Source organism: Budorcas taxicolor, chromosome 8 (assembly GCF_023091745.1).
Source record: "Budorcas taxicolor isolate Tak-1 chromosome 8, Takin1.1, whole genome shotgun sequence".
Classification (NCBI taxonomy): Eukaryota; Metazoa; Chordata; class Mammalia; order Artiodactyla; family Bovidae; genus Budorcas; species Budorcas taxicolor.
Genome location: NC_068917.1, coordinates 63,115,597 through 63,226,334, shown reverse-complemented (window position 1 = coordinate 63,226,334; position 110,738 = coordinate 63,115,597). Strand labels below are relative to the sequence as shown.

General features: G+C 40.0%; 1 protein-coding gene, 2 non-coding genes and 1 pseudogene across 3 annotated transcripts; 1 reads left to right on the top strand and 3 right to left on the bottom strand.

The window, feature by feature from the left end:
- Positions 1 to 11,654: 11,654 nt before the first annotated feature.
- RECK (reversion inducing cysteine rich protein with kazal motifs) lies at positions 11,655 to 93,891 on the bottom strand. The gene is made up of 21 exons (XM_052645044.1): positions 93,792 to 93,891; positions 78,286 to 78,344; positions 75,829 to 75,903; positions 74,896 to 74,932; positions 72,117 to 72,202; positions 70,400 to 70,447; positions 54,102 to 54,135; positions 51,901 to 52,098; positions 47,944 to 48,211; positions 45,179 to 45,358; positions 37,032 to 37,244; positions 32,464 to 32,600; positions 28,721 to 28,861; positions 27,700 to 27,888; positions 26,270 to 26,392; positions 23,755 to 23,926; positions 16,911 to 17,103; positions 15,163 to 15,373; positions 13,900 to 13,973; positions 12,910 to 13,065; positions 11,655 to 12,103 (listed from the first exon to the last, which is right to left on the bottom strand). Exons 1-21 carry the CDS (start codon positions 93,889 to 93,891, stop codon positions 11,882 to 11,884), a joined length of 2,916 nt encoding a protein of 971 aa, XP_052501004.1. The 3' UTR covers positions 11,655 to 11,881.
- Positions 50,526 to 50,643, bottom strand: LOC128052903 (small nucleolar RNA SNORA40). Its single transcript, XR_008199863.1, has one exon. It is a non-coding gene; the product is annotated as a small nucleolar RNA SNORA40 (small nucleolar RNA).
- Positions 93,892 to 94,240: 349 nt separating the features above from the next.
- LOC128052064 (olfactory receptor 13C7-like) lies at positions 94,241 to 107,738 on the bottom strand (annotated as a pseudogene).
- LOC128052909 (U6atac minor spliceosomal RNA) lies at positions 99,668 to 99,793 on the top strand. The gene has a single exon (XR_008199868.1). It is a non-coding gene; the product is annotated as a U6atac minor spliceosomal RNA (small nuclear RNA).
- Positions 107,739 to 110,738: the final 3,000 nt, after the last annotated feature.

The window sequence follows — 110,738 nt, the reverse complement described above, 5'->3', positions numbered from 1 at the left end:
TCTCATCCAGGTGCTTGAAATGACAGTAATACCTAACTCAGAGTTTTTTTTTTTTTTTTCTTTTTTTAATTAAATAAGATGATAACTAAAGCATCCTTTAAACATCACTTATTTGTGTGTGGGTAATATTTCACAGTAACAGTTTAGATATGTAAAAAGGTCACTGTATAGATCTACCTCAAATTCCGCTGATGGTAGAAAACTTAAACTTGCAAATTGATGGAAACTGTCACATCTACTTTAGTCTCTTGGGGATAAATATTCAAGCAATCCAGAATCTTTCCTGATCCCTTGCTACGCCTCTGGGTCAACTCTTCTAGACTCAGATTCTTGGGCAGGAGCACCTGTTTAGCTGAACTGGGGTCACATGACTTCCCACAAGCTTTCAGAAAGAGAACAGAGGAATGTCTGCCCTCCTTCAGCTTCCATAGTTAGATACAGGATCTTGTGTACTCAAAGACCTCGCCACCTGCTGAGCAGCCAGAACCCAGAAGATATCTACCTTATCCTCCCTTCAACAAAAGGAAATTTCCTTTCTGTCCTAAATGTCTCCCGAGAATGTGCTGCACTCCATGATTTGGTCCTTCTTAGTGTTTAAAGTCTTATATTATTATATATTCTTCCCTAAACCATAATGTATTAAATACATTAAATATATGTATTTAATATAATTATATGTATATTAAATACATATAATGCTTTAAGCCCTTCAGCCTTTGGGTCTTGATCTGCAGTTCTGGGGAATAAAAAATTCATTGTAATAGTTTGATGAGTAGAGATTATGGCAGCTAGAAAAGTGGAGGAAAGTAAAACCTTGGCAGAAAGTCTCATTTTATTGAGTTATGCTCTCTTTATTACTGTTGGTGGAAACTATATGGTGGGGGGGACTTCCCTGTTGGTCCAGTGGTCAAGACTTTGCCTTCCAATGCAAGGGGTATGGGTTTGAACCTTGGTTGGGGAGCTAGGACCTCCCATGCCTTGGGGTCAAAAAAGAAACCCCCCAAAACATAGGACAGAAGCAATATTGTAACAAATTCAATAAAGATTTTAAAAATGGTTCACATAAAAAAAAAAATTAGAAAAAAGGAAATATATGGGATTGCCAGTTGTTTAAAAAGAGAAAATAAATAACGCTGGGCCAAAGCAGTTAGACAAGTTATAAAAAATAAAGAATCATAAAAAAATATTGAATTCGAATTAATGAATAAATGCTGAAGTGTTTAGGGGTGAAATATATTAATGTTTGCAACTTACTTTGAAGTATAAGATGGATGGTTAGATAGAAGAAGAGATGGTTAAATAGTGATAAAGCAATTAGCAAAATGTTCATTTTAGAATCTGAACAGTGGTATATGGATTTTCACTTTTAAATTGTCTGCCAGTTTGAAATTTTCCATAATTAACTGAATAAAGAAATTAATATAAGTAAAACAGAAAAGTAGCACAAGTGAAAAAATATATCCCAGAGCTGGAAGATATCAAATAGATAAATTTCTACAAAATCAATAAAAAAAAGTCTAAAAAGAGAAAATTCAAATATACTACATTAATAATAAAAAGAGGAGGCAACCTCTTTTTTAGAAAAACAGTATCGACTCTCCACTAGTAGATTTTCTGAATTGGGCAATTTTCTAGGGAAAAAAATATGTAAGTATTTAAGAAGAGAAAAAAATCAAAATGAACCAATATGGTCATTAAAAAATGAAAATATGACTGCTTACCCAAATAAGAGCTGGACCCAGATAAGCCTGCAGGTAAATTCTATCAAAGCTTTGAGAGACAGATGATTCTGGTACTAAAACTGGAAAATTCTGAAAGAAATGGGAATACCAGACCACCTAACCTGCCTCTTGAGAAATCTGTATGCAGGTCAGGGAGCAACAGTTAGAACTGGACATGGAACAACAGATTGGTTCCAAATAGGAAAAGGAGTACGTCAAGGCTGTATATTGTCACCCTGCTTATTTAACTTATATGCAGAGTACATCATGAGAAATGCTGGACTGGAAGAAACACAAGCTGGAATCAAGATTGCTGGGAGAAATATCAATAACCTCAGATATGCAGATGACACCACCCTCATGGCAGAAAGTGAAGAGGAACTAAAAAGCCTCTTGATGAAAGTGAAAGAAGAGAGTGAAAAAGTTGGCTTAAAGCTCAATATTCAGAAAACGAAGATCATGGCATCTCGTCCCATCACTTCATGGGAAATAGATGGGGAAACAGTGTCAGACTTTATGTTTGGGGCTCCAAAATCACTACAGATGGTGACTGCAGCCATGAAATTAAAAGACGCTTACTCCTTGGAAGAAAAGTTATGACCAACCTAGATAGTATATTCGAAAGCAGAGACATTACTTTGCCGACTAAGGTCTGTCTAGTCAAGGCTATGGTTTTTTCTGTGGTCATGTATGGATGTGAGAGTTGGACTGTGAAGAAGGCTGAGCGCCGCAGAATTGATCGTTTTGAACTGTGGTGTTGGAGAAGACTCTTGAGAGTCCCTTGGACTGCAAGGAGATCTAACCAGTCCATTCTGAAGGAGATCAACCCTGGGATTTCTTTGGAAGGAATGATGCTAAAGCTGAAGCTCCAGTACTTTGGCCACCTGATGCGAAGAGTTGACTCATTGGAAAAGACTCTGATGCTGGGAGGGATTGGGGGCAGGAGGAGAAGGCGATGAGCGAGGATGAGATGGTTGGATGGCATCACGGACTCGATGGAAGTGAGTCTGAGTGAATTCCGGGAGATGGTGATGGACAGGGAGGCCTGGCATGCTGCAATTCATGGGGTCGCAAAGAGTCGCACACAACTGAGCGACTGAACTGAACTGAAATGAACTGAAAGCACAGAAAACCTTCCCCTCTCATTTAATGAAGCTAAAATGATCCTGATTCCACAACCTGAAAAATATAGCAAATACAAAAACACATTATGAATATAAATATCAATGTCCTAAATAAAATGTCAGCAAAATGAATCTGGAAGCATATTATTAGAGTAAAATTTATTTCAAGGATATTAAGAAATATATTCATAATTTATAAGTCTAAGGAAAAATGTCATTTAAATGGATGCAGAAAATACCTTTGATACAACTCAATATCCACTAAGGAGATTAAAAAAAAATGTTTTCCCTTAGCAGAGTCAAGAGAAACCTCCAGGACAAATACTTAAAACATCATGCTTAATAGTAAAACAATGGGACACTGCCATTAAAATAAAGAACATAAGGTTTCTTGCTATCACCAGTTATTCAACACTGTTTGGGGAATTCTAGCCCATGCTAGGGCAACAAAATGATGTAAGAGGTATAAATATTGGTAAAGGAAGAGTGAAGTTTTATTTATGGCTTCTCCCTAGAAAAACCTAAGAAAATTCATTAAATTAATATAAAAACCTTCAAATGATAGCCAGATCCAAGAATAATATTTTTAAGAATCAGCTTTTTCACATGGCATCAATACCTAGTTAGAATGTTGTTGCTGAGTCACTAAGTTGTGTCCGATTCTTTGCGACCCCATGGACTGAAGCATACCAGGCTTCCTCGTCCTTTATCTCCGGGAGTTGCTCAAATTTATGTCCATTGAGTTGGTGATGTTATCTAACCATCTCATCCTCTGTTGCCCTCTTCTCATTTTGCCTTCAATCTTTCCCAGCATCAGGGTCTTTTCCAATGAGATGGCTCTTTGCATCAGGTGGCCAAAGTATTGAAGCTTCAGCTTCAGCATCAGTCTTTCCAATGAATATTCAGGGTTGATTTCCTTTGGGATTGACTAGTTTGATCTCCTTGCAGTCCAAAGGACTCTCAAGAGTCTTCTCCAGTACCACAATTTGAAAGCGTCAGTTCTTTGGGGCTCAGCCTTCTTTATGGTCTAAATCTCACATGACTACTAGAAAAACCATAGCTTTGACTAGATGGACCTTTGTTGGCCATGTGATGTCTCTGCTTTTTAATACACTGTCTAGGTTTTTCAGTTTTCCTTCCAAGGAGTAAGAGTCTCTTAATTTTATGGCTGTAGTCACCATTCGCAGTGATTTTGGAGCCCAAGAAGAAAGAAAATCTGTCACTGCTTCCACTTTTCCCGCATCTATTTGTCATGAAGTGATGGGACCAGATGCCATGATATTCATTATTTGAATGTTGAATTCAAAAAAGCCAACTTTTTCACTCTCCTCTTTCACCCTTAAGAGGCTTTTTAGCTCCTCTTCACTTTCTGCCATTAGAGTGGTATTGTCTACACATCTGAAGTTGCTGGTATTTTTCCTGGCAATCTTGATTCCAGCTTGTGAATCATCTAGTGCAGTATTTCACATGATGGCATAGAAGTTAAATAAATAGGGTGATACATACAACCTTGTTGTACTCCTTTCCCAGTTCTGAACCAGTTGTTCCATGCAAGGTTCTAATTGTTGCTTCTGATCCACATACAGGTTTCAGGAGACAGGCAAGGTGGTCTGGTAGTCTCATCTCTTTAAGAATTTTCCACAGTTTGCTGTGATCCACACAGTCAAAGCTTTTGCGTAGTCAGTGAAGCAGAAGCAGATATTTTTCTGGAATTCTCGTGCTTTCTCTGTGATCCAACAGATGTTGGCAATTTGATCTCTGGTTTCTCTGCCTTTTCTAAAACCAGCTTATACATCTGGAAATTCTCTGTTCATGTACTGCTGAAGCCTAGTTTGAAGATTTTGAGCATAACCTTACTAGAATATATCATGGGCAAAACCTTGATTAACAGCAGTAATAGCAACTTACTTTTTTTAAAGATTTTTTTTTAAAATTTGGACTAGTTTTTAAAGTCTTTATTGAATTTGTTACCATATTGCTTCTGTTATGTTTTGGTTTTTTGGCCTCAAGGTATGCGGGATCTTAGCTTCCTGATCAGGAACTGAACCTGCACTCCCTATGCTGGAAGGCGAAGTCTTAACCACTGGACTGTCGAGGAAGTCTTGACATCAACCCATTTTAAAAGTACCCAAGTATGGGCTTGTTTCACTAGACACATGATCAAATTCATTTTATTATGAGGATTATGTCGCTTCTTTACATGTGACAGCCTTGTCTGCTTTAGGAAGAAAATGATACGTTGAAGAGGGTGCTTGCTCTTGGGCAGCTCCATGCTGACAGGGAAGGTGAGCTGGATCCTGAGCCAGATGACCTTTCCAGGTCATTCTTGGGGAGTTGGGCAGAGACTCTGGGAAATGTGGCATGAAGAACGGCCACAAGAGGAGGATGGAGAGGAACTGTGGAGGCTGCACTCAGTGGGACCCTTCCAAAAGTTTAAACCAAGAGGCCTTGCCATCTTGGGGTGTGCTGGAAGGAGGGGGCAGATACTGTCACATCTCCCCTCCTCTTACAAGGTACGGCTCTGATCTGTTGTGCTGGTGTCTTCTTCTTCTCCACTTCCTTCCCTAAATCACTCTGTGCCCTGCGGGGAAGGTTGACTTGCATAGTTGCAACAGGACCCCTTGTCCTCTGGCTTCTGATGGGGTTCAGCAATGGGCGGACACTTGAAGGAGTGGGAGGAAATGCCTGCTCCATGCAGTAGTGCCCTTGGCTTCTGGAAACCACCTCACCACTTTGTGCCAAGGGGTGTTAACAGCCCTGTGTTACAGCTCGTGCCCTGTACTCTTCCTGTGGTTTCTTACATACTGCTTACACCTTTGTAAATAGTTCCTTTATGAAGCCTTCCTCAAATTATCCTGATTTGGGTGGGCCACCTGTTTTCCTGCTGGGTCTTGACCAACATGAATGCCTCCATGACTCGTCCCTAAAACTGCGGCTCACATCTCCAGTCGAAGCCAGTGGGAGATCGTCCAGGGAAGACAGCCCTCAGGAGGGGGACCTGGAGAGGTTCTGGCCGAGCTGAGGCCTCTACCTGTGAACCATCAGGCAGGGAAGTGTCAATCAGCAGGCAACCTCCCCAGTATGAAACCAAGGTCCTGAGGTAACCACCTGTGCCCCCAAGCACAAGGAGAAAGGACCCTGACCCAACTGGGTGCAGAGACGGTTCTAGAAAGATTCCACTCTCACTAGTAGGGGCAGGGGGCAGATGGTGCATTGAGGGTTACTTTTTCCTGTGTATATTTCCAGGTTTTGGGGGAACACACTAAGTTATTTTTCACAATAAGAAAACAATAAATTTCATTTAGGAAAAATGAAAAAGTGGGTGGAGCTGGGGGCAGGGGTGTTAGGAAGCTTCCCCATGTGAAGGCTCCTGCCTTACCCTTGCCTTACCCTTGCCTTACCCTTACCTGCCTCACTTCCTGAGAACCTAACCTGACCTTGGACTTGGTATATGCCCTCTCTGCCTTTTGCTGTGGGCCAGTGAGAGAAGCAGGTGGAGGGTGCTGTGCAGACTGTCACACAAAGGGCAGGAGGGCTGTGTCCATTACTTTTATGATCCCTGTTGCTCCTTGGACCTGTCAAGACCCCACCCAGGTGCCTGCCTTGTCAGTCTGATCTGACACTGAACCTAGTTCACTTGGGCCACCCACGGTGTCCACCTTCACAGAGCGCTCCTGCATGGCTGGCTCCATCCCTGAGGGACACAAATCCTGCCCAGCTGCCTGGTGCCAGGGAAAGCCCAGACCTGGCCTCTGGCTTGGCTCTGACCTGACTTGCCGTGTGACCCTGGGCTTATATTGCTTTCCGGGCCCACTGCCCTCTGTGTACAAAATTGAAGTCTGCTGGAAGGGGGAAAGGAATTTCCCTAGGAATGATTCTGCAGCTTTCCCTTTCCCTCATCTGGCAAAGCTCACAATGCAGCTGGGAGAAAGGGAGAGAGGACCAGGGCCTCTGGTCCCTTTGAGAAATACAGTGCCCTCTGTGGGAATGTGTGGGTTTGATTCCCACCAGCCAGGGCTAAAGGAAAACCATTCAATCAAATGAAAGAAAATAAAATGTCTTCTATGGATTTTGTGTGAAGGCCATCAGTGTTGCTGGCGGGTTTAACTTTCTTCCCAAGGTGCAGCTGAAACAGACCCAGGCTGAACCCTGAAGGAGGGGGCAAGTTCTAGGGAAAGCTGGCACCCAGCCTGGCTCAATTAATGTTTCCTCAGTAGAGTCCAGGATGTTCACAGGACAGAGGACGGGAGCATGAGATAACGAGATCAGTGGGTGACCTTGAAGGTCTCTCCAGTCACTGAAGTTGGGTGGCCACGGTTCTATGCCTGGGAACTATCCCAGGCAGTATAGCTGGGAGGGCAAGGCCAACAGCTCTGGGTGCCATTCCAGCCTGGCAGCCTAGGCTCCAAACCTGACCTGCCTTGTGCTTCCCCTCACCACCCGTTTCCAAGTCATTAACACCACTATACTACCACTGGGACAGACCCAGTGCTAATGAAGCCCTGCACAGCCTTCTGTCTGCTCCTTATTGGATTTTCTCTCCCACTCCTCACACTTCCCACGGCACACTGCCTTGTTCAACTAGGTGACCTACATCTGTTTTGTATAGGCTAACCACAGCTGAGGGCAAGACTACTCACCTCTTGGTTGACAAACTTTCTTACTAGAAATGAATGTTCCAGAGTTTGTACTGAGGACACCCTAATGTCTGTGACTAATGCCACTAGTGACATCATGACAAGCTCACAGACTCTGAGATGTGAGCCTTGCATATGTTTGTGGCAAAAAGACCATCCCTTCCAACCACCCTGTTCTTGAGCAAACATTTAGTCTAGGCTGGAGGAGGTGAACAGGCCTTTGCATTGGATATGGGATGGGAGTTTTAAAATAACCAGCTCAGAGGCCTGAGGAATGAAGTAGGGCTGTTTACGTAACTGGAAGAAAGCATTAAAGTTATGAAATCAGACAGTTGCTGTTATGGGGTTTCACTACCTTGTTAGTGAACTAGCTGCAGTTCATGGGATCACAACGAGTTGGATACGACTTAGCAACTGAACAATCACCTAGTTAGAAACACCTATCACAGCTGGAGGTAGTTAAACAAAATTTTTCATATCTATACCCTAACAAGTTAAGACTGCCAAAAACTGACTTTATCTTAAGGTGAACGCTGTTGGCAGCCTTGGCCGACTTACTCTTGCCCTCCTGCACCTCAAATTGGTTGGGGCAGCAGTGTGTTTGCCCCTGACTAGCCAACCAACTATGGCCATCCTGCTCCCCTCGGCCAACTGTCTAGTGTTGGCCAATACTACCCAGTCCTGGGCAAGGAGATACACGGGACAACTGTTGAGGGATTTCTGAGAATCATTTTTTTTATTCATAAGATACGATGGCAGCAAAGAAGGTACCATGACTCTAGTGCCCTTTCTTCTTCCTCAGAATGCTTTGCTTGAAGCTGGGCTTGTCGCCACCACCAGGAGACCATGATGGAACTGCGATCTCTTTACCATGGACATCCAACAAGGAATTGGTGGCATGAATGACACACATTTGCTGTCCCTGGTTTACAGTAAATGATGACTTAACGAGAGACCAACAATTTAGTGTCACTCTGTGACAATCGAGCCTTAAGCCTGCATCCTCTGTCCTGGAGACCTTGGGAAGACCCCTGACAGAGCTGGTTGTGGAGTGAGGATTCCAGGAGATAAGAAGAATCTTTCCCAAGTTCGCCTGCTTCTTTTTGCCCTGATTAAAAATGTTTACATTCATCACAGTCTCTCCTCTTCATTGCCATTTTTGCTCTGAAGATGATTTACTTTATTACCAGTCACTTTGGATAACTCCCTTGTTTAACAGGCCTCTCATACAAAGCACCCTGTTGGCTGTCCCTGGGCTCTGGTGGCTGATGGTTTCACAGTTCCAGGTGCGCACCTGGCCCAAGGGTGAGGCACTGTTGTGTGCTCCCAGACTGAAATGGTCTGGGGACTAACGGCCAGTTAGAGAGACACATACTCCCCAGAGGACACATCTAGCAGCAGCCTTCTAGGAACTGAGTCATTTCCTGTGAGAAATCCATTCTGTCTGGTTTAAGTGGGGCTGAAGCTCCCCTGACTTTCCACCTCTGCCAGAGGTGGGCATGTGACCCAGGCCAGGCCTATGACCCTCTTAGGGTCCACTCCTGCCCAATTACTTCCTGTAGGCTGGACAGGAGGTTATTTCCTCTGTTTTCCTAATGTCTTATTAGTTTAATTACCCATGGCCTTATGGGAGCCTCTGAACCTTTTTCTGGAGTCCACGTTTCATGCAGTTATCTCATCTGCTAAGTTGCCCACCTCCCACAGAACCATTTTCTCCGGACTTCCAGGTCCTCCCTGCCTCTAGCCCCTGGAAGAATTACAGAAGGGCAGGGCCCACATTTCTCTCTTTTGCCTGTGTCCCGTCTCCCGCAGAGCCTCTACTAGCCTGATACCCTTGGGCAGAGCCAACCAGCAGGAGCTCTGTCCTGCTCTGAGGCTGGGCAGCCACTGACAGCCGGTCCCCAAGGCAGCCTGGCTGTGCTCACCACAGCCACTGGCTAGTGAGGAGTGCCATCTCCTGAACTGACTGGACCTGGGCTTGTTTTGCCTGTGACTACCTACCTATGGTCAGAGTTCTCAAGACTGTGATTCTGTCCTTGGGGCAGGACCAACCTTTAGATCTTTTCCTCCCTTAATATTCCCCCCTCCATCAAACCCAAGCACCTCTCTCATTTCTCATTTCCTTCCCAGACCAAAAACTTCTACTGCTTTTTTAATAAGAAATTTAGTCATTCCTGGCTATTGCCCTATCCTGATGAGAAAGGGCCACTGCAGTAGACTGTATCATTGTTTAAAATACTCATGGTCTGCCCCAGCTTCTTCCCTTCTTCCCCTCAACACACAGATACACACACATACACAAGAGGACGGTATGTTCCTCGCTACCTTTTGGAGTCAGGGGCGGCCACGTGACTTGCTTGGATGTTAGCCGTAGGCAGAAATGATAGCGTCACTTCTGAGCAGAGACCTAACCACCAGTTGTGGTTTCCTTCATCTCCTTCTTCCCTTTGTGAGGACATTGCGTGGGTCCTGGAGTGAAGCACAATGAGAAGAAGCACAGCAGACATGTGACGGGAGCAAGATGGAGGTTGGGCTTAGCCTCAGCTGACTGGCAGAACCTCTCAGGCCCTGATTAGCTGGCTCTGTCTCCACAGTGCAAAGTTCATTCTGTTCTAGGATATACCATAGGGCTGAAATATCAGGACGAACCAGTGGGGAGAAGAACTGCCTAACCTACTCCTGGTCTTGGAGTGCCTGAAGCTCTCTCAGTCCTGAAGAAGCTGGGGCTGAACCAGTGGGCAAAAGGACTGCCTAATCTACTCCTGGTCTTAGAGTGCCTGAAGCTCTCTGTCCTGAAGAAGCCGGGGTCTTTGTCCTTGACCCTTCTGCCAAGAACATGCCAGGGTCTGTTCTGACCAGCTCTGTCCCAGCTGCTCTGTTTTCCCACTTTTGAAGTAATCACACTCCCATAACTTCTTATTCAGAGCAAAGGACATGGCTCGCTGAAGAGTGATCAGTAGTTTCATTGTAAATGTGCACTTTGCTTAGAAATACACATAATCATATAAAATTATTTTATTAAAATAGAAAAGCTTTCCAGTATATTGCATTGAAGAGATTTATAGCAATTGCAACAAACATGCTACATCAGCACTGAGAAATTCTGAAAGCTTTAAGTGCCCACTTTTAAACAACATTTTGGTATAATAAGCATAACCCTATATCCTTCAGAGGGTACATATATATAACACTGAGAAAAACACTTCATGTAAATTCTAAGTTTAGGTGCATATAAACAAGAAGTATTACACTGAATAGCTTATTTAAAACTGTGAAACACATTCAAAGTATTCAATTTCTTAGACAACATGCAAACATTTTAATACTTAGATTGACACTTTTAAATATATAAACCACACTTCTTTATAAATCTGTATCAAAAAAGAAAAACAGAACACTTACCTACATTGTGCATATCACAAAAAACAAATGTATCTTCATGAACGGAAAGTACTGGGTTAACACACATGATTGTCATTTTACAAATATGGCTATTTACCTTCTTCATAATAAAATAGAAAAATCATGTATTATTTACATGAACTACTAATTATTTCACTTTTTGGCAATTACATAAGTAGCAGCAATTGGTTTAAAGGTTAATGTTTAAAAACTCAACATTTAACTTGGATGATACCAAAAGATATACATCTGTTAATATAAAAATGCATAATACAAGATGCTTTGATGCAATATAACTTCTCCCTTTCACAGAAGTCACAGACACACTTTAAGAACCACTGAGACTATCACTTAGGTACAATATATCATGTGAGTGCCATTTACTTAGCCTACTTTTGCTTACTTAACACATTAAATGGATTCTGAATTAGATTTCTATAAATTAACTTTGCCTGATGACTTATATGATAATTCCAAAGATGCCTTATCTTTTTCTCATACTCTAATACAGTGGCTCTTCACTGTGACTCCTCACTTCTAGACAGAGTAGGGAATTATCTGTAAACAAACACACACACACTAGGGGCACCTTAATACTGGAAGAACTCTGAAATGAAGTTTCTGTGATATGAAGTCCATAGTTAAAGTGAGCTGTCTTTCTAAAAAGTGATCATCTCATTTATCAATGATATATAATTTGTTTTGGGTGGGGGACCCATCTAACGAGCAAAATGTAAATTGTAAGGCAGTCAGTGATCCACCAGAAGGAAACATCCTCTTTTCCTTAGTATTTGGAAGAATATATTGTAACACTTGTAGAAACAAGGCAAAATCCTTACTAATACTGGTAATTAAGAAAAATACTGTATGGTGAACAGAGGTTAGAGGTGACAAGTGCTTTGCCTTGGCCACTATTCAACTACAAACCAGCAGTCCTATATGTTTTTTCCAAAGTAAGAAAATTAGATCAAGGACTATTTTGCAGTTTTCATGGGCATCAGTTGTGTCTCCAGACCCTGTGGAAGGTGAGGCCCAGGCTGAGGAGGAAGAGGCGGGAGTGATGGGGAGGCTGGGCCCTTGGGGCGGCTGAGGGCATGCTGCTGGAGACCTGCACCTGGGAGATGACCAGGGCAGACAGAGGGACGTGGGCCGCCAGAGTGGGGCTGTCAGAGTTGATAAGAGATTCGATCTTCTCTGCTTCCTTATTGCAGGCCTCAATCTGGGAGAGGATAATCAGATCCTTTTAATATAAGTCACAGAACCCACGAAAAAGGTCAAGTCAGACAAATTCCACATATATCCCAACACACGGAATACGTCTTCTCTTTATCCTTTTTTTTTTAGCAAAGTAATATTCTAATAAAGTCTTAATTTATTACACAAATAATAACAGCATCAATGGAAATCAAATTTTAAAAAAAAGCTATGACCCACACAGCCGCTGCCCTTTCTTTCCCCACAATCCTGTTCACCCCTTCTTCACATTTAGACATTATCTTTTCACGCTTAAACACAGTCACAAGGACTGGCCTCTCCAGGGCCACCTACACATCAGGAGGAGAAGAGAGCGCTGAGATAGAATGAGCTTCCTCACTGTGGCAGCTTAGAAACCGCTGTATTCACTCCCGTCACTGGGACCTTCCTATGTTGATGCTGAAACTTGTGCCTCCTGAGTGAGGTTCACCTCTAGATTATGAGGAAGAAAACTCGGGGCCCATCAGATCAGTTCTGGTGGGCTCCTCCTCCCCAGTTGGAGCACAGCCCTTGGGAGACAGGCCTGGCCTTGTCACTGAGTGGCTGGCACCTCTCCCTGCCCTCCCTGGGCCTCAACCGTCTCATCTGCAAGATGAGCAGATACCTTTCCTGTCTGCACCTTCTGAGTCACAGCACATGCACCTCACCCCCTCCCCCTCCCCCGCATTCTGTTGGAAGCCCCTCCCCTGGAGCAGCTCTGTCCTCAGAGCTGCCGTGCTTTCCTCCCAATTCAACGTGACAGGATGGCTGCACGACGCGTGCTGACCTCACCTGTAAAGCCTTTGGATGATGGTCCACAGGAATGATAAGGATCACAATTTCTGACTCAATGCTGAAGTACCCAAACACGTCACACTGTGGGACAGACACGTGCATGCGGATCTTCTGAAGTATTTCCAGAACTGTGATTGGCTTTTTGTTTGTAACCTAGAAAGAGAAAACAATTCTATTACCTGAAAAAAGAATTCCTTACTACTGCCTAAGCTTCCTTGTTACCTTACCTAAAACAAGAAGGCTCTTTTAATCCTAAGTGTGGGGCAGGGCCTTGCTGGATGAATTCTAAAAATCCACAGAACCCATTCCAGTAGGGTTTTTTCTGACTGCTGAGTTTTCTGGCTGACATAAACACTCTCACCAGGAGCACTTTTTAAGGGACAGTTCTGAGTTGGATGCCATGGGGAAATAACTAAAGCCTTCCTGTAAAAATACAGTTGTTTTCATTGAAACGGGTGTAATTTTTTTAGGTAGTGGCAGGTGTTGGTTGCTACACTTCTGCAATCTCATCTTCACAAGAGTAAGCAGCAAAAGTAATGGTACAAAAAAGGAAAAGGGGCAAAACCATCACGGGAAGATGGTCGATTCTGGACATACCCCCAGAGGAATGGGGACCACCTGAGGGCGGGCAACCTTGAAACTATCTGGGAGTCTACCAGCTGCTGGCTGCCTGGCTCTGGCTCCAGCCCTCACTCTGCTCACTGTGCTGGCGGGAGACCTTTTTTAAGCAAGTGCAGGCTACCTGGTTGCAGAGCAAGGTCACTGCACAGCCAGGCTGTACAGGGAAGGAGCACAGGATGGGGAGGCAGATGCCCTGAGCTCAAAGCCCAGTCCTCCTGATTGGGAGCTACTGTATGGCCTTGGGCAAGATGTTCCTCTGCAAATTAGTTTCTTCATCTATGAAAGGGATGACACATTCTGTCTGTATGATTACTGACAAGTTCATTAATAAGGTTTCAATAGTACCTGGCACATAAAGCAACTTACCTTAGCAATAGTATCCAGTTTTTCTTTGTCAAACAAAACTCTTAACATTCCAGCACATAATGGGCAACAAGCACCTGTATAACAGAAACCATTCTGTTTGTGTTCAGAATTGGAAATAAAGAAAATTCAAAATAGTTGGTGAAATTACCAGCCCTTCCTTTTGTGCTGGGAAAGTTACCAAAGTCCTTCCTGATGACTGCGCTTTCAGATATCTTCCCTGATCAACCTGGAGTCTAATGATCTACACATCTACCAAAATCCTTCCTCCACTTCTGCTTTCCTGCGCCACTTCTCAGGCGGGGCAGCTGTGGCTGCGGGCAGCACAGGGAGAGCTGGTCTTTCCAGAGACTCGGGGCCTAGACCCTGCCCTACCCAGAGCTCACTGTGTGGTCCCAGGCAAGTGTTTCCTGTCGGCAAAATGCAGGAGCAAGTGTTTCAGAGAGCCCATGGGTGTTTGATTCAAACTGAATTTTAAAAGTTATTTAACTGTTAAAAAAACAATAATAACATGCCAGACCATGGTCTCCAGGAGGAAGGAGGCTTTGTTCGCTCACTGCTGTGCCCCTAGCACCTAGACACTTGTCTAGGATATAGTAGATGCTCAAGAAACATTTGCTGAGTTTCTGGACAGCGGAATGAGCTTGTTAGACTCCAGGTAATCTGTTCTGTGCAGACTTGGGATAAAGCCTCTTCTGCTACCTCTGCTTAACTGAAGAGTATGAAACTGAAAGGTAAGCTGTTTGAAAACTGTTACTGCTTATAATAGCCTGTTTGAAACAAGACTTCTTGATTATATGCAACTGAAACAATTCAATTAGACGTTAAGGCCAGTCTAAGACAACAACTATCTTGTTTTTCTCAATTTAAAATGTTTGTGTTCATCAAAAATACTTCAATTGTTCATTAATGTCCGATTTCTTTATTCATTAACTTTATAACAGGCAAACATTATGCCTTTGAACTAATAACCATAATTCTAGCAGTTAAATATTGCTGTTTATCTATTGGTGCTTGAGGTAAGACTGAAATAAGTTTTCCATATTGTTTTAAAACCACTAGACCAGATGATGTCTAAGATAGATCCACTACTTATTAAGGTCGGCCCAGAGAAATACATCCAATCAGCATTAGGTGGAGTCAAGACTTTCTGAGAAGTTTAAACACACTTAAGTCAGCTTTATTCTTAGTGACTCACTCTCTGAAGACAGATAAGCAAATCCTCCCAATTCCACCCCTGCCCCACCCCCGGCACTGGCAGCCTACCAGGTGGGATGATGGGTTTGCACTCAGTCGCTGAGAGTGAAGGACACTTCACAGCAGCACACTCAGCCACAGAACTGTACTCGGAGAGGACCCCAACAGCCTGGCAGGGCCCATAGTAATCGACGGCCACCCGGTCCGAGTAGGCAGCACACACGCTGCTATAGGTCTCCCCGTTGTGCCCACAGATGAGCTCCGGGGCCCTGCAAAAAGGCTGAGGGCAAGAAAGCATACTTAGCTGTAAACTTCTAAGGGGCACTTTTCCTAACCAAGAATAGGTCTCCCTACTTTCAAGGAGAAAAGACAGTATAAATTCTTGGACATTGAAAAGGCTGCTAAACAGGGCGTGGGGTTAGGGGCAACAGGACCATCCCAAGACTGACTGAAGAGACTACTTTTCTCAGCCTCTCAGGGACCTGGGTGTTCATTCTCTGAGAACTGATATGAGATAAAAAGCCTCCCTTCCTCCCGACTTCCACTATTCCAGAAGAGCCTGTTAGAAGAAAACAAGACCAATCTTGATGCAAAGTCAGAGGCCTTATCATTTCACACTGCTTCATGGGGTTGCAGAGTCAGACACGACTTAGTGACTGAACAATAGGATAGAGAGGGAAGAGAGGAGAGATGAGGAGAGCAGACGGACTCTGCATCCATGCAGAACATGTAAGAGAAAACCTGAAGCCAGGAAGAGGGGCCCACAAGAGGGAATTCAGAGTAAAGGTATCAGTGCACTTAGAACATAAGCTCTAAGGGGAAACAAGCCCAGGGAGATGAGCTGAAGGGACTTTTCTTCAGTGAAAACCAGGAAAGGAGAAGCCAGCATGTCAGGTGTCAGCCGGCTGTGGGCAGGGATTGCTGGTCCAAGGCTGGGCTTCCTCCAGGCAGATGGCCCAGCACACAGATTACTGGTGTGTCAGTAGGGTTGTCCTCAGGGTTATTTTTTGACATGAATACCAATTTCACAACCCTCAAAGACTAAAAAGTAAACTGATGAAGACATTAAGTTTTAAAATAAAATAAATTATATATATTAGGTGGGAAGGGGTGGGAAGTGAGAGGGAAGTTCAAGAGACAGGACATATGTATACCCATGGCTGATTCATGTCGATGTATGGCAGAAACCAATACAGCGGTGTAAAGCAATTATCCTTCAATTAAAAATAAATACAGAAAGAATTATATAAGACAAAGCCTAATCTTGTAAATTATACTTAGTAAATATAAAATTCTAAATAAATCTAAAAAATATCTAAAAAAAAAGACATTAAATTTTAGAGAAGTTTTCAGGACCCTGGGTAGATCTTCAGTGGAAAGAGTGGGGGAAAAGCTCTTTTCTTGGTTGTTTTCCCTCACATTCTTCTTGGGCTGTTTTCTTTCGTTTTTATTAGTTTTCTCTGTGCGGTTTTCTAACAAAACAGTTCTGGGCCCACAGAACTAGGGGAAGTGAAGATGCTGCTGACTCATGCCAGGGGTGCAAGGCTTTAAATTCTTTTCTAGTGGTTGGTGTCAAGAAGCCTCTCTTTTTGCTCTGTACACTAGAGGTGCAAAGGGTCATGAGCAAGGGGGCCCTCCAGTGTTAGGAGGAAAAGCCAGCGTCAGATAGTTCATTTTTGATAGAGGACTGAGTGCTCTAGACTTGATGGGATTCACAGAAGACCCTCAATGGGGGTCTCACTGCTGATTCACATGTAAAAGATCATAAGCTGATTTCATGCTCAGTGTACTTGGGCTTGTCAGGCCAACAGTAGTACCTGGCACGGGCCTTTGTATAAGAGGCTTTTCCCTCTCTGGTACAAAGTGCAGAGATTGCTGTGCTCCATGTGGTTTGTATCACAAACAGGATCTCGGACCTGGTCACAGGTGAGCTGTCTTGGCAAACACTCGTATTGGCTACATCCAAATTTATCAAATGTCGTCAGGCAGACTTGTGGTTTGGGTATGCATCTGAAAAACACAAATGCAGCACCATGAGTCAATGTTGTAAGAGACTATAGCAGGGCTGGCAGGCAGTGGTGGGGCACGGGAGGCTGAAGAGAAAGTAAGAGAGCAATCAGAAACAGTCCCTGTGCCTGAGAGCTTATGGAGACTGGGGAGTTGAGCATGCATGTAAAGCAGGCCCTCAGGTAGAAAACCACATGCCAAATGCTCATGAGAATGAGTCATTCTGATTGGGGAGCCTGGAGAAAGCTCACGGAGGAAGTGGAGCCCCGAGGATGAAGGCCTGCCAGTCAGAGGGAGTAGCAGAGCAAGCATGTGATGCCCCAGACCCTGTGGTGCTGGGGGAGAGGGCAGGGGGCCCTGAGGGCAGAAGCGAAGGGTGCTCAGGGTGGAAGAGGCGTGATACGAGACCACCAGACAGGTCAGGGTCCAATGCTGGAGGTGTTCTTATCAATAATAAATGAAGCATTTTTCAGGGACTTAATTATCAGCTTGGCTAATATGAGTCTATCTTAAGAGAAAACTTCACAGCATATGCTGAAAATTTCAGGCTTCTGTGTTTATAAGGCTGAGGATCTGATGCTGGCTGGTTGTGAATCACTGAGAGAATGCCACCCCATGAAGCTGGGTTTTCCTAGTAATACCCGGATCTGGCTTCATTCTCAATCTCTGAACTTCTTCAGAGGGGATAGGGAGGATGGCTCTTTTCTTCTTTAGACTTCTTTGCCTCTCTCATTTCTATAAAGGGTATTTATAATTTTCTATAAGAAGACAAGACCTAAGAAAATGTTTAACTTTTACGGGGTATTTAAAATAATAGGATGCACAAATATAAGGGGAAGAATATATTAGCTAACATCATATAATTTCAAAGGAAATTACTTCTTTTTACACGAAATTACCACCACCACCATCACTACTACTACCTATGGCTACCTTTTCTGATGAGATTGAAAATTAGTATGTATGTAAAGACAAATTAAGAAAACAATCCAATTTATAAGCACAAATAACTAAGGAAAACTATAAGACACTGATAAAATAAACTGAAGACAACACAAACAGGTGGAAGGATATATTATGCTCATGGATTAGAAGAACTATTGTTAAAAATGACAGTTACCCAAGGTAATCTATAGATCCAATGCACTCCCTATCAAATACAAATAGCATTTTTCATAGAACTAGAACAAATAATTATAAAATTTGTATGGAAAAACAAAAGTTCCTGAATAGCCAAAACAATCTTGAGAAAGAAGAACAGAGCCCTCCCTGATTTCAAACTATACTACATAGCTATAGCCATCAAACCATATGGTACTAGCACAAAAACAGACACATAGATCAATGAACAAAACAGAGTCCAGAAATAAACCCACATTTTTATGGGCAATTAATCTATGACAAAGGAGGCAAGAATATACAATGGGTAAGAGATAGTCTGTTCAATAAATTGTGTTGGGAAAACTGGACAACTACATGTAAAAGAATCAAACTGGACCACTTTCTCACACCATACACAAATATAAATTCAAAATGGATTGATGACTTAAATGTAAAACCTGAAACCATAACACTTCTAGAAGAAAACACAGGCAGTATGCTCCCTGACGTTAGTCTTAGTAATATTTTTTAGGTATGTCTCCTCAGGCAAGGGAAACAAGAGCAAATATAAACAAACGTTGACTACATCAAACTAAAAAGCTTTTGCACAGCAGAGAAAACCATCAACAAAATGAAAAGGCTGCCTACTGAATGGGAGAACATATTTGCAAAAGATATATGTGATAAGGAGTTAATATCCTAAATATGCAAAGAACTCAAAGAACACAACATCAAAACAAACAAGCAAGCAAACAAACAAACAAAAAAACCCCTAACCCTAAGCAACCCAATCAAACAATGGGCAGAGGATGTGAAGAGACATTTTCCCAAAGAAGACATACAGATGGCTAAAAGGCACAGGAAAAGATGCTCAACATCCTTAGTAACCAGGGAAATGCAAATCAGAATCACAATGAGACATCACCTCATACCTGTCAGAATGACTATTATCCAAAAGACAACAAATAAGTCTTGATGAAGATGTGGAGAAAAGGAAACCCTTCTGTGTGCATGTGATTGATGCCACCCATGTGCACACACAGGATGGAATATTATTCAGTTACAGAAAAGAATGAAATCTTGTTACAACATGGATGGACCTGGAGAGTGCTATGCTAAAGTGAAATAAGACAGAAAGAGAAAGACAGATTTCAGTTATATGTGGACTATAAAAAATGAAACGAACAAACATAGTAAAGGAATGTATCTATGTGTACCTGTATCTACGTGTAGATGCAGAGAACAAACAGGTGATTGCCAGAGGGGAGGAGAGTGGGGAGAGGAGAGAAATTGGTGTGGAAGACCAAGACGTACAAAATTCCAGTTGCACAATAAATGAATCACAGGTATGAAATGTACAGTATGGAAAACAGAGTTGATAATTATGTAATATCCTTATATGGTGAAAGATAGTAACTAAACTTACTTCAAAATGTATAGAAATACTGAATCACTATGTTTATACCAGGAACTAACACAGAGTTGTAGGTCAATTATACTTTAAAACAGACAAACTCATAGGAAAAGATCATATATGTGGTTGCCAGAGACAAAGGGTGAGGGGAGGGAGACTTAGATGAAGGTAGTCAGAACCAGACATGGAACAACAGACTGGCTCCAAATTGGGAAAGGAGTACGTCAAGGCTGTATATTGTTCCCCTGTGTATTTAACTTAAATGCAGAGTACACCATGAGAAATGCTGGACTATATGAAGCACAAGCTGGAATCAAGACTGAGGTTAAAGCGTTTGCCTCCAATCCGGGAGAACAGGAAGATCCCCTGGAGAAGGAAATGGCAACCCACTCCAGTATTCTTGCCTGGAGAATCCCATGGACTGAGGAGCCTGGTGGGCTGCAGTCCACGGGGTCGCAAAGAGTCGGACACGACTGAGTGACTTTACTTTACTTACTCAGATATACAGATGAAATCACCCTTAGGGAAGAAAGTAAAGAGAAACTAAAAAGCCTCTTGATGAAAGTGAAAGAGGAGTGGAAAAAGTTGGCTTAAAACTCAACATTCAGAAAACAAAGATCATGGCAACTGGCCCCATCACTTCATGGCAAATAGATGGGGAAACAATGTAAACAGTGAGAGACTTTATTTTTTTGGCTCCAAAATCACTGCAGATGGTGAGTGCAGCCATGAAATTAAAAGACGCTTGCTCCTTGGAAGAAAACCTATGACCAACCACAGAATATTAAGCAGAGACATTACTTTGCCAACAAAAGTCCGTCTAGTCAAAGCTATGGTTTTTCCAGTAGTCATGTATGGATGTGGGATTTGGACCATAAAGAAAGCTAAGTGCTGAAGAATTGATGCTTTTGAACTGTGGTGTTGGAGGAGACTCTTGAGAGTCCCTTAGACTGCAAGGAGATCCAACCAGTCAATCCTAAAGAAAATCAGTCCTTAATATTCATTGAAAGAACTGATGTGATGAAATGACTCATTGGAAAAGACCCTGATTCCGGAGAAGATTGAAGACAGGAGGAGAAGGGGACGACAGAGGATGAGATGGTTGCATGGCATTACCAACTCAATGGACATGAGTTTGAGAAAGCTCCGGGAGTTGGTGACAAATGGACAGGGAAGCCTGGCATGCTGGCAGTCCATGGGGTGGCAGAGTCGGACATGACTGAATGACTGAACTGAACTGAACTGAGTCAAAAGATAACAAACTTCTAGTTATAACATAGTGATGTAATGTACATCATCATAAATATAATTAACACTGCTGAGAGTTACATATGGAAGTTATTAAGAGACTAAATCCCAAGAGCTCTTAGCACCAAGAAGAAATTCTTTTTCTATTTCTTCAAGATGATAGATGTTCACTAAACTTACTGTGGTAGTTATTTCATGATGCATGTAAATCAAATCATTGTGCTGTACACCTTAAACTTATACAGGGCTACATGTCAAGTCTATCTCAAAAAAACTAGAAGAAAGAAATTGGAATGCATTAAGTTATAATTTTATAGAAATTTAAGGCATTTGAAGAGAAATGAAAAAGAAGATTAGAACTTCACTATCTATTAACATGAAGGAATGAGGACAAAGAATATCACGAGAAATTTGGTAATTTTGGAAGGAAAAACATTACTAATTTGAATACACAGAAATAAGAGAATCAACAGGAAAGCCTGAGAATCAGGGAGGGGGCAACAGATTACAATAAACACTATCAGGGCAGGGACTTGGTCTTGTCGACTACTATGTCTTAGTGTTTAGAAAGACCAGTACAACAGGAGATACTTGATGAATGAATATGACTTCATTTATTTTCAAATTTCTATTTTTTAAACAACTATTTTTTGAACAGATAATACAAGCCCATGAGAAAATGAAAAGACAAAACTGTATATAATGAAAAGTAAGTCTCCTGCCTATTCTTTGTATCCCAGCCACCCTCCCTGGAGGTAATCACTTATTACCAACTTCTTATTCATTCTTCCAGAGATATTTTATATAAGAACAAGCATTTATACATGCTGATTCAAAGAGCATGTGCACTTAAAATTTTGATATGCTTGGCCAAACTGCCCTCCATAGAGGAGGTACCAATCTTTGCCCCAATCCTCTCTTGTATGGGAATGCCTATTTCCCTATATTTTGTTATCAAACTTTTTTATCTTTACCAATCTGGTAGATGGAAAATGGTACACAACTGTAGTTTTAATTTATATTTCTCTTCATATGAGAGAGGTTAAGCATTGTGGTAGATTGGCTAGAGCTCATTCATCAAATTCATTTAATTTTCTTCCTGGGCATACATCTGGATTATATTTCCCCAGTCTCCCTGGAAGTGTTGGCCAAATGAATAAGTTCTAGACAATGGAATGTGGCTAGAAGTAAAGATGAATTTTAACTTGGCCTATAAAAGCTTTTCAGGAGCAACCTCCATCATCTCCCTTCTCTTATTTGCCTGACAGAGGAAGACTAGAGGCTATAGGAGCTGGCTGAGTTGCTAGATGGAAAGATCCTAAGTTTCTGAATCACAGGTGGAAAGGCACCTGCTGACAATCCAAATGGACTGTATTTGAACTTCCACCACGTAGAAGTACTGATATTTGGGGGTTTGTATACAGTAGCTAGAGTTGCTCCCCCCAACTAATAAAAGCATCTTTTTAAGTGTTTAAGACGCACTTGTATTTCTTTTCCTATGTTTATGTCCTTGGTCCATTTTCCACTGGTTATAGATCTTTGTCTATTTTTATTAATATATTAAGTTGTTCATCTTTTTCATATTGATTTGTAGGGGTTCTTTATATTATCAGAGATTGTACTGAAATCCTTTTCTCTTAAGATTTCTCTTAGTTTTTCATTTGTTACCATGCAGAAAAACTTCATTTTCATGTAGTTGTATTTTTCAAACTGTTCTTTTATATTGATGTTGTATTATACCCAGCCAGGCCTTCCCATTTTTGAGATTTGTGGTTTTATTATAAAAGCAAGTCAATCTTATTCAGAAAGGTTACCAAATAGAAGGAAGCGAACAGATAAACAGATACCAAAACAACTCTCAATTCTACATCCTGACACAACTATATTATACTTTTGATTTATTTATCATGTTTTCTTATGCATAACACTCTATCTTCTTTGCAGAACAACTCTTTGGGCTTAGTTTTCATGATGTAAACTTTGCTAAACAGGGACCAATTCTCTTTGGTAAAAGAGAATTTAAATTTGTTAAAATAAATTTAACACAAGAGAAAATTTTTCTTTCTCTCCCTTCATACTGCACCAAGGTTTTCGGGATGGAGAAGCAATTGCTTATTCTCCACAAAACCTTCAAAAGGCAAGGACTGTGGTGCTGGGACGTGTCTTACTCAGCTCTCTGAGGCAGTCAGTGAAAACTTCAATTCCAGAAGCTTGAAACCTAAGAGAATCAGCAGTACCCTTCACCTGCGACCATCACAAGCAGAAATCCATCATTAAGGTGACATCAACTGCACTCTGAGCTCCTGAGGAAGCAACAGAGAGAGGAGTCCCTAAACAAATAACTTCATAAAATACTGAAAGTGCACTTCCAGAGATTTCTCATGTTCGATCTGTACAGCGGAGACAGGTTTTAAGTAGACTATTTTCTATTACTACCAGGCATCAGTAGCTAATAATAAGAATGCATCCATTTCTCTTGTCTTAGCTGCCGCTTCTCCTTGCCTCACACTTTGTTTCTGTCTTACAGAACGGGTCTAGCTTCTGGCATACACCATGCTCTCTCATTAGCAGCCAAGAGATTTGCTCTGGTTACTCCCTCTGCCTTCATGAATACCACTTTTCCTCTACCATAAACCTTGCTGGCAGTCTCCTCCTCGTTTTCCCAGCTAACTACCACATGCTCTAGAGGCTTTCTCAGGTTCCTCCAGGCTGTGTCAGCTGCTTGACCTCTGGGCCCCCAATCACAGCATATCACCAAGCAGCTTTACCTGGATCTTTCCCTCGAGACTCTAACTTCTCAGGGGAGAGAGTATCTTAATTCATCTTTGTATTTTCACTGTCTGGTATAGAGAAACCTTCAGTTGAAAAAGACAAGGAGGCATTTGACTTACCTTTGGTTTTTTGGGCAGGGATTAGGAGTACATGGATCCTTTGAGATGCATGATCCGAACTCAAACTGATGGTCCTGGAGGCCCACACAGCGAGCAATGCAGGCGCTGGGGTAAGTGCGTCCATTCTGCCCACAAACGGGGACAAACTGATCTGCACAGTTGCAGGGCAGACCTGGAGGGGGAGAGCACCTCAGCGATTGCTCCTGTATGGCCCCTTCATCTGTTTTCTAATTAAGGTAAACCACTGACAAGCAGCCAGAGGTCTCAGGTTAAAACAGAATTTAACATTAGGTCAGGGGGGTTGGGGGAGGAGGGGGAGCTGTATGGAAGGGGGGATATCCTCTCATCTCTGTTTTTAAAGGTGGGAAGGTCCTGAAAAGCCATTTGTCTGCACAACGACTTTCCTTTGTTCCATTTATTGCCTGCTAACTGAGGGCTTCCAGATCTTGATCCCAGGGGTAGAGATCCTTGCAAACTAAACTATGGGTAGGAAAGGTAAAGAACATTTCTCCCAATCTGATATACAGAATCTGGGATTTAGATGTTTGATTCTGGTTTAGGGGATTTCCAGAATGTTCAAGGATAATACCAAAAGACAAGACAAAGAATGAAGGTTGTAAATGCCTCACATAGGTTCTTTCCACCTCCTTAGGGAGGTGGGAAGAACAAGAAGTTAGTAACTTGGGAAGTTATTGTAACTTAAAACTTAAGAATTTTTATGAACATCTCCTTCTGAGTCCTGTGTGGACTGGGGCCCTGAGTCCCCCCAAATGCGTATACTTTGTGGCCAGTAAAATCTCCTTAGAATCTGCTAGCTAAACAGTCTTTTTTTTTTTGTCTGTGCTGCATGCCTTATGGGATTTTAGTTCCTCGACCAGGGATAGAACCCAGGCCCTCAACAGTGAAAGTGTGGAGTCCTAACCATTGGACTACCAGGGAAATCCCATTAAATACTCATTAATGTAACTTATTCCAGGACATGAGGGGCTACACACTACAGGGAAAGAGGGTCCTGCTAGTTGTAAACTTCAACTTCTAAAAACATTGTGATGTAAATAAATAAGTAAAAGTCTTCCTTGTAAATCTTTAGTTCATTTCTCATCCCACATCATTTTTCAGTTTCTCTAGGCAGAATGAATTGTCCTCATCAGAGCACAGCAGATAAAGGATAAAAACAAACAACAAGACAATAAAAATAGACAACAACAAGACAATAAAGTAGCAAACCCTGGTTCTCATTAGGGTGGATAGAGGATGGGTTGGAGCTGGTCCTGCCTCTACTTCCCCATCAGTCTGCGTTCACTTCTTGTTTCTGATCTCCCTTTTATTTCCAGTGTGCTGGAGATACAAGGTTGGTAAATCCTATTCTGTTCTCTTTCTACCCTATTCCACGTGTAATACCAACTCAGAGTCAAGCTGCTGCTGCAACAGCAAGAAATGGTTTAAGGGCAACTACCTAACTCCTCTTTGCCCAGAACCAGATTTGGGAAAAAAGCAGATACCAGTGAATACTGGCAACTATACTTCCCTGAGGGGCTTCCCTGATGGCTCCCATGGTAAAGCGTTTGCCTGCAGTGCGGGAGACCCGGGTTCGATTCCTGGGTTGGGAAGATCCCCTGGAGAAGGAAATGGCAATCTACTCCAGCACTCTTGCCTGGAAAATCCCATGGACAGAGGAGCCTGATAGGCTACAGTCCATGGGGTCACAAAGAGTCGGACACGACTTAGCGACTTCACTTTCACTTTCAGTGAATACTGGCAACTATGCTCTGGTTGTTGACAACTGGAGTTTCTACTCAAGAAAAGAGCATCTCATCTCACTAACCTTGTCACTTACTGTGGCTGATGTGAGCGTAATACCAGAAGCATAACTGTTCATAAAAATTAAGTTTCAAAATTACAATAATTTCCCAAGTTACTTCCCTGTTTTCCCCCCTCCCTAAGGAGATACGAATGGAAGGAATCTATGTAAGGTGTTTACAACCTTTGTCTTTGTCTTGCTATTGTTATCACCCTTCAACATTCCAGAAAACTCCCAGACTTGACATATCTAAATTCTAGATTTTATATCTAGATTGGGAGAAATAGTCTTTACTTTTTCTTCCAGTAGCTTTGTTTATAGAGGTCCCTGCCTATATGAATCCAGTAAGCCACGGTAGGACAAAGAAGAAAATGGTTAAAAAAAACAAACACAGAAGCAAATTTACAAAATACATGGACACTTTAGACTATAATGGTAGGGGTAAATGGCTATTTCAGCAGGTGGAAAACTTCCATTTAACTAAAACTATACAATCACTGGCCCCGTTCTTTTTATGGAATTCCAAAAGGACCTTAAGAAACCACTTACTTTAATGCCTTCAATTTATAGAGGAGGAAGTGATCCAGAGAGCAAAGTACCTTGCTCTCAGGTTACGTATTTACTTTACTGTGCACATTTGCAGTTAATGAGATGCTGCCTTCAAGGGAGAATGGGTACAGAGGATGAGGAAAGCTGATGGATGACCACGGTTACCTGTGAAGGTACGACGGTCATCTTCTGAGCTGTGCTCACTGAGACACAGGCGGGTAGAACACACCAAATTGCCAGCAAAACAAGAACAGATATTGCAGTCGACATTAAAGGAAGTTCCATGACCTAAGAGAAAGAGAAATAAAATACTGATCTGTGTCATAAATTTATAAATAAATCACAAATAAAAAATTACATAGTTTTAAAATAGAAATTCTTGAAAGATGACTTCTGAATATATAAACTAGGGAATTAAACTTGTAATACTGGTATTTTCATATTGACCTCCCACCATATCCCCTCCAAGCCCCTAATATGCTCATCTCACTAGACTGCTCCAAATTCTCTCCTATCTTACCATGTAAAGCATGATTTCAATTCCTCATCCCAGGTTCTTTTGTACAGAAAAGGTATTTAGTCAGTGAAAGTTTATGGAAAGAATGAGTTTATCTTCCGATGTTTTCTGTGATTCAAGGAACCTATGTTACATTTTAGCTAATTAGCATATGGACTAAGCAATGAACACCTGACTTGCTGGTCTAAGCAGAAATTTGCAAGCTCTTTTTAGTCAAAAGTACTCTTCTTAAAGTAAGATCTCACACAGAAGAGTGGAACAAGAGGCATATAAAAGCTGAACTACTCTAGTTGATGGGTAGGAGGATGGATGTAGAGGTAGCAGAATGAGCAGGTGGGGTGGGGAGCACATTCTCAAAAGTGGTATTTTTTTTTCACAGTTTTTGAGGTTATATATTGATATGAAGAGTTATTAAAGGCTATAAGCAAAAGATGGTTTAAGGAAGCAATGAGAAAGCAAGACCCTCAGACTTCTAGAGAAGGTGATCAAACAGGGAAGTACTCTTAATGTGCTCTCTCCTAACCCCTAACCAACAGTGTAGTTCCCATCCCTTTGCTTTCCATGATATCAACCTCTGGGTTTTACTTCTGGGAATGGGGCAAAGCAGAGAACAACTGTTGAGAAAGGGGTGGGAAGGAGCAGACCTGTGTCCTTGCCTGTGGAGGGCAAGGGCTTTGTTGTCAAATAGGCCTAGGACTGAATTCTGCTTTGGTCATTTACTAGCTGGGTGACCTCTCTAAACATCAGCTTCCTTACATAGTACCTGTACTAAACAACTGGGAGGATTTAATGAGATAACACAGGCCAAGACTTAGCACAGTATTGGCACACAGTTAAGAGTTCAGTAAGTGTTAGTTACTGTCAGCTGTTAGTAGTCCCTTCTTGATGAGGCTTCTAAGAGGGTTCCTTAGAAGTCCTTGTGTTCCATAGAGTTTGAAGTATTCTTCCCTAGAATATCTGATTTGTAGACTTTTACTCTCTGGTGAGAACCCATCCAATGTTCTCCCTACCAAGTTAATACAACTAATCTTGTGTTAAAAACAAAACAAAAAAAACCCCAAAACAGTTCAAGACTCACTTTTTCTTTTTCCTCCAACAATACAAGACTTCTGAAGGTCTATACAGTGCATCTCTATACAGTTTTCTAAGAGTCCACTTTGCCCACATGAGCAAATTTTATAACAACCAACTTCCCCTGCAGATGATGGCACCTGGATCAGTGTCCCTTGACGGACAATAAAATCAGATGCTTCTCCCAATTTGCAGCCTGTAGGGACAAAAATGAGCTGAGAGAGCTGGTACTGTTCCCTGATATTGTTTTGTGATATCAGATACACTTCACATAGTTTTATAGATACTGTGTGGCCACTAAAGATTACAGAATAGAACTTTCACTAAACTAGGGAATTGCTTTGGTTCACTGGCCACAAACAAACAAAAATTCCATGTTCGGTCTGTGAAGTGGTGGTGATTAAAGGACACATACCCCAAAGTTAGCAACAGTTCTTACAAAAATGCTGTAAGTTAAGTAGTTCTTAAAAATTTTTAAGGCTTATCAAATATATTTTAAAATCACAGATATTTTTTTAAATGTAACATGGCAACTGAGAGTAATTTTAGAATAATCTGGTCAGAAAACTTTTAGTGATGGAATAAAGACACATCATAAATTCAAAGAAAAGTGAATACTTGATTGGACTTAAGGAAAACCCATTTATTTTTAATTTTAACAAGATTTATTATGATGCTATAGTGGATGTAGTATTATACAAATATTACAAATGGCCCTTGAGATATGCTTATTTAATATTTTTTTCCTTTTTACTTCCCATGTTTAAAAACTAGCCCAAGGTTCTTTTTTCCTTTGGTTGTCAAGAACCTTATGACTCATTATGAGAATCTGGTTTTGAAAGTGAAATAAGTTTACAATCTAAATGACTACTGAAAATTATTTTTTTGTCTTCCTCTGCTTACATAAATAATACATGTTTATTTGAAAAACATAATTTAGAAAATAATCTTATTCCAAAGATAACAGCTATAAAGAAACAATAGCAGCACATACCCTTGCCCATCCCACACCCTACCCCACTTCTTACCCTGAACACAAGAGTATGGAAGGCAGGGATCACCAGATGGACACCCTTTCCGGTTTACCTCACAGAGCTCATTAGCAGGGCAAGGGTTTGGGTTACAAGGATGAGTCACCTCTTCTACAATGTTACCTAAAGAACTTGGCCCTGAAAATACAAAAACAGATCAGTTTAAACACCCAAAAGAGTAGAAGAGGTCTGTAAATTGTCTGAATTAATGACATCTGAAACAAATGGACAGCTCATGAGGTCTGTATAGGCAAAGCTATAGTTTTTCTAGTAGTCATGCATTGATGTGAGAGTTGGACCACAAAGAAGGCTGAGCACCAAAGAATTGATGCTTTCCAACTGTGGTGCTGGACGAGACTCTTGAGGGTCCCTTGGTCAACAAGCAAATCCAATCAGTCAATCCTAAAGTAAATCAACCCTGAATATTCATTGGAAGGACTGATGCCGAAGCTGAAGCTCCAATGCTTTGGTCATCTGATGTGAAGAGCTGACTCAACAGAAAAGACCCTGATGCTGGGAAGATAGAGGGCAGGAGCAGAAGTGGGTGGCAGAGGATGAGATGGTTGGTTGGCATCATTGACTCAATAAACATGAGTTTAAGCGAACTCTGAGAGATAGTGAAGGACAGGGAAGCCTGGCGTGCTGCAGTCCATGGGGTGGCAAAGAACTGGACACGACTGAGGGACTGAACAACAACATGAAGTATGGTTCAAGTGAGTTATTGAAATAGATTTCCTGATCAACTGTGCATTTAGCATAAACAAACATTCATTCATTTGTTTATTTACTGGGTGCCTAAGATAATGCCTGGCAAGGTTCTAGGTTCTGGAGATACAGAAGTGAACAAAAAAGGCAAGTCTCTATAGAGTTTACGTTTTGGTCAGGAAATAAACAATAAATAGACTCTGCACGTGTGTGTGTATGAATATAAGTAAAAAGTCAGATAACAATAAGCAGTATAAAGGGATGGACTGTAACATGTATTTTGAATAAGGTGGTCAAATAGATGCTTATGTCTAAGAGGGATAATTTAGCACATTCACCATAAAAAATGATAATTTATTATGGTAAGATGAACCCAAAACCATGATCATATTGGTTAACTTATTAAATAATGACCAAGGAAAAATCTCACTTAATATACAGTCATCCCTCAGTATATGTGGGGGGTTGATTCCAACACTCCCATGGATATAAAATTCTGAGAATGCTCAAGTCCTTTATATAAAATGGTGTAGTATTTGCACATAACCTAAGCACACTCTCCTGCGTACTTTAAATTATCTCCAGATTATTTATAATACCTAATACAATGTAAATACTAAGTAAATAGTTATAAATAAAATGTAAATGCTATGTAAGTAGTTGCCAGGTATGCAACATTCAAATTTTGCTTTTTGGAACTTTCTGGAGTTTTTTTCCCTGAATATTTTCAATTTGCAAATGCAGAACCTGTGGATATGGAGGGCAAACTCTGTGTGATATTTTAAGAGTATTGAAATGTAAACAAAAGCATTTCTTTAAGTTTCCTCCCACTGAAAATAGTCTCTGTCTACACATATATTTGACTACTCTAATGGCATCCAGGATTATGAATACATTCATTTTGCTTACTTGATTTTAGGCCAGACTTAGACTCTAAGGCTAACAGAGTATAGGGCTTATGGAATTTATCTCATCCAGCCCAATCATTTCATAAATAGGGAAGCTGAGGCTCACAGAAGTCATCTGCTTAAAATCAGAGAGGCCTATGATTCTAGTCAGGCTAATCCTCTTTTTTTCTACAATTGTCACTAAGGTTAAGGACACAGTCTGTTTGTCTTGATTAAAATATAGTGGATATTGTGAACTGCAAATGTAGTACCCACTCTTTTCTTTTTACTTAATACCAAGTTGGCAATGGGCCCACAGATAAAAAAATCTTTCCCAGCTTCCCATACAATGAGGGGTGGTTTTCCCTTACACGAGGTAGCTAGAATTAAAATACTCATGTTGTGATGGTAAAGTACAAGAAGTAACCTTGATGATGGAAGCCAAGTACTAAGAATGGTGGAGAAAGAAAAGGGAACCTGGATTCCACTGTAACAGCCCTAGACTATTTATTTCTGGGCTTTCTTTTGCTTCCATCTGTTCTATTATTTGCAGTTGAACTTATTTTTTTTTAGTTAATTTAAATTTATTTATTTTAATTGGAGGCTAATTGCTTTACAATATTGTACTGGTTCTGCCACACATCAACATGAATCCGCCACAGGCATACACGTGTTCCCCATCCTGAACCACCCTCCCACCTCCCTCCCCGTACCATCCCTCTGGGTCATCCCAGTGCACCAGCCCCAAGCATCCTGTATCGAACCTGGACTGGCAATTCGTTTCTTATATGATATTATGCATGTTTCAGTGCCATTCTCCCAAATCATCCCACCCTCGCCCTCTCCCACAGAGTCCAAAAGACTGTTCTATATATCTGTGTCTTTTTTGCTGTCTCACATACAGGGTTATCATTACCATCTTTATAAATTCCATATATATGCATTAGTATACTGTATTGGTGTTTTTCTTTCTGGCTTACTTCACTCTGTATAATAGGCTCCAGTTTCATCCACCTCATTAGAACTGATTCAAATGTATTCTTTTTAATGGCTGAGTAATACTCCACTGTGTATATGTACCACAGCTTTTTTATCCATTCATCTGCTGATGGACATCTAGGTTGCTTCCATGTCCTGGCTATTCTAAACAGTGCTGCGATGAACACTGGGGTACATGTCTCCTTCAATTCTGGTTTCCTCGGTGTGTATGCCCAGCGGTGGGATTGCTGGGTCATAAGGCAGTTCTATTTCACAGCTGAACTTAATTCTATCTTAACACAGGAAAATAAAGCTAGTTTGAGCCAGCTCACAGCACTAATGCCCCTTAGTGTTAGCCTAAACACTTCTCTTAACTACATGTACTTAGTCTCTCAGTTGTGTCTGACTCTCTGCGACCCCGTGGACTTATAGCCCACCAGCCCACAGGGATTCTCCAGGCAAGAATACTGGAGTGGGTTGTCAGGCCCTTCTCCAGGAGATCTTCCCACCCCAGGGATCAAACCCTGGTCTCCAGCATTGGAGGCAGACTTTTTACTGAGCCACCAGGGAAGCCCCTTGACTATATAGTGTCTATGAATTTTATTCCCTGGTTTCCACCATACCTCCTGCTGGGAAGCTTAGCTCCAGAATCCATCAAGGAGATACAAATTTATTCTTCTAGCTCTTGGTAGGAGTATTTGGTACAGAGAAAAACTCCATTTTCCTGTACTAACCCAGACCATCATTCCTTACTCCCTATTTGGTGGGTAAGTCCAAGCCAACGCCTGGCTCAGTTTCCACTGATATTTAGATGACAAGAAGCTGAAGACTCCCTAGGGGAAATTCTACTTGATCAAATCATGGCAAGGAGACAGCAATGATAAAGAGCTGGTTATCTGAGAATGCTGACACATGACTCATCACTAAAAATCCCTGATTGACAACAGTTCACTACCCACTCAGATTGATAATGATAGTTGCTTCTGTGTACATATTTTAAGATGACAATTCTTTCCTGGGCTGAAAAGGGCAAGCATATAAGATAAGAGTCTGCAGATGAGTTATTATCATTAAACCACATGTTCTCAACAGATAGATGCTCATGCAAAGCAAACATCAGGGGCAGAGAGAGAAGGGAGAAGCCATTAAATTTAAAAAAAAAGTACTTACTGAGGTATGTATCCAAAGGTATGCAGTTCTCCAGGTCATCTGTGGGTGACAGAAGCTCACAAATACTTTCAGCTGTGTGGTCTTCAGGGAATTTGTTCTGGTCCCCACATTTCTTGAGAATCTCTACACAATCCGATCTTGAAAAGGAAAATACACGCAAATTTAGGATTTGAGGAACCTCCTCACTCCTCAGGTTGCCTAGCCAATATCAATTCTGTTTCAGAAGCTTTTCAGAAAGTGAGTTTTTACAACTCAACAATGTTTCACACTTTGTTAGGTGCATGATAAAAGAACAAGAGTGACAGCAGACCTTAGGTTGAAGAGTAAGTAATGTATTACACTATCAAAGCATCCCTAACTCTCTCTGACCTGAGATCAAAAGCCTTGCTCAAATTTTATACTCATACCCACTGCCACTACTATCAATGTGGTTTTCTACTGTCATTGAAAGGAAATTAACCTAGGCTAGTCTGATGTGCTCTCTGTGAAATCATATTCCTTTCTTTCAGGGCCCATGCATGCTTGCTTCTTCCTTTCTTCTTCTCTCACTCCCCTTCCTGCCTTTCTCTTTTAAAATATCTGTTTATATCAACATTAAAGTGTTTGGCCTAAAACAGTTGGGAAATCTACTACTTTAAAATTTTCTGTCTTCAATATAAATTTGACCCCTCTATAAAGTTTCTGTGCTAAGAGTCTATAAATTTCCCACTTGTTGCCTCTTGCCTTTCACACAGTACTTATTTCTCAACTCTCCTCTACTCAGGCCACCCCCAAGTCATATCAGAGAATGGATCTGGACCCTATTCAAGATTGAAATAATCTGCAATCAGTTATCAAGTGCCCAGAAACTTAGGGGCTGGATAGTAAATTGGTTTTGGGAAAGGTTTTTGGAAAAAAAAGATGCTTGAAGAGAAGCTGACAGAGATTACTATGTAGTTAATGTTTCTGGTTTCACACACCACAGCAACTTTCATCTTTATTTTATCCAGATCGCCCTTTTTTTTGTCTTCCTATTTACTTAAAAATTTTTTAATTTTTTAATTGAAGTACAGTTGTTTTATAAATGCTGCGTTCGTTTCAGATGTACAACAAACTGGTTTAATTATATATATATATATATATATATATATATATATATATATATATATATTCTTTTTCAGATTCTTCTCTCTTATAGGTTATTTCAAAATATTGAGTATAGTTCCCTGTGCTATTCAATAGGTCCTTAAACTTTATCCTATAATAGATCTTAGTAAGTAAATCATTCAGAAATGTTTATTAGGAACAGACCCTATTGACTATATTTACTAAGTCTTTTTCTCATCAAACATTTCTGGAATATCTATTGCACTTTAGGATTATGCTCATTCCTGGAGAAGAAAAAGAAGAGAGAAAAGATAAGAAAAAAAGAGGTTCAAATAAGAGTGTTTATCCTCAAGGAGAGCAAACCTAACAGGATATAAGACAAATACACAAATTAAAATAAACGAATAGAATAGTGCATTGAAGGTACTCACTGTTTCTTGAACTAAGTTCCATGAGAAAAGTACAAATGAAGGTCTACAGAAATTTGTAGTTTGGATAAACTACTATCAGCTGGAGAAATCTGGGAAGATTCCATAGCAATGACTGGAATTTAAGAGGGGCTAAGAAGGACAGTCAACATTCTAGAAATCAGCGAAATAAAATGGACTGGAAAGGGTGATTTAAATCAGATGACCATTATATCTACTACTGTGGGTAGGAATTCCTTAGAAGAAATGGAGTAGCCATCATGGTCAACAAAACAGTCCAAAATGCAGTACTTGGATGCAATCTCAAAAACGACAGAATGACCTCTGTTCGTTTCCAAGGCAAACTATTCAATATCACGGTGATCCAAGCCTATGCCCCAACCAGTAATGCTGAAGAAGCTGAAGTTGAAACGTTCCATGAAGACCTACAAGACCTTTTAGAACTAACACCCAAAAAAGATGTCCTTTTCATTATAGGGGACTGGAATGCAAAAGTAGGAAGTCAAGAGATACCTGGAGTAACAGGCAAATTTGGCCTTGGAATATGGAATGAAGCAGGGCAAAGGCTAATAGAGTTTTGCCAAGAGAACACACTGGTCAAGGCAACCCCCTCTTGCAACAACACAAGAGAAGACTCTACACATGCACATCACCAGATGGTCAACACCGAAATCAGATTGATTATATTCTTTACAGCCAAAGAAGCTCTATACAGTCAGCAAACACAAGACTGGGAGCTGACTGTGGCTCAGATCATGAACTCCTTATTGCCAAATTCAGACTTAAATTGAAGAAAGTGGGGAACACCACTAGACCATTCAGGTATGACCTAAATCAAATCCCTTATGATTATACAGTAGAAGTGAGAAATAGATTTAAGGGACTAGATCTGATAGACAGAGTATCTGATGAACTATGGACGGAGGTTCGTGACATTGTATAGGAGACAGGGATCAAGACCATCTCCATGGAAAAGAAGTGCAAAAAAGCAAAATGGCTGCCTGGGGAGGCCTTACAAATAGCTGTGAAAAGAAGAGAAGGGAAAAGGAGAAAAGGAAAGATATAAGCATCTCAATGCAGAGTTCCAAAGAATAGCAAGGAGAGATAAGAAAACCTTCCTCAGCGATCAATGCAAAGAAATAGAGGAAAACAACAGAATGGGAAAGACTAGAGATCTCTTCAAGAAAATTAGAGATACCAAGGGAACATTTCATGCAAAGATGGGCTCGATAAAGAACAGACATGGTAGGGACCTAACAGAAGCAGAAGATATTAAGAAGAGGTGGCAAGAATACACAGAACTGTACAAAAAAGATCTTCACGACCCAGATAATCACAAGGGTGTGATCACTCACTTACAGCCAGACATCCTGGAATGCCGAAGTCAAGTGGGCCTTAGGAAGCATCACTATGAACAAAGCTAGTGGAGGTGATGGAATTCCAGTTGAGCTATTCCAAATCCTGGAAGATGATGCTGTGAAAGTGTTGCACTCAATATGCCAGCAAATTTGGAAAACTCAGCAGTGGCCACAGGACTGGAAAAGGTCAGTTTTCATTCCAATTCCAAAGAAAGGCAATGCCAAAGAATGCTCAAACTACCACACAATTGCACTCATCTCACATGCTAGTAATGCTCAAAATTCTCCAAGCCAGGCTTCAGCAATACGTGAACCGTGAACTTCCGGATGTTCAAGCTGGTTTTAGAAAAGGCAAATGAACCAGAGATCAAATTGCCAACATCTGCTGGATCATCAAAAAAGCAAGAGAGTTCCAGAAAAACATCGACTTCTGCTTTCTTGACTATGCCAAAGCCTTTGACTGTGTGGATCACAATAAACTGTGGAAAATTCTGAAAGAGATGGGAATACCAGACCACCTTACCTGCCTCTTGAGAAACCTGTATGTAGGTCAGGAAGCAACAGTTAGAACTGGACGTGGAACAACAGACTGATTTCACATAGGAAAAGGAGTACGTCAAGGCTGTACATTGTCACCCTGCTTATTTAATTTCTATGCAGAGTACATCATGAGAAACGCTGGGCTGGGAGAAGCACAAACTGGAATCAAGATTGCTGGGAGAAATATTAATAACCTCAGATATGCAGATGACACCACCCTTATGGCAGAAAGTGAAGAGGAACTAAAAAGCCTCTTGATGAAAGTGAAAGTGGAGAGTGAAATAGTTGGCTTAGAGCTCAACATTCAGAAAACGAAGATCATGGCATCTGGTCCCATCACTTCATGGGAAGTAGATGGGGAAACAGTGGAAACAGTGTCAGACTTTTTCGGGGCTCCAAAATCACTGCAGATGGTGATTGCAGCCATGAAATTAAAAGACGCTTACTCCTTGGAAGGAAAGTTATGGCCAACCTGCACATTAAAGAGCAGAGATATTACTTTGCCAACAAAGGTCTGTCTAGTCAAGGCTATGGTTTTTCCAGTGGTCATGTATGGATGTGAGAGTTGGACTGTGAAGAAAGCTGAGCGCTGAAGAATTGATGCTTTTGAACCGTGGTGTTGGAGATGACTTTTGAGAGTCCCTTGGACTGCAAGGAGATCCAACCAGTCCATCCTAAAGGAGACCAGTTCTGGGTGTTCATTGGAAGGACTGATGCTGAGGCTGAAACTTCAATACTTTGGCCACCTGATGCGAAGAGTTGACTCACTGGAAAAGACTCTGATGCTGGGAGCGATTGGGGGCAGGAGGAGAAGGGGACGACAGAGGATGAGATGGCTGGATGGCATCACTGACTCGATGGACATGAGTTTGTGTGAATTCCGGGAGTTGGTGATGGACAGGGAGGCCTGGCATGCTGCGATTCATGGGGTCGCAAAGAGTCGGACATGACTGAGCGACTGAACTGAACTGAGCTGAAGAAGGACAGGCAGTGGGTTAGTAAAGATGCAGGTAGGAGGAAGATTATTTTAGGCCAAGATGGAAAAGTGGGAGAACATTTGACATGTGGGGGTGGTGACTCTACGGATAGGCTGTGGGTAGAGATCATAGAGGGTCCAAACCAAAACTGGAGAGTCATTATGATGAAAGAAACTTACTTGCAAATAATACTGCCCCGTGATTTACTATGACAAGGCTTAATCTGCAGCGAACAAGCTATTGCTTTCCACATTTCTGGTTGGCACTTTTTAATGTCAAGAACAGGTATGTTGATAAATGGCATCTTTATGCTTCCTTTTTCCCACAGCTTCATGTCATTCATGGCTCCTTGATCTGACTGAGCATTGCAACTCCTGAAAAGTTCTGTTGGCCTAAAGAGAAAAAAGGCCAGAAGGAATCAGAGGCAATTACATTCTAGAAAGAAGCAATGTGTAAAATCTTGACATGCCAATGTATCAGGAAAATATATTTTTTTTAAAGAAGAAAGTGCATACAACCCTTCAAAGAATGTTAACTTTGAATGTATGAAGATTCAAAGTAGACATCAGCACTAAGACTCTGATTGAAATTTTTCTTTATAATACAGATTTTTGTGAGGCACTTAAAAACTTCAAAACACTAGACTATCATCTCAGACCATACTATTTCTTTCATCTCATAAAATAAGTTCAAGTTTTAAAAACTGAGTTATAATTTATAAAAATAAAATTTATAGATCTTATGGTTAGTTTAATTTGACAAACATATACATTCACATGGGCATATCCAAATCAATGAGCAGCATTTCTATCCTGTTAAAAAGTTCCCTTGTGTCCCCATCTAGTCAATGCCCTTCCCTGCTACTGCACCCCAGAGGCCACCACCATTCATATTCAGATCACCAGAGATTAATTCTCAAATGGAATCATACTGTATGTAGTCTTCTGGGTCTAGTGTCTTGAGCTAAAGAATCTTGAGATTTACTCATGTTGTGCATATAAATTGCTTATTCTTTTTATTGTTCAGTCGTATTTTATTAATAAATGTATCACAATTTGTTTATCCCAGTGGTTCCCAAACTTTTTGATCTCAGGACCCATTTACACTTTTAAAACTACTGAGTTCTCAAAAAGCTTTTGTTTATGTAGACTATATACACCAATACCCCATCATCATATTATAAATCAAAACAGAGATTTTTAAAGTACTTATTAATCCATTTAAAATGATAAACCCATTACACGTTAACAGAAAGAAGAGAAGGGTAGGTCTGTTTCACGGTTTTGAAAATCTCTTTTAATGTCTGGCTTTATAGAAGACAGCTGCACTTTCATATGTGCCCCTGCATTCAATCTGTAGCTATATCACACCTTAAAGCAGCTGGAAAACTTCACTGTTCTCTCTTGTGAGTGAAAAAGGCAAATGTCTTGGTCATGTATGGATGTGAGAGTTGGACCGTGAAGAAAGCTGAGCGCCGAAGAATTGATGCTTTTGAACTGTGGTGTTGGAGAAGACTCTTGAGAGTCCCTTGGACTGCAAGGAGATCCAACCAGTCCATTCTGAAGGAGATCAGCCCTGGGATTTCTTTGGAAGGAATGATACTAAAGCTGAAACTCCAGTACTTTGGCCACCTGATGCAAAGAGTTGACTCACTGGAAAAGACTCTGATGCTGGGAGGGATTGGGGGCAGGAGGAGAAGGGGACGAGAGAGGATGAGATGGCTGAATGGCATCACTGACTCGATGGACATGAATCTGAGTGAACTCCGGGAGTTGGTGATGGACAGGGAGGCCTGGCATGCTGTGGTTCATAGGGTCACAGAGTCAGGCGTGACTGAGCGAATGAACTGAACTATTATAAAAATAGTTTTAATCTCATGGGGTTTTGGGAAAAGAGAACACACTTTGAGAAATGCCAGTTTATTCATTCATTCACTGGTTTAGTGACATTAAGGTTGCTTCTAGTTTTCATGTCTCTTTTCCCTGGCTATGAATGGCACTGTTGGGTTATAACTTTCTAAGAAACTGTCAAACTGTTTTCCAAAGTAGTTATATCATCTTCTGCTCTCACCAGCAAAGTATGAAAATTCTAGCTGATTTACATACTTGTCAGTCTTTGTAGTTAGTCACTCAGTTGTGTGTAGTGGTATATCACTGGTTTTAATTTGCATTTTGCTGATGACTAATTGCAATGAGCACCTTTTCATGCACTTATTGACCATTTTGATATCTTCATTTGTGAAGCATCTTTCCAGCCTTTTGACTTTTTGTCTTTTTACCATTGAGTTGTAAGAATTCTTTATATATTCTGGACATTAAGTTCTTTGTCAGATATACGTATTACAAATATTTTCTGTCAGCTTGTGGTCTGCCTTTTCATTTTCTCAATGGTGTCTTTCAATGAACAAATTTTTTTAACTTTAAAAATTTATTTGAGATACTATATTATTGGGGTATAATTTACATACAATATAATGTGAAGAGCTTAAGAGTTCAGTTCAGCAAGTTTTGAAAATTATATTCATCTATATAATCAAACCCCCAAATAAAATATAGAACATTTCTATCACTCCATGAAGTTCCCTTATACATTCTTCCAGGCAATTTCCCTTTCTGCCAGAGGCAAGGACTTTCTGATCTTAACCCTTAATGATTACTTTTTTCTATTCTTGAACTCATACATGTGGATGTGTTTTGGGTTGGGCTTCTTTCACTCAATATAAGATTCATCTGTGTTTTGGGGTTTGTCAGTAGTTTGGCTCTTTTTTCTCTCCTGCCAGGTACTAGTTATTCTATTGTTTAAATACCACAATATGTTCTTTCATTCTCTTCTTGATGGATGTTTTATTTATCCGCCTCCACTCCCCATTGGAGAAGGAAATGGCAACCCACTCCAGTGTTCTTGCCTGGAGAATCCCCCAGACTGGGGAGCCTGGTGGGCTGCTGTCTATGGGGTAGCACAGAGTTAGACAAGACTGAAGTGACTTAGCAGCAGCAGCAGCAGCAGCAGCTCCCCATTTAGGAGTTCTTATGAATAAGGCTGCTATGTAAGCCTTTTGGGGGAACATATATTTTCATGTCTCTTGGATAAATGCTTCAGAATGAGATTGCTAGGGTACAGATTTAACTTTCTAAGAAATTGCAAGAAAGCCTTCCAAAGTGCTTGAACACATCTTATACTCCCAGCAGCAAATTATGAAAATTCCATTTCATGCACATGCTTGGCAGTCTTCTGATTTTAGCTATTTAGTGTGAGGGAGCATCTCATTGGGGTTTTAATTTGCATTTTTGCATGACTAATGGTAATGAACTTTTTCTATACTAAGTGTTTGGTTTGATGTCTTTTTTTTTTTTAATGTCCTTTTTGATGAAGTGTCCTTGGAAGTTTTTTGCCCATTTTTCAATTTGACTTTTACTATGCCATTATAGGAATTATCTATATATACTGGATATAATACCTTTGTCAAATGCATCTGTGTGTGATTGTGTGTGTGTGTGTGCATGTGTGATGTAGGAAATATTTTTTCTCAGACTGTGGCCTGTCTTTTCAAATTTTAAATGGTGCCTTTTAGTCAACAAAAATGTTTACTATTGAACTCCAGTTCATTATTTTCTATTATAATTAGTATATTGTGTCCTGTCTACAAAATCTTTGTCATCATGGTTGTTTAGAGATTCTCTTATTTTTTTTTTTTCTAGAAGCTTTTATTTTTATTTCTATGACCTATCTTGAATTAATGTTTATGGTGCAAGATAGAAGTTAAGGTTCCTTTCTATTTTCATACAGATATTCAATTGTTCCACCATTATTTGTCAAAAAGCTGTTACTTTTGCATTGAGTTGCCTTGCTTTGTTGAAAATCAAGTATCAGCACAGTGTGGGTCTACTCTTGCTTCTCTGTCACTGACCTGTTTGTCTAAACTTATGCCAATATCATACTGATTTAATTTCTATTGCTTTATAATAAGTCTTGAAATCATGTACTATAAGGTCTCCAAATTTAGTCTTTAAAAATACTGTTTTAGTCATTCTAGGTTCTTTGTATTTCCATATGAATTTTAGAATTAGACTGCCACTTTCTATTTTAAAAAGTCATTTGGGATTTTGATTGAGATTGCACTGACTAGAGTTCACATTGGTTTCAGAAGAATTAACATCTTAACAATATTAAGATGTTCTAATCTATGAACATAGCACTTCTCTCCATGTATTTTCTGTCTTTAATTTCCTTTTGCAAAGTTTTCTGGTTTCTAGTATAGAGTTTTTGTACATCTTTTGTTGAATTTATCTCTAAGTATTTCATATTTTTTATGCAGTTGCACAGATTTCTTTATAAATTTCATTTTCTAATTGTTTGTTGCAAATAAACAGAAATACAATTTGCTTTTTTATGTTAACCTTATACACTATGACTCTGTCAAATTCAAGGATTTAAGGGGAGTTTGTATGCAGATTTTACGTCATCTCCTTTTTCAGTTCCCTCCTTTCTGGGATTTTCTATTTCCACATCCAGCTACTCTGGCAGCCCCAAACTCTGATCTCTTAACTCCTCAGTCCAATACTGCTACTTTTTGCTTGAAATCTATATGCCATGCCAGGGGACTAAGAGTGCCTATGAAGGAAAAACTGGATAAAAGTGGCCCTCACTCAGTGTGGTCTAGATCTTTCATGAGATGTAGTTCTTCCTGCTTTAGGTCACTCTCAAAGGCCTTCAAAACAATTATGTTTTTGTAGTTTGTGTAGGGCTAATAATTGTTTTTTTTTAATTTAAATTTATTTATTTCAGTTGGAGGCTAATTACTTTACAATATTGTATTGGTTCTGCCATACATCAACATAAATCCGCCATGGGCATACACGTGTTCCCCATCCTGAACCCCCCTCCCACCTCCCTCCCCGTACCATCCCTCTGGGTCATCCCAGTGCATCAGCCCCAAGCATCCTATATCGAACCTGGACTGGCGATTCATTTCTTATGTGATATTATACATGTTTCAGTGCCATTCTCCCAAATCATCCCACCCTCGCCCTCTCCCACAGAGTCCAAAAGACTGTTCTATACATCTGTGTCTCTTTTGCTGTCTTGCATACAGGGTTATTGTTATCATCTTTCTAAATTTCATATATATGCATTAGTATACTGTATTGGTGTTTTTCTTTCTGGCTTACTTCACTCTATATAATAGGCTCCAGTTTCATCCACCTCACTAGAACTGATTCAAATGTATTCTTTTTAATGGCTGAGTAATACTCCATTGTGTATATGTACCACAACTTTCTTATCCATTCATCTGCTGATGGACATCTAGGTTGCTTCCATGTCCTGGCTATTCTAAACAGTGCTGCAATGAACATTGGGGTACATGTATCTCTTTCAATTCTGGTTTCCTCGGTGTGTATGCCTTGCAGTGGGATCACTGGGTCATAGGCAGTTCTATTTCCAGTTTTTTAAGGAATCTCCACACTGTTCTCCATAGTGGCTGTATTAGTTTGCATTCCCACCAACAGTGTAAGAAGGTTCCCTTTTCTCCACACCCTCTCCAGCATTTATTGCTTGTAGACTTTTGGATCACAGCCATTCTGACTGGCGTAAAATGGTACCTCATTGTGGTTTTGATTTGCATTTCTCTAATAATGAGTGATGTTGAGCATCTTTTCATGTGTTTGGTACCCATCTGTGAAGCCCAGAGATAAATCCACATACCTATGGACACCTTATCTTCAACAAAGGAGGCAAGAATATACAATGGAGAAAAGACAATCTCTTTAACAAGTGGTGGTGAGAAAACTGGTCAACCACTTGTAAAAGAATGAAACTAGAACACTTTCTAACAGCATACACAAAAATAAACTCAAAATGGATTAAAGATCTAAATGTAAGACCAGAAACTATAAAACTCCTAGAGAAGAACATAGGCAAAACACTCTCTGACATAAACCACAGCAGGATCCTCTATGACCCACCTCCCAGGATACTAGAAATAAAAGCAAAAATAAACAAAAGGGACCTAATTAAAATTAAAAGCTTCTGCACAACAAAGGAAACTATAAGCAAGGTGAAAAGACAGCCTTCAGAATGGGAGAAAATAACAGCAAATGAAGCAACTGACAAACAACTAATCTCAAAAATATACAAGCAACTCTGGCAGCTCAATTCCAGAAAAATAAATGACCCAATCAAAAAATGGTATTTTTTAAATATAAAAAATATTTAATTATATCAGTTTCCTATCAACATACAAGTCATTGAAGGCTGTTTATACTGGCCATTTCCATTGGTTGGCAGGAGGCTCTTTCACCAAAGGATTCCATGGTTTTCACTGAACTATTTTTCTTGTCAGGCTCTGATCCTTTTCAGCTTGAAGAATCAATCACCTCTTCCACTTGGCCACCCTGAAGTTGCTCTCCTAGTTTTTTAACATCTGGTTCTGCTTTAACCATACTCAGCTTCTCATTTGTAATCTGTTCTATATACTTCCTATATGCTGCATTTTTTTAGGTATCTGTCCAAGAACATCAAGAATCTTTGTATACAATATTTTTAGCATCTCATGTGGAGTCTTACATACAGCTAATCCCACAAGGTCAGTGGTCTTCAGCAAGCCCGCCATGAGAGCCATAATTGGTATTGGTATTAGTTCTATACAAACTGCTCCACCATTACCGTAAGTTAGGAATATGTCCAAATTTAACTTTAAACATTTGATAGATTTCAAATTTTCTCAACCTCTAAGCTAGGTCCTTATTGGCTAATATTAGCTGTAAAGATATCTCAATTTTCTTTCTTAAAATAATAATCTGAATACTTTTAAGAGGATAGAACTAGCTTGAGGTAAACTCCTCAAGGTGTGTTAGCTTGAGGTAAACATCCTATGAACTTCCTTCTGGATCAACTGATTGATTCTCTTCCTTTTTGCCCTCTTGATCTCTGGGCTGTGCCTCAAACATCAACTAGCCCCCTTTTCTTTAGAAATTCTCCCTCTCTGGCTTCTCGGATAGAGCATTCTCTGTGCTTCTGGATGCCCCTTTCCTGGTTTTCTTCATTCCTTCTTCAGCCATTAATTCAGTTCTTGGCTCTTATTTTTCTCACCATAATGATTATCTCAGGAAAACAACTATTCAATTGCTTCTGTAAAGAAAGCTTTTGTATGTCATAGGGGACTCACTGAGTGTGAACTTCAATCAATCTGAAGGTCCTTCACAGCAAGTTGTCATAAGAGGGTATTTGGATGAGTAAATTGTTCACACTGCTTTATTCTACACTGAATTATTTTTTCACTGGTGATGCAGAGGAAGGGAGAGAGGAAGAATGGGAGATTGAAGGCAGAGGGACTTTGCATTCCAGAAGTTTGAAGCATCTTTAGATCAGAAGTGGCTTTGTTGCAGTGCTTCCTTTCCCAGTGGTGATTTACCAGATAGAATATAGCCTTTAAAGATGAAATGATAAAGATATACTACCTCCTTTTAACTTCAGTTCAGTTCAGTCACTCAGTCATGTCTGACTCTTTGCGACCCCATGAATCGCAGCACGCCAGGCCAACCTGTCCATCACCAACTCCCGGAGTTCACTCAGACTCACGTCCATCGAGTCAGTGATGCCATCCAGCCATCTCATCCTCTGTCGTCCCCTTCTCCTCCTGCCCTCAATCCCTCCCAGCATGAGAGTCTTTTCCAATGAGTTAACTCTTTGCATGAGGTGGCCAAAGTACTGGAGTTTCAGTTTCAGCATCAGTCCTTCCAAAGAAATCCCAGAGCTGATCTCCTTTAGGATGGACTGGTTGGATCTCCTTGCAGTCCAAGGGACTCTCAACAGTCTTCTCCAACACCACAGTTCAAAAGCATCAATTCTTCGGCGCTCAGCTTTCTTCACAGTCCAACTCTTACATCCATACATGACCACAGGAAAAACCATAGCCTTGACTAGACGGACCTTTGTTGGCAAAGTAATGTCTCTGCTTTTCAATATGCTATCTAGGTTGGCCATAACTTTCCTTCCAAGGAGTAAGTGTCTTTTCATTTCATGGCTGCAATCACCATCTGCAGTGATTTTGGAGCCCCCCAAAATAAAGTCTGACACTGTTTCCACTGTTTCCCCATCTATTTCCCATGAAGTGATGGGACCAGATGCCATGATCTTCATTTTCTGAATGTTGAGCTTTAAGCCAACTTTTTCACTCTCCGCCAGAACAAAATCAGAGCTCTTAAGGAACTCCTGCTAAGGAACATTTTAGCAGAGTTCCTGCTAAAATGATCTTTTTCCACTTATTTAAAAATAAGACAATTAATGATAAAATACTTCCATTCCATTTATAGTAATTTGTTCTTACCTGTTGTTAAAATTAGTGCAGTAAGTAAGGTTTCTACAGCCCAACTGGCAAGGTTCCCGGACATCTGCTAAACAGGTCAACATGGACACTTCCACTGGATTATATTCACAAAAGCGATCAAACTCTTGCCAACTCTGTGTATTGCCCCAGCTCATGCTATAAAGTTTAGTACACAGTTCTCTGAAACAAAAGCACAAAGACAGAAACATACAGATGAGCCTCATGAATATTTGATTTGCATAAAACTTAAAACTCTATGAACTGTGCTTTAGAACATAAATGAAAAAAATATATACAGAGATCAAAAGACTAAGACCTATCTTCTAGAATTTAGAGCCCCTAAAAGTAACCTTTTACATGAAAAAGTTAGCTTTATCATCGATCTCTTTTCTTTGCCATGGTTGCTAGAAAGCTTGGTGCTCAATTTAATGTTTAATCATAGTATTTGTACATCCTTATTCTTGGCACAAGTATTCCCCTCTATATTTCTGATCTCTCTTTTACCTTTAAATAACCTGCCTGCAAATGCAGGAGACATAAGAGATGCAGGTTTGATCCCTGGGTCAGGAAGATCCCCTGGAGGAGGGCATGGCAACCCACTCCAGTATTCTTGCCTGGAGAATCCCGTGGACAGAGGAGCCTGGCAGGCTATGGATCATAGGGTTGCAAAAAGTTGGACATGACTGAAGCTACTTTGCAGCAGCAGCAAATCAGCAAATGTAGAGCACATGGTTCTGCTTCTACCAAAACATAGTCCACTATATTTATGTTCCAGTCACATGAGGCAAAAATGTAACTTGATCCTCAGATTCCTTTTAAGAAGCATTATAGGCTTAGGGTTCACTAGCTTCTCCCTGAAAAAGTATCCCAAGCAACTTATAGTCCCTAAGATATACCAAGACAGCCTATATATAAAGGCTTTAAGAATTTCAAAGCTGCTATAAACTATTATATGTAGCAATATATACTATATATATATATTATTGTAGTATGTATGTATTCTTATTTTAGTACTCGATGATTACAAAGCAACCTCGGTGCATATACATATATAGCTGAAACAAAATCAGGATCATTTCCAAAGTGATTTCACATATTATACTCAGTAATTTTTAACACTGACAAATGTAATGAGTATAAAAAAATTAATACATAATGTAAAATTTTAATACTACCAGAATATGCAAAGTCACAAGTAAAAATTCTCTACCTCTGTCACATTTTGACTCTCATAATTCCCTCTATAAGGAGGGTATCTTTACTTTTATAAGTTTGCTCATTCACTTTACCAACATTTATTGAGTGCCTATTTCATGTGAGGCCCTGTTTAAGGCACTGGCTATGCAGCAGTGAATAAAAGAAACAAAGTCCCTACTCTCAGTGGAGCTTACACATCATGGGGATGAGAAAGTTGAGGTACCTTGAGGTACCAAGATCCAACAGGCACCTTGATCTGGAAAATCAGTCCTTTCTCTAGTCCTAACTTTCTGTATGACCTTGGACCTTGTTTAATATCTCAAGTTAGTTTTCTATATATAAATAAGAATTACACAAATTGACATCAGTCATAAGATGATACCAGTCTTGTCAGATTTCATGAATATGAACAAGATGAAAGTGAAAGCATTCAGTAAACCATATAACCTTACATCAAGATAAGAGATGTAGTGTTTCTTACCAAAATTCTTTTTGGATGACACAGGCATTCCAACCTCCAGTTGACTACAGGGCACAACTCTTTAGTAGACACTCAAAGAATTATTCAGGATCCTTCCCAAATATATACATTTATAATTCCTATCAGTAACCCAATTTCCAATTACAGGACCAACTTAACTTCTCTTTTAGCCCTTCTGTTAATTTTCTTTGGATGTTTTCCAAGTTTTTCATATCTTTGGTAAAGTTTAATGAGCTATTCTAGGCACAATTTTTTGGTAAAGTCTATCCAATTTAGGAAACACAGAGGAATTTCCTGTTGGTCCAGTGTTTAGGACTCCATGCTTCCACTGCAGGGGGCCTGGGTTTGATCTCTGGTCGGAGAACTAAGATCTCATAAGCTGTGTGGTGCGGCCAAAACAAACAGCGCCCCCTCGCCCCCTCAAAAAGGACTGCTTCACTCTTTGTATGTCATATTTATTTCAGGATATTATAGTAACATGTGGTACATTTTCACCCAAAATATCTCTAATAAAGCAAACTTCTGTTTCATCTGTGTTCTACCATTACTTTATCTCCATTTATTCTTGTCTCTAGATTGTGTTTCCTCGAGCCTACACAAATAGTATTGTTAGTTTTTTATCCCTAAGTGCATCACCTAAATAAATGCCAATACACTGCTGTCTAACTCTGGATACAAGTGTCAACTCAGGTTATTCACCAATATACACAAAAAGTTGATTAAGTTCAAAGTTTCATAGTTTAACAAAAAGAAAATCTCTTAGATGTCAGGTCAAAACATCTACATTGTAGGCTTACTTGAGGATAACCTCGAGGGTAGAATTCATATTGCATCATCTTTAAATATTTAATGGCTGCCAATGCTACTCCTCTCATTCTAAAACACAGTGCTTTTAGCTCAATGTACAAAAACAATGTTCTATATATACATGATGCTCAATAAACACCTGCTGGATGAAAGAATGAGGGATTTTATATCTTCTGAACTCTTAACACTACAGTGCAAGAATATAACACGTATTTCCTTAAATTCATTAATTAAAGTGCTATTTTCTACTGGTTTTAATAAAGGAAAATGAGATACTGACCTACATGTTGAAGTGTTTGCTTTAGAACAACAATGCAGTTTAGCACCATCAAGGCCTGTAGAGGGAGGAGGATGCAGAGTGACTCCAGGGTGAACAGACTGTGAGCTTTCAAGAAAACACTGCCAAAGTGGATCCTGAGGCAAAGGCTGGGTCTTACAACCCTCGATGAGGCCATCGACAATCTCCATTTCTGTTTTCTTAGACATCAGAATTCTCTTGCAGGCACTTTGGCAAGCATGATCTTCAGCTCTGTCACAGCAATACAAACCTACAGTTTCAAAATAGAAGTAGATTAACTAGCTGGTTTTATAGCAGGCATTGCTCAGGCAGAAGAATCAAGTAGTATACTGGAATCCATTACTACTCTTGAGTCATGTCAATATCTCCAGGATATTGAGCCTACCAAATTCTCTTTCCATTGCTTTGCAGTGTAGCAAACAAGTGAAAAGCTAAAGGTGGACTAGGTATCTATTATCAGATTCTCCACTGTGCTCATTCATGGGCTCTCCAGCATCATTCCTAGATAAATGAAAGATCCTCTTACACCGAAGAGGTCCTTACATGCAAGGTGTTTTATGTTCCTGGAAAGGATACAGTAGATCAAATTGGAATTATTTCATGCTAGAAACAACTACCCAAAAGGATCATGTTCTCGACATAATGAGAAAGATGACTAATAGTAATAATCACAAATACTGTATTTCATCACATTTTGGGATAAAAAGATTTATAAATCTGTACAAATTAATCTAAGTAGCAAATGGCACCCCACTCCAGTACTCTTGCCTGGAAAATCCCATGGGTGGAGGAGCCTGGTAGGCTACAGTCCATGGGGTCGCGAAGATTCGGACACGACTAAGCGACTTCACTTTCACTTTTCATTTTCGTGCACTGGAGAAGGAAATGGCAACCCACTCCAGTGTTCTTGCCTGGAGAGTCCCAGTGACGGTGGAGCCTGGTGGGCTGCCATCTATGGGGTCGCACAGAGTTGGACACAACTGAAGCGACTTAGCAGCAGCAGCAGTAATTTAAATAACACAATAACAAACTCTGACAAGGTATCAGTTTGTTATACTTTTCTATAAAAAACCAGAAAGCAAGTGAACACTTTCAACCAGACTATAGAATTCAAAGGGCTTCTTTGAAGTAGTTTTCTTAGGAGTTTGACTTCTTAAGCCTATTCAGGCATATCTGTTTGTAGCTTTCTTTTCCAGTTTTCCTATATATTAGCACAGACATATGAGATGGTTGTTCTTTTACCCTTAAAACATTTTCTGCCTTTTTTTTTTTTGACCTGCTATCTATCAACTTTGCTTCAGCAGCACCTCTTCATAGCCTAAATGTCAGTGAAGCCAGATCTCTCTTTAAAATAAATGAATGTAATTTGCAGCAAGTGCTTCACCCTCTGATTTTCCTCATACAATCACAGAATGTCATAAGCCTTAGCTAGAATCTGGCCAAACAAGGCATAGCACTGCTTTTGAGTTTACAAAAACAAGTCTTTGAATATCCCAGTGTAAGTCAAAACACTGGCATCTGGCTTATAAGCCTTTTGCCAGTTTTGCTTAATTAGTCAGTTACTTTAAGTCTGATCACCTCTAAATGAAGAAAATGATTTATAGGCTTTACAAAGCTGAGATTCTAAAGATCCCATAAGGTGCAAGTTCATCAGGAGGTCCTGACTTTTAAAAAGTATGAGAATCTCATTTATACTGACATATTTATTATAAAAGTAACAAATGTTCATTGGTAAAATTCAAATATTACACATCCAAACAATGTGGAACAAATAGGTATTAACTAAAAATGAATCTTACTGTATACATTTAGTTCTGCAACTTCCTTTCCTTGCTTAATACATCTTTGACTTCTATAATAAATATACATTTTTTTGGTATTGTAGTGGATTTACAGAATTGTGTTAGGTCCAGGTGTACAGCAGAGTGATTCGGTTATACATATATTTAAAAATTCTCTTCCATGTTAGTACAAGATAAACAATATAGTTCCCTGTGCTATACAGTAAATCTTTGTTGCTTATCTATTTCATATATGGTAGTGTATAATCTGTTAATCTCATACTCCTAATTTATCCTTCCCCACGCAACCTTTTTCTTTGATAACCACAATTTTGTTATCGGTCTGTGAGTCTGTTTTGTAAAATGTTGATTTGTATTATTTTTTATTAGATTCCAGATAAAAGTGATATACTATTTCTCTTTGACTTATTTCACTTAGTATGAAAATCTCTAGCTCCATGCATGTTGCTGAAAATGGCATTATTTCATTCTCTTTTATGGCTAATATTACATTCTATGTTATCACATTTTCTTTATCCATTCATCTGTTGATGAACACCTGGGTTTTTTCCATGTCTTGGTTATTCTAAACAATGCTGCTTTGGACACTGGCATGCATGTTTCTTTTCTTTTCTTGTTTTATGTCAACATTAAAACTAACAACTAGATCAATACAGCTAATAATTTAAAAGCTTAATATATGAGAGAAAAGTATCAGCACTGTAGCCCTGGAAAAAATCTTTATGTTCACCAATAGACATCCATTATATCTGTTTTGTGTATCATGTTCCTTCTAATCTGTAAAAATCTCATACAGAACAATGAGTTCTGGGTTGCAAAAGAGGATTTATTTTTGCACCTGTCTATATAAGTCTTTGTCTACAAATGAAACACAAGTGGTAGTGTTTCTTTTCAAATTAGAGTTTTCATCTTTTCCACATATATATCCAGGAGTGGAATTGCTGTTCATATTTTTAGTTTTTTAAGGAACCTCCATACTATTCTGCATATTGGTTGTACCAATTTAAATTCCTACCAACAGTGTAGGCGGGTTCCCTTTTTTTCACACCCTCTTCAGCATGTATTATATTATTTGCAGACTTTTTGATGATGGCCATTCTGATTGGTGTGTAGTGATACCTCACTGTAGGTTTTTTTTTCTCTCATTGTAGTTCTGATTTGTTTTTCTCTAATAATTAGCAATGTTGAGCATCTTTTCATGTGCCTGTTGGCCATCTGTATGTTTTCTTTAGAAAAATGTCTATTTAGGCCTTTTGTATATTTTTTGATTAGTTTATATTTTTTGATATTGAGTTGTATGAGCTATCTATATATTTTAGAAATTAAACCCTTGTTGGTCACATTCTTTTGCAAATATTTTTCTCCCAGTCTGTAAGTTGTCTTTTTATTTTGTTTATGGTTTTCTTGCAAAAGCTTATAAGTTTCATTAGGTCCCATTTGTTTATTTTGTTTTTATTTCTTTTGCCTTGGGAAACTTATCTAAGAAAATATTGCTATGATTTATGTCAAAGAATATTTTGCCTATATTCTCTTTTAGTTTTATGTCATCATGTCTTATAATTAAATCTTTAAGCCATTTTGAGTTTATTTTTGTGTATGGTGGGAGGCAGTATTCTAACTTCATGGATTTACATAACATACATCTCCTTTTTTGCAGGTTGTATAATGTTATTATTACAGAGATATGTAGTTTATTTAATCAATTTTAATCAACACCCTATCAGTGGACGTGTAGGTTATTTCTAGTTTTTCTCTATTAATAGCAATGTTGTAGTAAACATCCTTTATATGAATAGATGTGTTTTTACAAATTTGTAAGTTTTCTTAAAGGACAAATTCTGAGAAATGGAATTACTAGATTAGACCAAATTCCCCCTCCCACCCCAAAAACACCCATACCAATGAATTCTCCCTTCAGGATAGAGAGGGCCTGTTTCTTCATACCCTCAACAGCTCTGTCTTTCTTGGCATCTTTTAGCTAAGACAAAAATGACCAATCTGCCAAATCTAAAGACCAAAGGAGGTCTAGTGTTTCCCAAATGACCCAGACTATAGATATCTTCATGAATTTATTTCCTTTTTACAAATTATTTTACCAAAGATTGAAATGAGAGGAATACATATGGCTTTTACTTACTATCTGTTGGGTTCCTCATTGGATAAGACTGAGTGTAATTGTTCACACAGTGTATTAATCGTGGACTAATAGAGGCACAATAATTTTCCACTGCTTTGATCTGAGAAGGACCAGGAGAAGAATCTGTTCGGAAAATGGCTTGACAGTATTCTCGGCAGTTTGTGTGATGGCCTGCATAACTGCAACAAACTGATCCCACTAGAGGAAAAAAATGGTGGCAGTGAAATGAAATCAGCCATTCATTAACATTCAATCATCATAATAATGCTGAAACAATTTGTGTCTTTTTGAATTTGAGAAATAAAACCACACCATAGAAGACATGTACTTAAAGTCAGAACTATTGTAAGCATAGCCATGGGGATACTCAGGTGGTCACTGGTCTGAGAAAGTCATTTTTTGTCAATTTATAGTCTACAATGCAGTGGTCCTCAGCAGGAGCAGTACCAGCCCACGGGAGAACTTGAATGCATGTGGAAGTATTTCTGGTTTTCATAATAACTTGCTGGCATTTAATACATGGGGGTCTGGGCTGTTAAATGCTCTGCAATGTACAGGACAGTCTCATACAATCAAACTGTCTCCCAAAAGCTAATAGCACCCAGGGTGAGAACCACCAGACAGTTTCTTTCCATGTCAGATTAGTAGAGATTCATAAGCAAAGCAAAAAAAAAAAAAAAACCAAACAACAAAACTCCAAATAGCTCCTTTATAAAATAGGACTGGTAAAAACTAAGAGATATCAGGACCATTTCATAAATTTGCAAATTATATGTGTCTGTCTTGAAATAAAACCCCCAAAGTTCTATCCAAGTTCATCTCCAAGACTAGGACTAAATTGAAAGTTCTCAACTTATAACTGATATGACCTGCTTCAATACTGAAAAGTAAAACCCACATTTGAAATAATTGATTCTTGATTTACATATTTTTAAAAATCAAAGTAGACTGTTTATCTGGGAAGAGCACGATGAGTGGCTAGGGGTGAAGATGTGGGATTTATAATGAAGAGGAGCAAGAGGCCCTCACAGGAAAGGCTAAGGGGTCTGTGGGAGGCCAAAGGGAGCCAAAAAGGTAGAGGGATGGCCATAAAAGGTTAAGAAAAAGACAGGTGGGAAATCTCTGATAATTATTAGGGATGGTTATGGAGGAACCAGACTCAGGTTTCGGTGACTTCTATAGAACAGGGAATTCAGGTGGCTTCCAGAAATAATAATAATGATAAAATTATATACAAATGAACTAAACTAGTACCAAACTAACAGCAAGACAAGCCTGTTTTCATTCACAGCTACATTTATCACTGTCAACCTCAATGAGGCTAAAACTGAGGGTAGAGGTGATGGATGCTGAGGACAGAGAGACAAGAGAGAAGGAGGCTGGCTTCCCTGCAGTGTGGGAGGACAGAAAATTATGTGTCAAAGACTATCTGGGAAATCTTGAACTAAATCCCAATAAAAAAAGGTAGCAAATAAAGTACAGACAGATAATGTTTCTGATATTTTAATACACCCACTACCAAGTTCATCTAAACAACTCTTTGTTCCTCGGATGCGTTTCCCCATCTCCAACTGGTCTCATTGTTTCCTTCACCTCATTCCTTCCTCCAATCTCTACTGTTCACATCATGTCTGTCCTTCTAGGCCCAGCTCAGGTACCAACTCCACAAAGTTACTTCTAAGCACCCTTCAGGAGGTGACCTCTCCTTCCTCTGAACTCCCACAGCACGTTCTCAGTAACTTAAACCCATACCTACCACGTTCCAGGGTTCTTTGTGTACAGATTATGCCCTCCAAGATGTGTATCTGCCCTGCACAAAGCAGGGCAAGCAGTCAGTGAATATCTGGAAGGAACTGAGAGGTAGCCCTTAGCAACTGCTGCGTTATTTTACATCATATTATGTGTGCTCAATTTCTGAAAGTTATCCAAGTGGGGCATGATCTTCCTCTAAAACACCCAGCACTATTATCTGCTTTGTAAATCTCCAGCTAAGACATGGGAATTGTTAGAATTCATGAATGGCTTGAACGCTCTAGAGGAAGCAGCCTATCATAATCCTGCTGTGCACATTCCTTCAGATGGTTTAGCAACAGTCTGTTATAACAGCAAAGTGTTGGAAATATTTATAATAGCTAAATCATGTTCTGTAAGCTGTGTTGTGCTCTTTGGATTGCTGGTATAACCACTGATAATATACTTACTTTCATTTCTGCTAATGCAACTGAAAAGAGCATTCTGTAAATTAAAGAAAAACAAATAAAAAATTAACAACCACACAGAATTTCTAATTTTATTCCACTTTATAGTTATACAGAAATCAGGATATCAAACTGCTTAATCTTTCTCTAAATCCAAGATTGACAACAAAGAGACTATGATATAGCATCCTGGTGAAAATAGAAACCATCTTCAAACACATTTTGTGGATCAAGATTATCACCCAAGCCATAAGTTGACCACATTACAGCAAACCAAGTTTATATAAAACTGTACCAACGAGCATATGAGGGGGAAACTACCATGTAGTAATCTCAATTACTTCTTGCAGAATATAAAAAAGCTTTTAGAAAATAATAAAGGATATTTAGGGAAATACATTAATATATTTCATATAACCACAGTATTTCAAGAGTTGAAAGGACCTTACAGATCACTTCTAATTATACTCAAACATGGCCATACACTAGGCTCACCTGGGCTTCCTAGACTTTACCCTAGACTACGGAATTGAAATCAGGAACAAAGCACAGAAATCTAAGTTTTAAACAAGCCCTCGAAGATGATTCATGTATAGCCATCCTAAGGACCAGAGTTGGGGGATCTCTCTACTACTTTACAGATAAATAAAACATTTCCTCAGCAAGGAAGAGACAGCCCCAAGTCACAGAGCAGGTCAAAACTAGAACCTGAGACGACAATTAACATTTCTAGATCTCTTAGATCACTGTTTAGAAAACATCATCCTGGCTTAAAGTAAGGAAAATAAGAAACAAGACAAAAAAATTTCTTGTACAAAGTGAGTCGAATGATCAGGGCTTGTTGGCTAAGATTAATATCACTCACATTTGGAAGAGGATGAATTCTTAAAAGAATATGTTGTTGTTCAGTCCCTAAGTTGTGTCTTGACTCTTTGTGATACCATGCACTGTAGCACGCCAGGATTCCCTGTCCTTCTCTATCTCCTGAAGTTTGCTCAGATTCACGTGAACTGAGTTGGTGATGCCATTCAACCATCTCATCCTCTGTTGCCCCTTCTCCTGCCTTGAATCCTTCCTAGAATCAGGGTCTTTTCCAATGATTTGGCTCTTTGCATCACGTGGCCCAAGTATTGGAGCTTCTGTATCAGTCCTTCCAATGAATATTCAGGGTTGATCTTCTTTAGGATTGACTAGTTTGATCTCTTTGCTGTCCAAGTATTGGAGCTTCTGTATCAGTCCTTCCAATGAATATTCAGGGTTGATCTTCTTTAGGATTGACTAGTTTGATCTCTTTGCTGTCCAAGAGTCTTCTCCAGCACCACAGTTTGAAAGCATATGGGTATAAATAGAAGGTAGATAGAAATCAAGGGCACCCTTATTAATGAATACAGATGATTTTGGCTTTTAATTGTAACTAACTTCCAAGCTGGCTATATGATCTGGACTTATTAAAGGATTAGCTTTACTGACATTTAAAATTTAGCTTCAAGGATCCATCTATGCAGTTGTATGAAGCTGTGATGCATTTTCTCTACTAAATAATATTCTACTATAGGAATAAACCACACTTTGACTTATCCAAAGCAAAACAAAATACTAGGACCCATAGATAAGGGTCAATAAATTCACTCAGTATGACTTCTTTCGGCTAGAGGCCTCATCAAACAATATAAAATAGTGAAAAGTAAGTATTCTTGGTATTCTTTAGTAGTGGTCTTTTTTATATTTCTCTTCATCCATGTTTCTGTGTTTTAGTTTAACTTTTCAGCTACCTATTATAGGTAGCTCTCTATTTTGGTTGAATGGTTTTAGGAACACCTTCAATAAAATGACCTAAATCAATATTAAAAAGTCATCTGTTACAAACTTTCCAGCCCCTCTTGATTGGGTCAATAAAATTCTCATTGTCTTTCTCCTTCTAATATGCTGGTTGTTCCTCTAGGTTTTAGCTTTTTTGGTCTTGTTCCTAAGGAAGTATGGTTATTATCTTGGTGGCCACCCTGATTGCATGCAGGTTGCACAGCCTGATTTCCATTTTTGTTCTTCTTTCAGTTATTCTTAAATTCTCTAGAGCTGTAATTCTGAAGTGGAGGTGATTGTGTTTCCCAGGGAACATCTGACAATATCTAGAGACATTTTTGGTTGTCATAACTCATGGAGTTGGGGTGCACTACTGAACTGACATCTAGCAGGTAGAGGAGTCTAGAGATGCTGGGAAACATCCGACAATGTACAGGACAGCCCCCCTACAACAAAGGACTATCCAGCCCCAGATGTCAACTGTGTGAAGGTTGAGAAATCCTGCTCTAGAAACTTACAAACTTGTTCAAGCTTGATTTTTAAAAACCTCGATCTTAAAAGAAATACCACTCTGGGTCACTCTTGTGGATCATTTAGCTTCAGCGAGAGACACGAATCATCTAATCCAATTCCTTATTTGACAGAAGCCAACGACTGAAGTCTAGAAAGGAGAAATACTGATGAACCCTAGCTTTCACCCACAAACGGGTCAGCAAACTATGGCACATGGGCCAAATCTTGATCACTGCCTGGTTTTGTAAATAATTTTATTAGAACACAGCCACACTCATCATTTACATATTATATATGGCTACCTCACACAATAATGGCAGAGTTGAATGGACAGTAAGCCTACAATGGTCTATAAGCCTAAAATATTTGCTATCTGACTCGTCACAAAAAGTTTGCTAACCCCTGACATAGAAGGACTCAGATGTCCCTCTTGATGTCACATCCAGAGCTCAGAGATATTCCCTAAGCATTTCCCATTTCTCTTAATGTTCACTGAAAGACCCTTCATGCATACAGTTACTCTAACTTACTGAACTAAAGAAGTATGAACTTTCATATTTCTGCAAGGCAGCACCTCTAGTGTTAATAACATATTTACATCTTTCTTTATCAATTTTAAGGTTTCAAAGAATGTTCCTTGCAGAGAATAGACTGGTGGCTGCCAAGAGGGAGAGTGTGGGAGAGGGCTGGATTGGGAGTTTGAGATTAGCAGATGCAAACTGGTATATATAGAACTGATAAACAAGGTCCTACTGTATAGCACACGGAAACTATATTCAATATTCAGTGATAAGCCATAATGGGAAAAAGAATGTATATACATGTATAACTGAGTCACTTTTGCTGTATAGCAGCAACACAACACTGTAATTCAACTATACTTCCATAAAAATATAAAATTAAAAACTTAGAAAATAAAAGAATAGTCCTTCATTCAAGTATACTGGTATTTGATAGTCAATTCTCTGTTGCTTACTTTATATACATCATGATTTTATCATATCCTTCTCTTTGATAAGATTCTTAACCGCATGTAACTACACCTAAAGTATAAACTATAGGTAACTTTTTCTTTGGCGGGGGGCACACAGCATGTGGGATCTTAGTTCCTTGGTCCGGGATCATATCTGTGTTTCCTGCATTGCAAGCATAGAGTCTTAACCACTGGACTGCCAGAGGAGTTTTAGTAACTCTACATTTTTACTGCTTATTGTTGTTCAGTTGCTAAGTCATGTCTGACTCTTTGCAACCCCATGGACTGTAGCCTGCCAGGCTTCTTTGTCCATGAGATTTCCCAGGCAAGAATACTGAAGTGGGTTGCTTTTCCTTCTCCAGGGGATCTACCTGACCCAGGGATTGAATCCCGGTCTCCAGCAGTAGCAGGTGGATTCTTTACCGCTGAGCTACCAGGGAAGCCCTTCACTGCTTAAACTACTGCTGGTTAGTTTGACAGGGCTTAGGACACACATGAGTTGCAGCACTGGCTTACAGTTTCGTCATTTCTTTAAACGGTCAATCTTGGAGGTCTTGGCTAGTCAAGTCTTAAGCCTGGTGATCGGATCAAATATCTGATCGCCATCTAGTGGCAAAAGCAGGCAGTAACTGAGGGTTTATACTTGGGTTTATATGGAGTCTCTGTTGACCTCCTGCCACAAATACTATACCCATATAAACACCTCCCCCACCCCACTCATTTTACGCTAGAAGAGATCAAAATTAAAGGGTAACTGAGGTGAGAACCTACCACAACCTCAGAGACCCAAAGAACAAGCCAGCATGTGGGAGTTGACAGTGTCCCGAAAGATCTTCAAGTCCCAAAGCCTTCATGGTATAGCTGGAGAGACAGATATATACAGTAAGCAAAGGGCAGAGCTGGGGCTAGAACCCAGAGTGCTCCACTTGTGCTCTCCTATGACACTATCCTGTGAGAAGACTTTGGATTATTATTTTGAAAGTAGCCAATGCAAAGCTGAATTTATGTCCATAGAGTGATCTATTTTAACAGTCTCTGTTTTTAAAATCAACATCTTAAATTGTGAAAAAAATAATCTTCTTGGTTATTATATCCTTTAAAAATTTTTGAACATGAAGTCTTTCTTCAGGCAGCTGCTTTCATTAACTAGTTCCCTGCCCTACCTTCAATGGTTTTTGAGAACTGCAATAAGCCCTTCCACCTAGTACTGGGAGCAGGTAACCTGTGGGCAAACCTAGCAGAAAAACTAAGATACAGAGTGAAATCAACAAGAACCCTATGTGACCTCTCATGTCACATCAACCTTCCTTTTGGGGTCCAAGTAGGAGGCACATTCTGCAGCTTCAGCTTCTTGTTCATAAGTTAGCTCTGTAGATTTATTTTTGACCTGGTCACCTGCTTTTCCACTTCAGTGACCCCTTCTAACATTTCTCCATTTGTCCACTTGTCTCAATCCTGTCTCTGTCCCACTGCCCTTCTACTATAACTGGTCCCCCCAGCTCCCTTCCCCATTCTCACCAATGATGATGATAAAAAAAAAACAACAACAACAAGGATCGTATGAATCTTATTAAAAACAAACAAAATCAAGTTTGAATCTTGGATATTTTAGTCACTTCTGGAGAAAGACCCAAAAGAACACATTCTATGAGATGTTAATGTTTCCTATTCCCAAGGCTACTACTAGTTAAAAGTAAAAGGGGCTGTTTTGTTCCTAAGGCTTCAATAAATAATATCAGTTTGCTTTGCACAGATGGACTGAGATTTCTCCCAGTTTGAAGTTTTGCATGAAAAATCTAGCTTATTAAATGTTAAATCAGAGATTAAATAATTGACCTTTTTTTTGGGTCGCACCACACAGCTTGTGGGATCTTAGTTCCCTGACCAGGGATTGAACCTGGGCCACAGCAGTGAAAGCACTGAGTCCTGACCACCAGATCGCAGGGAATTCCCCAACAATGGAACTTTAAAAACATGTATTTTTAAACCTCTACAAGATGTTTTCTCCTTGTTGTGGACACCATGGCTTTTTAGTGAAAAAAAAATCTAAGTGACTAGAACATGTAAAGGAGTTTAGTATGACATTGTTGCTGTTTAGTCACTAAGTCATGGCTGACGCTTTTGTGACCTTATGGACTGTAACCCATCACGCTCCTCTGTCCATGGGATTTCCCAGGCAAGAATACTGGAGTGGGTTGCCATTTCCCCCGACGGGGATCTTGCTGACCCAGGGATTGGACCTGTCTCTCCTGCATTGGCAGGTGGATTCTTTACTGCTGAGCCACCAGGAAAGCCCCTTAATGCGACATGGACATCACTAAACAAGTGATTCTTCAATTTTTTCAGCATTTCAAATAATGTCATTTCAATAGTGGGGAAAAAATGAGACCCTAAACTAAGATTAACGGGTCTAGACTGCTCAGAGAAGTTTGTTCATGATTACCACAGAGTAAGCAAATTCACTGGCAAGTACTATAACACCTGCAGAGTAACACAAGGTCTAGAAGAGAGCTTACATAGAGTATGTGTCTGTGGCAGACTGACTGCAGCAATGCTTTCAATTTGTCACACTTCTCTGTGTCTTTTTCTCTCACACTAACTCTGGACTTAATCATGTGATTTGCTTTAGTTAAGGGGACAGCAGTAAGTGTGAGGAAAGTAGCTGCTAAGTCACTTCAGTCGTGTCAGACTCTGTGCGACCCCATCGATGGCAGCCCACCAAGCTCCCCCATCCCTGGGATTCTCCAGGCAAGAACACTGGAGTGGGTTGCCATTTCCTTCTCCAATGCGTGAAAGTGAAAAGTGAAAGTGAAGTCACTCAGTCGTGCCGGACTCTTAGCGAGCCCATGGACTGCAGCCTACCAGGCTCCTCCATCCATGGGATTTTCCAGGCAAGAGTGCTGGAGTGGGGTGCCATTGCCTTCTCCGAGAGGAAAGTAGAGGCCTGCACATATATCAATACTTGCAGGTTTCACTTCCTCTCTTGGGCTTGGGCCACCACCATGGGAACTTGTCTGAGCCAGGCTGTGAGAGCGCTGGGAGAGACTCGTGGAAGGGAGCTGAGCTGACTTAGCCAAGAGCATCCTAAATCAGCCAGGCCCTGGCTGATTTGCCAGGTGACGGCAGAAGCATAAGTGGGCCCAGCTTGCTCAAATCAGAACTGCCTAAATGCATGAGAAATAATAAATTGTTATGGTTCTAGGCTATGGGGTTTAGGGATGGCTTGCTACATAACATTACTGTGATTACAGATACAGTATTCAGTGCTTTCTCTGCTCATTCAAAGAATGACTAATTCATAGACATTTACACAGGGTTTTCACATAAAACTGCTATTTACTCTGAAACAAAGAACCTTGTGTACTGTCCAGAGTGGGAAAATTTTCTATTAAAAATTCTATCTGTAAAAATACTAACTGTAGAACCTATTTACAGGCAACAAATTTCTGTTCATCCTTTAAGTCTTACCTGCTCTGTGAAGACTTCCTCATTACCCTGGGCAGGGTTTTTTTCCTCCAGGCTTCAAGGTGTCTTATACAGACTTTTAGCAATGTACTTGGATTTGTATTATAATGGACTATTTGAATTTCCCTCCTGCCATGGACTAGGCTATGGACTTCTTACTGTTCTCAGAGTACAACGATCCTTCCATCTTTGCACTCTGAGAACAATGCCTGGTACATATTAAATGTATCAACTCAATGAACATTGAAGGAATGAATGAATGACAGATGCAAAGAAAAGTGAGACATGGACTCTGCCCATAGGAACTCAAGAAATTAGCATTAAAAAGTGACATGCAAACAAAGAGCTACACTATAAGGTGACAAAATGCTACAATAAAGTATGCAAAGTGTTTATGCTGCTGCTGCTAAGTTGCTTCAGTCGTGTCCGACCCTGCGCGACCCCACAGACGGCAGCTCACCAGGCTCCTCCGTCCCTGGGATTCTCCAGGCAAGAACACTGGAGTGGGTTGCCACTTCCTTCTCCAATGCATGAAAGTGAAAAGTGAAAGTGAAGTCGCTCAGTTGTGTCTGACTCCTAGCGACCCCATGGACTGCAGCCTACGAGGCTCCTCCATCCATGGGATTTGCCAGGCAAGAGTACTGGAGTGGGTTGCCATTGCCTTCTCCGAAAGTGTTTATAAATAGCAACTAATATTTTTGAGTGTGGAGGGAAGAGGGCTGAGTAGACAAGATTTTAAAGAGGTACCATCTAAGCCAGAATTTGGATAGGGGTTTTGGTATTCTGCGGTGGGGTGGGATTTCACAGGTGTGCGGGTAAAAGGGAGTTCTGATTTGTAATATTTGCTGATATGTGTGGCATAAATACCCTCAACATGGCTGCTTTTCAAGTTAAAAACTGGCTTGCAAAATTCCTGAATATTTAACAACTGACCAGTTCTCCCTAGCAGGTCCTACTAATGGATGGGAACGATAAGATGGATTCAGGGAGCAGGAATTCCAGGAGGACAATGGGTGGTACAACCACAACTAACTAACAAAACACACAGCCAATCTGTTAAGTATAAGCAGTAACCTGCAGAACTGTCAAGGAGGTAAGAGTTAGGACCAAGAAAAGCTTAAGTACACCAGGTTGAAGAACATGAACTGTATCTTATGGGTGAGCCACTGAAGAATTTCAAGGAAGGGAGTGATATGACTATATCTGGTATTTAAAGAGGTCACCCTAGAAGAAATGGAGACAGTAAAATAAAAAAAAAGAGGAGAAAGTAGAGACAGGGAAGCTACCTGGGCAGCTATTGTAGTAGTTCCCCAAAGTGGTATAAAGGCCTAAAACAGGCTATAACTGAGGGTCTGGAAAGGAGCCCCATTTAAGACATATTCCACAGGCAAATCTTTAGGGTTTTATGGCTAGTTGTTGTTTTTGTGGGAAGTGGTGAGAAAGAAGAAATAGTAGACAATACCTCTTAGGTTTTTAGTTTGTGTATCTGGGAGGACTGTACTTGAACAACCAAGTGAGGAATATAAGAAAGATGGTAAGTTTTTGTCTGGGGATGAGTGTATGTGTGGTGTTGTGTAGCAGTAGGGTAGAGGGAAGGAGAGGTAGGGAAGATAAATTAGTTTGGCTGATTTATTGGGGCAATCAAGGTAGACGAGATTCAGTTCAGTTCAGTTGCTCAGTTGTGTCCAACTCTTTGCAACCCCATGGACTGCAGCACGCCGGGCCTCCCTGTCCCATCACCGGAGTTTACTCAAACTCACGTCCACTGAATTGGTGATTCCATCCAACCATCTCATCCTCTGTCGTCCCTTTGCCTCCTGCTTTCAATCTTTCCCAGCATCAGGTTATTTTCCAATGAGTCAGTTCTTCACATCAGGTGGCCAAAATATTGGAGTTTCAGCTTCAACATTAGTGCTTCCAAGGAATATTCAGGACTGATTTCCTTTAGGATGGACTGCTTGGATCTCCTTGCAGTCCAAAGGACTCTCAAGAGTCTTCTCCAATACCACAGTTCAAAAGGATCAATTCTTCAGCACTCAGCTTTCTTTATAGTCCAACTCTCAAATCCATACATGACTACTGGAAAAACCATAGCCTTGACTAGACAGACCTTTGTTGGCAAAGTAATGTCTCTGCTTTCTAATACATTGTGTAGGTTGGTCATAACTTTTCTCCCAAGGAGTGTCTTTTAATTTCATGGCTGCAGTCACCATCTGCAGTGATTTTGAAGCCCCAAAAAATAAAGTTGGCACTGTTCCCACTGTTTCCCCATCTATCTCCCATGAAGTGATGGGACCAGATGCCATGATCTTCGTTTTCTGAATGTTGAGTTTTAAGCCAGTTTTTTCACTTTCCTCTTTCACTTTCAAGAGGCTCTTTAGTTCTTCGCTTTTTGCCATAAGGGTGGTGTCATCTGTATATCTGAGGTTATTGATATTTCTCCCGGCAATGCTGATTCCAGCTTGTGCTTCATCCGGCCCAGGGTTTCTCATGATGTACTCTGCATATAAGTTAAATAAGGAGGGTGACAATATACAGCCTTGACATACTCCTTTCCCGATCTGGAACCAGTCTGTTTTTCCATGTCCAGTTCTAATTTGTTGCTTCCTGACCTGCATATAGACTTCTCAAGAGGCAGGTAAGGTGGTCTGGTATTCCCATCTCTTTCAGAATTTTCCAGAGTTTGCGGTGATCCACAAAGTCAAAGGCTTCAGCATAGTCAATAAAGCAGAAATCGATGTTTTTCTGGAACTCTCTCGCTCTTTCGATAATCCAGCAGATGTTGGCAATTTGGTCTCTGGTTCCTCTGCCTTTTCTAAATCCAGCTTGAACACCTGGAAGTCCATGGGTCACATACTGTTGAAGCCTGGCTTGGAGAATTTTGAGCATTACTTTACTAGCGTGTGAGATGAGTGCAACTGTGCAGTAGTTTGAGCATTCTTTGGCATTGCCTTTCTTTGGGATAGGAGTGAAAACTGACTTTTTTCCAGTCCTGTGGCCATTGCTGAGTTTTCCAAATTTGCTGGGATATTGAGTGCAGCACTTTTACAGCAGTAGATGAGGTTGCCTAGATAGAAAAACCTGGCTATTTGGATTAGATGGGGTCATAATCTAATCAGACTTGAGCAGATTTCCCTTTGGGGATTGTCTCATTCAGTTCACTTCTGAGAAGAATGGACTAAAGAGGAAATATATAAGCTCAACAGACTAAATGGGAGCTATTCCCTTCCACAATACAAAATATGACAAAACCAAAGAGCATACAAATGGAGAATAATCAAGATTTTATACTGTCTTAAGCCAGTACTGCAGGACCTAATAGGTTTCGCTCTTTTTGGAGCTCATCAGCTGCAGGTAACGGCTCAAATCTAGTCCCATACAGCATACCTGTAGAGTATTTTACCATTACAAAGCCTCCCATCCACCATCTTCTATTTATTATATTCTGACAATCCTTGGAGTTTCCTTGGTACTAACTAAAAAAAGCTTTACATTTAGGTGCTGAAGGCTCTGCTGAGGCAAAGTAATCACATGACTCTTATTGTTAAAATTCCCCAAAGTCAACTGTCCACAGCCTAGGCTGTCATCTGCCATTCAAGAAGGCCTACTGTATTCTTGGAACTACTGTAGCACAGATCCAATCACACCGAGGCACAGAAGGCCTCAAGCTGTCCAGAGAATACTGCTGGTCCCTGCCCTCCCAGCTCTAAATTTCGGGAGCTATTTTTTCATCCCTTTCCTTTATGCTTCTGGTAGTAAATCTAGAATCAAAGTTAATTTGAGAGAAAAGGAACAAAATAAAATTAAAATAGAAATATTTAAAGCAGAATATTTATTGTGACATTTCCTGATGATACACTATATACCATACAGACATACATAAATATGCACCAAACAGTGGCATCCAGGGGTACCATGAAGTGTGTGGTAAGCTACCATTTGTCTACAGAAGGGTGGAAAAGAACTACGTGTACATATTTACTTTCATGTGCATAAAGTGTCTCTGGTGACTTTAGGAACTGGGTGGCTGTGGTATAAGAGGTAAGAAAGAGACTTTACTGTATACTGTTTTGAATTCTGAACATGTGAATACTAAAACAAATAAAATGAAATTTAACACATACCTGCACTCTTCTCTTATGCATTTAGCTGTGTGTTCATAGAACATTGTTGACAGAACTGAGCTTGGAACTCACAAGGCTGACCATCTTTGTTCTTGTGGTTCTTAGAGCCTCTTTTTAACATCCTCAGAGTCTTAAATTTACCTCAGTATTCTCACAGAACCAGAGTCCCAAGACATAGCATTATTTTAGTTTTCTTTAGCAACAATTTAGTTTAAAACTTTAAATGGCTTAACTTAAAAAAAAAATCCTCACAGAAATATCTTCTTCTGGCTTTCCTTCATAGTTTCTTACCTTCCTTAATGAAATAACATCAAATAATGAGTGAAGGAAGCTAGGAAGAAAATAGAGAACTGAAAATTGTATTTCTGAAAAGAATATAAAGAAAAGCATAGAGAAGGATCTGTGAAAGAAGGAATAAACAAGTAAAAACATAAAAGTCTGATGATAAATTTGCAACACTGTATTTCAGTGGTTCATGCAGAAAATGGAAAGGTATATAGGTTTATGGCCATTATGTTAAGAGAATGGCAGGTAAGGTCTGACATAAAGGCATGACACAGGTTTAAGAACCTAAAACTAAAATTTGTCTCATCATGTTAGAGACATTGCCAAGTCTCTGGAAATATATCAGCTTCACATCATCTTGATGTTTATTCTGACATTCAAGAAAATAACCACCAACAACCAATTTTTGTTTTTAACCACCATCTTGGTGGCTAGAAGAAAACGTTTTCAGCTAGCCTGTAGACAAAGACTATGCATAAAGTTTCACACCTCCTGGAAAATATGACTACGTTTTTACTTTAGTTCTAATCAGCCAATTTGCCCTAGTGTGGCTAAACTTGTATGGCTCTACTTTATATCCAGCATCTATTCTTAGTGCTTTCATTCTAGTTGTTGAATATTTTAAATGTCATCCCTGGTCTAACATCACACATGAATAGTTGTGGCCTGATCAATACTTCTAGGTGGGTTAAGACCAAGTTTGTGAAAACATATGGTGAACCTAGAACTGAGCATGCCTGTGACACTTGAACATGTCCATGACAGAGTTATCAAGCTACTGGTTGATCCTGGCAACTCTAACCAAATGGGTGTGATTCTGAAAGAAGTACTCTCAAATACTGAAGGAAGTATTCTTTCTCAGGTATTACTCAAAATAAAAGAACTGCAGAGACAAGTCTCTGCAGACTCTCTAGCCAAGTCTACTGTCCCACTGCAGAAATCTCCACAGTGTGTTTATCCAGTAAATCTTTGCTTAAACACTTACAGTAATAAGAATTTCTCTTTTTCTTGGAAATATATCAATCCACTATTTTCAATGAACATAGAAAGGATCCTCCTACTGAAATGTCAGATCAGTATATGGCTCCTCCTCTTTCCATTCCCTAAAAATGCAGTTTTCAAAATCAGATCTCACTTTTTTCTACACTTCCTCTTTCACAGAGCTTTCCTTCACTCTTGAGATTCAAGAGTTACTTTGTGGTTGACTTTGGGCATGATCTCTCATTTTTAGTCTGGTATTCCTAACTACCTCTGTGTGTGTGAATGCTCAGTCACTAAGCTGTGTCCAACTCTTTGAGACCCTAAGGACTGCAGTCTACCAGGCTCCTCTCTCCATGGAATTTCCCAGGCAAGAATACTGGAATGGGTTGCCATTTCTTTCTCCAGGGAATCTTTCCGACTCAGGGATCGAACCCACATCTCTTGCATTGCTGGCAGATTCTTTACCACTGAGCCACCTGGGAAGTCCAACTTAACCTCTGAGATATGTGATTTTTACATTTAAAAAAGACTTAACACTCCATATACTTCTATTTCTTTAAAATCCCTTCCCATGCTATCTTTGCTGTGTATTTTCTCTTTTTAAAAACTCAATATTACTATTGTTTTCATATAACTTGTGTGTTTTAATTTAGTCCCTTTGTATTTTTATTGTTCTCATTTTCCTTGCATCTCAAATAATTATAGATATTTTAGAACTTCCTTTAGAGAAGGACTTTTCGAAACGGTCCAGTAACAGCAATTCTCTGTCTTTGTTGTCTAGAAACACCTTAATTTTGCCTTCTTTCTTGAAAAATATTTTTACTGGATATGACAGTTATTTTCTCTCAGAACATTTTAGGTATCATTCTACTGTCCCTGGCTTCCTCTGTTGCTTTGAAAAGTCAGCTGTTGAACTCCTTTGAAGACAATGTCTTTTTTTTTTTTTCTGACTGTTTTTAAGATCTTTGGCTATGAAGTATGTCTGCAATGTATGGATATAAAAAAAAAAAAATTCTGCCAGATCCTTCTTGGGCCTGTGTTTTTTCTCCTTCCTCTAGTATTCCAATTAGAACACTCATATCCTCTATGTCTCTTACGTCTCTTTCAGCCTATCCCACTGTGCTGCTTTTTCATATAGCTTCTTTAGTCCTATCTCCCAATTCATTAATTGTTTTTTATACTTCCCTGAACATCATCTCCTATACTCAGTTCATCATAACAAATCCTGAATGATGGATTCTTACCTTCAAACCTTTGATTTAGTCCCAAATGTTTGACTCTATTGCTATCATCCTAGTTGTGGGCCATATTTGTTTTTAGCTAAGTTAGAGAAATTTGAGGGATATAAAACTTAGCTTGCACATATCTATGACTTAAAGCTTTTTAAAATATTGGACTTATTTGTTATGCTGATCACTTATCACAGAATCTTTATTGTCTCCTTCTACTTAATAATGACTGAGCCCCCAAAATATAATTTTTCCAGGATCTGGTCCCACTTTACCTAGCCAAGCAGATTCTCAGCCCTAAATAGGCCTATCTTCTTTTTAATCCCCTGAACAAGCCATGTGCACGTTTGCTAACATGCTTTTGATACAGTCTCCTAACCCAAATTATATAAATCCTTTCAGGCCTCTCTTTGTGCAGTTTCTGCTGATAACTCCCAGCATGCTCAGTTTGCTTTCTCATTTCCTTGAGTCCCTGTGTGTTCAGTACATATTTTAATTATCTTGACTCAATTAGATATAATTCTTTAGTATTTGAAGTTGAGCTGTATGTAGCTTAACCATAATTCTAACCTAGATCTGATCCAAAGTTTTTATATACTTTTATTTATTTTTGGCCAAGCCATGTGGCTATGTGGGATCTTAGTTCCCCAACCAGGGATGAAACCCATGCTCCCTGCAGGGGAAGCACAGAGTCCTAATCACTGGATGGCCAGGGAATTCCCAAAAGTTTGCTTTCTAATATAATAAAATTGCCTCTCACTATTCAATAAATATTTGTTGACTTGTGTAAAAAAGAAACCAGATGTTGCAAAATCATATATGAAAATGCTTTACATTTAACTAGTTTATCTTAGCTTAGCTGGAACAAAGTAATCTTAAATGGCATTAAAATTTTTAAACTTTATTCATTTAAATAAATTTCTCAGGAAATCTCCTCAAAGGGGATTCTGCAGCAGTTTTATCAGTAAAGATAAACATTAGCTCCTTCAAAAATGACCACTCATTCTCTGACTCACTAGTCAAATTATGCAACTTCATCCTTTAGAGTAAATGTTAACTCCTAAAATTGTAAACCTAAAGTAATAGCTTACATATTTGGGGAAGTTCACTTCCAGGGGCCACTCCAGTGTTAAGGAAAAGGTACTAAAAACCTAGTTTTATGTTTTATAAACTATTCTCATGTTGATAAACAACTGATCCAGTTAAAATAGGTTTCACTACACCAAAGTTACCCACTTCACTTTATAATAAATAGCCATTATGTCTACACTAGAGTTTATCAATCTAATGAGAGTGATTGTTATTTGGGGTTTATAATGCAGAACCTTCTTTCCATGTTTAAGTGCTCTTGCCTCTCCTTCTCTTTTTATTTCTAAATAACATACAAAATATCAAATTGAATCTCAAATTATCTTGATAATGGGTACAGTCAGTTTTTTACATGTGTAAACATAATATTATATATATATAACATATATATACTTTACACATATATATTACATATATATTTTATTTTTATATATATGTGAAAGAACCATCTTGACATGTACATTTTTGGAAGATATTAATAGTTGCTTAATTCTAGGCCAAATAAGGGAGGAGAGACTGAAAAAGAGAAACTACTCTTAGTAGTTCTCTCATAGGACAGTGATTATCTCTCTTACCTTTCCTGTCCCGTCCTTCATCAACACATACTGGCAGACTTCCTAGGTCAATGCAGAAATCCAGACAAGAGAAGGAAGCACACTAAAATAGTGGAGGACAGGCTACAGGAGGTGGACAGTGTCAGTGTCATGGACATCATGTGGGAGAAAAGAAGGAATCGTCGCAGTTAGTCACTTTATTCAAGAGAAACTAAAGCAGTTACTTCAGTGGTAGAGAGCAAAGAAAAAAAGATCTTTTACTTCTTTGTAGAAAGGCTCTTTTCAATAAGAACAGACAAGAACTGCAGTTAATTTGGAAATTCGTCTTCAGAGAAACAGATAAAACTTAGCAATAGTATAAAGGAACAAAAGATAAATAAGACTTTTTTTGATTAAAAAAAATTGAGAGATTATTTATAGGCTTTGAGAAAAAAAAAATCAGAACCATAATCTAGAACCAGTGAAGAGGTTGTTCTATTTTTCTTCTCCAAGAGAATACAGACTATTAAAAGCAATAGGAATCCCAATGTTTATATATAAAAATGATGAATGAGTAATGTGGACTTGTATGCTTAATTATACAGCTTTGTACTATGAAAAAACAGACTGTCACATTTCACAATGAAGTTCTAGAAACTGACCAAATTTTAGTATCAGTGAGGAGCTTTTATTTCACATCAGGGACAATCTTTTGTACATACTTACATGATGTGAAATACTTCCTATACCTCTGCCCCTCCTCAACCTGTGTCCCCATGCCCCACCCAATCTATCAATAAGTACTACAGTGCTTGAAACACCACTGCTAGGAAGAGTCCCTCGAGATTTAATACAGCCTTTGAAATTTAGTATGTACCTCTCCCCTCCAATGTACGATGCTAGGAAAGTATGAAGTTACTCACGCTAGCAATGTGATTGTTTCTTCCAATTAGAAGTAGTTCATAAAGGTGGATACCTGGATGAATCAAGGTATAGGAAAAGGGGCAAAAGAAGATATGGAACCTAAGAAAAACTATTTTACAACCTAGGATACAACCAGTAGCTGTATTATGAAAACATAGGTTAAAGCTTCTGTATGTGTGATTTAGGCATTTCTTTCAAATTAATGCTTAACTGCAACAAGTTAAAGTCATAACATTTCTAAACAAAGTAAATGACATTTTTCTCAAGACTATCTTTTCTATAAAGTAAAAGGTAATTTATTTAACAATGAATTCATTTTTAAAATTTGATTCTATCAATTCTGATAACATCTGATTCATTTATCCAAATTTGTTAAAATGCATACCTCATATTCTTTTCTGCAAACTCTGGAAATATCATTTTTTGACGATGCCTAAAAGATAACAAATTTCTCAATTAATTTATTACACATGCTCTTCAGTATGAAACCAAAAAGAATACAAACATAAGTATATGTAATTGCTGGCACAGCAGTCTTTACTTCATCAGGGAAAACCTCATGCTCAAATATTATCCAAACAAATCTCATAATTTTTTTAACAAGCATTAGCTCCAGATATGCTAGAATTTCATTCTTCTATGGCTTTAATGTCACATAATGACATAGTCCTTTTGTTATTTCAGAAACTAGATAAGTTTGAAGGAAATGTAAATCAGAGGACTTTTTTTAAAAAGTCTAAATTCCATTCTGTAACAAATTTTCTTGGGAAGCTCTGCTGCAGTAACTTTTCTTATGAAGTTCTGCCAGGGCATTTATAGTTTGCTTTTTCTTTAACCCTTCATATTCTAAGTTCCCGTATGAACCCATATCCTCAGAAAAAATCCATACCTAACAAAGGAGACAACTAAAGAGGGAAAGGCAATGCCAGGCAATTAATTAATAAAAGTTATTTTTATGTAATTTTCTTAACAAGTTTATGAAGAAGAAATTAACCCTTCTACAGATGAGGAAACGGACACATAGAGAAACAACATGACTTACTAAAGTATATACTTTTCATAAAAAACAAGCCAAAACACATCTGCTGAGGGGTGGCTATTCTTCCACCTGAATACAGTCCCCACTTAGAAATACAGTCCCAGAGCCATGGGCTCTGGTTCCTTTTTCTATTTCCTCCTCTTCTATTACCTAGGCTCACGCAATTCTTGATAGATCAGCTGATGAGGACAGGGAAAGCGAGAAGCAGAATGGATTGACAACTATTCTGTGTCTCACGAGATACACTACAGTTCAAATCCTCTACAACTCAGTTTCACCTCAATGCCTGCAGGAGAACAGCAGATAGTTAGGCTGTGTGCTGCCCAAAGAGTGTGGTTCAGAGGTCTGTATGAAAGTGAAGGTGTCTCATATACTTCTGTTCAAAGACCAGTCACTAGAAGAAGAAAATAAGACAAGGCTTTGCAGCTGCAGTTTCAGGGCCACTTAAGTTTCCCAGTTAAGAGTGCTCCCACCACTTGGAGTAAGAGGAGCCTGGAGACCAGTTTTACCACAGCACTCTGACAAATCACTATGAGCATATAGTGAGGAAGAGTTCAGGGGTCTAACTTGATTCAGACCTGAGATACATCAAATCAGAGAGAAGTCATAATTCACTGTAGGAGTCATGCTCACCTGAGGAGCAGAGAAGGAATAAAGAACACAGTCAGAGTAAATCCATGATGAAAGACAGAGGGAAGATAAAAGCAAAATAAGCCAACTGTGTCAACTGCTTTCATCCAAGCATGCCTGAAATTTATACCACTATTTGGAGTCGTTTAGCACTGATTAAGCATGACCACAGGCAGAGTACGAAAGTCCTTGATTTCAATAACATTTTTTCTTTGTGTGGCAGAGAGAAGTTAAAGCACAAGAGAAGGCTAGCGTCTTACATGCAGCAGATGTAACTGAAAAAGCAGCATGTCTAAAAGGAAATGGTCTATGCAAGGAACGCTAAATTTGCAGCTGCTATGGGTCACCTCTCCAGAAATAGGCAAGATCCAGGACACAGCTAAAACTCAAACTATACTGCACTCTGCTTAAGAGCCTCATTGCCAAGTGTTACCTGCTTGCATGCCTGTCGACATTCCAAGGTAATAGCCAGTTCACAGCAGCCTAAGCCAACCCAGCCATCAGACTTCTTAAACACACCTTAAAAACAAAATGTTCAAATGTTTTGGTCATAAGAAGTGACAAAACAAACTGGTTCAAGGATACCACTCAAGTCAAAGCAAGTTTCCGTAAGAAAACTAGCTTAGATAGCAGGGTCTCAAAAGTATGAAGCCTCTCCTCCCACCCTGACTCTCAATGCTATCAGTCTTCTCAGGGCCCCTCACAGCCTAACTACCAGGTCCTTTGTTTTTTCTCTCTTCTCCCTGCTCTCCTTCTCTTTAGCTCATTCTCACTCTAAGGTGGACAGAATCTCTAGAGGGCATACAGGTTAAGGAAAGCAATGACTTTTTTCACTTCTGGACTGTGGGTTCACAGAGGCAGGACTCCTATTAATAACTTAATAAGCAAGCAAACAAAATAGGGCATGAGTATTATTGTATTCAAAATACCTAGAATAGCATAAAACCCACGATGCTGTTTAACAACTGATAGTAAACTGACAGGAACATCTCCTGTGAGCCATGACTGATTTTGATAGGTACACTTTACTGTGGGGCAAAATGACTATACTGATGCAATTTATGCACAGTAGCTATTTCTCCAACCAAATTACAGTGATACCAAAAGGTGGTAAAATTATAAAAAGAGTTCTAAAGCAATTTTAAGATCCCTTTTTGCAATCATAAATGTCAATGAATAACTCCTAGATAAAATTAGGACATATAAGTAATGATTACGATAAAAGAAAAGATTTACTTGTAGGAATGCTGTAAATTCCTTATCTCTTTTAAGAAATGCTTTATGCTGCTTCCATGTAATACACAGATCTGCAAATTCACATGTACATTACATTATTTCCATTTGAAAAAAATGTCAGGGATTCAAGGCAATAGGTAACATAGTTCTCTATACGAAACTAAGACCTAATATAAAACACAGAAGCATTCCACTAAAAAAAAAACAAACAAAAGCAAACAAATGGCCCATGGACAGACAAAGCTCTCAAAATATAATCATAAACCATCCCAACTGTTAAAACTGGCTAAGAATACTGCATATCATAAGATTCTATATCCCTATATGTTTAAATGGTATTAAAGGGCAGCAGACTCCCATCTAGTCCCACTGCCTAGTATAGTTTCCTCTTGATCTTTGCTGCTTGCTACTCAGAATTGCACATATTCTATAAAGAATTTTGAATGGAATCAATGTAGGTCATAAACTCTGTGAACTTTTATACCATAATTCATTTTCACATATCCAGTACCTTTTGTGTTAGTCGCTTAGTTATGTCTGACTCTTTGCAACTCCATGGGCTGAAGCCCTCCAGGCTCCTCTGTCCATAGAATTCTCCAGGCTTGAATACTGGAGTGGGTTGCCATTCCCTTCTCTAGGGGATCTTCCCAATCCAGAGATCAAACCTGGGTCTCCCATATTGCAGGCAGATTCTTTACCATCTGAGCCACAAAAGGAGTTCTTACCTCTTAGAAAATATTAAAGTATTCAACAAGCAACTACCTTTACTGAACCCTTACTATATACAAAGCCCTTTATCAGGTATTTTGTGGGCTAACGAATAGATAAAAATATATGATTTATCCCTTTATGGAGATTACAGTTTGGTAGGAACAATACACACACATATATAATTATAGACATTAGGTAGAGGGATAATTAGGAGAACAAGCAAGGACGGGAGCAATTCCAAGAGGGAAATAGTTCAATTTGTTTGAAATGAAAACTTTCAACAGTGTGAAAACCTTTAGAATTCAGAGAAATGTAAGCTATACTCCCTTTTTTCAAGGCACTGGCTTTAACCAGGACTGGAAAACGAGCTCTCATCCTAGGAGATCAGGAATGCCAACAGGGAGTTTGGGCTTTATTCTGATTGAAGTGGATAGCCCCTGAGGGAGTTGTTTTGAAGAGGGTGGGGAAGACAGCCATGGTGTGTTGAAACATGAGTTATGAGGTTACTGCAAAAATCTACCCCAAAAGTGTAATAATAAAGGCTTGAACTAGGAATAGCAAGGATGGATACAAGATTTTACAAGAGGGTGAATGAAGCTAAAAAGAAAAAACATTCAGAGATAATGACTTGAGGGTTTCCAGTCTACTGTCATTCATAACAAAAAGCAATTATAAGATGAGTTTGGTTTTGAGTCATGCTACCTGGATGCAGAGATCCAAGTAGAGAAGACCAGAAGTCATGAATAATAACTTGTATTTGAAAATTATCTTCTCAGAGCTGATTAGATAACAGTTCTGGGAAGGAATGTGGTTACCAGGGTGAGTGTGGAGAAAGAAGGGAAGAGGACCACACACAGGAATAGCCATGGTAGTTACAGGGTGATGGTGTGTGTGGGGGGGGGGTGGGGGGGGCGGCGTGGGGATAAGAGAAGACAAAGTCACAAGGCCAAGGTGAAGTCACAAGGAGGTAGTGGTTAATGTATCAACTGTCACATGGAAGTCAAAAAGAACAAGTACTGAGAAAAAGCTATAAGATCTAGGAACCAAGAGATCTTGGTGATCTTTCAAAGCCCAGTTTCAACAGAACAGTTGAAGTGGAAACAAGAGTACCAAAAAGGACTGAGTGAATGAGAAAAAATCATACATTTGAAAATTTGGATGCCTCCAAAGAGAGGATAGAAATCCAAGGGTATATATTAGGTTACAGGACTATGACACAGATTTTACAATCACAAAATAAATTTTAATGTTACACTATTGCTTACCTGGCAAAGATGAATTCATACAACTCCAAATGTCAACCTAAAATTGTAATCACCAAAAGACTTTTATGTAGAAAACCAGTTTCAAAATACAATTTCTACAGAAATTACATATAGCTAATTTGATTATGTCTGTCTCTATACAATCAATGATCTAGAAGCATCAACCAGCTATCTGGGGAAGAAAAAATAGAAATGAGATGTAAAAATACTGCTTGCTGTTTTCTTAACTTCCCATCTGGGATACCAAGGACAAGTATGGTTACTCAGGATGTTTACGGGAATAACTGTTTCTAAGCACAGAGATAAAAGTGCCCGTTGAGTGATGAAAGTAAAATATGTCAGTCAGAACTGTTTGATCATCAACTTTCCCATTTAACCCAACCTACCTTATCTAAACAGGCTTTCTAATGCCAGTTCAGACTTTCTTAGCTTGGCCATGAGCATCCCAAACATGGGATGGTCCATGCATTAGAGACATTTTAAGTTACATGATTCAGACAGGCATGCAATGTATTTTTAGTACACCAGATACTGAGAAGACAGAAGTAATGAGAAATTACACATTTTCCCTTACCCTAAATCTGACTTTTTAAAACTTAAAATAAATATAAGATTTAGTTATGGTTTTCATAAAATTGTCAAAATAATAAGTAAAATTCTCAATTTCAGAGAAACTATTATTATGAAATTTAAAGACTAGAACATATTTTTATATAATACTGTTTTTATACCTACATCATAAACAACAAAAGATGAAAGACAATATTCCATCCAGCAATTCATATGAAGATCTTTTTAAAGTATCCAGTTAAATCTAATATTTTACTTTGACCACAAACCCCAATCACACTGAAAAATTTGCTAAATCAAAAGTAACTCAATAGAGTGCTTCATTAGACAAAAACTTCCATAGTTAAGTCAAATAATACCTACCATTGTTTCAGGGCAATAATCTGGGGCTCGCTGCAACAGATGTTTTAGTCGCGATTCACTTTTTGAGGAAAATATCTACTTGACAAAGACAAAAAAGTTTTATGGCATTTTTTCAATAAAAAAATGGAAGAGGTAAATTTTTTTATCCTCTAGGTTTATCAGTTGTCTAGAATATTTCCCAATTTCCCTTCATAAATGTGCTTTATTGTAAAACATCAGTCACGACTTCTTCTATAAATTCAAATTCTAAAAGTTTTAATTTCAAATCTCCAACTGCCTTCACACAGTGGTTTTCACTGACAATTCAGCAACTTACCCCACTATCATCTTCCTAACTTTCTACAGCCATCAAGTGCATTAGTATTCACTCCAAATTAAAACCTAAATATCAGTAGAATACCCTTTCTTCACTCCTTATTGGTTGAAGAATTAAAGACTCCTTATTCCTGGCAATTCTTCTCACTGTCAGTGAGCTCTGCCAGCTTTAGCATTCTAGCCTCTCACTCCTTGGGTGATTGGGGCGACTGACTTACCTGATTGTTGAATCTGACCAGGGAAAGTGAATCCAATTCTTACCTCTCTTCCTCTGCAAGTAAGTCTATCTGGAGTTTAGTGCATACCTGGAGATAAATGCTATCTACGTTCAGTATTTGTGTAACTAGAAATAAAGTAATTTGGTCAGGGAAGAATTTTTTTTATTAGGATGACTATAGTATTCACTTACTTTGCTACATTATAGAATTTCAAACACTTTAGATTTTAAGAAATTAGTCCTTGCCTGCTGCAAGTACCTCATAAAAAATAATTTACCCTATGGAACATTAGTGGAAAAAACAAGAGGAAACAAGGCAAAAAGTCAGGAAAGAAATGCTTCCAAAAGTAGGAGAGTTACTTTAAAAGCTCTCTTATGGTGACACCATCAAGAGGCCATTTTTGCTTTTAAAAAGCTATTGTTCTGGCAGTAAATTTGCAGAAAACTTAATCTGCTATAGTGTTTTGACATGAATTCTCTAGCAGCTATTCAGGTAAGACATCTTGTTATACTTAGAGTATCTTGAAAAATCTTTTTAGTCTCTGTTAGGTAGTGCTCTCATTTTTAGGAAGTAACAAAATCCAGGTTATTACTTGAAAACTCCTCAAAAGATGATTAAGGCCATTAATTCTCAACTGGTAAGGCTACAACTACACAATCAAGATGATGAAAAAAAGGTAAGACATTATGAACAGCTATTGTTTCAGTGGAACTTGCCTTAAAAAGGTTCAAGCAGAACTACAGAAAAGTTTCAAAGGTGGGAAATCAGTCCTGAATATTCGTTGGAAGGACTGATGCTGAAGCTGAAACTCCAATACTCTGGCCACCTGATGCAAAGAACTGACTCGTCTGAAAAGACCCTGATGCTGGGAAAGACTGATGGCAGGAGGAGAAGGGGACAACAGAGGATGAGATCGTTGGATGGCATCACCGACTCAATGGACACGAGTTTGAGTAAACTCCGGGAGTTGGTGATGGACAGGGAGGCCTGGTGTGCTGCAGTTCATGGGCTCCCAAAGAGTCGGACATGACTGAGCAACTGAACTGAACTGAGTACAATGAACAACCACATAAGCCTTCATCTAAATTTACCCATTATTAACATTTGCTTTAACTTTCTCCTCATATGCACATTATTCTTATTACTTTGATGAAACATTTAGAATTCATTACAGACATGATCATTCATTCCTGAATTCCAGCATGTATCTTCTAAGAATAAGGACACCATCCTAACTAACCATAATACAATCATCAGATTCAGTTCACAGCACTGGTAGGTACAATATTATTATAGCTCATATTTAAATTTCACCAATTTATCTCAATCACATCCTCTATAGCAGTCTTTTTTTTTTTTTAATTCCAGGACCCAATACAGAATTATACACTGCATTTAGCTGTCATATCTCTTTAGTTTCCTTTAATCTGGAAGTTTCTTGTGTGTTCTTTGAGGCCTCAGGAACTGCAGCCTGCCAGGCTCCTCCGTCCATGGCACTTTCCAGGGAAGAATACTGGAGTGCACTGCCTTTTCCTACTCCAGGGGATCTTCCCAACCCAGGAATCAAACCCGTCTCTCGTGTCTCCTGTATTAGCAGGCGGGTTCTTTACCACTAGCACCACCTAGGAATTCCTGGGACATTTCTTGACCTTCGTTTTTGTAACACTGATATCTCTGAAGGGTACAGGCAGTTGTTTTGAGGAATACCCCTCAATCTTGGTTTGCCATATTGTTTCCTCAGGATTCAGGTTATGTATTTTGGGTAGGAATTCCACTTCAGATACTGTGCCCCACCATGTTCGCAGACTCATGTTAACTTGTTCCATTACTGCTGATGTCAACTGGCCATTTAAGTGCTGTCCAACGGATTTCTCGGAAACAATTACACTAAATAATATCCTCAATAATTATCATGCAAGTTTACCTGTTCACAAACATCACGGCACATCTGGTTATCCTTTGAGTGATTACAACACAGTGCACCTAGGGAGAAAAAATGAACACCTAATATTGCCTACTGTTAAAACACAATGATTAAGCTAAGTCAGATGGTTACACAAACCACTTATTCGACAGATTATTACTATTATTATCCATTTTAACTCAACAAACCTTTGTTGTGTACCTATTTCAAGTCAAAGCTGGTGCTATTTGAGGACACGGTTTTTGCCTTTAAGAGCTTGCAATTTAACAGGAGAGACTGTCATTTAATAATAATTGCTACTATATACTTTTCATGGGCCAGAATTTTACTACTTGCTTTACGATTATCTCATTCAACCCTCAATAATTATCCTATGGACTATATTCTATTATTATTCCTATAAAGGAAGGTTAAATGATAAAAAGATAGTGAATTTTGTTTTGGACATGTTAAATGTAAGTCTCCATTATCTCAGTGAAATAAATAGAGATTAGGTTTGAAAACAAAAAGAGTTGAGGGCTTGAAGTGAGGTTGTATATGTCTCTGATAGCCACTGTGGAGAACAAAGGAAGCAACTATAAATGTTTCTCAAACTGTTTTCTATGAACACTGTTTCATGACGTGTTAATATCTATTCCTCAAGAGAAAATGTTTCATGTTCAAATAAATTAGGAAACAAAGGATTAAAAAGTTAAAGAGAAAATTTTAAAATTATTTTATTTTTATCCCCTGGAGAAGGGAATGGCAACCCACTCCAGCATTCTTGTCTGGAGAATCCCATGGACAGAGGAGACTGGCAGGGCTAGTCTATGGGGTCGCAAAGAATCAGACAGGACTGAGTGACTACACTTTAATGCCATTTTTAATTTATTTTTTAAACACCAAAAAAATTTTGCATTGGGGTATAGCCGATCTTAAATTCTTAAGAATTTGAGAAATTTCTTTCTCAAATCGGAGAATATTCTTAAAGAGATGGGAATACCTGACGACTCCTGAGAAATCTGTATGCATGTCAAGAAGCAACAGTTAGAATTGGACATGGAACAACAGACTGGTTCAAAATCAGGAAAGGAGTATGTCAAGGCTGTATACTGTCACTTTGTTTATTTAACTTATATGCAGAGTACATCATGCGAAATGCTGGGCTGGATGAAGCACAAGCTGGAATCAAGATTGCTGGGAGAAATATCAATAATCTTAAATATGCAGATGATACCACCCTTATGGTGGAAAGCAAAGAAGAACTAAATAGCCTCTTGATGAAAGTGAAAGAGGAGAGTGAAAGTTGGCTTAAAACTCAACATTCAGAAAACTAAGATCATGGCATCCGGTCCCATCAATTCATGGCAAATAGATGGGGACAATGGAAACAGTGACAGACTTTATTTTGGGGGGCTCCAAAATCACTGCAGATGGTGACTGCAGCCATGAAATTAAAAGACACTTACTCCTTGGAAGAAAAGCTATGACCAACCTAGACAGCACATTAAAAAGCAGAGATGTTACTTTGCCAACAAAGTCCGTCTAGTCAAAGCTATGGTTTTTCCCTTGGTCATGTATGGATTTGAGAGTTGGACTATAAAGAAAGCTGAGCACTGAAGAATTGATGGTTTTGAACTGTGGTGTTGGAGAAGACTGAGAGTCCCTTGGACTGCAAGGAGACCAAACCAGTCAATTCTAAACGAAATCAACCCTGAATATTCATTGGAAGGACTAATGCTGAAGCTGAAACTCCTATACTTTGGCCACTTGATGCAAAGAACTGACTCATTGGAAAAGACCCTGATGCTGGTAAAGACTGAAGGCAGGAGGAGAAGGGGACGACAGAAGGTGAGATGGTTGGATGGCACCACTGACTCAATGGACATGAGTCTGAGTAAGCTCTGAGAGTTGGTGATGGACAGGGAAGCCTGGTGTGCTGCAGTCCATGGAGTCACAAAGAGTTGGACATGACTGAGCAACTGAACTGAACTGAATAGCCAATCAATAATGTTGTGACAGTTTCAGGTAAACAGTGAAGGGACTCAGTTATATATATACATGTATCCATATATATACATGTATCCATTCCCCCCTCCCCCACCCCAACCTTGCTCCCATCCAGGCTGGCACATAACACTGGGTAGAGTTCCATGTGCTATGCAATTGATTTTTGTTGGTTATCCATTCTAAATATAGCAGGGTGTACATAACTTCCCAAAGTCCTTAACTATCCCTTCACTCAACCCTCAACCATAAGTTCGTTTTCTAAGTCTGTGAGTCTCTGCTTTGTAAGTAAATTCATTTGTATCATTTCTTTTTAGATTCCACATATAAGGGATGTCATATATTTTTCCTTCTCTGACTTACTTCACTCATATAACAGTCTCTAGGTCCACTCATGTTGCTGCAAATGTCCTTATTTCATTCTTTTTAATGGCCGAGTAATATTCCAATGCTTACATATATGCATGTGTGCGTGTGTGTATACAGATATATACACACACACACACACACACACACACACACACACACACACACACACACACACCACATCTTCTTTATCCAGTCCTCTGTCAATGGACATTGAAGTTCTTTCCATGTCTTGGTTATTGTAAACAATGCTGCCTTGAACACTGGGGTGCATGTATCTTTTCAGGCCATGTTTTTCTCTGGATATATGTCCCTGAGTGGGATTGCAGAGTGATATGATAGTTCTAGCTTTAGTTTTTTAAAGAACCCCCATACTGTTCTCCATAGTGGCTGTACCAACTTATATTTCCACCAACAATAGCAAGAGGGTTCCCTTTAAAGATAATTCTTTACTGGACTTTATGAAACCTTTAATATATTAATATGCATCATTAATCTCCTAAAAAGGATCTAAGTAGACAGATTTCTCAGAGCACAAGATATTTTTCTCATGCCACTTATTTTACATCTCAGCATGCCAATTTCAGAAACATCACAGAAAAGGAAAAATGTTGCCAAGCAGCATTATGAGCCTAGAAAAATTAATAAATTAGTGATACAGATAATCAGCAGGGGCATGTCATTATTCTAGAATGAAGCTAACTGGGAAAAACGATAAAGCTGAATTGATCAGGGGCTGTTTATAAAGTGCTAAGTCAAAAGTGACAAGGACATGAAAATATCACATTTCAGGCAGCTAGATCCAATACAATGCCTACATATGTGTGCATGTATATATATACATACACATCTATATCAGTCTCTTTAAATGAAATCTATATAATTTCAGTATATAAAATAGATGACAGCAGAGCTTTTTTGATTGAAGGTAAGATTGGTATTGGGAAGAAATGAATGAATAAAAAAGGTTCTCTTTAGCTCTTACCAATATCCTTTTAAGCTCAAAACTGATATTGTTACTCCATAAAACAATAATAGGGCATATGATATTACTAACATATTGCCACAGTTTAGTTTCATAAAACACTACTGTGGGACAGGCTTTCTAATGCTATATGGAAAAAGGTGTCTTAAAGTTTTAACATTTGACTTAAAAATTCTGAAAAGTGAAAGTGAAGTCGCTCAGTCCTATCTGACTCTGCAACTCTGTAGACTGTAGCCTGTCAGGCTCCTCCATCCATGGGATTTTCCAGGCAAGAATACTGGAGTGAGTTGCCATTTTCAGCATGTAGAAATTCCATTAAGTTTCAGAAATTAAAAAATTCCCTGTTTATAGGCTATAGCTACCTTCTTAGAAGCACTGTATTCAAGGATGGGCCCAATCACTAATGAGACTTTCTCACAACATCCCTCTCTTCTCTGCCATGCCACACCATGCTGAACCCCCTCCCTTTTAAGATCCTGTTATGTCCCCAGCCTCATTAGAATGAAGAAGACAGGCAAGAAAAGAAAGGTGGGGCGGGGGATCTTCTGTGTGACATCGATGTGATCTTTTGAAATGCTCAAGTTGTTGCCACTTTCTACTATCTTCCAACACAAAGGTCACATGAGGACAGAAAATGCAGCTGATGGAGAGCAAAGATAACTCAGGATAATACATGATCCCCATAGGCACAGGCTTAACAAAAAGAAAACAGGCAGGCAAGAGTCTGACTTGGGCCTAGGAATTTTTGGAAAAAAAGTTTCTTGGAGCAAAGATCTATTTAGAACAGAAACATGAAATGTGTCACAATTAAAACTCCAATAACAATGCAAGATTTGTTAAAAATGTAAAGGTTTATTTTTTCCTATTTAATGGTGAAGGTCAAATTTATAGTGGGGTGATCCCCAAATTTAAATTTTTAAAATGATTCACTTTTTCATTAAGAAATCCCAAAATCTGCAAAAGAAGAAAAATGATCTAATATCCCCACTGTCCTGTCAGAACGTGTATTGACATTTTTGACATATTTCTTTCTAGTCTTTCCAAAAGGCTTCTGAAATTTCTGACAAAATGGGATTAGAGAGCAGCCTGAAGTCTTCTAGTAGTAATGCCCTTCCTCCTCCTAACCAAGCATTCCTCTGTAATAATATATTTCCTCTCTTGAGAGGAACTGCCACCCTCCTAGAACAGGCTAGGGGACCTATACTAAATCATGTTCTCCACATTTTATTTTTAACATTAGTCATCATTATATTTGTACACATTTTTCTTTCTTTGAAACAACAAAAACTTACTAGACTCTTAAACACTGCATACTTTATGTCTACAAATAGACATTAAGTCATATGCCTTTATTAAGAATGAGGGCAAAGGATTCAAATGCAATTAATGTGGCAATTAAAGGTCTTTGTCTTTTCAGAGCTTTTAAAATGGATTAATTGGGTCATTCAACTATTAGAGTACAAAAAACTCTCCAAGGCCTAATGTTTTATACAAAAGAAGACAGTGAATTCTAGAAATGCTTCATTTTTATAATTTGATTCTAACCTAATTTCTGGTTCTTTAAGAATAGTTTAAAACTCTGGTTATCTTCATAAAATGGAATTGAACAGATAAAGGTAAATTAGTTCAAAATAACACTTGCTATTGACAGGATGAAAATAAATAGCACAGATTATCATCCTTATTAAAGACATAAGCATGAGGGTAATATTTTGCATTCTTATTTCTAAACTCTGAAAATATAAAATTAATAAAAACCCAAAACTGATTACTAAAAGCCACATATATTGGATTTAAGAGAGTATTAGTGCAACCTAGAAATATTTGAGCAGAATTACCCAGTAATTAGAAACATCAAGGGTTGGCTGCTGGTTTGGGCCACGTGCCTACTAAAGACAGGCAAGCAAGCAGGAAGCACATGCTCCAGCCACAAGGGAAAAATGCAACTTCTGAGACCAACTAGCATTTAAAAAAACAATTACACACTCTAATCTAAAACTAAAATATTCATAGAATTATAGGATATTTGAAGTTAAAAGAGAGTTTGCTATAGAAGACTCCCAAAACCTCAATTTGGTTAATGAAAAGCCAGTATTGTTTTCTTTTCTAAAGAAAATAAAGATTCTTTCTAATTAATGTATTTTTAGAGAATTACTAAAACAGAATACATATATGCTGCACTACTGACAGGGAATAAACTAAATCTGAGCTGATACTGCAAAAAGACCATTCCAAATAAAAAAGGTACGTTAATTTTAAAAATCTTATTTTCAAATTTTTATTTCCCAAACAGTCTGGAAATTGACCATCCCTTAAAAACATTTAAATGACAACTGCAACTTTAACTTATAACTGCATTCTTACAACTGTCACATTTATCCCTTGGAAGGTGGATGTGTGCCTGTGTATATACATAAAATATATCATCAGCCAAGAAAGAGCCAAAGAGTAAAATGATTATTTATATACCTACTACCTGGATTCAACACTGTACCTTTTTCTTGACTCATTTACAAGTTACAGATATCCTCCACTGCTTGCCTCAAACTGTAATGCTACAACTGCCAATTAGGTTCATTCTCTTCTGTTATCAATATGACTGCCAGATTAATTTTTTAAATTACTTTTCATGATGTCACTCTTTTAATCAAGGGTCCACAATGGCTTCCTGCTATTTCAGTTCTAAATTTTCTTAAGTCTTCTTCTTACCGTCCCCTCCCTGATCTTCTACTATTTTTTTTAACAAGGAAAGCCTCTATTTATACAATAATACCTTGATCACAGCCTTCTGCCTGTAATGCTTAGTGCCCTCTTTCCAGCTGACATAAATCCCAAACATCTTTCAAGGCTTAAAATTAAGCCCCATCTCAACTCTAAGTAAGCCTTTCTTCTCTAACAACTCCAGGCCATGTTGTTCTTTTGGTTAATGTCCTACTATTCCAGTTAGAACTGAAAACTTTATCACTTAACTCTAATAATTTCATGTGTGTACTAATGGTATCTCCAGATTGAACGGGAACTTCTTGTACACAATTTAGCACAGTGCTCAGCTCAAAAATTTTTCTTATTCACTGGTTAATAAGTAATAATTTCCTACTTATGCAAAGTATTTTTAATCAGAAAAAAATGTACAAAAAGTTTATTTCTCTCACTGTATCACTGTCATACCACATTTCCCATGTGGTAAGGGTCCCATTATGGACCAAGCCATAATTTAGCAAACGTCATAAGAGTTATTGACCCAGGTCAAAAGATAGGCTGGACCCAATCATATGCACAGGCACAGAGGTATGTACCCAGAGGATGGTGGGCTCTACAGATATCAGGTCAAGATGAGCTGCAGCTGAGGAAGTTTTATGGTATAGAGAAACCATGAGTAAGAAAAGGAAGCTAGTGGTGGAGAATGGGGAAGGCAAGAGATGTAGAGAGACAAGCTATGAGAGACAGAGGGAGACTGTCTCTAAAAGTAGTCTTGGCCAGTCAGAATGGCTGCGATCCAAAAGTCTACAAGCAATAAATGCTGGAGAGGGTGTGGAGAAAAGGGAACCCTCTTACATTGTTGGTGGGAATGCAAATTAGTACAGCCACTATGGAGAACAGTGTGGAGATTCCTTAAAAAACTGGAAATAGAACTGCCATACGACCCAGCAATCCCACTGCTGGGCATACACACCAAGGAAACCAGAATTGAAAGGGACACGTGTACCCCAGTGTTCATCGCAGCACTGTTTAGAATAGCCAGGACATGGAAGCAACCTAGATGTCCATCAGCAGATGAATGGATAAGAAAGCTGTAGTACATATACACAATGGAGTATTACTCAGCTATTAAAAAGAATACATTTGAATCAGTTCTAATGAGGTGGATGAAACTGGAGCCGATTATACAGAGTGAAGTAAGCCAGAAAGAAAAACACCAATACAGTATCCTAACGCATATATATGGAATTTAGAAAGATGGTACTATAACCCTGTATGAGAGACAGAAAAAGAGACACAGATGTATAGAACAGTCTTTTGGACTCTGTGGGAGAGGGCGACGGTGGGATGATTTGGGAGAATGGCAATGAAACATGTATAATATCATATGTGAAATGAATCGCCAGTCCAGGTTCAATGCATGATACAGGATGCTTGGAGCTGGTGCACTGGGATGACCCAGAGGGATGGGATGGGGAGAGAGGTGGGAGGGGGGTTCAGGACGGGGAACGTGTACACCCGTGGTGGATTCACGTTCATGTATGGCAAAATCAATACAATATTGTAAAGTAAGTAAAAAAAAATTAATAAAAAATGTAGTCTTGGTTCCTGGCAGCTTTCCAGTTCCCACAGCAGTCCCTGAGGTTGTGCTCAATTTCCTATCCTTGGATTTCCATGTTCCCTGTTAGATGCTATCTAGCTAGCTCCCTACTCCTAAGCCACCTTGGTTTTCTATTCTTTTGGGGGTCAAAAGACCCTAAACACATTATTATACATCATTATGAAACAACTAAGCAAATGACTCCTCAGATCCGCCCCCACCCCACAGACGCTAATAGCCAGTATTCTCGGATAATTCCCTTCTCCATTCTATGCTATCTATTCCCATCTATAAAACAAGGGATCTCAAAAGTATTTGTGTCTGGCTCCCAATGATATATTCCATGGTGAAAATGTTTCTCTTAATACTTATTACACTTTTCTTGAAGTCTTCGTCATGTAAGTTATGTGTTCTACATTATGTACTACATATTTGACTAAATTGTAAGATTTTTCCTCAAATATATTCAGATTTAGAATATAAATGGATATCTACAAATATAACTACACAATACGAGTAATGCAAATATTACACACCTTTTTGGTGATATTTAACTTATATGCAGAGTACATCATGAGAAACGCTGGGCTGGAAGAAGCACAAGCTGGAATCAAGACTGCCGGGAGAAATATCGATAACCTCAGATATGCAGATGACACCACCCTTATGGCAGAAAGTGAAGAGGAACTAAAAAGCCTCTTGATGAAAGTGAAAGAGGAGAGTGAAAAAGTTGGCTTAAAGCTCAACATTCAGAAAACGAAGATCATGGCATCTGGTCCCATCACTTGATGGGAAATAGATGGGGAAACAGTGGAAACAGTGTCAGACTTCATCTTTTGGGGCTCCAAAATCACTACAGATGGTGACTGCAGCCATGAAATTAAAAGATGCTTACTCCTTGGAAGGAAAGTTATGACCAACCTAGATAGCATATTAAAAAGTAGAGACATTACTTTGCCAACAAAGGTCCGTTTAGTCAAGGCTATGGTTTTTCCTGTGGTCATGTATGGATGTGAGAGTTGGACTGTGAAGAAAGCTGAGTGGCAAAGAATTGATGCTTTTGAACTGTGGTGTTGGAGAAGACTCCTGAGAGTCGCTTGGACTGCAAGGAGATCCAACCAGTCCATTCTGAAGGAGGTCAGCCCTGGGATTTCTTTGGAAGGAATGATGCTATTAAGCTGAAACTCCAGTACTTTGGCCACCTCATGCGAAGAGTTGACTCACTGGAAAAGACTCTGATGCTGGGAGGGATTGCCGGCAGGAGGAGAAGGGGACAACAGAGGATGAGATGGCTGGATGGCATCACTGACTCGATGGACGTGAGTCTAAGTGAACTCCGGGAGTTGGTGATGGACAGGGAGGCCTGGTGTGCTGCAATTCTTGAGGTCGCAAAGAGTCGGACACAACTGAGCGACTGAACTGAACTGAATGTCTGATATTCTCACTAAACCATAAACCCCATGAAAGCAGAGACCATGTCTGTTTTTGTTTACCAAATTATGTACCTAATGCTTGTCACAGTGTCTGGCACTATTAACCCCTCAATGAATATTTGCTGAATGGAATACTTACAGGTGTGACATTTAATTTAGTAAGCAATGGACCAAGGGGAGTTAGTCCTAATATCCACCTTAAACATATATGAAAATAGAAATTTTGATTCTCTTCCTGACTCACCTGCCAAACCTCCAAATTACTTCTCCCCATCATCTTGACCTCAGTAAATAGCAACATTTTCCACAAAGTTGCTCAAGGTGAAAATCTAGAAATAATCTTTGATTCTTGCTTCCCTCACTTTCCACACCCAATCCATTAGTGATATATTCTGAATTTGTCCTCTTTAATCCCCATCATCACTCTAAGAATTATCTCCTACCTTGACTACTACAGTGGCCTAATAGCTCTGCTTTGATTCCTACCCTCTTACAATAACTTTTTAAAATTCAGCAGTCAGTGTGATCTAAAACAGAAATGAAAGCATACATCTCTTAAAGGTCCACTGGTTTCTATTTGCACATACAATAATAACCACAATCCTTAAGTGGCCTTTTGCACAGCTCAGTACTATCTGCATGCGTGTGTGCTAAATCGCTTCAGCTGTGTCTGACTCTCCTGAGTTCAGTTCAGTTCAGTTGCTGCTCAGTTGTGTCAGACTCTTTGCAAACCCATGGACTGCAGCACGCCAGGCCTCCCTGTCCATCACCAACTCCCGGAGCTTGCTCAGACTTATGTCCATCAAGTTGGTGAGGCCATCTAACCATCTCATCTTCTGTCGTCCCCTTCCCCTCCTGCCTTCAATCTTTTCCAGCACCAGTGTCTTTTCCAATGAGTCAGGTTTTTGCATCAAGTGGCCAAAGTACTGGAGTTTCAGCTTCAACATCAGTCCTTCCAATGAACATTCAGGACTGATTTCCTTTAGGATTGACTGGTTGGATCTCCTTGCTGTCCATGGACTCTCAAGAGTGTTCACCAACACCACAGTTCAAAAGCATCAATTCTTCAGCGCTCAGCATTCTTTATAGTCCAACTCTCAAATCCATACATGACCAAGGAAAAAACCATAGCTTTGACTAGACGGACCTTTGTCAGCAAAGTAACATCTCTGCTTTTTAATGTGCTGTCTAGGTTGGTCATAGCTTTTCTTCCAAGGAGCAGCCATCTTTTAATTTCATGGCTGCAGTCACCATCTGCAGTGATTTTGGAACCCTCTAAAGTCTGTCACTGTTTCCATTGTTTCCCCATCTATATACCATGAATTGATGGGATCAGATGCCATGATCTTAGTTTTCTGAATGTTGAGTTTTAAGCCAACTATTTCACTCTCTTTCGCTTTCAACAAGAGGCTCTTTTGTTCTTATTCACTTTCTGCCATAAGGGTGGTGTTGTCTGCGTATCTAAGGTTATTGATATTTTTCCCAGCAATCTTGATTTCAGCTTGTACTTCATCCAGCCTTGGTATTTCACATGATGTACTCTGCCTATAAGCTAAATAAGCAGGGTGACAGTATACAGCCTTGACGTACTCCTTTCCTGATTTGGAACCAGTCTGTTGTTTTGTGTACAGTTCTAACTGTTGCTTCTTGACCTGCATACAGATTTCTCAGGAGACAGGTCAGTTGGTCTGGTATTCCCATCTCTTTCAGAATTTTCCACAGTTTGTTGTGATCCACACAATCAAAGGCTTTGGCATAGTCAATAAAGTAGAAGTAGATGTTTTTTTGGGACTCTCTCACTTTTTCAATGATCCAATGGATGTTGGCAATTTGATCTCTGGTTCATTTGCCTTTTCTAAAACCAGCTTGAACATCTGGAAGTTCATGGTTCTTGCACTATTGAAGGCTGGCTTGGAGAATTTTGAACATTACATTGCGAGCATGTGAGATGAGTTCAATTGTATGGTAGTGTGAACATTCTTTGGCATTGCCTTTCTTTGGGATTGGAATGAAAACTGACCTTTTCCAGTCCTGTGGCCACTGCTGAGTTTCCCAAATTTGCTGGCATATTGTAGCACTTTGACAGCATCATCGTTAAGGATTTGAAATAGCTCAACTGGAATTGTGTCACTAGTTTTTTTTGAAGTGATACTTCCTAAGGCCCCCTTGACTTCACATCTCAGGATGTGGCTCTAGTCTAGTTATCACACCATCGTGGTTATCTGGGTCATGAAGATCTTTCTGTATAGTTCTGTGTATTCTTGCTACCCCTTCTTAATATCTTCTGCTTCTGTTAGGTCCATACCATTTCTGTCCTTTATTGTGCCCATCTTTGCATGAAACGTTCCCTTGGTATCTCTAATTTTCTTGAAGAGATCTCTAGTCTTTCCCATTCTATTGTTTTCTGACTCTCCTGCTGCTGCTGCTAAGTCGCTTCAGTCGTGTTCGACTCTGTGCGACCCCATAGACGGCAGCCCACCAGCCCTGGCTAATTCACCTGCTCACTATGTTGCAACCATACTGACCTTCAGTTTCTTCTTGCTTCAGGGCCTATGCACTTTCTGGTCCCCACCCTGATCTTTCCTAAGGACAGCACCTTTGGTCTTCACATTTCAGTTCAGAACTTTACCCTCTCAAAGAAGCTTTTCTTGACATCATTATAGAAAGAACCACTTCTCACTACTCACACAATTCTTTATGCTACCCTCTAGTTTCCTTCACAGCATATTTATCACTACTAGAAATCATTTTATTTATTTGTTTATTGTCTATCACCGACTCAATCAACATGAATCTGAGCAATCTCCAGGAGATAGTGAAAGACAGGGAAGCTCCAGTCCATGGGGGCGCAAAGAGTTGGACATGACTTAGTTACTGAACAACAGTCTATTTCCCCTCTAATAGAAATCGAAGCCCTTTGAAAGCAGTAACCCTGAACCTAAAACAGTGCCTCATATATAGTAAGCGTGCAAATTTTTTGCAGTATCTCTTTTGCTCTTAAAAAAAACACACATTTATAATATATAAAAACCACCTGTTTGACATCATTCTACTTTCTTCAAAAAGTGGCAAAGGATGAAAGGTATGATTAATGAAAGACTGTTTAAATCTAGGACTATAAGACAGGAACCTTTAGTAGCATACCAGAATAAACTGTTATATCTGGTTTCTCACTCCTTTTACAGTGTGGGCCAAGATAGTTCTATTTGAAAGGAAAGAGAATCTGTTTCTTATTACATTCCTCCAGATAGGCGGTCACTTTTTCTAACTTAAAATTCATTACATTCTTTTTCAGGATCCTAGGCTATTACATAATTTCTTAAATATCAACTTATTGAAACCTAGACCTTAATGTTACCTCTTTCTCTCTTTAGTACAATTAGAAAATATCTTAGATAGAAACAGAGCTAGTATCAGGTGACATGACACACAGATTCTCAGACTGTAGCACAGGGTTCCAGCCTATCCTTCAAAGGAAACACTAGAGGTGCTGAGGAGGAGAGCTGGGGGTCAAGGAGACCAGAAAGTACACTGTGGAAGTGTGGCGTTACTCCAATGTACAGGGTGTGGCCAAACTTCACAAGAGATAATAACTAACAAGTCAAATCATTCCTTCCCTCTCCTCCAACAGGAATGAAATCTCCAAGTCAGAACAAATAAGACTTGTAAAATGCTTTATACCAGAGGAGACAGGATTACTCAACCTTGGATTGGGTAAGGAGATGAGAACGAAGACTGAGCAGGAATACAAGTCAGGCCTTTATTGAAACACAATTTAATATTGTTTTCTTAATTTTTGTCTAGGATTGAGGAACATTTTCCACACTTTATACAAATCCACAGTGGAATCCTTTGTTCATTATATTACTCAATGTCCTTTATGTAAGGAAGCAGGCAATATATGCCTAAGAATTTAGTACAAGAGACAATTCTCACTTTTACATCAAACTTGGGGGTTTTCCTTTTTTAGCAAACAATGCAAATTCTGTGTTGTCATGGATGTTTTGAACTGGTAGGGCCTTTAGAAATCTGCTAGCCCAGAATTTCCTAAATTGGGATTGAGGTGCTATGAAGAAAAAAACAGTTCTTTAAGCAAAAAGGTTTCTTTCTTTCTTTGCATAACAATTTTACTGAGATAAAAGTCATGTTAAATTAATAAAACAAGGAGACCACTAGACTGAGTTGGCGTCAGTTCCTTAGTAGCCTACCTAAGTAAACCAAAACTTAAGCCTATAATGCCCCAAGGTTAAGAGATCAAAATCCTAAGGACAATCAATCAGGAAAAGTCACCTGGGCTTTCCCAAATAAGACACCTGCTCAAACTATAGCCAATCAAATATTTCCTTGCTTCGTCTCCACCTTTTCTACAAAAGTCCTTCCTGAGCTCCTGTTACTTCCCATTTGACACTGTCCAAATTCAAATCAATTTTTGCTCAAATAAACTTGCAATTTTAATATGACCCCATCTATCTTTTAACAGTAACACATTATAAAATTCATACTTTTAAAGTGTACCAGTTGTTTTTAGTATATTCACAGAATTGTGCTCACTATTTTTCAATTTCAAACATCTTCATCACCCTGAAAAGAAACCTCATACCCATCAGCAGTCATTTCCCCATTTCTCCATTCTCCCAGGAACAAGTTTCTTAACCACAGGAATCTTTGCAAACTATTGTGAACCTAACCTGTTTGTGAATTTATAAGAGAGGGGTACAGTGTACAGTGTTTCCTAAACTTACTTAATAGCTAATATGCATGTGAAGTGAAGTGAAGTGACTCAGTCGTGTCCGACTCTTTGCTACCCCATGGGCTGTAGCCTACCAGGCTCCTCTGTCCATGGGATTTTCCAGGCAATAGCCCTGGAGTGGATTGCCATTTCCTTCTCCAGGGGATCTTACCAACCCAGGGATCGAACCCAGGTCTCCCACATTGTAGAGAGACGCTTTACTGTCTGAGCCACCAGGGAAGTGTGTGTATTATCTCAATTATTGCGATAAAAATCTATGATAATCTTGAATCTTTATATACAATAAATGTGGATATTAAAGCACAAAGAATAAAGCTAACTAAATTTGTTCAAATATTCTTAACTATATCTACTCTACTATTTCTCACAGAACTGACCAGCTACGGGATAATAGGCAACTAGTTTTCTAATGAATCAAAACTTTGAAAGTGCTTTAATTCAATTTCTTTAACTTAAAGAGAAAAAATAGGACCCAGGAAAGTAAGCTGATTTAGCCCCAAATATACAACATTCTTTCTTTCTCCTTTGATTTGTCTAATTGACAGCCTTGTAAGAACTCAATTATAATTAACTATATAACCCCAGGCTCCTGACAATTCTCTCCCTTCTTGAAATACTCTTGGCTTAAACAAAATCCTTTAACTCTTGTAAGCTACCTTGAAACCTGTTGAGGCTGATTTTGCTCTTTCCAGGTGTGTCTCCCTGTGAGCAATGCACTTCTCCATTTTCGCATGTATAAATTCCAGCCATCTTTTAATATCTAGTGAAGCTGGGGCATCATTCAATTATCTTCCCAACCTGAGTGGACATCATCATCATCTCTCTCCCTGTGTGCACTCACAGCCCTCATCGCTTCATGTGGATACTTTAGCCTGGAATTGGAGCCGCTCCTGTCTTGTGGCACCCCACCCCCTAGCTAAAGCTGGTGGAGGGCAGGAGTTGGCAACAACTACTAAAACCCAGCACGTGGGAGACACTCAGTAAGCACTGAACAGCTTCCTATCCACTCGTGGTCTAATTCCTCCAGAGCAAGAACAAAACTCTCCTCAAGTCAGCCCCCAAAGAGAGAGTTCCCTGATTTCTAATCTCTCCTGCCAGAGCCCAGCGTTGTCTTGGACACACTGCATACCCACAGAGAAGAGCAGCAGAATCGGCTTTAGGAGACTTGGACCCAGTCTCTGCCTGAGACTTCAGAAGTCAGTCAGGCTGTAGAGCACAGAAGTGCTCGCTGCCCGAGGTCGGCCTTTCTGAACCGAGGGTCAAGTAACAAGCAACAGTAACTGGCCAGGGTGGAGATAAGGCGGAGGCCACTCCAAAATCCCGTCCCACACTCGCGACGGTCCTGGGCGAAGGCATTTCGCGCTCTTCGGACAGAGACCCGAGCCGGATGAGAGGATACGGGCTGAACTGAGGGCTCCTGCTCGGTGGGTGACAGGGAAAGGCCTCGAACCCAGGTCACGGCTCCCAGTTCAGGGGATCTGGGCGGAAAGAGGGAGGGTGGAGAGGGGTCCTCCTCGTCCCGCCTCAGTCCCTCCTGCCGCCTGCTGGGACCTCCCGACCCTGGGTCATCAGACTTGGACCGGGTCTGGGGGTCGCCGGCACCCCCGCCCCCTGCCCCGCGCCATCTTGGAGGGCTGAGGCGACCGCTCTGGACCTCCTCGAACCGCTGCTCCAGAAGTTACTCACCCGCACTGCCCGGGGCCAGGCCCCCTGCTACCTCCGCGACCCCAGCCACCGTCAGGAGAAGCAGCAGCGCGCCTCGCGGGGAGGCCCGGACGGTCGCCATGTCCAGGCCTGGGGCTCCAGGGCAGCTTGATGCTCGGACCCAGCCTGCCCGCCGCGGCAACTCGCGGAGGCCCCGCCCCGGTGGCCCGGACCCTTGGTGATTGGCTGCGGCGCGAAACCCCGCCCCTCGGCCGCAAGGATTTTCCAAAACCTGCTGGGGGCGGGAACCTGCCCGAGACCCCGCTCTTTGTTAAGACCCAGCTAGTTGTCTGTCCGCTTCTGCTGCTGAATCGGGCAGCCGGCGTTCTCCAAGAGGCGAGTCAGAGGATGTCAGGGTTGGGAGGGTCCTAAGGATGACTCGATCTCCCGAGGTTTGCAGATCCGGTCACTGAGGCACAGCGGAGAGACCATTAGCCCAAGGTCACGCCGCAAGTTCTCCTGAGAACTGGGTCACAGGCCAAGGCTGAACCAAAGGGACTTGTCCCTTTCACGTACTTCGATGATCTTAATATCCTTTCTGCCGGACGCTGCCTCACACCCCAAGAGGGCGTGTCATCCGGGACAACTCCACCTCCCCTGAAATCGGAGGGGCTCTGCCTCTGACAATCTCCTGACAAGAGCCCGAGGCAAGAATTCGCCACCAAACCTCTTCGGCACGTGTAGCCTCACTGTGTCTTTGATGTTCTAAGGACACCTGATGTTGCCATCAGGAGAATGTGGAGAGGAGAATGCTTGTGTATCTAAATATGGAGAGCCTTGAAGGCCAGGCTGGGTTTAGACTTTAAGAGACAATTTAGAGGTGGGTCTGCTTATTATCAAAGCGTTCTCCAACCCCCACCCCGTTCCTGTGTCCCTCCTTCTCTCCCTCTCCTTTCCTTTTGTCAATTATGTAATACATTTTCCCCTTTCCTCTTCCTTAAAAAAACAAAAAGCAAACATAACCACTGTTACATTTTTTAATATGGAATATCATTAAATACCCAGTGTTTACATTTTCCTTATTGTCTCATAATTTCCTTTTACAGTTTTCAAGTTCCAACCAAAGTCCATGTATAGAAGTTAATTTGTATGTCTTTTAAGTCTCTGTCTATTCTCTCCTTTAGGAAAATGTGAGTAAGTTATAATAATCTTTCTAAAACGTTTGCTCTGGCAATAACCCTCTTGCTTCTCTGAGAGACCACCTCTTTACTTACAAGATGGAATGATGTACAATTATTCAACATGATATCAGAGGCTCTCAGCATTTAGACCCAATCACCTTTATCAGTTTCATCTCACCTTACATCCCACTCCTCCCTAGGAGAGAAGAGTAAAAAAACCTAGATTTGTGCTGATATGGTAGCCACTAGCCACATGTGGCTGTTGAGTACTTGAAACATAGCAATTCCAAACTGAAATATGCTGGAACCGGATTTGGAAGACTTAGTATGAAAACAAGAACCTTGCTTATTTAACTTATATGCAGAGCATATCATGCGAAATGACAGACTGTACAAAGCACAAGCTGGAATCAAGACTGCCGGGAGAAATATCAATAATCTCAGATAAGCAGATGACACCACCCTTATGGCAGAAAGTGAAGAGGAACTAAAGAGCCTCTTGATGAAAGTGAAAAAGGAGAGTGAAAAAGCTGACTTAAAACTCAACATTCAGAAAACTAAGATCATGGCATCTGGTCCCATCACTTCATGGCAAATAGATGGGGAAACAACGGAAACAGTGACAGACTATTTTCTTGGGTTCCAAAATCACTGCAGATGGTGACTGTAGCAATGAAATTAAAAGATGCTTGCTCCTTGAAAGAAAAGCTATGACAAACCTAGCATATTAAAAAGCAAAGACATTCCTTTACCGACAAAGGTCCATCTACTCAAAGCTATGGTTTTTCCAGTAGCCACATATGGATATGAGAGTTGGACCGTAAAGAAAGCTGAGCACCGAAGAATTGATGCTTTTGAGCTGTGGTGTTGAACACTCTTGAGAGTCCCTTGGACTGCAAGAAGATCAAACCAGTCAATCCTAAAGGTAATCAGTCCTGAATATTCACTGGAAGGACTGATGCTGATGCTGAAACTCCAACACTTTGGCCACCTGATGCGAAGAACTGACTCATCTGAAAAGACCCTGATGCTGGAAAAGATTGAAAGCAGGAGGAGAAGGGGATGACAGGAGATGAGATGGTTGGATGGCATCACCGACTCAATGGACATGAGTTTGAGCAAGCTCTGGGAGTTGGTGATGGACAGGGAAGCCTGGCGTGCTGCAGTCCATGGGGTCGCAAAGAGTCAGACATGACTGAGCGACTGAACTGAAAATGTTATTAAAACTAATTTCACCTTTTTTTTAAAACTTGTTTTTGTTTTAAAATGACTTTATTTTTCAGAGTGGTTTTAGGCTCACAGAAAAACCAAGCACATTACAGAGATTTCTCATATACCCCCTGCTTCAACATACAATATACTCACAGACCCCTCCACTATCAACATCCCACACCTCAGTGGTGCATTTGTTACAATTGATGAAGCTGCACTGCCACATCATTATCACCTGAAGTCCCCAGTTTACCTTAGAGTTCATTCTTGGCTTTACACATTCTGTGGGTTTTGACAAATGTATAATGACATATAGCCACCATTATTCTTTTTACTTTTTTTAATGTGACTGTTAGAAAACTTAAAATTATGTATATGGTTCACTTTGGGGTTCATATAGATCTATTGTACAGTGCTGGTGTAATTACTTTTCATTTTAAACAAAGGTTAATGCTCAGAGATCATCTTTAAAGTGCCGCTTTTAAAAAATGTTACTCATCAATGATTTTTTCCTGAGCTCAAAACATGTTTCTATATTTCAGATAAATAAAACCCATCTAATCTTTTGATCCATTTTTGTGTATTATGATTTCCCCATCATTTTACTTTCATTTCTTTATAAAGTATTTCCAGTAAGCTTCCTGGAGAAATCATATAGTTGGTTGCTTTTTAAAAAAAATTTAATATAATAATATTTGCCTTTTAATGCGAGTGTTTGGATTTAATGTAATTATTGATATATGGTTGAGTTTAAATCTGTCTTGCAATTTGTTTTCTATTTACTCCAGTTGTTCTTTTTTCCTTTTTCCTACTTTTCCTACCTTCTCTCAGAACAATAAAAGTGTTTGGAGTGTTGTTTTTATTATTTCATTATATCTCTTCTGTTGGCTTATCAGCTCTACTTCTTTGTTTTATTTTTCAGTAGGTGCACTAGAGTTTAGTATACAGTTTAACTTATTACAGTTCACCTTCAAATAATAATCACTTCATGTCAAATGTAAGACGTGACACCAGTATACTTCCGTTTTCTCCTCCCATCTTTTGTGCTAACGTTATCATACATTTTGCTTCCATGCACTGTTATTATTTTGCTTTAAATAGTCAATTATTTAAGAGATTATAAAATGAGAAACTGTGTTTTATATTTACCCATATGTCAAGCATTTCTAATGCTCTTCATTCCTTTATGTAACTCCAGATTTCTCTTTGGTATCTAGAGGAAGATAAATATTTTGATTAAGAACATGGCAGCTTTTGCTGATTTTAATTAACTAGGACCCCATACATTGGTTTTGGGAGTTTATGCATACTATTAATACATTCCTGAAGTTAATTTTTAATAGAAATGATTTTTCTCGGTTTATTTAGTTTAAACACATTTTCTTACCAATCAGAGTCAGTCCCTCCACTCCCATCAGTCCCCAGCAACTTGACTCACTGGGATGGGGAAGGAAGCAAGCCCCTGGAAAAGGGAGGCTGCAGTGGGCTGGGACACAGAACCCCAGAGGCGCTTGAGATAAGAGGGGATCTGAGCCTTGTCTCCCATGGAGCTCAGAGAAGTGACATACCTCATAAAGTTCCCCTGCCCTCTGGTTGCAAATGTGTCCTGTTCCTTGCTCCCCATCGAGAATGACACAGAAGAGGAGCTAAGTGTTTTCTGTCTCTGGCTCAGATGGTAAAAAATCTGCCCAACAATGCAGGAGACTCACGTTCGATACCTGGGTCAGGAAGATCCCCTGGAGAAGAGAACGGCAACCAGTATTCTTGCCTGGAGAATTCCATGGACAGAGGAGCCTGGCGGGCTACAGTCCATAGGGTTGCAAAGAGTTGGACACGACTGAGTGACTAACACAGGAGCTGAGAGAGCTGAGAGCCCAAAGAGGCCTCCAGATCAGAACAAGGAGGCTGTAACTGGTATCTGCATGGTCTACACAACTGGATGCCAGATGGGAATGCAGGTATCAATGGGGATTGATTATGACAACTGAGGACCAGATGTCCTGCCTTCTTCCCCAGCCCCAGCTGGTGGGTTTGACTCTATATTTTTCCTCTCAAAACTATGGAGGGGGTTGCGGAGAGGCCTTGACTCAGCTGAGATCCTACTGAATTGACTGAGATTAAGTTTCAGTCGTTCGGAAGGAAGGGGACTTGCAGAGACAAGTAGCTGTTGATCAAAGATTTGTGCAGCCCTGCTACAAACTGTCACTTAGAAGCAACTGCCCAGCCAGAGCAAACATTTTCTGAGTGCTATCATGTTCTCTGTTCAGTTTACTGCCTGTGACTATAACCTTGGAGAACAAAGGATCCCATGCCTTGGAGCAAAATCGGTATTTGACAGTCCCATTGCCCCTATATTGAGATCTCACAGGACAGAGAGAAGCCCTGACACCAAGTCATTCAATAAGAACACATTATAAAACTTAACATTGTGACCTCAGTCTGTGATGCTGGTACACTATCTTGCCAGCGTCCAGTAAGCCCTCTAAACATATGAGCCTGTGAGTATGAAATTGTCCCCATTCTCTACTTTCCTTGCCTTCTTACTTCAGCCATTTTCAAACGTAAAAAAATTATTTTTATTTTTTAGCAATGGAACCCTTTTCCCAACAAAATCTTACAGAGTCCTACCATATAAAATAGAATAAAAAAAGCTACATTTATTTTCTCAGTTCAAATATATAATTAATAATAATTAATTGGTTCAAAGACAATAAATGAGAATTCAGATAATAAATGAAATTTTGATGAACACAAAAACTTGAAATTGGGAATATGTATGATAACTGTGGGCTTCCCTGGTAGCTCAGCTGGTAAAGAATCTGCCTGCAATGCAGGAGACCCTGGTTCAATTCCTGGGTCAGGAAGATTCCCTGGAGAAGGAATAGGCCACCCATTCCAGTATTCTTTGGCTTTCCTGGTGGCTCAAATTGTAAAGAATCCGCCTGCGATGTGGGACACCTGGGTTCGATCCCTGGGTTGGGAAGATCCCCTGGAGGAGGGCATGGCAACCCACTCCAATATTCTTGCCTGGAGAATCCCTGTGGACAGAGGAGTCTGGCAGGCTGTATTATAGTCCATGGCGTCCCAAAGAGTTGGACACGAATGAATGACTAAGCACAGCACAGCATAATAATTGTAGTCACACCAGTTTGGCTTCCATTTCTGTACTTTGTTTTGGTTGCCTGTTGTAGAGAAAATCCTGCTTCATACAGATGAGTAGTTTGTAAAGGGTCTTGGTTTTTGAATTAGCCCACCTTGCATTCTCTGACTACTCTTCATTCAAATTAACATGGTATCTTGAAAAAGAAATATTGAGAGATTTTTATTTCAATACTGACTCAGGAACACTTATGTCGATACCAACATCTGCACGTGGATATTTGTAGCAGCTTTGTTCATAACTGCTAAAACTTGGAAGCAACCCAATGTCTTTTAGTAGGTAAGTGGTTAAATTAACTGTGATACCTCCATACAATGGAAGATTGTTGAGCAATAAAAAGAAATGAGCTAGTCAAACCACAAAGAGTGTCGTATGGAAGGAGAGAAGGTTAGCACCCACCTTGACAAGGATGGAAGAGGCCCTTGGGCCTGACAACACACAGACAGTTAAGGCATTGATACCTACTTTGTGGCATCTAACCACTATTTTTAAAAGGGGACGGTGGCAGCAGAGGATAAGATGATTAGACAGCATCACCAACTCAAGAGACATGAGTCTGAGCAAACTCCGGGAGACAGTGAAGGACAGTGAAGCTTGGCATGCTGCAGTCCATGGGGTCGCAAAAAGTCAGGCATGACTTAGCAACTGAACAGAACAGAATAATAATCATGATGTTGGAAATTAAAAAAAAAAAAGAAAACCAATATCAACAGCAAAAAAACACCCCACAAAAAGACAAGGATGAAACTTAAAAAGGCATATTTTCTGAGTGAAAGAAGCCAATCTGAAAATGTTACATACCTTCAGATTCCAACTCAATAACATTCTGGAAAAGGCAAAATTACGGAGACAATAAAAAGATTAGGGATTGCCAGGGGCTAAAGAGGGAGGCCGTAGAAGGCAATGGCACCCCACTCCAGTACTCTTGCATGGAAAATCCCATGGATGGAGGAGCCTGGTAGGCTGCAGTCCATGGCGTCGCTAAGAGTTGGACACGACTGAGCAACTTCACTTTCACTTTTCACTTTCATGCATTGGAGAAGGAAATGGCAACCCACTCAAGTGTTCTTGCCTGGAGATTCCCAGGGATGAGGGAGCCTGGTGGGCTACCATCAACGGGGTTGCACAGAGTCGGAGACAACTGAAGCGACTTAGCAGCAGCAAAAGGGGAGGGAGGGGTGTAGAGGCAGAGCACAGAGGATTTTCAGGTCAGTTAAAGTGTTCTGTTTAAAACTATTATGCTGGATACATGTTATTATACATTTGTCCAAACCTACACACCAGGAGTGAACTCTAAACTATGAATTCTGGGTGATGATGTGTCAATATAGATTCACTGATTGTAACAAAGATACCATTCTGCTGGTGGATGTTGACAGTAGGAGAGGATTTGGGCAGAGGGGGACCTGGCATATGGAAACTCTCAGTACTTCCTGCCCAGTTTTGCTGTGAACCTAAACTTGCTCTAAAAAACAAACTGTACTAATTTTTAAAATGCCAGTTTGACATTAAAAGTAAAAAAATATTGATTCACTAATAAAGTTTGGATAATTGCTCAAATTTCTTATCATAAATGTAGTCAGAGAAGTAACACTCCCAAAGGTCTGGTTAACTCCAATACTATATATAATGTGATGTTATTACTGTGTGACCACTTACATGTTCCTTTGTCATTGTGCAATTGGCTATGACACTATGATGAGAATATGCACCAGCAGATGATTCTGAGCTTTGCCCAACGCTTAACTGGAAACAGTGCACATTTGTATTCCTTAGTACTATTATACGTAAACAGTTGAGTGTAGGCTTGGATTTGAGAAATGATCAGTGCAGATTTACACTTTTTCTAATCAAGGACACATTCAAAGAAGATAAAAGAAATATGCAGAGATGGTAGGAAAAGATTTATTCTGAGGTCTATGAACAGCAATCAACTCAACAACACACATACTATTGTGATAGTGGTTTCTTGTGTGTCAAAAATCAAAATGCAAGTTTGTGTGTGTCCATGGTCTTACTTAAAAGTTATTTAGTTATTTAGTTTATACATTAAAGAAGCTCAAATCAAATATTTGTAGAGCCCATTTGGGAGAAGCTTGATTAGACTATATTATTCAAGAGTTTTGTACAAGAGTTTTGTATGTTGGAACATGTCTGTTTTAATTCTGATACCCTCTTTCTCTTCCAAAATAATGAATCATGCTCTCTTCCACAGCTAGAATAAATATGTCATTCTGTTGTCTTTTTTCGCTTTGTATAATCATGATGGTGTTTACGTTTAATTCTAATCCATCCTGTTTCTGGCAGCATGTGGTGTGATGTATGTATCAAAGGCAAACCTTCATGCAGTTGAACGTCACTGTTGTCCCACTGTTTATTAAAAACTGGTTCCTCTTCATGCTATTAATTTTGACCTGATGTGTATATGTATTAAATTCTTGTAGTTGGAATTAATTTTCTGGTATCTCGTAACCACTGATTTTACATACAAAAAAATATCAACACTTAAAAAAAAAAGCCAATGGTCTGTTGTTCAGTAATTGTTACATTTTAGTAAGTTCAAATCTGGCAGGAAGACTCCAACATCATTACCTTCAAAAGATCCTTGTTCAATTATACTTTACAAGCTCAGTAGAGTCTTCTGGGGAATTTAAAATACCAAACAACTTTGTTTCTAAGCCCAGTTTTCCTATTGGCCTTACCACAGACACAGTAAAATTTGAATTGTTGTAGGGTAGAGACCAGGAGAAGGCAATGGCAACCCATTCCGGTCCTGTTGCCTGGAAGGTCCCATGGGCGGGGGAGCCTGATGGGCTGCAGTCCGTGGGGTCGCGAAGAGTCGGCCAGGACTGAGCGACTTCACTTTCACTTTTCACTTTCATGCATTGGAGAAGGAAATGGCAACCCACTCCGGTGTTCTTGCCTGGAGAATCCCAGGGACGGGGGAGCCTGGTGGGCTGCCGTCTATGGGGTCGCACAGGGTCGGACACGACTGAAGCGACTTAGCAGTAACAGCCTCAGAGACCGGAAATGTGAATATTAAAGAAGTTTTTTCATTTGTTACAATTTGAGAGCTTCCACCTTAAAAGATTAAGGTTATTGTCTTATATTTATACTCTCAAGCCCCTGGTCCATCACTCTGCCTTCCTTTATACTCCCAAAACACTCACCATTTTTCCCCTGACACAGTCTGTCATGTCTAGAATTATGTTTGTTCTCAAATATTTGGTACTTTTACTAGTGTAAATAAGATATTATTTCTGTTTTATTTTTGCTCTATATTGATGGAATGTAGGAATACAACTGACATTTGAGAAGTTATTTCTATATCCTTAACTTTCCTGAACTCTTAGTACCGATAATATTTTTCTAGTTAATACTTAGAAATACAATCATTATGTTTTCTGTAGAAATTGACATCTGTTTCTTCCTCTGCTGTGTTAATACCTCTTATTTTGTACTTGACAACATTTTTATATCTATCTGCACTTGACTGCACTTTAGTGCTATTTGAAATGGGAATGGCTGATTTCTGGTCTAGCATGGAAAAAGCTTGGGAGATGCCATACTGTACTAACAAGCAAAAATCTGAACAGACTTATTGATAAACCAACAATTCTTCTTAGACCTGGAAGGGAAGTGAGGTCACAGGGCAAACTGCTACCCCCAGATTGGAGAGAGCAGCCTGGGTTGCTGATGCTGGAGGACTTGGTACCTGCAGGAGTTGCTTCCTTGCCTCTCTCCTCAGTCCCTTGTCCCTAGTCCCAAGTCTTGGAGGGCCTACTACTCAGAGGTACAGCGTCACCTAGGAACTTGGCAGAGATCCAGAATCTCCAGCCTCACCTCTGACTCAATGAGTCTGGATCGGTATTTTCACAACCTCCCCAGGTGACTCAGGAACCTTTTCAGGTTTCACAAGTACTGACCTCAGGAGCTTGCAGAAATGTCCACCAGATGGCAGGTTTGCAGCAGGCACAGGTATCCAGAGACACCACCGGCCACCCAAGGTCATTGGCATAAAGCAGCTATGATGTGATGTCACCGTGGTTATGCACAAAGTCAACCATTTCTAGCCAGCACTTCTAGAAATTCGAAGCTCTTTCCTTCTAGGTTCTTAGATAGAAGCTTCCGTTGCCTATGAAACAAAGGCATGATGGTCAGTCTACTTTTTAGTTTTACTCACATGGTTCACATTGGGAGACTCCCTTCTGTTTGCTGGGTTCTCACTTCTCTACCAGGACAATGGGGAGTTTGGAGACCATGTGTTCTGGAGTCTGAAAATCTATGACAGTCACTCAGTTAGGTGTTTCTGACTCACCACAGCAGCCTTCACATCCTTGTTCCTCAGGCTGTAGATGGGGTTGAGCATGGGGGTCATCACCCCATAGAAGAGGGAGGTGAGCTTGTCTTCAAGGTCCTGTTTGTCTGCCCCCAGGGGGTCCTTGGATTTGCGCTTCCCATACATGAAGAGGATGGTCCCATAGAAGATGACCACAACTGTGAGGTGGGCAGAGCAGGTGGAGACCTTTTTCTTCCCTACTGCTGAAGGGATCCTCAGGACAGTAGCAGTGATGAACACATGGCAGAAAAAAGATGAACAGAACTGAGATGCCCATGAAAATAACAGTTGTTATCCCCATGCTGATCACACTGATGGAGTGTTAGCACAGCCCATGGCACTTCAGGACAGCCAGGATCTCACAGGTGAAGTGGTTGATGACGTTGTCCCCACGGAAGGGCAGCCTCACAGCCTGGGTTGTCTGAACTACAGAGTTGGTGACACCAGCTGCTCAGGAGCCAAGAGCCATGGGCAGGTAGGCAGCCTTGCTCACGATGACAGAGTACCTTAGGGAGTTGCAGATGGCTACATAGCGGTGAAGTGCCATCATGCTCAGGAGCACATACTCTGTTCCCACAGTGGTGAAGAGAGGAACATCTGCATGGCACAGGCTGAGAAGGAGATGGTTTTCCTGGGGGTCAGGAAGCTGTCAAGGATGAGGGGGACTGAGGAGGTTGTGTAGCAGATGTCCAGGAAGGAGAGGTTCCCCAGGAAGAAGTACATGGGCGTGCGGAGGCAGGAGTCAAGGATGGTCACCAGGATGAGGATCCCATTGCCCAGCAGGATCACCAGGTACATGAGCAGGATGAGCACAAAGAGCTTTCCCCGGCTTTGGGTGGGCTGACAGGCCTAGGCAAATGAACTCCACCAGAGCGGAGGTCTGATTGCACCTGTCCACAGCACGTCTGCTCTATCACCTGCAGGAACTCAGAAGCTCAACCTCAGCACTCTCTGACTGAAGTGCTGGCTTGCTAGTGAGGAATGCCCTCTCTGCTGAGCAAGAGGAAAACAACTTTAACAATGACGGTTTCTCTGCAGTTCTCAGTAAGATTCTGGGGACTAGAAAAGAATCTAGTTTGTCATCTTAAGCCACCCTCTGTGCAAGAGACATCTGAGATGCCCCAGTGGGGATTTAATTCACCTGATCAGACATACTCATTTCTACTGAAATATCCTAGATGGTGGACTTCTCTTGTTAAATCTTGGTCAGAGAGGTAGCATTGAAACATAAATTGTTGTTCAGTCGCCCAGTCGAGTCTAACTCTTTGCGACCCCATGGACTGCAGCATGCTAGGCCTCCCTATCCCTCACCATCTCCTGAAGTTTGCCCAAGTTCATGTTCATTGCACTGGTGATGCCATCCAGCCATCTCATGCTCTGATACCTTCTTCTCCTTCTGCCCTCCATCATTCCCAGAATCAGGGAGTTTTGCAATGAGTCATCTGTTCGCATTAGGAGACCAAAATACTGGAGCTTCAGTTTCAGCATCAGTCCTTCCAATGAGTATTCAGGGTTGATTTCCCTAAAAGATTGACTGGCTTGATCTCCTTGCTGTCCAAGGGACTCTCAAGAGTCTTCTCCAGCACCACAGTTCAAAAGGGGCATCAATTCTTTGGTGCTCTACCAACTCTCACAACCATACGTGACCACTGGGAAGACCATAGCCTCGACTATATGGACCTTTGTTGGCAGAGTAATGTCTCTGCTTTTCAACACACTGTCTAGGTTTGGCAAAGCTTTCCTGCCAAGAAGCAATCGTCTTCTGACTTCATGGCTGCAGTCATCATTTGAAGTGATTTTAGAGCCCAAGAAGAGGAAATCTGTCACTACTTCCACCTCTTCGCCTTCTATTTGCTATGAAGTAATGGGGCCGGATGCCATGATCTTAGTTTTTTTTTAATATTTAGTGTTAAGCTGGCTTTTTCACTCTCCTCATTCACTCACATCAAGAGGTTCCTTAGTTCCTCTTTGCTTTCTGCCATTAAGGTGGTATCATCCACATATCTGAGGTTGTTGATGTTTTTCCCACCTATCTTGATTCCAGCTTTTAACTCATCCAGGTTGGAATTTCTCATGATATGCTCAGCATATAGGTTAAATAAACAGGGTGACAACAGACAGCCTTGTCATACCCCTTTCTCAATCCCGAATCAATCAGTTGTTCCATACAGGGTTCTAACTGTTGCTTCTTGACCCACATACAGGTTTCTCAGGAGACAGGTGAGATGGTCTGTATTTCCATCTCTTTAAGAGCTTTCCACAGTTTGCTTCCACATGTACATTACCACATGTAAAATAGACAGCCAGTGGGAATCTGCTGTATGATGCAGGGAGCTCAATCTGGTGCTCTGTGACAACCTAGAGGGGTAGGATGGGGTGGCAGGTGGGAGTTGGAAGGGCGTTTCTAGAGGGAGGGGCTATATGTATACCATGGCTGATTCATGTTCATGTATGGCAGAAACCAACACAACATTGTAAAGCAATTATTCTCCAGTTAAAAATTAAAAAAAAAAAATCTTCGTCAGAAAAGTGAGACCAGGTTCATTTCATACTTTTCTCCCTTGGTGTCCAGGGATGGTGAAATGATCAGCCCTGAAGCCACAGCTCTTGGCAGGCTTTCTTTGCTTCGTAGTATCCTCATAGAAACATCTTTTGACCTCCCCCTTTCCTCCTGTAATAGACAACCAGGCCCCAGGCCATCCTCTCATCCATCCCTTCACCCCATCCTGTTTTCCTGTCTCCATTCATCAGCCAACATGACTCACTCACACATGACTCTGAAACCCCACAGCCTTTCAGGAATGATGCACTGGCTCTAAAAGAGACAACAGTTCCAGGGAGAGGGTACTGATGGGTCACTTTGAAAGGGCAGGCTGGACAGGAAGGTCACCTGGGGAAGGTAAGGAGGGTGAGGGCTGGACTTGGGCAGCTGTGTTGCGGAGTATGGTTGCATTTTAAGGTGTTAATCATGCCCATGGCTGCAGTGCCATCCTGGCCAGTTTGAACTGATGCTCCGGGAAACCAGGCTGCATTTAACAGCCACAATCTCAGCCTCTGGAGAGCCCCACTTCCCTGATTGATATCTCATTCCATTGCCACTGAAGTCAGGCTAATGCCTCATCCCTGACTCTGAAGACCTCAACCTTAGAAAAGGAAATTCCAAACATCTAGTCTCACTGAATTTTTCTTTGTACATCCAAGCTACATCCAATAATCCAATAGGATCATTAAGCAATATTCCTGTCCACCAATGAAGATCTCATTACCTTTTTAGTAAGCCCATTCTAGCTTTATAAATCTTGTATTATCTGAAAATGTTGTCTCTTGGGTCAAATCTCTTAATATCTTCCTAGTTCTAATTCTAGTTCTGCTCTCTGGCATGTCACCCCTTTCTGCCCCATAATAGCTCATCAGAGATCTAAAGATAAAGATGATTCTCTTAATTCTCCTCTTTTCTTGGGTCACACCCTGCGCCAGGCAAATCCAAATGTCTATGATAGAATCCAGGCATCAGGTCTTGTTAAAGCTCCCCAGATGGCTTCAACGTTCGGCCAAAGTTGAGAACACTATCCTAACTTTGTATCCCAGGTATTCCATTCTGCCCTTAGGACTTTTTAAAAACAAACAGACACCAACAGACAAACAAATCAAAGTCTTTAGAGACTTTCGTGATTTCTTCCTGGACATTTGCTTGATCAAAAGACTTTCCTGGAATAAGCAATATCCAGTGACAGGTTTTGAAGACAAGCCATCTTCACCTTCCTTGGGCTTTTCTGAGGCCCTATTACCAGTCACATTATACCCTCTGCCCCTAAATGCAAAGGTCAGAATGACTTAAATGACATAAATGACTGACTGCCTGTCTCCCCTGACTCTTTCCCACATAGGTGGGGTCTGCAGGAACTCTGTCAGGGGCCCCATACCTCCGAGGTCAGAGTCCCTCTCTGACCCAGGGTCTGGATGTTATGAATCCCCTTGAACAGCTCCTCTTCCACTGGAGGAAGGAAGACATATGGTTTATTCATAAGTGGAATCACGGTTCCAACCTCCTCCTTCCTGTCATAAGAATAAAGATGAGGAATGTTTCCCTTTGGCATCGCTTAAGCCCAATAAATTTGATTTGGAAGTAATTCATGTTTGAAAAGATTTTCCAAAATACTTTCTTTAGTTCAGTTCAGTTCAGTCTCTCAGTTGGGTCTGACTCTTTGTGACCCCATGGACTGCAGCACGCCAGGCCTCCCTGTCCGTCACCAACTCCCAGAGTTTACTCAAATTCATGTCCAACCATCTCATCCTCTGTCATCCCCTTCTCCTCCAGCTTTCAATATTTCCCAGCATCAGCGTCTTTTAAAATGAGTCAGTTTTTCGCATCAGGTGGCCAAAGTATTGAAGTTTCAACTTCAACATCAGTCCTTCCAATGAATATTTAGGACTGATTTCCTTTAGGATGGACTGATTTGATCTCCTTGCACTCCAAGGGACTTACAGGAGTCTTCTCCAACATCACAGTTCAAAAGCATCAATTCTTTGGTGCTCAGCTTTCTTTATAGTCCAACTCTCACATCCATACACGACTACTGGAAAAACCATAGCTTTGACTAGACGGACCTTTGTTGGTAAAGTAATGTCTCTGGTTTTTAATATGCTATCTAGGTTGGTCATAACTTTTCTTCCAAGGAGTAAATGTCTTTTAAATAGATGCACAAAAATAGTCATAGAAACAGTTATGGGGTGGAAGCTACCTGCTTATTCAGGGCTTCCTAAAACACACCATACTGGCCATCCTTCAATTCTGGCTTTCATTATTCTGACAGACAACTGTAGACCCAGGTGTGGCAGGGTCCTAAGGGTCTAAATAGACCAACCTCCCCATCCCACTCTCAAAGAATGCAGGTCCACTACTTCTTTGATTATGGTGCTCTGGCCTCAGCTGGAATACTTGAGTGAAGAAGGCTCTCTGCTTGCTGAGGTTTATTTCATTTTAAAGTAGTTCCCATAGACAGACAGTTCTGCCTCCCTACAAATTCCATCTGGCTCTACCTTTTGCAGCCTTCAAACAAAGTTGGTTCTTTTCCCATGCCCTCCAAATATTTAGAAATAAGTTGGTTTCGGCAATAAGATGATATAGAATCAACCTGGTTACTCTTAAAGCATCCAAAAAAATGTCATATAGTTTAGAGGAATTGTCCACAGCTCCTGAATAATTGTGAGATATCTTTCTGGATATTATGTTCCACCAGGATGGATTGTGCTGGTTCCAGCACTTGCCATACCACTGAAATCATCTCTTTCCTCCCATTTTGAGACCTATTCCACTGAATAATCAAATCTATTCTTAGAGCTTCCCTAGTGGCTCAAGGGTAAAAAATCTGCCTGCCAATCCAGGACACACAGGTTTATCTGGGAAGATCCCACATGACACAAAGCAACTAATCTCATGCTCCACAACTATCGAGCCTGTGATCTAGGGCTTGGGAGCCACAACTACTGAGCCTACTACATGCTGCAGTTACTTAAGCCCACTCTCCTTAGAGCCCATGCTCTGCAACACGAGTAGCCACGAGAAGTCTATGTGCTGCGACTAGAGAGTAGCCCCTACCTGCTGCAACTAGAGAAAAGCCCACGTAGAGACAAAGACCCAGCAAAGAAAAAAAAAATACATAAAATATTTTTTAAAGGTACAAGGAGAAAAAACAATCCCAAAATCCTAAAAACAATCTATTCTTAGAAATGAGCTTGTGCTAATGAGAATCTTAGAGTCCTTTTATCAAAACCTTCACTTACCTTTATCAGAAACGTGGTGTGAAATGGTGATCACTCTCCTAAGGGTTGGGGACAGGCCAGTTGTCAGAAATAGCCACACTGGATCTCAGGCACCCAGTGCAGGAAGAATGGGAATGTGTCAGGCCCTGCAGTTGGTGAAGGTCCAGGCCTCCCCACTCCTCCTGACTTGGTGCTCCAGGAACAATCTCCAAAGAACTGGCCATTGCCTATAGAAAGGAAATTGAGTCTCAGTTTCCTTTTGGGGACCAGTTTAGTCCCAAAAGTCATTTATAGTTTGGAAAGTGAGTTGTACTCAGTTTAGAAACTTTGTATTCTTCTGGGATAAAACCCCAAAGATCCAATTATACTAAAGGCCCTGGAGAAGGTTTTTTGCTTGCTGCCTCCCTCCCTCCTTTTCATATCCTCTTCTGCTTTCTTTTGTCAATATATTCCTATAAAGACATCAGCCTTAGCCTGGAGCCTGATGGCAAATCATCCTGCAGCTCACTCAGCCCCCAGGTCCTTTTCCCTCAGTTGCAGAAGCAATTCTGTCACCCTCAGCCTGGGTTTGCAGCAGTTTTGGAAGGAGAGTTAGAGTTTGATTTTAGGATGACTACTCATCCCCAGAGTGGTTAGGTTCCATGAAGCATCATGCTGTGTTCTTTCTGGATCCTTCAGCTTCCTGTCCTCTGCGCATCCTCAGTTCTTCATCTGAGTCACTGATAGCAATACAGCACAGGCCAGGCATGGATACAGAGCCCTGAAGCTCCACGAGAGACCATCACTATGGACATTGTTATTCAGGGTGGAGTGGGAGGCAGCCACATGTAGAGGAGTAACACACTGGCTCAGTCTTCAGGGCATTCCCCCTCTGTATTGAGAAAAATGAGTTAAAAGTTAATTATGGCTCTTCTTGAGCTGGAACGTCATCTTCTTCCCTCAGACACTGGAGCTCCTGATTCTTGGGTCTTCAGATTCTCATTGAATCATACCTTGGTTTTTCTGGTGCTCTCGTGTGCAGATGGCAGACCATAGGACTTCTCAGTCTCTATATCTTTTATCAATACAATACTTCTACCTAAAAGTAGCAAAATATATGTTTTCTTTTCAGGTGAAACTGGAACTTTCTCCAGGATAGATCATATCTTAGGTCGCAAAACAAGTCTTAACAAACTTAACAATGAAATTATGCCAAGTATCTTTTCTGATCACAATCAAATGAAACTAAAATCAATAGCAGAAGTAAAACTGGAAAATTTAAATGTGTGGAAATTAAACAACACACTTGTAAGCAACCATTGGGTCAAAAAAGAAATTAAAAAAAAAGATATTAG

Bases quoted from the DNA above. Each gene is read 5' to 3' on its own strand.
- RECK (XM_052645044.1), bottom strand. From the start codon at position 93,891: ATGGCGACCGTCCGGGCCTCCCCGCGAGGCGCGCTGCTGCTTCTCCTG. The intron at 27,889-28,720 runs GTAAGAAGTGGG...TTGTCCCTACAG, and splicing joins TCCATACTCTTGTGTTCAGG to GCTGCAAATTGGGAGAAGCA. The intron at 26,393-27,699 runs GTGAGTCTTGAA...TCTTTCTCTTAG, and splicing joins TGTTGGAGGAAAAAGAAAAA to GTCATGGAACTTCCTTTAAT.